The 144,179-nt window shown below is 36.7% G+C and overlaps 7 protein-coding genes across 20 annotated transcripts in view; 3 read left to right on the top strand and 4 right to left on the bottom strand.

Moving 5' to 3' along the window:
- Positions 1-27,168, top strand: part of kcnq1.1 (potassium voltage-gated channel, KQT-like subfamily, member 1.1) — an 87,717-nt gene extending 60,549 nt beyond the window's left edge. For both annotated transcript variants that reach the window (XM_022665270.2, XM_022665269.2), the window contains 5 exons: positions 7,999-8,074; positions 16,127-16,221; positions 17,324-17,370; positions 17,488-17,549; positions 23,056-27,168. In XM_022665270.2, the coding sequence (XP_022520991.1) occupies positions 7,999-8,074; positions 16,127-16,221; positions 17,324-17,370; positions 17,488-17,549; positions 23,056-23,238 (463 nt within the window). In that variant the 3' untranslated portion in view covers positions 23,239-27,168. The remainder of the gene's footprint in view (positions 1-7,998; positions 8,075-16,126; positions 16,222-17,323; positions 17,371-17,487; positions 17,550-23,055) is intronic.
- Positions 27,169-35,315: 8,147 nt separating this feature from the next.
- On the bottom strand, positions 35,316-37,138 carry cdkn1ca (cyclin-dependent kinase inhibitor 1Ca). Its single transcript, XM_007231730.4, has 3 exons — positions 36,587-37,138; positions 36,093-36,171; positions 35,316-35,947 (listed from the first exon to the last, which is right to left on the bottom strand). Coding segments are annotated over exons 1-3 (576 nt in total). The 5' UTR covers positions 37,083-37,138; the 3' UTR covers positions 35,316-35,946.
- Positions 37,139-54,326: 17,188 nt separating this feature from the next.
- Positions 54,327-59,713, bottom strand: LOC103047296 (zinc finger protein 501). Of its 8 annotated transcripts, none has more exons than XM_049470990.1 (4): positions 59,560-59,713; positions 58,103-58,172; positions 57,955-58,028; positions 54,328-56,091 (listed from the first exon to the last, which is right to left on the bottom strand). In XM_049470990.1, the coding sequence occupies exon 4, from the start codon at positions 56,006-56,008 to the stop codon at positions 54,743-54,745; it is 1,266 nt and encodes a 421-aa protein (XP_049326947.1). In that variant the 5' UTR covers positions 56,009-56,091; positions 57,955-58,028; positions 58,103-58,172; positions 59,560-59,713; the 3' UTR covers positions 54,328-54,742. The 8 variants fall into 8 exon arrangements, 6 of the variants coding, with proteins under 6 accessions (XP_022520976.2, XP_049326947.1, XP_049326945.1 ...); XM_049470988.1 differs by lacking the exon at positions 59,560-59,713 and adding an exon at positions 58,311-58,998; XR_007429066.1 differs by lacking the exons at positions 54,328-56,091; positions 59,560-59,713 and adding exons at positions 57,694-57,864; positions 58,311-59,535.
- Positions 59,714-60,491: 778 nt separating this feature from the next.
- Positions 60,492-63,935, bottom strand: LOC111188231 (zinc finger protein 239). Of its 5 annotated transcripts, none has more exons than XM_049470994.1 (3): positions 63,830-63,935; positions 61,946-62,289; positions 60,492-61,891 (listed from the first exon to the last, which is right to left on the bottom strand). In XM_049470994.1, exons 2-3 carry the CDS (start codon positions 62,246-62,248, stop codon positions 60,995-60,997), a joined length of 1,200 nt encoding a protein of 399 aa, XP_049326951.1. In that variant the 5' UTR covers positions 62,249-62,289; positions 63,830-63,935; the 3' UTR covers positions 60,492-60,994. The 5 variants fall into 5 exon arrangements, with proteins under 5 accessions (XP_049326951.1, XP_049326952.1, XP_049326953.1 ...); XM_049470995.1 differs by having other exon boundaries at positions 60,492-61,864; XM_049470996.1 differs by having other exon boundaries at positions 60,492-62,026; positions 62,189-62,289.
- A 1,842-nt stretch (positions 63,936-65,777) lies between these two features.
- On the top strand, positions 65,778-97,667 carry trpm5 (transient receptor potential cation channel, subfamily M, member 5). The gene is made up of 26 exons (XM_022665276.2): positions 65,778-66,269; positions 69,727-69,791; positions 70,735-70,888; positions 72,651-72,831; positions 74,375-74,541; positions 75,231-75,408; positions 76,040-76,104; positions 76,292-76,474; positions 77,537-77,633; positions 77,901-78,019; positions 79,655-79,993; positions 80,763-80,906; positions 81,642-81,765; positions 83,557-83,702; positions 83,815-83,927; positions 84,416-84,514; positions 85,670-85,931; positions 86,660-86,778; positions 86,865-86,997; positions 88,853-89,027; positions 91,606-91,774; positions 92,373-92,551; positions 93,515-93,647; positions 94,774-94,846; positions 96,177-96,267; positions 97,292-97,667. The coding sequence occupies exons 1-26, from the start codon at positions 66,243-66,245 to the stop codon at positions 97,405-97,407; spliced, it is 3,651 nt and encodes a 1,216-aa protein (XP_022520997.2). The 5' UTR covers positions 65,778-66,242; the 3' UTR covers positions 97,408-97,667.
- Positions 97,668-99,384: 1,717 nt separating this feature from the next.
- On the top strand, positions 99,385-111,314 carry LOC103041946 (proline-rich protein 5-like). 2 transcript variants are annotated; one of them, XM_022665243.2, is made up of 9 exons: positions 99,385-99,462; positions 104,143-104,305; positions 104,898-104,978; positions 105,799-105,847; positions 106,058-106,115; positions 106,207-106,298; positions 107,546-107,686; positions 109,212-109,311; positions 110,177-111,314. In XM_022665243.2, exons 2-9 carry the CDS (start codon positions 104,187-104,189, stop codon positions 110,455-110,457), a joined length of 921 nt encoding a protein of 306 aa, XP_022520964.2. In that variant the 5' UTR covers positions 99,385-99,462; positions 104,143-104,186; the 3' UTR covers positions 110,458-111,314. The 2 variants fall into 2 exon arrangements, with proteins under 2 accessions (XP_022520964.2, XP_022520962.2); XM_022665241.2 differs by lacking the exon at positions 99,385-99,462 and adding an exon at positions 100,074-100,089.
- Positions 111,315-114,286: 2,972 nt separating this feature from the next.
- Positions 114,287-127,249, bottom strand: traf6 (TNF receptor-associated factor 6). Its single transcript, XM_022665239.2, has 7 exons — positions 127,173-127,249; positions 125,346-125,641; positions 124,222-124,372; positions 121,592-121,750; positions 120,467-120,538; positions 120,277-120,354; positions 114,287-118,843 (listed from the first exon to the last, which is right to left on the bottom strand). Exons 2-7 carry the CDS (start codon positions 125,639-125,641, stop codon positions 117,971-117,973), a joined length of 1,629 nt encoding a protein of 542 aa, XP_022520960.1. The 5' UTR covers positions 127,173-127,249; the 3' UTR covers positions 114,287-117,970.
- Between the last annotated feature and the right edge of the window lie 16,930 nt (positions 127,250-144,179).

The following is a 144,179-nucleotide window of genomic DNA, read 5'->3' as shown; positions in this document are numbered from 1 at the left end:
AATTTTGGTTTTTTTTTTTTTTTTGGGCTAATACATACATCAGCTCAGAGTTAATTCAGTAATTCAGCTCTACACAATGAAGCTCTGAGGATCTGACTCACATTTTATTATTAAATATTGTGCATCAGATTTATTTTAGGCCTTCTATAATCAATTTTGATTATAGTTTTAGTTGATTTTTGGTTTTATTGGCCATGTTTGCACTGTTGTAAAAATCGTATAGTCATGAAAATTTGCCTTTTAGGCATGGAAAATTATTGGTTAAAAAGAGTATGAACCCTGTATATGGACAAAAGTATTTAGGACATCTACACAGTGCACATACAGGAGCTTTTTTATGATGTTCCATTATAAACCCATAGTCATTAATGTGGAGTCTGTCCCCGTTTGCAGCTACACTTAATGGACAAAAGTATTGGAACACCTACACCTAGACTTAGTGTATGTTTATTTGTCACTGCCATTGCCACAAGCACTTAATGAAGTGTCCAAACGGAGCATCATAAACACTTTGACCTTTACATAGTTCTGTTCAGCAGTAGAATACAGAGAAATCACTCGTTTTGATGATGAATTGCATTTTCATTAACCACAAATCTCGATCTTGCACAAGCATTAGACCATGTGAGCATGTGGCTTCCCCTTTTCACTGCTGTGTTTTCTTCCTCATGGGTTTTTTCCTTGGCACGGTTTTCTCTGAATTCCTGTAAAGCTGCTTTGTGTGGATTGTAAAAAGAGGTACACAAATAAAACACTGTTTATTTGACCTTTTCTTTCACGGTGGGGCTGCAATAGACGTGTGTTTTGTTTATTTTTAAGGGCCTGTCAGCTCAGTAAGTTGCTTTCCATCAGTAAAACAGATTGTACTTTTATATTTCATGCTAGGGGAAAATTATAAGAATGTTATGTTACCATAGACTGGCTTGTGACAGATTTGCCTTTTTTTTTTTTTAAATATAGTACCCGCATAGGAGTATAAAACTACATTACAGAACTACAGATTTACCGAATTTACTATATGTGGACGAAAGTATTGACACTTTTACATATTTCAGAGGAGATTATTCTAAACCCATAGCCATTAATATGGAGCTGGTCTCACTTTACAGCTACACTAAATGAACAAAATTACATTTTGTGGCTTAGTTGTTCATTGTATCCACCAGAGCTTATTTCTGCAGTGGTAATATACCCACACCAATCCAGTGATATATATATATATATATATATATATATATATATATATATATATATATGCTGTAAGGGAAAGCTAAGAAACAGCAATTTTAAGTTCATTTTTTACGTTTTCAGTATCACTTATCATGCTCGGTAGCTGTTAACCACCTCTATATCCACTGAAACATACAAGCTATACAGGACTAGTATAGTAACATGAGCAGAGCTTACTTTGCTTTACCATTTGTTCGTTTACCAAAATACTTACAGCTTTTTTTCTGTGAATATTTCACTCACAGTGAAATAACATTTTAAATAATAGTACCCATGTAGGAGTGATCTTACTGCATTTGATCATTCAGGTTTGCTGACTTTTGAGTGGGTGGATGCCAGTACTATGTCTATGTTACCTTCTGGCTCTCTCCATTAGTTAGGCTGTTATATTCAGATATGTATTAGGTGATAAATAAACGACTGAATAAAGAGTTCACCTCATTATCATAATCATCATCATCTTATTAACAAAAAAACAGCCTTAAATAATCAGAAAATTGCAAATAACAGTGGAAAAAAACAAACACAAAACAAAAGCACACACATGTAGGAGTGATCCAATATAACTAATATATCTTTTTAATTGCGATGCTGGAACACAGTGTCCTGCCAAATGAAGATCTGGCTGATAATGAGGGCTAAGTATGCACACCATTCTCAAGGGAGGATCACTATTATTCAAAACATCAGCCTCCTCGGTCCATGTCTTACATTCCACTAGAGGATAAGATAGACATAATGACAACTCACATAACTTCAACCACAATCATTTGGCTATTTAGTCTTCAGTGTCAAGGACAAGGACAAATTAAGGCCTGGTGTTTTATATGTATATACATATACATATATACTGTACATACACGTGGAAATGGGGCTCTATTTTACATCTTAAAATTTTATCTTTTTAATCTGAAATATCCGAAAACGCTACTCATTTCTGAAGTGTTTATCCATCTTACCTTGGTTACCGCCTCCCAAAGACCAGTGCACGCTTATTTTCTAAACATTCCACTGAGGACTGAGCTTGTACTAAAAAAAAAAAAGTTCCAGCACTGTTTCAGCACCTTTCACACAAACACCCAGTGAGATAAAGCAAATATTGAGCTAGAAATAAATCTAAATCTAAAAACTAGAACTGTGAATAATTGTAAACTTTAATAATCGCTCCTTCAAAATTTCTTCTGTGACTCGTTTAGCGCGTTATTTCTCAATTTTCAGTGACAAACCCACATTCTTAAGTACAGGACTTGGACAATGAAACTGAAACACCTGTCGTCATTTTAGTGTGGGATTTTAGGTTTCATGGCTAAATTGGAACAGGCTGGTGGCCAATCTTCATTAATTGCACATTGCACCAGTAAGAGCAGAGTGTGAAGGTTCAATTAGCAGGGTAAGAGCACAGTTCTGCTCTAAATACTGCAATGCACACAACATTACGGGAGACATACCAGAGTTCAAAAGAGGACAAATTGTTGGTGCACGTCTTGCTGGAGCATCTGTGACCAAGACAGCAAGACTTTGTGATGCATCAAGAGCCACAGTATCCAGGGTAATGTCAGCACACCACCAAGAAGCACCAACCACAAGCTGTCTGAAAGGGATGTTCGGGTGCTAACCCGGATTGTATCCAAAAAACATAAAACCACGGCTGATCAAATCACGCAGAATTCAATGTTCATCTCAACTATCCTGTTTCCACCAGAACTGTCTGTCACCACAATCAATTATTGTGCTCTAAAACCAGGAGTTTCAGTTTCGTGTGAGTTTATCGTGGCCATGTAGACTCGTGGTCAGCGTGTGAAAGGGCGACAAGAACATCATGTTCTGGAATTAAACCATAAATGACATTTTGACAAGATTGTGAAGAGAGAAAGAGTGTATCTGGGTTTGAGAGAGGGAGAGAGAGAGACAGGCAGAGGGAGAAAGAGAGAGAGAGAGACAGAAAAAGGAGGGGGGATGGAACATGGAAACCAACCCATCTGTCTACGATGCAGCGCCACTTCCTCTCCTCAGCCCTGGTTACCAGCATAGCAACGCTGGTCTCATGACCTCATCAGGGTCACCATCTGCCTCTGGTGCTGGCACAAAGCCTGGCTAATGGCAAACACTGGCAAGAACTTAGGCAAAGGGGTGGAAAGGGTTCCCCTGGGACCGGCAGGGCGAGCGAGAGACAGATACACACAGAGAGAGAGAGAGGGAGAGATAGAGATCTCTCCTCCATTCTCAATCCGATTTCACACTGGCTGATTGCGGTTAGATATGAGAACAGGAGCACATCCACTCTATAGGGGAGCTGGAGCTCGCCTGAATCAACAAAGGAACTGGAAGCAGACTCTGAGACAAAGAGCTCACATGTACAGATGTAAACATTGGCAAACAACAAAAGAGCATAAAAACGTATAGGCATAATATATATAAAAAAAAAGTATCCAAAAAATAAATAACTAAAAAATATAACTAAGAAATTATTATTCCATGTGGTTAGTATATGGGGTGATTTGCAGTCAGCAAGTCGTCTGGAACAAGTCGAAATTTCTTCTTTCCTTGCTGCAAAATAATTGGTACCGCTGCCTCAAAATTTTGTTGACACAAGTGGCAGATTGCCGTATTATACCTGGCAACCGGGGCGTTGGCACATGTGGTTCGGGATGAGTCTCTGTATTGTACTCAACAAATGGATGGCATGTAATACATTATTTTTAGTATGCATCACATGCAATCCATGTGTTGAGACAGTGTAATATGTGCGTCTTGACTAAACATATTTAAATTTCAGGATTTTTTAATATATTATGTGTTATCAGTTATTTGAGTAATATTGAGTAATAAATGAAGTAATTGTAATTAGGTAATATTGTATGCAGAAATTAATTAAATGTTACTAAAAGAAAGGATTGATTCAGCAAAAATAAATTAAGTAAAGTTTATTAAAGAAAGTATTGTTCACTTATTTACTCTATGTAACTTTTTACTCTAAGTATTGAAACTGAGTTGAAGTTACTTCATTTATCTGAAATTAAATTTACTTAAAAAAAAAAAAGCAAATGCAGAAAGTTGCGAAACTTTTTACTCATCATTTTATTCAGTGTAGGTTCTAACATCACCCTGAAATCCAACCTTGGTGTTGATGCCTGAAAATTAAATAAAATGTCCTGAAACCGCAATTACAAATCTTTGCAGGGGATTTGAAATGGCAGAAATTGGTAATGGAGACACACGTAGGAGCTTCATAACTGTTCTTTCACAGTGTTTGGATTAATAAAGCGATTTCTTTGATAAATACGAGGGTAATCTTCTTTTTATTCAGGCAGTTACTTTTCACTTAATACAGATCTGAATATAACAGCTTTACTAAGTATGGAGAGAGCCAGAAGGTAACATAGACATGGAGGCATGCCAAAACACTGGCATCCATCCACTCCACTGTTGGCAAACCTGAGTGATCGCATGCATGCTACATGTTCTGTGTGTTTTTTTGTTTGTTTATTTTTTTTTTCAGGTTTATTTGCAGTTTTTGGCTTAATAAGGCAATTTCTTTGATAATATATTGTGATGATTGATGAGCTCTATATATCTGAATATAACAGCCTTACTAAATATGGAGAGAGTCAGAAGATAACATAGACTTGGAGGCATGCCGAAACAACGCTGGCATCCACCCACTAAAAAAGTTATTTTTTAGTTTTAATTTTTTTTATTAGTTGTTTTTTTTTTTACATTTATTTGCAGTTTATAATCATACGGTACATTTTTGATAATAAGATGATTTTATAATGATGGGAACTCTTTATTTGGTCATTTATTTATCACCTATCAGATTTCAATAACAGCCTTACTAAGTATGTAGGGAGCCAGAAGGTAACATAGACATGGAGGCACTCGGAAATACTGGCATCCACCAACTCCACCGTCAGCAAACCTGAATGATTGGATACAGTAAGAACACTTCTACGTGTGTGTGCATTTTTTTAAACTTTTATTTGCAGTTTTTGGATTAATAGGGCCATTTTTTTGTTAATAAGACGAATTACGGGAGCTTTAAAGTCAGGAACATTACCCCGTACTGTTGGTAGCGTGCCCAGAGGGATGCTGGTTCAAGTCCTGAATGGCTCACCAGGGAACCATATATTGGCAGTAGCCTGGAGCCATGCATGTATGCATTATCCTCTATTTCCCAGCGCTGGCCCGGCCGAGGAAGATCCAGACTCCCTCAGGCAGCTGTGTCCGTGAAGTCATCCCGGCCTCGTAGCCTGCAGCCAGTCTGATGCTAATGCCTTCCTTTGAAGGGCCCTTGTGACTGAGTTGGTGTGACACACACCAGATGGAGGCATTTGTATGGTGGTACAGCACAGATACACATACACATGTAGACAGGGACACATGGATTGACACGTACATACTCGCCTGTTTCTCACGATTAAAAAAAAAAATGCTAATTTACAATTTAACTAAAGGTTTCTATTGTTTAACACAGCATACGGTTTTCTGTTAGCAGGAAATTCCCCCGTCGAGCGCACGCATATAGACTGTGTATATAGGGATGTAACAATACGATGTATTGTATTATGTGGTATTGTTTCGTAGTGCTTGGAATAGGGGTACTGTACAGATTGTACACATCGCTAGGGGTGGGTGATGTGGCCCTAAAATAGTATCATGATGTTTTATTATATTTCTTCGATATCGATACTCTTGGCAATATGACAAAACACTGAATAAAAAATAATAGCAATTTCAAGAATGCACTACTGCAACAGAATTAAAATTAAATTATTAGATTATTGCATGCAATATGATATTGCACACCCCTAACTGAAATATTAAAAAAATACAAGAATTTTATCAGATTTGTAACAAAAGAAGTCAATAGTCCAGAATGTCCTGATACTAATAATAATAACGCACTCCAAATATCTCCATTTGTCCCAGAATTAAAGTAAAATAAATGATGCTGGACAGATATAATTTGCTAATGGAGTAGCATTAGCATTATCTGCCTGTAGATTGCTCCTAAATATGGCTAGCACTGCTGGAGCAGCATATGCATTACCCGCTCAAGGTTAGCCACTAATGCTAATGCTCCAGCCTTAGTGCTGGAGAAATTTGGTATTCTAAGCTTACTGCAAATAAAGTGAAGTGCTTCGTTCACCCAAATAAACATTTTTAAGGCGAGAAATCCGTGTAGATTAACATGCAGCACTCGTTTTACTTTAAAATAAAGTATTTTACAGTTATGTTTACTTAGCTTAGCTTTACTTAGCTTAGTTAGCTACACCCCCCACCACCACTCAGATTCAAGACCTGCTGAATTAAAAGTTCCTTATAGTGTCTCTAAAATGCGTTTTATAATCTGGTTTTTAATCACCTTATAGTGTATAAAAAATACGGTAACTTTTTTCACAGTCTTTTAAAATGCACCTTAAAATCGTAAATGTAAATGTAAAATAGGCCAAAAAATAGACGTTTATTAATAGTGCACCTTATAATACGGTGTGAAAAGTACGGTAATGTTTTGTAAATCTGGCAGTTGTTGTTTGTGTCGAGTTAAATGGCTACAATCAGGTTAATGTGTTAAAAACTGTAGAAAAAATGACAGCTACAAAAAAAAACAGGTGGATAAAAATACTAAAACCATTAAAACATAAGAAAAACAGTGGAATTATTGTCTATTGCAGTCACACTACATAAGCCAATTCTGTAAGTGTGATTATGTACCTAATCCTAATACTGACCTTTTCTTGACTTGAATTCTTGATTTTATAGACTTTTCATTGTGGCTGTTACTCTACATTAGTCTGGTTTCCCATCTATCCCATTCCATAACATCCAGCGCTCGTTTACCTTTAAAATAAAGTATTTTACAGCTTTGTTTACTTAGCTTAGCTTTACTTAACTTAGTTAGCTACACCCCTCCCACACACACAATCTTTTTTAAAATGCGTCTTAAAATCAGCTGCGCATTATGTAAAATAGACCAGAAAATAGACGTTTATTGATAGTGTGCCTTATAATACGGTGCTAAAAATATGGTAATGTGTTGTAAATCTGGCAGTTGTTGTTTGTGTCGAGTTAGAATGGTTAGAATCTGGTTAATGTGTTAAAAACTGTAGAAAAAAGTGACAGCTACAAATAAAATAGGTGGATAAAAATACTAAAACATTAAAACATAAGAAAAACAGGGGAATTATTGTCTATTGCAGTCACACTACATAAGCCAATTCTGTAAGTGTGATTATGTACCTAATCCTAATAGAAGCATTTTATAGACATTTCATTGGGGCTGTTATTCTACATTAGTTTGGTTTCCCATCTATTACTTCTGGAAATGAATTTCAAAGGCTATTTGTGCCTCTTATTGGCCGTTGCCTGAGTTTCCTTATCTACCAGAACTGCTCCAAGCCTCACCTGAAGGCCTTTCCCAAGCCTGATAGGATTGATTTGCAAATGCCCGTGTTTTAGAAGCGTTCAGTGTTTGCAGACTATTGACTGGATGATGCTCCTGGCGCTTTACAGCCTCATTGTCTTCACATTTACCGGAAGCTGTAAAGGATTAAGTCATATATTAGCCTGGCAGGAATCTAAACACACCCGGCACGGCGACCTGGGAGATTAACGGAATGATGGGGAGCTTTTTCTGCCCATTCTACTTTATTTTATGCCCTTTTTGAGACACCGTTCCAAGCTTTCAGGAGCCACTCTGGGGGTGATTTCTATTGTCTGACTGTAATGTAATGTATCTTCTCTTCTTGTGTGTTCTTTCCCTCCCAGACTGCGGGAATCCCATCGCGCTGCCATTCGGGTGATTCAGAGGATGCGATACTTTGTGGCCAAAAAGAGGTTCCAGGTAAGACTTTCTAAAAGTCAAGCCTTGTGTGTTTGTTACATTGTGTTGTGTAGTTTTAGTTAGTTTTGGTTTCACACTTTCTGCATTTGCTTTTTTTAAGTATTTTTTTTAATATTCAGATAAATGTAAGTAACTTCAACTCGGTTTCAAGACTTAAATGTTACACAGAGTAAATAAGTGAACTGAACTTTAGTCAATCCTTTCTTTTAGTAAACTTTACTTCATTTATTTTTACTGAATCAATCCTTTCTTTTAGTAAACTTTACTTCATTTATTTTACTGAATCAATCCTTTCTTTTAGTAAACTTTACTTCATTTATTTTACTGAATCAATCCTTTCTTTTAGTAAACTTTACTTCATTTATTTTACTGAATCAATCCTTTCTTTTAGTAAACTTTACTTAATTTCTGCATACAATATTACCTAATTACAGTTACTTAATTTATACAATATTACTGAAATAATTTATGATACATAAATATATTATAATTCCTGAAATGAAAACATTTTTAGTTAAAACATTTTGTTAAAACACTATATAACACTGTATAAATTAAGAAATTGTAAATTAAGTTTACTAAAAAAAAATGATTGAAGTTCAGTTCACTTATTTACTCTATGTAACATTTAAGTTGAAGTTACTTAAATTCATCTGACAATAAATTTACTTAAAGCGAATGCAGAAAGTGGCAAAACTTTCTTTTAAGTAAATTTTACTCATCATTTTTTTTCAGTGTAAAACAACTTTACTGCATCCTGTCATCAAATTTCACTATACTTTACTTCATAACTTGATTAATTTGTCAGTTCAGAGAGTTGCTTCTCCAGATCAAAGGTGTGATAAATATATCCATTCATCAACTCAGGCTTTTTACCTTTTAAGTAAAAGTGTAAAAGTACTGGTTTCAAAACTACTGAAAATATAAAAGTAAAAGTAATATAAGGAGAAAAAATAAAGCAAATGACAGCAAGTGTGATGGATCACAGTATAAACCAATAGGGAGTGGGAATGGTATAGGTTTATACTTCTCTACATCCAATCACACTCAGATTCACTCTATCTGGATGGAGAGATTTATCTGGATAGGGGTTTTATTGAACGATGAGAAGCCGGAATGAAAACCAGCTGAAATGAAATGGGTGTAAATAGGCTCATTTTAAAATGTAAGGAGTAGAAAGTTCAGATAATTGTGCGAAAATGTAAAGAGGTTACAATTTTATTAGTGTTTATAAATAAGGGTTAATCTACAGTTACAGTAGATACAGAATTACCAGCACCGTAATCTGTTGAGGCGCCTACACACCACCAAAAAGGAGTCGGATTTCGGCACAACGCCTCTTCTTTTTCTTCTTTTATTGTTTAACGGGTAACAATAGCCTGCCCCCTGTACCATCCTATAATTGAACTGCGTGTTCACACTGTAGACGAACCAGATCATGGTCCAGACTACCACTTTAGCTTAAACCATATTTTTGGAACATTTCGAACCTTCTATTTTCTTTTGGACCAAACTGAGACCAAACAAGCAGCCTAATACTGTATATTTAACTTTTTCTAAAGTCTAAATGAAATCTGTACCGATAATTTGAGCTGTTTTCATATTCAGATATTGGTTATGTATATTTCTGGCCAGGTCCAAGACCTCTTTGGCTGTAAGATTTTAGAGAACCAAGAGTTTTTAAGAGTGCCAGAACTCTCTCTTATCAGTATAATGTGAGTAGTGTGAGTTATTATATGCTGTAATAAGCTCTGTGTAAGGCGTTCCAGTATAACTGGTGTTTTAATATCTCTCTCGGTGCCTATTGGAGCTGAAAGCTGGAAGCACATCAAGTTTTGTTTGGCTGGCACATTCAGTCCACTGCAGGCATTAAACTGGGATTAACAGTTACAGCTTCATGATTATGATCACTAAGAATCGTCTGAGCTGAGTGTCTAGATCAGGGGGTGTCCAACTCAACCACATCCTGTTTTAATTTTATTTCTAAATAACATTTTTCTTCATCAGCCTTCTGTATCATGCCGAATAGATGGGCAGTCAATAACTCAGAGGAAGGCAGAAATATGAAATTAGTTTTGACAGGATTTATGGAGAACAGAAAATATACAATATTTTCAAATTGTTTCAATCTAATGACTTCAGCAGATCTGAATATAATATCCAAACTAAAGGGAGAGAGCCAGAAGGTATCAAAGACATGGAGGCACCCAAAAACACTAGCATACACCCACTGCAGACCTTCACAGTTTGCATATAAAATATGTTAAAATAACAATAGGCTATGTTAGCTGCAGTAAAATGTTTTTTTAATGAACATTTCAGCTTGAAGTAGACACCTAGCATCTTTTTTGTTTTGGTGCAAATTCGTTATAGGCATTAGTTTCTAAGCTTGCTGGGGGAGGGTGGTCAAAGCACACAATATGTTGTAGTGCATGCTGGGAAGCGCAGTGCAGGGGATTGTGAAAATCCTTTAATTTTCTCAAAAATCATTAGTGCTCCTTATAATCTGATGTGCCTCATATATGAATTTTACCAGTCAGGTATTAAGGAGCAGTAAAGCCACTCCACTGAAGTACAGAGTTATACAGGAGTTTCAGTTTAATTCTCCAGCAGTATTAGCATTAGCCGCTAAGCGCTAGCTTACTTTACTGTTTACTGTGTTAAAACAAGCTACGTGGGATGAACTGCTAGCTAATATCACTCTGGCTTATCGAAACACTCATGGTTCCTCAGTGTAGCCCAATCGGACATAAATGCTAATGCTGCTGCACCTAGCCTTAGTGGAAATCTGGAAATCTTGTCTTACTATAAATAAACAGAAGGGCTTTTCTCACCCAAATAAACTTTTGTAATAAGTTTATTAAAATGTTTTAATAGGAGAAATCTGTGTAGGTTAACATCCAGACTTTTTTTAAAGAATTTCAGTTTTTATTTACTTAGCTTAACTTTACTTAACTTAGTTACCACCACCACCACCACCCAAAATGCATAATGCGCTTTATAATCCGTTGCACCTTATGTATAAAAAAAGAACCAGAAAATAGATGTTTATTAATAGTATGCATTATAGTCTGGAAAATAGACATTTTAGGGTGGTTGTCAGTGGTCAGTTGTTAATCATTGCCAGCCTGGATAGGTGGGAAGTCTTTAACTAAAGAGTAAAGAGACATAATTATTTCTTATTAGATTTACTGAGAAGAGACAATATGAACAGATTATCAAAGTTTGGCTATTGATCTGAATTTAACAGCCTAAATAAAGTTCAAAGCCAGAAGGTAACATAGACATTTTCTCCAGATGATCCAGAATGCAGCAGCACGTCTGGTCTTCAACCAGCCAAAACGGGCACATGTCACCCCGCTGCTCATTGAGCTCCACTGGCTACCAGTTGATGCTCGCATCAAATTCAAAGCTCTTACAATCGCCTACAAGGTGATGTCAGAACAGCTCCTTCCTACCTGCACTCGCTCCTGAAGACTTACGCTACCTCCCGGCCGCTGCGCTCCTCCAATGAACGTCGCCTCGCTTTACCAAACAAACATTCACACAATCCAGACTGTTCTCATACAGAGTTCCCCAATGGTGGAACAAACTACCTTCTACTACCAGATCAGGAGAATCTCTCACTATCTTTAATAAACTCCTGAAGACTGAGCTCTTCAAAGAGCACTTACTCTCCTAACACCTCTAACTAACTACCTTCTACTACCAGATCAGGAGAATCTCTCACTATCTTTAAGAAACTCCTGAAGACAGAGCTCTTCAAAGAGCACTTACTCTCTTAACACCTCTAACACACTAACTACTTCTAACCTCATTTCCTTCTTCCTCTCCTTCACTCCTCTATCCTATTATTCCCCTTTGACCTCCTTTTATCCCTATCCAAAGATGTTTTTCCTTTAAACTTATTTTACATTGTACTTGACTATTGTAAGTCGCTTTGGACAAAAGCGTCTGCCAAATGTAATGTAATGTAATGTAATGTAACATAGAGGCACCCAGAAAAACTATGTCTATAAACCCCTGAATCTGTAGCCACTTTCTAAGGAAAACAACAAAATAACTAAAGCTAAACTAATAAAATACAGAGTATAATAGGTTTGCACAATGGCAGAAAATGCTGTTCTAGTGTTTTTCCTTAATTTTTTGTTTCCCAGAATTAAAAATACAAATAAATATTACAGTAAATAATTTCTCAGTTCTCTTTCAATGTAAATCCTGATAAATATAATTAAATAGTTTTCCGAACTTTTTTCACCTAAACATTAAAGCACATGCAGTTAATGTTGCCTTTTTTTTAACGCACACCTTTTTTGTAAGTAGGGTGTGTGGCTTTTTGGATTGGATTATCACCTTTCAACCACATATCAACTGTATCAGCTTCTGTTTTAACCATCGGCGATATCCGATACGCGGATCTGTCACCCAGCCCCGGTATTGTGTGCACTACCCGTCCCCTCCTGCTTTAAACACTTGATACTGGTCACAGTTTTGTGTCGTGCTTTCGCTCTTTGTCCTCCTTCCCTCTCTTTGTCCTTTCGTTTGCCTTTGCTCTCCACACTTACTAGCTTTTTAAAACCCCCTCCCCCTCTCCTCCCCTCACACACTGCTGTGACGCCGAACACACACACACTCCTGGCTGTGTTTGGGACGCTGCCGGCCTGAGCTCAGGGCTGTGTTTGCTTTAGTCTGATTCGGTACTTCCCACCGCAGACGTGTTAATGTTTGCATTTTTCTGTCTGGCTTTTCTGGTTTAACCCTTTAACGTCCTTACCAAGAAAAAAAAAAGCAGTGGAATATTTTTTGATTTTGTATTGTTGTGTGCCTCTTTTTTCTTAAAAGACCAGAAAATCTACACTTTTTTACGGTTGTAAAATCAGAAAGTCAGAGAACAAACCACAAATACATTAAAACAGCTGGAACATCACCAACCTTCAATGAAGACATGTGGTTAAAATATATAAATGTCAATTTAAATGTGATTAAAAAATGCTGAAAATAAAAAATGGGCCCTATTTTATCAATCTATAGGCGAGCTTTCAACCATGCATCCTGATTTAGGCGTTTTAGAGTGTCTTTGCTGTCGTAATGACGGGAAAAGTACACCTTGTGCAGCTCAAAACACACAAAAGGTATGTATGTGTTGAAATGCTGGAAAGCTGGAAAGTTGCATTATAGCACTCTTTTACAAATTCCACCATAAATAATGATTGTTTATGAACCAATTTACAAATGAGAACTAACAGGATATACAGCTGTAAAGTAGTGATCTTTAGTGATTTTTTTTTTCTTTATTTTGTCTAACCTACCGCTGATTGGTAGAGATGGCACAATCAGGTTGAGTTCAGTTCAGCACCTTCCTGCAGACGTGTTGATGTTTGCATTTTTCTGTTTTTCTGTCTGGATTTTCTGGTTTAACCCTTTAACGTCCTTACCAAGAAAAAAAAGCAGTGAAATATTTTTGTTTGTATTGTTTTGCGTGTGTTTGTAGGCATCTTTTTCAATTAAAAGAACAGATTTTTTTTTTTAAATCTACACTTTTTACTGTTGTAAAATCAGAAAGTCAGAGAACAAACCACAAATACATTAAAACAGCTGGAACATGACCAACCTTCAATGATCAAATGTGATTTAACAAATGCTGAAACTATAGAACGGGCCCTATTTTATCAATCTATAGGTGAGCTTTCAACCATGCATCTTGATTTAGGGTGTTTTAGAGTGTCTTTGCTGTCATAACGACACCTTTTGTAGTTTAAAACACACAAAAGGTATGTACTGATTTTCTTAATTAATCATAGGTATGTTTTGCTCTTCATACTCTTTAAGAGCCAGGTGTGCTCTGACTTTGGCGGATTGCTATTTGAACAGTGCAGCTCCCTGAAGACATTGGAAGACTAGTAAATAGCATGTAAATTGTATTTTAATTTAACTTTGAATAGACGTTGAAACGCTATTCTACATGTAAAGAATCTACACATTTTTATAAACCAGCTGGAACATGACCAACCTTCAATGAAGAAATGTGATTAAAAAATATAAATTGAAGTTTAAATGTGAAAACAATTGATAAAACAACATTTTGGGCTATTGTATTGATCTATAGGCGAGCAGACAACCCTGCAGCTTGATTTAGTACATTTTAGAGTGTCTTTGCTATCGTAACGACAGGAAAAGTACACATTGCGTGGCTCAAAACGAGCAAAAGGCATGTAATTGTTCTCTCAATTAATAAGTGGTGTGAAATAATAAATGTGATATTATACGTGTTAATTAACTGTATCAATGTTGAAATCCTGAATTCCCCTCCTTCCATTGTCTCTATCCAAATTTGTCCAAACAATAAATAATTATTGTTCATTTGAGCAATTTACGAATGAGAACTAAAAAGATATACAGTTTTGAACCAGTGATCTTTATTGATTTTTATTTTCTTTATTTTGTCTAACGTACCTCTAATTGGCTGATTGGTGAAGATGGCACAATCAGGTTGAGTTCAGTTCAGCACCTTCCTCAATAACGCAACTCATTCCGTTGTTAGAGCCGAGTTTTAAAGGGTTAACTCAAAGTCTCGTAACAAACACATGACCGCACACACTCTCCCCACGTTACTCAGACACTTCACATAAAGGCAAACAGCTCAGGGTGTCGGAGCCCAGGCCTAATCCAGTTCAAACGTGAGGAACCTGTGCTCGGTCAATATGAAGGTTTGGCGTCAGAAGGCAGGGCTCCTTTCCTTCAAAAAGAAACCAAGAGATCTTAGCTTAGCTTAGCTTTCAAACAGCCATTGAAGTGCAGGACAGGATTAGCATGAGGTGATGATGAATGTTTGCAAGAGGAAACAAAGAGAGATGTTGTTCTCCTCCTGATCCTCCTTAGTGAAAAAAATGAGTTTTTACACCAATTATTCATTTTTTTGAGCTCCAATAACCTATAATTACACAGCAGTGCTGCTGGAGTTCTTAAACACTGTGTTTAATCACTCACTGTCCTCCACTCTATTACACACTCCTAACTAAGAAGCTTATTTTTGGTGGTTTTCATCTAGTTCTTCATCAGTGGTCACGTATAGTAGTATAAACGCCAGCAGCTGCGTAGGGCGCTCGCACAGGACCTTATTTACAGGATGTAGGAGTGTTTTGGGGTTAGTGCTGGAGATAAAACTAAACAAACGCCTTTTAGAAGTGGAATTTCAGCTTCTACATCTCTGTTCCAACCATTTAACAATTCAAACGCTTTCATTAAATGAATTACGTTCCATGTTCTGATATGATTTACAAACCAGAATTCTAAAATACTTTTAGAAAAGTTAAAATAAAATTGTCTTAATCACAATAAGAAATAAGAAATATGAGTGAGCTGCTTAGTAAATAAAAAATATATATATATTATTGTATCATTATTTAGAAATGGGTCTGGGCTCTTATGAAAAAAACATTAGACAAAAAAACATGCATGTTTTGTATTTAGGTTATAAAACGTGTATAGATACACAAGTAGAGTTGCTAATGTCCACCTTTGTATGTGTTCACTGGAAAAATACAAGATAAAAAAGAAAGTTTGCATAGACATATTTACACATACACAGTTAATAATGATGATTAATCAGAAAATTTGAACACACCTCTTCTAATTCAGTGTGTTTTCTTTCATTTTATGATTTTTTTCTACGTTGCAAAATTAATATTGAAGACCATATTAAAGCTCTACAGGAACACATGCATTATTATTAATAATAAACCAATATCACATTTCTCTTTGAGGACAGATCTGCAGACTCTCTGTGAGATTTTACTCTCAGTATCTTCATGAGGGAGAGTCACCTGGAATAGTTTTCTCAGCGTCTTGAAGGAAGGAGTTCCTGGAGGTGCTGAACAATAGCTGCTGCTGCTTTTCCTTCACTTTGCTGTGAAGCTCCAGCTCATCCCAATTAAATCACCTCATCAAATCACCATCTCAGTTCATCAGGTTTAGATCAGGAGATTAATGTGGAGGACAAACACATAATTCCTTAATTGTTTGCATGACTTAAATGTGTGTGTGTGTTTGCAGCAAGCTCGTAAACCATATGACGTGAGGGACGTAATAGAGCAGTACTCTCAAGGCCATCTCAACCTCATGGTGCGCATCAAGGAGCTTCAGAGAAGGTACTTCCCTCAGGGTGGCTGACTGTCTATCAGTCAGTAAAATTAAAGTGAACTAAAACTTCAGTAAAACTAAAACAGTTCTGATAAAATTTGTGTAGATGTAGGGCTTTTACTTTTATTTTTGCTCAGTAAAACAAAATACTGAAAGGATAATAAATGATTATTAGTCAGTAGTTGGGATAGAAACCGTGATTTCTGTTTTACATGCTCTATAATTTTTCCACTTTAAATTTCAGTCATCCAATGAATCTTAGCTTAATACAGACACAGAGTTTTACCGATGTACAGAGTCACTGCATGGTTACTAAAACAATGGGACCTGACATCTGTCAGTAAAATTATTTTTGTAACAATACCAGACTGAAGACGCTTACATGCAATGGTCAAAGCCAGAAAGAGAATAAACCCATACATCAGAGCTAAAACGCGAGATGAAAAAGACAACCAGATCCAAAATACAGTCTGAATAACCAGAAAACACAGTACAAACAGAGCAAAAGAGTGAGCTCCTGCCACTGCCACTGCCACTGAAGTTTTAGTGCAGAAAAACGGGCCAAAGAGTCTAAAAGCGGAGAGAGTGTGCAGTTTTAGCGTAGAAAAACGGGCCAAAGAGTCTAAAAGTGGAGAGAGTGTGCAGTTTTAGCGTAGAAAAACGGGCCAAAGAGTCTAAAAGTGGAGAGAGTGTGCAGTTTTAGCGTAGAAAAACGGGCCAAAGAGTCTAAAAGCGGAGAGAGTGTGCAGTTTTAGCGTAGAAAAACGGGGCAAATGAGTCTAAAAGTTGCCGTAATTAAGGAGTTTAATATCAAGAGACATCATGAAATTAAACATCAATTCGAAAAATCTTAGTTTACACAACACTGTCAAAGATAAAGATAGTAAGTCAAGTAAAATGGTGTGTAAATGAAATAATCAAATAAAAACAAATTAAAGATAAAATACGCTAAAAATTTAAAGAATTTAAATATCGACATTTTACGCCACATATCAATAAAGTATCCCAAAATAAAACAATGAAATATATCACTGTATCGATATTTTGTCTCACCCCTAATTTATGACATATATAAAACTTCTCAATATATTCTTTATCTTTAATCCATAGACTGGATCAGTCCTTGGGAAAAATAACCCTGTTCCAGACAGGTTCAGGTACAGTTAGCCCTTTTTCCATCATTTTTAATATGGATATTTTCCATTTATTTCATTATTTCATGCTTGAATTTGATGATAGTGTTGTAATTTTAGCGTTGTTCTTGTTTTCCACAGACCGCGCTAAAGACAAGGGTTTAAACACTATCGGCTCCAGACTCAACAGGATGGAGGAGAAGGTAAAGTTCAGCATTTCTGTGTTCAGCTAAACTAAGCTTGATTAAGATAGATTGATGCCATTGCTGTGTCTCAGAGCATCATCTCATCTTAGAGGACTCAGAGTCCCAGATACTTAAAATACCTCAGCTGCCTTTTCCTAAATTCCTCCAGACTGCATCTCAGTACCCTGAAATATAGGAACAACTTAAATTCACTTATACATATACTTAAAATGCATTCCATTTAGGCTCAAATGAAAAGGTGGAAAAACATATTTTTGAAAGTGGTTAGAAAATGTATTTATGTAAGGTGGTATTTTCTACATAAACACTACTGTTTAAAAGTTTTAGAACGCATATTTTTTCCTTTATTTTTGCCAATCAAGCAATAAAACATATGAACTAAAACGCTGAAAAAAATTGTGTATTTTTAAAGAAAACAAAAAAAAAAAGTAAAAAATTTAATTACCAAAGCCTTAGTCTGTAGCAAAGTAGCGCTGGAACAGATGGTGTTACTGTTGTTACTCTCTACTGCAGCAGCATTTACACACTTACACACAATACTTTCACACTTGCATCATAATAACTAGAAAAAGACACAGAAACACAGATAAAACTCGGTAACTATTAAAAGTTCTTTTAGTCTTTAGAGAAATTACAGATACAGAAGCCAGAGAGCGGTGAGTACTGTTTCTACACCTTCAAATAAAGACTCTTTTAAACTGGAGAAAATAAAAACTGCTACAGGAAGACGTCTGGCTGACCCACATGGAAACAGCAGCTTTAGCCTTTAGCTCAGATTAACATGATTGGACTAAGGGGCCTAACCACACCACAACGCAGGTTTTAAAAGCAAATTTTCCTCATGTTTGGTGCATCTCACACTAGTGTAAAACTTGTGTAGTGTTACTATAAACTATGTTATTTAAATAATGATCTTTTTTATCTTGTTGGGTAAAAAAGAGCTATAGATAAAGATGAGCAGATATAGAGAGATGGTTCAAAAAACAAAAGCCTGAGTGAATAATTTTTTGCCATTCATTCAAATGTGATTTTTAACATTTTCTCAAGTATTTCTCTGAGTGACGTGTGCTGATAAGGCCATTTAGTGTCAGAAACTGACTGATTTCTTCACATACGTGTGTGTGTGTGTGTGTGTGTGGAGTGAGAAGGCTCTTAGCCTGATTGACAGACAGCGACTCAGGAGCTTTACAAACACTCACTCTGCTCCTGTTCATTTGCCACTCTGCCTCTAAATCCCTTTACAAACACTTTCCATCCCAGACATGAACTCAGAGAACACACTCACACACACACACACACACACTACGCCCATTCTCCCTCCCCTCTCTCTCTAAGCCTCTCTCTCTGTCTCAATCTTTCTTTCTCTCCGTCTATGGGTCCTATCTTACACCCCACCAACAGTCTATTTTTACTCCTTCCTCCTGCCTGGTTTAAACAGCAGCAGAGCTTCTGAATATATCTACACTGATGGGTGTGGTGTTCTGGAAATGAGGTGTGTTCAGGTACATTTCTGGAGTTTTATCTTGTTTATCTTGGTAACAGAAAACACAGGAGCTCCACTGACTGAATACAACCTAGACAGACGCCAACAGTCAGACGTTCATCGCTATCTCCGTAACACAGGCGCTGTGCCGAGCCGAGCGTACACCCCCACTTATTACACACACATGAACACACAGCAGCACAAACCCAACTTTTACATCAACAATGAACAGAATAGTAAATAAAATAACATTGCTGTTCCCGTAAATGAGCTGCTGGAGCTCCTTCACAGCGTCAACCAGCAGCTCAGTTTCCTCTGCTGAGAAGAGTTTGTTGAACACGTCCAGGTAGCTGCACCGTTACAATAGCAATCCACCAAAGTCAGAGCTCATGGCATCATGTTCTCCTCCACCAGTCTTACACACTGCTTTTGGATAACTTTATGCTGCTTTACTCCTGGTGCAAAAATTCAAGCAGTTCAGTTTGGTGGTTTGATGGTTTGTGATCATCCATCTTCCTCTTGATTATATTCCAGAGGTTTTCAATTTGATAAAATCAAAGAAACTCATCATTTTTAGGTGCTCTCTTATTTTTTCCAGAGCTGTATAAAGATGAGCTGGTAGATTGTTTTTCTGTTTTGGGAGAAAGTGATGAAGGAATACAGAGATCACAGAAAAGCCCCACCCCACAATCTGTTGCACTTCTTCCCATAATTTGGTCGTAAACAGGAAGCAGACAGTGTCTGAGATAAACAGGAACAAATAACTGGGCTTTTCAGGCAAACAGCCGCCCGAATCATTTCCCTCACCAGCTCTCTCTGTATTCTTCTCTGCCACCCACAGTGTCACCAGAGCACTCCGTAACGTGGGAAAAACTTTGATAAGCTTGGACACACCTTAAAATCATGAAGAAAAATAAACTAGAATGTTTTTTCATTTTCATTTTACATTGTTGGCTGGATTTTCTCAGTCAGCTTTATGAGATAGAGTCACCTGGAATTCAGGCTTTCAGTTAACAGCTGTGCTGAACTCATCAAGAGTTAATTACTTGAATTTCTTGTCTCTTAATGTAAAGTTTGAGAGCATCAGTTAAAGTAAAGTAGTGAAGAGGTAGAGTTACAGGTATACAGTGAATAGTGAATATTTCAGTAATGTTCTAATCCAGATTATGAGAAGCAAGAACTACTTAACTAAATAGCATTAAGCCATATTGTTTCGTACACAATTTTATCGCCAACATGTCTGAATATGGTGAAAAATATTATACATTAAAATATGGTGCCACCCTAATTATCACATCAGGGTACTACATTTTTAACTGTTTTTATGAAAAGAAAAATTCACTCTTTTCTCATTTCCCATTCTGTATCTACTAGAGACAGATTATATCTGTCCAGTATCATTTATTTTACTTTAATCCTGGATATATGGAGATATTTGGAGTGTATTATTATTAGTAGTATCATGACTGATCATTCTGGATCATTGACTTCTGATACAAATCTGATAAAATTCTTGTATTTTTTAAATATTTCAGTTAGGGATGTGCCATATCATATCATATGCAATAATAAAATAAAACAATTGTTTAATTTAATTCAGTGTTTTTTCATATTTTCCAAAAGTAACTTAATCGCGAAAATACCATGAAAAATTGCGATCTTATTTTAAGGCCATATCGCCCACCCCTACAACTAAGTAAAGAAAAAAAACTAAACACTTCAAAAAGTGTCCTCAAATGCATTAAAAACATTATAATGATGAAAGTGGCACTCATCAGGACTGCCCCAGGAAAGGAACAGCAAGAGTCAATCAGAGTAACCAGCCTCAGAAACCGCAAGTTACCAGCTCCCCAGATAAGATAAGAAAAAAAAGTGTTAAACAAACTAAAATACTCCTATTTATTAAGTTACTACATGATTCCTTATCTTTCCTTTCATAGTCTAAATCATTTCAGTATTTACAGTCATTTACAATGTAGGAAAAAACATAAGAACAAAAAATAAAACATTAAATGTTTACAGTGTTTAAACATTGTAAACAATTGAAACTATTCTGCAGTCACACTATTTTAATATCAGCCCATATATTCTATGATAAATCAATAACATAATTATTGTATTGAGTCTATTGTTAAAGCTAAACTCGTGTGTAAATGATTAATACATTAGAAATTAGAACTGTAAATTAAATGCACCACGTTTTTTAGTGTGTGTATCTCTATAGGATTAGCGTCTGTACATTAGCACTAGCGACCACATGACCCTTTAGAGTATTATTAGCACGCGATGCGCTGACATGAGGAACGGCTGATCTGAAGCATGTCAGTTATTCTCTCTAAGTGCTTTCAGCTGTTTTCAGTCATTTCCGACAGCGCCGAGCCTCGGTTTGAGCTGAGTCTGGTCTCTGTGAGGTCAGCAGGCTGTATATTTGTATATGTGAGTCTACGTGGGAGAGCTGGGCGCATGTTTACATGCGGAGCCGCATGCCCTGCGCTGCACGACGGCGTGTGTTTGTGAGTGCGTGTCTATACGCTATAGCGTTATAAACATCGCCGCCGCTCAGAGACGTCGCGTCTGTTGACTGGTAATGGAGTGTAGACAGGCCCGGCTCCAAACATCACTTATCCCGGCCGCGACCTTTAACCCCACAGCGCTTTATCTCCATATTCATCTCAACATACTGAATAAACACATGGCTGCCTCCTGTCTCCACATTTAATGTATACAGCTAATAGGACACGGAAGCTCTGCCCATATATAGAATTTAGCCGTACGCTGAGAAACTCAGTTTATAAACTATTATCCATAATAATACCGCTTTATGCTTCTGATGTAATTATAATGAAATAGCATAATGATGTAAATACACTCTTAAAGATGGACATGGATGGACGGACAGATAGATATAGTTAGACAGGTGGATAGATAGATGACCGGAGGGATAGACAGGTAAATGGATAAACGGAAGGACGGACATATAAATAGATACACATACAGAGAGATAGATGGACAGGCTCAAAGATGCACATATGGATGGACTCAGACAGACATTCAGAAAGACAGACAGACTCCTGATTCCTTAGACGGACAGACACTTAGGTAGACAGACAGACTCCTGGTTTCTTAGACAAACAGACACCAATTTAGACAGACAGACAGACTCCTGGTTCCTTAGACGGACAGACACCTAGATAGACAGACAGAAAGACGGATAAACTCCTAGTTCCTTAGACGAACAGACATCTAGGTACTCACACAAACATTCAGACAGACAGATAGACTCCTAGTTCCTTAGTCAGACAGACACCTAGGTAGACAGACAGAAAGACAGATAGACTCCTACTTCCTTAGACGAACAGAAATCTAGGTACTCAGACAAACATTCAGAAAGACAGACAGACTCCTGATTCCTTAGACGGACAGACACTTAGGTAGACAGACAGACTCCTGGTTTCTTAGACAAACAGACACCAATTTAGACAGACAGACAGACTCCTGGTTCCTTAGACGGACAGACACCTAGATAGACAGACAGAAAGACGGATAAACTCCTAGTTCCTTAGACGAACAGACATCTAGGTACTCACACAAACATTCAGACAGACAGATAGACTCCTAGTTCCTTAGTCAGACAGACACCTAGGTAGACAGACAGACAGACAGAAAGACAGACTCCTGGTTCCTTAGACAAAAAGACACCAATTTAGACAGACAGACAGACTCCTGGTTCCTTAGACGGACAGACACCTAGGTAGACAGACAGAAAGACAGATAGACTCCTACTTCCTTAGACGAACAGAAATCTAGGTACTCAGACAAACATTCAGACAGACAGATAGACTCTGTTATGTATAAGACAATATTTGAATATAATCAGAAAACTTTTGATTTTGATCGACTTTTGAAATGCAACAACTCCTAGTTCCTTAGACGGACAGACATCTTGGTACTCAGACAGATAGACAGATAGATTTTCTTTTGAACGGTCCTAACAGTTTGATTGACTGCTTTGTCTCTCAGATCACACACATGGACAAGACTCTGAACTGCATCGCTGAGTCCCTGAACTCGCTGCTGATGAGGGATAGTGGGAGGATTGGATTGGCCGAAGCTGGACCCAGCCTGTCTGCATCCAATAGCCTACCCAGCTACGACCAGCTCTCCACCACCACCTTCCCATCAGCCCTCGAGGAGAGCTCCTGACCTGAAGTGACCTCACAGCTCCTGGATCACAGTGTGCCTCGGCCTTTGGTTGGGTTTGTGTTGTGTTGGTTTGGGACGGCCTGAACTGCGATCACACAGCAGGTAACAGTAGCTCAAATCCGGCTTTAAAGATTCTGAAGCGGCACATGCTACTTTACTATTTTTAGGGACGTCCCTGCATTTGTTTTTCTACAACAAGACAATGCAAATCCACATGCTGCACGCATTACAAAGACATTGCACGCTTCATCAGTTGGTATCCTTGGTGCCTAAACAGCTTTTGTGAGAAGACTGTTGTTAGAAGTAATGGCAACATTCTTATATGGTAAACTTTTTGCGTTGGAATGTGTAACAGGCCTGAAATGCAGGAATTGATGTACTTGTATGCTCTTGAGACCCTGCGTCCTCATTTGAGGACATTTACATTTCTGCTTCTTTACAGCATGATGCCTAATTTTTCTAAAACAGTGACTGTTTGGTCTCATAGAGAGACACTGTCCCTACCATCTAGTGGTCACATGACAACATTAAATGTAATTAATAAAAATTGAGAAGAGGAGAATCCCAGTCAAAAGTTTCTACCGGCAGTTCAGACCGAAACATGGGTCAGATAAACATTCTAATTCAATTTTATGTTTAAAACTAGTTTTAGTCAAAGTTAGTTCATGGAATTATTGGGTCCTTCTGATCCCAAATGGCAGGGATAATTTTTACCAAACATTGTGTTTTGCAAAAAAAAGTCTAGGTCTCAGGAGGATATAGATAGAGTGGCTTGAAAAAGTATTCATACCCCTTACTTTTTTACATTATGTCACCATACAACCACAAACTTGAATGTATTTGATTGAGATTTTAAGCGATATAACAACATAAAGTAGCACATAATTGTGAAGTGGAACAAAAATAAGAATCTTTAAAAAATTAGGGTCTTTTGGGGTTTGTCTCTACCAGCTTTGATCATCTAGAGACTTAGATTTTCACCCATTTCTTCTTTGTAAAATCACTGAAGATCAGTCAGGTTGGATGGAGAGCGTCTGTGAACAGCAGTTTTCATGTATCTTTACAGAAGATCAATGGGATTTAGGTATTTTAGGACTTTGACTGGATCATTCTTACACATGAATATTCTCTGATCTAAACCATTATAGCTCCACTGTAGCTCTGGCTGTATGTTTAGGGTCATCGTCTTGCTGGAAGGTCTCAAGTCTTTTACGGCCTCCAACAGGTTTTCTTTTTCCAGGATTGTTCTGTATTTATTTATCTCCATCCATCTTCCATCCATCAACTCTTGACCAGCTTCCTAAATCTGTCCCTGCTGAAGAAAAGTTTATCCCGACAGCATGATGCTGCCACCACCATGTTTCACAGTGAGAACGGTGTGTTCAGGGTGTGTTCAGCAGTGTTAATATTGTGTCACACACATAGCACTTTGCATTTAGGCCTCTCATCTGACCACAGCACCTTCTTCCATATGTTTGCTATGTTCCTACATGGCTTGTAGCTACAAACTGCAAACAGCACTTCTTAATTCTTTGTTTAAACAGTGGTTTTCTTCTTCCACTCTTCCATAACTGCCAGATTTGTGGAGAGCAGGACTTATAGTTGTCCTGTGAACAGATTCCACTGCATATGGATAAATTAAGCGTGGTGATCAGACGAAAAAAAGTCAAAGTAAATCTATACAGTCCAAACAGTTTCTGATTTGGCGTTTTTTTTATTATTTTCTGGCCAAAAAAAATTCTTTTTTTTTTTTTTATAACCTTTGGACTGTAAGTACAGGTTTAAATGTTTTGCATTTTTAAATATTTTTGATTCCTAAGCTGATTTTTATGTTTGTTATATTTGTAATGTAGGGGATTTTAGCAGGTTTTTTTTTTTTTTGTTGGAGTCTATGATGTACAAATGATTAATGTTTAAATTAGGTTTATTTATTAATGCATGTGTGTGTCCGCTTCATTTTTGTTTGTTTGTTTGTTTGTTTTAATTTTCATTATATATTCATGACGCTGAGCCCTCTTTTTTTTTTTGGTTCTCATTAATAAATATTAACCGCTCTCTCTCTCTCTTTCTGTCTCTCTCTCTTTCTTTTTCTCTCTCGCTCTTTCTGTTTGTATACGTTTTCAATGGGTTTTTCTATTGTAAGGTCAGAACTGACCACGTTCCCATTCAGGTCCTGCACAGATGTCCGGGCTTTCCCGCTCTTTTCCCCTGACCGCTGGGCTTTAGTGGTGCGGTGGCAGCAGGGGAGGTTGGGGTGATGGTGTGGAGGCATTTATGGCATTCGGGCAGCAGCAGTTGTAGTTCTTTTTCTAAAAGTCCGTCAGTGATGCTTGAATTCCTTTAGTGTGTCCTGACAGATCAATGACTTATGCAGCACACGACCATATGGGCAGCACCCTGACCTCTGACCCCAACACAATACCTTTGGTCGGTAGGGTTAGGGGGCTTGTTGCCATGGGGATGGCTCCATGTGCACTCGCTGACCCTCTCTTGTGAAGAGACAAGCCTGCTCTTCTGCCTCTTTCATCTGCTGCTCGGTGTGTAGCACTACTGTCGCTCACAATGTGCATAAACAGCTAATCGCTAAAAATGTAAAAATAATTTGCTACCATCCAGCAATGGTGGCATTCTCAGGAATTGACCAGTTACAAAGTTTTAAGAAGTTTAAGATTAATATTAAAGACATAAAAACAATTAAGGGACACATATATCATTGCTGTCCAATAAAAAAAAGTGGGTGTGTCAATTATTAACATATTTTTTTGCATATTGATGCATATATTGTGTACACCTTAATGCTAATGGAATAATAACTACACTAAAGTATTTAATGCCACTACATATATATTCTTCTTTAATTTAATGCATATTGCTTAAAAAGACATTTTATGAAAATAAAAGTAAAGAGAAAGCATATTTAATGTGTTTTCATGAAGTATATTCAATGGAAAATGTACTATTAGTATTCTTTACCTAATTTTAACAAACTTTTAATTCAGCTTTATCCAGTTTTAATTTGCTACCATATTTTTTGGACTATAAGGCGCACCGTATTTTAAGGCGCACTATCAATGAACGTTTATTTTCTGCTCTATTTTCATAAATAATGAAAGCGTCAATAGTAAGGATGTCTACATTCTATACATTTTCTAGTTAAACGAGCACTGGATGTTAATCTACACAGATTTCTCTCCCGAAAACTGTTTATTTGGGTAAGTAAAGCGCTTCAATTTATCTACAGTAAACTGAGATTTCCAGTGTTTTGTCCAAGGATGAGCAGCGCTAGCCGTGCTTATCAGCAAAGCTATCTGCAGTTAGCAGCGTTAGCCAGCTCTGGTCTTCAATACTAAATTTACAATGTACAATTAAATGAGAGGAGTGTGTCCAAACCTTTAACTGGTTCTGTACTAAAGCAATCTTTTCTTTAACTCAACTCACATTCTGAATTACGCTAAGCAAAGCTAAGAATACGTCAACTTAACTCAACTGTGTCATAATTCCAAGGAAAATGAAATGCAGCTTTAAAACATGGGGTAGGGAGCATCAGAGGAGAGAAGCTTTAAGTATTATTTCATTCTTCTGCTGAGAAACTAAATTTGCTGAGAAAAATCTGCAGAGAAAATTAAATTTATATTGGGTGTTTAATATAGTAACAGTCTCATTCAATATATTTAATTTCTATTTAAAGACTATATTAAAAAAGTTCTACAGGATTTGATGCATTATTTTTAATAATAAGCCAGAATAAGTTTTCATTTTATACTTTGGAATCTTCTAAGCAGCAAACTTTTTACTGCTATTGCAATCAGTTTGTCAAAAAGTCAAAATGAAAGTAACAGTAGCTGCGTCATTAAAACCGCAGTTTCCAGTCGTGGGTTAAATCAGCTGCCTTTTCAGGGTTAGTGAAAATTGTCTTGTTTGTACATTGACTTTAGTGTTTTATGTATATATATACATCCTCATTTGCACATCACATATAAAGAGAGAGAGAGAGAGAATTTAATTTTACGTATACTAAAGAATAAGCGAACACTAGCTCCATATTATACCTTCAATAACTTCGAAAGGAAATGTGCGCATAAGCGAAAAAGAGAAAATATATTTAACAAGTACATACTTTTAACATTAAAATGAATATGTACTTAAATACATACTAAGTGTACTATTTTGGAAAAAAAAACTTATGGCAACTGAAGTATATTTCAGTTGTGATTAAGCTCTATTTAAATACAACATAAAAGCATTGGGTTGTGCTTTTGAGTGCTTTTTTCGTATAAAACGTCTGTGAAGTAGATTTTAGTATGTTTTTGTTTTTTTAATACATTTAATGCACTTATTAACATACTTCTTTGCATATTGATGCATATATTGTGTTCACCTTAATGCTACTGGAAAAATAAATAAACACTAAAGTGCACTTTAAACAGTATTTAGACCAGGATTTGTATATTTTCCATCAACACGTTTAATTTAAAGCATATTGCTTAAAAAGACATTTTATGGAAATGCAGAGAAAGCATATATATAGTATATTTTATTGAAAATGTACTTATTTATTTGTATTCTTGACCTAATTTTAACAAACTTTTAATGTATTTAAGTATATTTCTTTTTCATCAGGCTGGGGGTACCGTCTAATTTAAGAAATCCACATGTGATATAGATCTGTTTCTGATACAGAGGGATTTAATCTCTGTAAGAGTAGAGAGCAGGACGTGAGTGACAGGACAGAAGCAGGATCAGGATGTTCGCTGTCCTGTAGGGTTTGCCACCCCGTGTCGAGACGACTGTGTCAGCAGCAGTGGCAGCGTGCCGGGTGCGGTGGCAGCTCCGCAGAGAGACTGCCGGCTGCAGTGGGGGTCCGGGCCATATGCCTCAGCGTAAATGACGGGTCTTTGTTACGCGTTTAAAAGGACGAACTGCTGCCACTTTCCCTGAGAGCGCTGAGCAAACTCCACACCAAACGCCATTAATCCGAGCTACTGAACCCATACAGGAGCATCCAGCCCTGAACACACCGCCTGCCACCGCCCCGGCCGGGTTTATGGGCCAAATGATTCGCAGAGAAAAAGAGAGAAAGAAAGAGAAATGGAAAGAGGCTGAAAAACATGGGAAGATGGATGGTTTGATGGCTTGGCGGCAACTTTGCAGAACGGCGGAGGTTTAATAGGGTTAACAGTGCTGATGATAAAGCTAAATCCCTGGTATAAGCCCTTTATAATACTATTTTACTCTGGGAATTTGGGATTTTTGTATATTTTAAACATTTTCTCTTCTTAAAAATAGGGTTAACCATGCTGATAAACTTAAATCCTTGCTATAAACCCGTTCTAATTCTATTTAACTCTAGGATTTGTGATTTTGTACAATTTAAACATTTTCACTTTTGTAAAAAAAAAAAGGGTTAAGTGCTGATAAAGTAAAAATCTTAGTATAAACCTTTTACAAGAATATTCATCTCTTGGATTTGGGATTTTGTACAATTTAAACATTTTCACTTTTGTAAAAAAGGGTTAAAAAAAGCAAAAAAATAGGGTTTACATTGCTGATAAAGTAAAATTCTTAGTATAAACCTTTTATATATATTATTTAACTTTCGGATTTTGCAAATTTTAAACATTTTCTCTTTTGTAAAAATAGGGTTAAGTGCTTATAAAGTAAAATTCTTAGTATAAACCCTTTATAATACTACTCAACTCTTGGATTTGGTATTTTGTAAAGTTTTAACATTTTCTCTTTTGTAAAAATAGGGTTAACAGTGCTGATAAAGCCAATTCCAGGTCTATTAAACAGTTGATCAAAGGTTAAATCCTTGGTATAAATACTTCAAAATACTATTTAAATTTGGGATTTTGTAAAGTTTTAACATTGTACATTTGCTACAATAGGGTTAACAATGCTGATAAAGTAATACGCAGAAAAAAACAGTGAAAGAAATGTTAAATCCTTAGTATAAATACTTTGTAAAGTTTTGTAAAGTTTAAGGCTTTTAACTTTACAAAACAGTAAACGAAAGGTTAAATCCTTGGATTTAACCCTTTATAATATTTAATTCGGGGATTTTTGATTTTGTAACATTTAAACATTTTTACTTTTATAAAAATAGGGTTAATAGTGCTGATAAAGTAATTAGCAGAAAAAATAGTGAAAGGTTAAATCCTTGGTATAAACCCTATTAAGTACTTTTTAAATTTGGGATTTTGTAAAGTTTAACATTTTTGCTTTTGGGGTTAACAGAGCTGGTAGTCATTTGCATGGCTAAAAACAGTTGATCAAAGGTCAAATCCTTGGTATAAACCCTTTATAATACTATTTAACTTTGGAATGTGTGGTTTTGTTAAATGTAATAATTATTACTTTTGTAAAAATAAGGTTAACAGTGCTGATAAAGTAATTTGCAGGGCTAAAAAAACAGTTGATCAAAAGTTAAATACTTAGTATAAAAGCTTAATGGTAAATTTAACACTGGGATTTGTGATTTTGTCAAATTTTAAGTAAAAAATTAAGTGTTTGTCATTGGCAGGGCTACAAAACAGTTGATCAAAGGTTAAATCCTTGGTATAAATGGATGGATGGAAGATGGTTTGGCAGCATCTTGGCAGAACAGTTGAACTTTAATAGAGTTAACAGTGCTGATAAAGTTAAATATTTAGTATAAATCCATTATAATACTATTTAACTCTGGGAATTTGAGATTTTGTACAATTTAAACATTTTCCTTTTTGTAAAAATATGGTAAACAGTGCTGAAAAAGCGATTTTCAGGGCTAAAAACAGTTGATTAAAGGTTAAATCATTGGTTTAAACCCTTTTCAATACTATTTAACTCTGTTGATTTTAGATTTTGTAAGAGTTTAACATTTTTACTCTTGTAAAAATAAGGTTAACAGTGCTGATAAAGTAATTTGCAGGGCTAAAAAAACAGTTGATCAAAGGTTAAATCCTTGGTATAAAAGCTTAATGATAAATTTAACACTGGGATTTGTGATTTTGTCAAATATTAAGTAAAAAATTAACAGTGTTAGTCATTGGCAGGGCTACAAAACAGTTGATCAAAGGTTAAACCCTTTTTATAAACCCTTTCTATAACTATTTAAATCTGGAATTTGTGGCTTTGTAAATTTTTAAGTAAAAATAGGGTTAACAGTGCTGATAAAGTCATTTGCAGGGCTAAAAAACAGTTGATCAAAGGTTAAATCCTTGGTATAAAACCTTTATAATACTATTTTACTCTGGGATTTGTGATTTATTTTAATGAAATCCAGTTCATGTTATGTGATGGTAAAATTTAAACACTTTTGCAATCCACAATTTATGTATATATATATATATATATAGTGCTGTTTCTAACACAGAGGGATTTAAACACCTTTAATGCACAAAAGTGTAGAGTGTGTAAGTGTTGCATTTTTTATTTTTTAATTGACATTTGGATTGTCTTTTTAAAAAACACTTTATTTTGTCAGTTTTTTCTTTTAGTCCATCTGGGAAACTCTTAAAGCACTTCAGCAGACTTCATTGAGCTGCATATGGATCAGTAGGGGTTGAACAATCATGGCTCTCTGGGATTTCTGCTCATCAAATTGTCCGTCCCAAGAGCCCGAGGAAATCATCCATCTGCTCCCACAGATAATAGCAAAGCACACTGACAACCCCAACAATCTGGACATAATGATTTTAGTGTAAAAGTTCAAATAATGAGCTCCGACCTAAAAACCCCTGGGGCCGCAACCCAGAGACTGTTTGTGTGTTTTGTTTTGGAGCTGCTGAGAAACTCAACAGTTTAGACCACACCATTCACATCAGTTCATCTTAAGAGGTGTTTAGATTATTTATTTGCTTATTGAGTTAAATACTAAAGTGAGTTGCTGTGCTCCGGTACTTCTTTTTTATTTGGTTGGTTTGTACATTTTTAGTACGTTTTTAAAAAATAATAATTATTTTTTACTTATTTACAGTTCAGTTACTTGTTTTGTTTTTTGATTGTTTTATTGCACAAAAAAAGTTAACACTACTTTATGTTTAGTGAAACAAAAAAAGAGATCAGAATAAGAACAGTGATGTAGTACAGTGGTAGCGAATTGTTGCTATAATACTTTTTAATATGTACTTTATATACTTTTAAGCTATTTCTCCTTATTTGTTTTACAATATTATATACTCATTTACTTTCCCTTTATTTGGAACCTACAAGAAAAACAGGAAAATCTCTTATTTTTTTACTCAGTTACAGTTTAATTGTAGTTATTTCTCCCTCTATTTTTCCAATATATAATTAAAATGAAAAGAATAGAGTCTAGCAATGATGTTATATTGTTCTGGTTATTCTGGATATACTACAAATTCAAACTGTTTAAAACTTTTTGGTACTTTTTTACATTTAGATTTAAATACAAAATACACTCAAAATTGAACCCCTCACCATCAATATGGTCATGGCGATTAGATAATGGGAAATAAATGAAAAACGTGTTTCTGTTTGTTTGGAATTTTCTTGTTTCTTTCTTTTGTTTGTCTTGATCAAATTTAAAAATCACTTTGGAAATTTAAAATGTTTAAATCTTGATATTTTCACATTGATTTATATAAAACATTAAAAATTACCCCACCCTCAATCTGGTAAATCTGATAACATTTTAATTTTACTTTGGAAATCTAAAAAATTATAATCTTGAGATCATATTAATTTAAGTTTTATGTAATGTTTCTATAAATCCAGATGCATCCCTGAAGTATTTTAGGTTGATTTGGCTGATTTTTAAATGTGTTTAAAAACTGGTAAATTGGTAAAACCTTTCATGAAGATGAGGATTAGGCCATGAGAAATGTGTTGCTCTTTGTTTGAAACTTGTTAATTTCTTGTATGTTGCTTGATCATATTAACAGTTCACTTTGGAAATCTAAAGATATTTTCATATTGAACACTAATTTATATGTAACATTTAAAAATTACCCCACCCTCAATCTGGTTAATAAAATTAAATTTTTACTTTGGAAATCTAAAAAGTTTTAATCTAGAGATTTTTTAATATTGATCACTGATATTACCTCACCCTCACTTTGATTACTAAAATGTTTATATCATGTTGGAACTTTTTTCATTTGGAAATGTTAAATCTCGAGATAAGCTCTGATAATGGATCGGTGATAATGGAAGGTTTGTTTGGGTGTATCCAGTCTGTTTGGGATGCTAAAATTGCAGCAATCTTTTCTTATTCAACCGCAAAAGCAGCGCCTGATCCTTCAACTGGATTTGGAAATTTAATGCCATCAGCTGATGGGAGGAGAGCCTCTGATCAATAGCTGGAGAGCTTAGCGTTTCTCTCAGATCAGCGGATATTCAGATCTCCAGATCTCCATAGCTCCAGGCTCCAGGTTCTGGGGGGTTCAGCCCTTTCTCCAGCACGCGACTGAGATGTAAATGAAAGACCTGAAAACAAATGGAAGATTTTGCGGCAGCGGGAACAGCGGTATCAGCAGAAGCATCAACAGGAGCCTCAGGAGAAGCTGTAGGACCATTAATGGGCGTAATGGGGACACTGGGAGCAGGAGGAGTGTGCATTAAGGGCCACGAGCTCATTTGCAGGTGAATGATGGCACTCGCTTCGCCTTTGCCTCCCTTTGTTCCGCTTCGCCTTGTTTTTGGTGCCAGATGGTCAAAGAAATGCTACAAAAAAAAAAGCCTTTACTGCTCGTGTCCCCACCCATCGACTTTAAAATTAAAGATTAGGTTTAAATCTGAAATACTAAAACACTAAAACGAGAACTTTACGAGAATGGTTTAATCTCGCTTTATATGTTTATTGATTTTTATTTTTAAATAAAATAGATCATATTCTGAAATAAAATGAAAAGAAAGTTAAATCGGCCGAGTGGAGAAGACAAAGGAGACAAACAAAAAAAAGACAAAGAAAGACAGAAGAAGGAAAGAAAGAACTAGAGAAAGAGAGAGACAGAGGACGTAGAAAATGTGTAGCAGTTCAAGATAAGATTAAAAACCTTAGTAATTAAAAACAACTATAACGTGTTTAGTTTATTTAGATTATGTTTGCGTCAAATTTAAATATACAAAAACAATGTGAGAAAAATGTGAGTTTCATATCTTTTAAAGATTCTTATACTTAGAAAATACTAAAGCGTCTCCCTGTCTGCAAGTCTTTGCTTCCCAAAACGGAAAATATAGAACATCACTATAATATAGTTTATCTTATTACATTTTGTTCGTTTCGTTTTTTTCTTACTTAGTCTTTTTTATAAAAAAAAAATCTGTTTTTTTTTTTTTTTTCATTTTCATCTATGAAGTTTTATGTGAAATTTCTATAAATCCAGATCTTTCCCTGAATTATTTTAGGCCTTGGTTTGTTGGTTTTATTCTCATGTATGATTTTTTAAATGCGTTTAAAATCTGAATTATAAAACCTGAAACTAGAAACCAAAACAAATGTTAGAAATAACATTTAGTAACAAGAAAACTTGTTGCATGTGTTGCTCCTAATTTTTTTTGTTTGTTTCTTGCATTACGAATTCACAATATGGCATGCGATCCCTTTCAGTGTTTTGCTTTAAAAAAAATAGCTGTTCTCCCTTTTTTATTTATTCTCTGAAGACACCAAATGTCTTAGCATGTTCTATAGCTTATGTGTTTTTATTCTTACTGCCTTTGTGCTGTTAAAAGTTTTAAAGTCTATATAGTTTGTATGTTTTTGTTTTTTGTTTTTGTTCTGTTATAATACCATTACAGCTAAATACCGCTAAATAAGATTGATCTACAGATAATTTTATTTAGCAGATCAACTACACTGCTTTGTAGGCCCGTGTTTATTATATATACAGGTTTTTTTCAGCGTGTTTCTGCGTGTGTATTGTAAGAGTGTGTGGGTTTGGATGAGGATAGGGGTATTTATATGTGTGTGTATTGGTATAGGGGTAATTACGCGACCGTGCGTAGGAGATGCGCATGGCCGGTGTGTGCGGTTGGGTGGGGATAAGGGTATTTATGGGTTTTGCGGTGGGGGTGGGGAGGCAGGTGGCTGCCGGGTAGCCGGAGTCTGCGCGTTTTTTTTGTCCCCCTGCCTTTGGTAAGTGTTTCATTAGCGGGCTCTCTGAGAGGGGATGAGAATGAAGGTCCTATGGGGACAAAGCGGGGCTCTGAGGGCACCTGCCTCCTTCATTATGGAGAGAAAAGGCCCTTTAAATCCGGACTACGGCGCAGCTGCCCTCCTCCCTATACCCCAGCTGAGCGCGCCGCGCCCACCGGCACCAAACCGACCCGTCTGGCGTTTCAACGTTGTTGATGTTATGGTTGAATCAACGTTGGATTTGGTGTTGATTTAAAAAAAAATGTAATCAACGTTAATATAGCATAGCATCCTATGGTTAAAGGAGTGTTAACAATTAAAACTTACATCACTGTATAAAGAAAGTTACCCATCACCAATACCAATCTGTTTACTGAACATTTGATCTTCAAAACAGTGAACTAAAACAGAAAAACTAATAGAACATAAACACGGTGTTAAATTAAAAAGCAGTTACTGCAAATAGAAGTAAAACCATTTTTTTCCTCTATCCAACCATTTTTGTAAATTATATGGTGATGAAATGTAAAATGCTAATTCAAAACGTTTGCACAACCATTTAACATTAAATGTCGATTCAATGTTGTTTCAATTGCCATAGTATGAAAGGTACACATAGCACCTTTCATACCCTGGCAATTCAAGGTTAAAATTAAAAGAACATTTTGTTAAAAATGAAGTGCATTAAAAAGAAAAACGTTAAAACCTTTACAACATTTTAGAACAACAAAAAAAATTACAAATAAAGTAAGATAATAAAATAAGGTAATTTTTTTTGTAAAGTGCCTTAGTTAAAAGCACAAGAAAAAAAGGTGATTTTTTTAACTTGAACACTTCTGCATTCGGGACATTTTTTTTTTTTTGGGAGGGGGTATTTTCTTTGCTAGCAAAAGGCACCCGGCGAAAGAAAGCGCAGAGCCAACATTTCCAACACCAACCCCCACCCCTTCCCACCATCCCCCATCAGCCCTCCTCCAACAACAGACACAAGAGCAGGATGTAAACAAAAATATAATTTATTTTTTTCGTGATTCATTCATTCATTTTCGTACAAAGCTCGGAAATATATACGTTTATATATATTAAACATCGGCTCAGAGACATTCTTTGCATGACAATCATCCGGCAGAAACTTAAATAAAACATTAAACATAAAACTTAAAATATTGCAGTAAATAAACAGCAGTAAATTAAAAAAGTGACCAAACTGCGGTGGATCATAAATTAAAACAACATAAATTAGGACAACAAAAACATACACGAAACAAAAACGAACAAAATAATCCTAATAAGGCTAGAATCTAAACTAGAATCTGTAGCCTACCAACACAAAAATAAAATAAAACATAATCAAAGAACACAATAAAAAAATCTCAAACAAAATATTAAAAAATTGCACCGTTTGAGAAGTTTGTAACACTGCAACTTGAGTCCGTTTGGCAGAGCCAGTATTGCTACATACATCAGATCATAAAAGATCGAGATCGAGCTTTTTTTTTTCAATCTGTCTGTTTGTTTGTCGGTTTTATGTCTTTGTTTATGTCCGTCTTTCCGCCCCGCGTCCGTCATCCGCTCAGCAGATAAACGCCGGAGCTGGTCGTCCACAAACAAACTGAAAACTGGAAAAAATATCTGCGGAAGAAGTGAAAAACAACAAAAAGTTATTTTCTATAATTTAGCAAACCCACGTGCTTATTCTTACAGTGAAACAATTTTATATTATAACAGTATTATTTTTGTTTGATTTGTTGTTGAAAATCAAAAATCATTTCCTTACCATCTGATTCTCTTGCGGGGTGTGATTTCAACAGGGATGGAGGAGCTTTCTGCGGACCTCTTTCTTTTGGGGAAAAAGTCTGGAGAAAAGAGAAAAAGACACGAGAAGATTAGATACCAAACAAAACAAACAACAACGTTGCTGCTAATGAGTAAAGTGTAATAACAGCCTAATTATAATTATAATGATAACAAACTGTGAATTTCCTAATATTAGTAGGAAGACGAAATTGAATATAAGAGTAAAATGATCTATGACAAAAACTCATAATTTGGTTTGAGTTTTAGTTTTTTGAATAATGTAAAGCATTATAAAGAAGAAAAACTTGATTACTAGTGTTCGTGTTGTTTTGTTTTACTTTGCTTTGACATTTGTTTGCTTCGTTGTCGTCTTGGTCAGTGCTCCATGCAGCGTAACAGTAATGCTACCACCACCAAGTGTTGCAGTTTTAGTCTTCAAATAATAATAATATTAGCAATAGTACTGATGTTTACCTGTAATTTGAGTGCTGCTACTTCTGGGAGACTCCTGCACCGACCGACTCCGTCTCTTTTTGCGTGCGCACGTCGGTGTTCCGTTCAGAGCTCCGGACCGGTTCTCCTGGTTGACCTCAGCGGGGGGACGCACCACCTCCGGTTCGGCGTTTTCCCCCGCGCACTCCGCGCTCTCCACTTTAACGTGATTAATTAAAGCAGTCCGCGGTTTTACGCCGCACCGACCAGAGTCCCGATAGAAATCCGGTACGCACCGCGCGCCCACCTCCTCCCACTCGTAATTCCCAGGCAGGGGCGAGTTGTTCTCGAAGTTGAAGTTCCAGCGGCTACGCTCGCGCTCCGAGATCTCCTGCAGCTTCTGCTTCATCTCCCGGTTCAGCTCCTCGTGGTCCACCGGTCCGAAGAGGCTCCGGCAGACCTTGGTCCGGGTCAGCAGCGGAAACGTCCTCCGGGCGGCGTGTCGCTCCAGTAGACTCGGTACCTCAACATGAGCCATTGTGCGTAAATATCAGTGCTGTTCAGCTGGAGGATGCGTTTGAGTTACGGAACCTCTCAAAACCTTTTATATGCCCGTGCCGGTGCTTCGGAAGAGCAGTGACCTCTTCTGATTGGTCGCCTGAAAGCTACAGCTCACGTAGAAGACCCGCCCTCACCTCCCCCAGGCAAAGGGATTGGCCGGAAGGTGATAATGGACGGTGAATAGAAGTAAAGAGCCTTTCAGGACGCGCCCCAATAAGCGTGCTTGTGTTGTAGAATCCTGACTTTTAGTGCTTTACAATGCTTTAGCATTATAGAAGAGCATCTGTTTTCTGCTAAAGTTTTAGTTTTAGTTCATGAGGACAATTGAATCATAAAAGCCTAAAAAAAGTTGCAAACAAAAAGATTTATGTTCTGGAAAAAAGTCAAGTTAAAAACAAAAACAATGGTGCTACAGATGGTTCTTAAAACTATGCAAAGAGTTGAAAAACAAAAAAATGTTATAATTAGAAAAGTTCGAATGTGAAGAAACCTTTAAAGATTTAAAAACTAATGTAATGTAATGTAATAAAACAAAGGTTCTCTTACAAAAATGTTTTGTTTTTGTTTTTTTAAGCCAAAATGGTTATATTATGGCATTGCTTAAATATACTGCATGAAATTAGAAGCTGTTATATTGATTGATCCGGATATAATGGCGAAAAAAAACTCAAAATGAATAATCCAAAAAAACTATCCATATTTAAAAAGTTATAGAGGTATTTAATTATGTTTAATTAAAATAGAAATCATCATCACATGGGATAGTATACGGTTTTAAAACGTTTTACTATTGCACGAATCAAAGCAAAACAAAATATTGTTAAAATTAGTTTTGACCAATACATTTCTATGATTTTTTTTCATTAATTTTTATGTTTTTAAGGCTAATTTCTTAAGGCAAATACGATTTTAAAGCAATGCATACATGGACAATAAAACCAAAAATCAACTAAAAATAAAATGAAAATTCATTATAGCAGGTCTAAAATGATCTTTAAATCTTAAAAAAAAAAGTGTGTCAGATCCTGAGAGCTTCATTGTGTAAGGGCTATATTACTGAATTAACTCTGAGCTGACTGATGTATTTGCAACACAACGATTTGTAGACCAAATTTCCATGATTTTTCCAAAACTTTCTGGTTATTTTTATTTTTCCAAGACATGCTATTTGCTATTTTTTACATTCCATGACTTTTCCGGGTTTAACTTGAGTATTGTTTTTAATGGAGTTACGCATTGAACCCTGATTGGCTAGACCTTCACCAATAGCTCGTGTAGAATACTCTATTTGGGACACGGCCTCAGTGAAGAGCACAGCAGGCGTTTGGCAGGCGACCAACACAAGACACCCGTAGAGTATTTTCACTTCTATTGTAGTCAATGGGACACACACACACACACACAACCAACCGGTGATTGTCTAAAAACGCTTGGGGGTGGTGTGTGAGGTGGTGGATGGTGGTGCAGGAGGTGTTTCTACACGCACGTGTTGCTTCTGAAGTAAAAGTGTCTCTATTTTTGTAAAATGTAAACTGCAGGAATTCCAAAACGCGCATTAAAAACGCTTCAGTTTCTGAATCAGTTTATCTGATTTTGCTATTTATAGGTTTATGTTTGAGTAAAATGAACATTGTTGTTTTATTCTATAAACTACAGACAACATTTCTCCCAAATTACAAATAAAATATTCTCATTTAGAGCATTTATTTACAGAAAATGAGAAATGTCTGAAATAACAAAAAAGATGCAGAGCTTTCAGACCTCAAATAATGCAAAGAAAACAAGTTCATATTCATAAAGTTTTAAGAGTTCAGAAATCAATATTTGGTGGAATAATCCTGGTTGTTTTTTAATCACAGTTTTTTTTCATGCATCTTGGCATCATGTTCTCCTCCACCAGTCTTACACACTGCTTTTGGATAACTTTTATGCTGCTTTTAAAAATTCAAGCAGTTCAGTTTGGTGGTTTGATGGCTTGTGATCATCCATCTTCCTCTTGATTATATTCCAGAGGTTTTACATTTGGTAAAATCAAAGAAACCCATCATTTTTAAGTGCTCTCTTATTTTTTTTCCAGAGCTTGTTGTTTTGATGTTATTTTGTTATTTTAAAATGTTTGGTTTTATTTTTGTGGAAAAAAAACATATTTTAGGTTGATTCTGGTATTGTTCTATGGAACGTTAGCTTAAAAATATATATATATATATAAAAAATACTTTCAAAGCAGAAAAAGTGATTTTAGTTGTTAAGGAACTTCTTTTGGTTTCATAGAACGTTATAGAAACGTTAGGTTGTAATAAAAAATAAACATAAAAAAAATTAGAGAGTTGTATTAACTTTCATTACACTACGTTATGTAAGAGTTTAGCAATGAAATAATAAAACTTAAAATAACTCTGAAAATATATATTTTTAAAGATTGCTTTGATGTTAATACGTTTCACTAATGTTAATATATAGGCCTAATGCCACAACTCGTTACTGAACAACAACACAAAACTACACTGTTTAATTTTATATCCCATGCAGCATCAGTTCTGTTCAGACGCAACAAGGTTTTTTTAGTTTCTGTTTTTTAACAAATTGAATTGATTAAACCCTAATATATTGGTTAAAACTACCAGCAAAATAAGACAAATGGTCGATTTTTTTCAATACATTTTTTAAATAGCCAAAAATTAAAATCAACGGACCAATAGAAAATGATTCAGACGTGTTTTTTTAAATATATACAAACATAACAAAATGTTGCCTAATGTTATGTTTATGATTTTATTTTGTGGCACGTTATAAAAAAACGATCAAATAAGATTTCCTTGTTTTTCTTCTTCTTTATGTATGAATGTATTTATTAATATATTCATTCATTTAATTAATGCTGCTTTTTAAGAAAGTAAGTAATGCTCATCACTTTGGGGGTCGAATGTAAAAAATGACTGCTCTACAAAACAAATAAAGACCATCGAGAGAAAATATGATCAAAAAGAGCAAATCATCAGCTAAACCAATCAGATTATGATCATCGATCATCATCAGAAGTGGCGTCTGATTGCAGCTTCATTTGAAATAAAAAAATAGAAGGAAATTCTTTGAGAAGATCTACAAATGTTTTTTTTTTAAAGAAAATAAAATATAAATGTCATGTTAATATTCGGTCTTTATTTTTATTTCTATTCGCTATTAGATATGATAGAAACTTTCATCCAGTAAATAATAATAAAACTTAATTTTAGCTTTTTAAAAAAGCGCATTAAAATGGCATAAAAAACCCACTAAAACTACTTCTAAAAGACATTTTCTCATCCATGCATGATCACTTATATCCTTTATATTTTGAACTTTTGCTCTATAAATTATATATTGCACCATCTACTGCACTCTTTTACCAATGTTTAATTTCTAAATTTTGCATTTACTTGATTTGTATTATTGTAATTGTGTTGTTTTAAACTACTTACCTACTGTTTTTAACTTCTTACCTACTGCATAAATTTTTTTCGTGATCAATGAAGAACCGAAAGACTTTTTGTTACGTTAAACCGCACCGCCCTCTTGTGGAAGCTTCGTGGAACTGCGCCTTTTTTGTTTTTTCGCCTGTTTGATTTATTAAGTTCTGTTTGTGTTACACAAACGAGATTTGTAAGTTATTTTGTTTAGTTAGATAATTTATTACATATATATATATATATGTGTTTTTGGAACATTCTAATTTTTCATTAAAACTGACTGAGATGGTTGGACATTTTGATTAGAATTTTTCCTTTTGTTTTTTAGTTCATGCTTGTTTCTATTTTACTGCTTTATGCATCAAGTCAGTTTTATTTATTTATCTGTTGTTGCCTTTTGATCATTTTTATTACCTGTGCTTTTCTTATCTATCATTTTTATGATGCCTACTCTTATTCTTATTTGATCTAATTTGTATTATTTAAATAAAAGTTGTTTGATTGAAATGTTTGGGTATGGTTTATTATTTTAAATACTATAAACTTTAAATACTATTAAACTAAGACACAACACAAATTTTATTTTCCCCCAAAAAATTCAAAATTACATGAAAATATAGCCTTATCCTTACGTGTATTTTTGAAAAATGGTCATGAAAACTATCTCAAATACTTAAAAAGTGGTTGGGTACAGTGCAGTATATCCAATATGAATAAAATTGTTTACAGAAATTACATTATAGTTTTTTTTTTTTTTCATAAAAATCGCTAAATTTCATAAGGCTATAGTCTTATGTTTTTGTGAATTTTGGACCATTTTCAGCTATTCTATTTTTCATGAAAACCAACTCAAATAGGTTTAAAAGTGGTTGTACTTTGTGCAGCATATCAAATATGAAAAAAATAATAAGAAATGACTTTCTAACAATTTCGTAAAAATCGGTAAATTTCATAAGGCTATAGCCTTACGTTTTTGTGTATTTTTGGACCATTTTGAACTATTCTATTTATTCCTGAAAACTTACTCAAATAAGTCAAAACATTGTTTTGCATAGTGAAGTATATCAAATATTATCAAAATAATATAAAAAAAAAATACGTTCTAAAATTTTCATCAAAATCGTTAAATTTCATAAGGCTAGCCTTATGTTTTTGTGTATTTTTGGACCATTTTGAAATATTCTGTTTTTTCCTGAAAACGAACTCAAATAAGTCAAAAAAATTTTTGCATAGTAAATTATATCAAATATGATCAAAATAATGACAAAAATAGGTTTTATTTTTTTCATAAAAATCACTTAATTTCATAAGGCTATAGCCTTACGTTTTTGTGTATTTTTGGACCATATTGAACTATTCCATTTTTTCCTGAAAACTAACTAAAAAAAAATCTGAAAATTGTTTTGCATAATGAAGTATATCAAATATGATCAAAATGATGACAAAAAATAGGTTTAAATTTTTTCATAAAAATTGCAAAATTTCATAAGGCTATAGTCTTACAGTTTTTGTGTATTCTCTGACCATTTTTAACCATTCAATATTTTTTTTTCGTGAAAGCTAACTTAAATAAGTTATATATGGATGTGCAGGGTGCAGTATATCCAGTGCCTTCAAAATAAGTTGCAAAATACACTTTCAGTCTTTCACCAATATTGCAAAATTACTAAACACTGTAGTTTTACACCTTTATTTGATTTTTCTTCTTTGTTTGAAATATGGCACTTTATTAACACAACAAAAATTGCAGCAATCATAGTAACAATACACAGATAACACAATCATATAAATATTAAGTACAATAAGAATAAAAACATTAAAATTAAATAAGTACAGTAATGTATGAGAAGTATTTCTTATATATATATATATATTTATATAGACATAGCATATAGCATGTTAGTTTGTTAGATATATATTTTTTAGCTTATAATGGGGCAGATGCTAAACTAGAAGGTATGAGGTAGTTTAAACAGTAAAAACAAAAATAGTAAAAACAGTCACAAATAAGAACAAACAGAAATTAGAATCAATGTTTATTAAGTTCTATTAAGAAAAGACAGGATTTGCTGCTCCAGTGGACAAAAGCACCAACATTACCGGCTGTGGATTGAGGGTTTAAATCCCGGGCCATGATTCTTCTCCCTCAGCAGCCGGAGTCCGAGAGAGTACAGTTGACCATGCTCTAGTTATACCTTCACTGTGGAGGTAATGCTATATTTCTGAAAATAACTGTAAAATGTCTGTAAAATCAGGTGATAACATTTTAAAAGAACTTTTTCATTGATTTTTTACAGCAAAATGACCTTGATTTATTTTTAAAAATCACATATTTACTACATCATTAAAAACTCATCCACATTACTCACCCAAAAAAACATGAACCTTGCATTTTTCAACAAAATCAAATCAATAGGTAAAACTATAGTCTCACATTCACAAGCATTTCTGGACAATGTGTAAGTGTTAACATATGTTGGACTTATACTGCGTGCAACATCCATCATTAGTTATAACAGCAAGTTACATTTCAGGTTACAAATTGTCAAATTGTCCAAACATCATAAGAGAGATTACATGAGCTTTTTTTATGAGAATATATAACATAACTTTATTATTTTCACCAAAATTCAAAATTCATAAGACTATACTCTTACCTTCATTGTTGGTCTATTAAGTATCAATAATAATAAATTATTGTGTCAATAAATATATTATTTCTGTTTTTAAAAAAATGATCCACATTGTTCATCACCTTCAATAAAATGCATTTGTATTGTAATAATTATTATTATTACTATTATTGTTGCAAAAAAACATTGTCAGCTGTGATAATAAAGTTGTATTTCAGAAAATAATACAACAAAAATTGGGAAAATTTACATGAAAACAATAATTTACAGAGGTTGCCATCTTCATTAAAATCTTCTTCTATTGTGTAAAAATGTCTATAAATAAGGTGAAACCATTAGAGTTTGCAGTATTTATCCAAATATCACATAAAATCTCCTTCCATTATTTCCCAAAAATTGAGAAAATCTGTTCATTCATGGGAATTTTTGTGTCTTAATTTACGAGAAAAGTCACTTCTGGCTCCCTTCTGTTCTAACATGTCTCTGTATTGAAAATCTTATACAATAAAAAACATTTGCTTTACAAAATCTGCCTTTCACTGGCAGATTTCATTTTCCAGCAGGATTTGGCACACTGCCCACACTGCCAAAAGTACCAATTGGTATTATATTCTAATTGTTTTTTTTTTCATTGGCTGTGAATCATCAACAATAAAATAAATAAACACTTAAAACAGATCAGTCTGTGTGTTTAATACATCTATATAATATACAAGTTTTAAATGTTGAAATGAATTACTAAAATAAAATCACTTTTAATCACAATTATATTCAATGTTTTAGCTGCACTAGCATTTAACCTTATTTTGAGCTATTTTATTTACAGCATAAGTTGTATTCAACACCTTTCAAAGAGGAGGAGCTGCGTCTGTGGTTGAATTAACTAAATTTATATCATTTACCCAAACGTCCATTAGTCTGATTTTATCATTCTGTAAAGTGAAAATTAGTAGTGAAGTTCAGTTGATGCTTGTGACGTTAGCTAAAGAGCTAATCTACAAGCACTTGTGCGCCTTTAACGTATTGGAATGCCTGAAGCTCTGTCCACACTCTGCGCAGTAATACGGTTTCTCTCCGGTATGAATTCTCTGGTGTTGCTGGAGGTTACCCTGGGTAGTGAAATGCCTCCCACACTCCGAGCACTGGTGTGGTCTTTCTCCAGTATGAATTAACTGGTGCTGATGGAGATGACTCTCCTGAGAGAAGTTTCTCCCGCAGTCTCAACAGTGATACGGTTTCTCTCCGGTATGAATTCGCTGGTGAGTTTTGAGATTAGCCTCCGTAGTGAAGCTCTTCCCGCACTCTGAGCAGCGATACGGTTTTTCTCCAGTGTGAATTAGCAGGTGTGTGTGGAGATGACTCAGTCTGGTAAAATTCTTACCGCACTCCGAGCAGTGGAAGGGTTTCTCTCCAGTATGAATTCGCTGGTGCGTTTTGAGATGACTCTTCTCACAGTCTACGCAGTGATACGGTTTTTCTCCAGTGTGAATTCTTTGGTGAGTTTTGAGAGAACTTCCTTTAGTAAAGCTCTTTCCACACTCTGAGAAAAATACAGTCAAGAAAAAACTTCCCCAATGTTCAATTTGGCCACGAGATGAGGATGCGGAAGAAGACGTTTGCTGAGTTTGGGAGATTTCTGTAGACGCCATGTTTTATGTTCTTTAGGGATTGGAACAATCTTCTGATTGGTTGAATCTGTGCAGCTAAAGTTCAACCAGGTAAGGAAGTCAACGCAAGAAGGCACAGAAGAACAACGGCATTAATTTCTGGAAAAAAAATAAAGAAAATATCTGGTGTTTCTGCAGCAGGTGAGCAAAAGGCAGCCCCGTTACAACAGGGCAAGCAAACCAATCAATAACATGGGTCCCCCAGATAAGGACTGGTTATGAATTGAACGCAACAACAAACTGTAAGTGTTACTGCTGTAAATATACCAAAAGATTTATGTACTTACTTAAAATATATTAAAAATACATTTTTATTACGCTTTCATCAAAAGTTTGAAAGCAAACTTTGATCATACTTTTTAAAGTACAATATAGTGTATTTAAAAAAAATAGACTACAATGAAGTTCACTTTTAGTTTAATGTAATTCAATATACTTCTAAAATACTTATTTCCTAATATATATTTTTACATTTTTTAGCAAAGTGTGTTAAAAACAACTGTTACAGTAGTTCACTTAAACTGTAAACAGTGTATCATGTAACTTTTTAAAAAGTAAATTAAATTACTACTTCTAGTAAAAAATGTTAAATAAATTTGTAACACACTAAAAAATGTAGTACAGTATGTGAAAATAGATTTTTATACCCAACAAAGTATACTAGAAGAGGGCTCTAATGTAATCAATTCTAATATCCACATCATTTCTAATATACCTGGTGTATAATAAATAGTGATACAGTTGTAATACTCATTAAATGTATTATAATTTTACTGTAAGCATGTTTAAAATATGGGGTTAAATACATGAAGTAATATATTTAAAATAGTTATATTTTAGTACAGTTAAGCACACTTTTGTACTATTTTTATACAATTAAATTTAAATAAGTACAAAGAAGTTGTTCTATTTTATCACTCTTTAAATATACTGATTAATAATATTGTGGCTACAAGAACACTTTAGTGCACTATAACATAATAATGCTTAGTATACTTTAATCTAATCTTTTCACTAGGTTAGGTTTTGGAAAAATACAAATAAAAATACTTGGAAAAGTCATTAAAATTTGCGTTTATCGATGGAGAAAATCGATAATTTTGAGCTACAAATACGTCATCTCAGAGTTATTTCAGTAATCTAGCTCTACACAATGGATCTCTCGGGGTCAGGCCTACTCTAATCAATTTTAATTCTAGTTTTAGTTGATTTTTGGTTTTATTGTCCATGTCTGCACTGATGTTTTAACTTCAGCAATCATGAAGCGACGGAGTTATCCATCAGGAAGAGGGAAAAAAGGAAAAACAAAACAGCTATAAATTATAATTTGCATTAAATAAATTAGACGTACCTGTACAAAGGTGAATTTTTGGCAGCATATAGTCTAGCAATAAAATACATAGGTAATGTTTATGTTTAGTATTGTGGCGTGGAAGAGGAAGGAAGACCTGTGAGACTCATGCTGAATGCTCAACAGCTCCTTTATTGAACCGGCTTGCCACTCACTTACAGTCTTTAACAAGACTAGGAGAGCTAAAACCATATCCACAGAGCTCAAACAGCCCAAAGGCCACCAAGCCCCCCTCCCAAGGGTCAGCCGTCCCGGCGACCCCACCAACCCAACACAAACCCAGTGTACAACAGAACATTTTTTTATTTTTTTATTATTATTTTTTTTTTTTACAATCAGTCGCAAACAAAGTCATTAAGGCGGGCGGGCGGCCTCCGTGTCCGCGGCAGCCTGGAGGGACCGGGCACGGCACCGCCTGCCAGCGGCCCCGAAGAGCCAGAGTTCAGGTCAGGCACGAGTGCAAGGCCGGCAGGCTCCGCACCACCGTCCACAGTGTCCGACAGTCTCGGCCTATAGGGGGCCAGCCTATCACGGTGCACAATCATAGTGCGTCTGCCCCACCGGATCTTATACACCACCTCCCCCAGCCTGGACAGCACCAAGCACGGACCCACCCAGGCCGACTGGAGCTTCGGGCACAGTCCCTTCTTCCGCTGAGGGTTATATAGCCAAACCCTCGCCCCCACCGCCAACGGGTCCCCAAAGCAGCGCGTGTCGTACGCACGCTTCTGCTTTTGTCCGGCAGCAGACTGGTTGGAGCGCGCTAGACGGTGTGCTAATTCCAGCGAAGACATAAGGTCCGAGACAAAAGTGGGCGTGTCCGAAGCGTACCCGCCCCCGTCAGGAGGCGCCCCAAAAGCCAGGGAGACCGGCGTCCTCAGTTCACGCCCGAACATAAGCAGAGCCGGCGTGAATCCCTTCGTCTCCTGCACAGCGGAGCGACAGGCCAGCAGCACTACCGGCAGGTGCCTGTCCCAGTCACGCTGGTTCTTGTCCGACACCATGGCCAACTGCGCCGCCAGCGTGCGGTTAAAACGTTCCACCAGTCCGTCACTCTGCGGATGAAGGGGCGTCGTCCTGGTCTTATGGATTCCCAGGATGCGGCAGACCTCCGCCATGACCTCCGACTCGAAATTTCTCCCCTGGTCGTTGTGCAGTTCTTCCGGAACCCCGAATGTGCAAAAGAACTCCCGCACCAGGATATCCGCAGTAGTGACCGCCCCTTGGTCCGGCACCGCGTAGGCCTCTGGCCACTTCGTGAAATAGTCCATCGCCACCAGAACAAAGCGATTTCCAGAGTCCGTCACCGGAAAGGGGCCCAGCACGTCCACGGCCACCCGCTCCATCGGGCTGCCGCACTGGTAAGGGTGAAGTGGGGCGCGGGGCGCCCTCGAGGGGCCCTTCTTGGCAGCGCACATGTCACAGCAGTGCACGAAGAGTTCCACGTCGGTTCTACACCCAGGCCAATAGAAGCGTTGCCTCAGGCGCTTCAGAGTCTTGGTGACACCAAAGTGCCCAGCCCCAGGTGACCCATGAACTCCCCGTAGGACCGATCCCCTAAGTGCCCGCGGTACCACCACCTGAAAAACGCGCCGCCCGTTCGCCGGATCCTCCCAGGTATGGCACAGCACGCCGTCGGACAAACTAAAACTAGCCCAGTTGGAGCGCAACGCCTTAGCAATCGGGCCCAGCGGCACCACCTCCCCCCACGACGGTGTGACGTTCGCACTGAGCGCGTGTACTGCCCACAATAATTCGCGATCCGCCCGTTGCGCATCGCGGAGCTGCTCTACGGACACCTGAGCCACCCCGACAGCGCCAGTAACATCCCCGGAGATTGCAGCGCAGCGTGCGGTCTCAGCAGATTTCTCCTCAGCACGAGCACAATGTTTGCAGTCGGCGGCCACACACAGCCGGCGCGACAAAGCATCCGCATTACTGTGGCCACGGCCCGGGCGGTGCACAACCTCAAAACGAAACTCCTGGAGTCTAGATAACCAGTGCGCGAGTTGGCCCTCGGGCTCACGGAAACGCATGAGCCACTGTAGCGAGGCGTGGTCAGTGCGCAGCAGAAAGGGCACCCCATACACGTACACTCGGAAATGTTTAAGGCTTTCGACCACCGCGAGTAGTTCCCGGCGCGTTACGCAATAGTTGCGCTCCGCCTTGTCCAGGCGGCGGCTATAGTATGCTATTACGCGCTCGGAGCCGTCCTGAACCTGCGACAGGACTGCTCCGAGGCCGTGGTCGCTCGCATCAGTATCCACAATGAAACTCTCAGACACCTTCGGATACGCTAGAATCGGAGCATTGCACAGGCGGCTTTTTAGCTCCTCGAATGCCCGCTCCGCCTCGTCAGACCAGCGGAATTTCACACTAGGCTTAGTCAGAGCATGAAGCGGCGCTGCCACGTCCGCGAACCCCCTAATAAACCGCCTGTAATACGAGGCGAGCCCCACGAAGCTGCGAACCATTTTTGCGTCTCGCGGTGTGGGCCAGTCACGGACCGCCTCCGTCTTTTTGGGATCGGTTTCCACGCCAGCACCGCTCACTACGTGGCCCAGGAAGCTCACGCGCTGCCTTAGCAGATTACACATTGCCGGATTGAGCTTCAGGTTAGCCGCCTGAATCGCGCCGAGCACCATTTCAAGGTGAGACAGTGCGGAGTTGAAATCGGTTCCGTGCGCCAAGATATCATCCAAATAAACGACGCAGCACGACCGCGGAACCCCGCATAAAACACGCTCTATAAGACGCTCAAAAGTAGCCGGCGAGTTACACAATCCGAACGGAAGCACCGTGAAATGCCATAGGGCTGAGCCGAGCGAGAAAGCGTTTTTCTCCCTATCCCCCGCCGCGAGGGGCACCTGCCAATATCCGCTCCTCAGGTCTAACGAGCTGAACCAGGCTGAGCCAGACAGCTGGTCCAGCGTATCGTCGATCCTGGGGAGCGGGTAGGTGTCAAGCTTCGTGACAGCGTTAAGTCGCCGATAATCCACGCAAAAGCGCCAATTTCCATCCTTCTTTTTCGCAAGGACCACCGGGGCCGACCACGGGCTGCTCGAAGGCTCAATAATGCCCGTACTCGCCATCTCGCGGACTAACTGCTCCGCCGCTACGCGCTTTGCTAACGCCAGACAGTGCGACCTCAGCCTGATGGGCTGGGCGTCACCCGTGTTTATCGAATGAACCGCAAGGCTAGTTTTAGTACACTCGCGCTCAGACACAGCGAAACTCGTGCGAAAACGGCCAATCAGTTCGCGCAAACGGAGTTGTTGGGGACCAGATAAACCCACACAACTGCGCTCCAGCATCTCCTCTATCGGATCTACACTCAACCCCGCATCCAGCGGACCCTCTACCGTATCACGCACCGAATCACACACATTCCCTCCCACCAGTTCACTTACCCCTAACTCATCGCGTATCTCTACGGGGAGTCCAGTCACCAGCACCGAGCCCCGTGCACAGTCAATGATAGCTCCCACGCGTGAGAGCAGGTCCTTGCCCAGAATGCACGGGTCGTTGATGCGTCCTACCCAGAACTGTTGTTGAAAGGGCCCCTTGCCGACATCAATCGTCAACTCCGTTAATCCTAGGAGACCTATCGGATCCCCGGTGACTGAAGAGAGAGCGATGCGCTGGCTGTTGTCAGTCACAAACTCGGCCGCTACCTCCGTCGCTAGCTCGGGCCGTATCAGTGAGACTGACGAGCCCGTGTCCACCAGCGCGTTCACCGTCACTCCATTCAATGTGCATTTCAGGAAATAGCCGCTGAGTCCGGCAGTTCCGGAATCAGATCCCGAGGGTAAGCATAGCCTTCCTGGGGCCACCGTAACCCTCACTGGGTGGTCCCGGCTCCGTTTCCCGGCCGGCTGCAGTGTGGCCACGCCCCCCGCAGCGCCAGCACTCCAGTTGGGCATCAGACCGGCTCCGACCCCACCTCTGCGAATCACGGGCAAACGGCGACGCCCCCCACGGTCCAGGATGGCTTGAGATGATGAGTTCGGACCGCTCCGCCACCTCCACCGCGGACTCCAGGGTCTGCAGGTCGGCCAGCCTCACGTGTTTGCGCAGCTCGCTCGGCTCGAGGGCGCGCAGAAAGTGATCCAACGCGAGCCTCCTCTGGGCCGCTCGCGGAAACGTTGGGTAAGCTTGGCGGGTTAGCAGGGCCATCTCCGATGCCAGCACGCCCAGTGTCTCTCCCTGCTGTCAGCGTCTGTCCGCCACTAGCATTTTGGCGGCCGCCTCCGACGGTTGGCGGCTGAAACGTGTTCTCAGCGCCCGCGTCAGTTCAGGCAGCTCGCAGCGGCACTCGGCAGGGAGCTCGATCAGTACCCTCAGCGCGTCGCCCCGCAGCGCCAGGCAGAGGTTGGCTGCCATCTCGGCGTCCGTCCAGCCCGCACCGCCCGCCACGATCTCAAGCTGAGCTTCGAAGGCTGTCCAGTCAGCGCTGCCGTCGTAGGGGGTAAGGCGGGGTTGAGCCGTCAAGCCCGCCATCCCGGAGGCTTGCGCCGCCATCATCGTGCCGTCCGTTCCGCGAGTCGGCGCCGCTGTCCTTGCGCCATCCGCTCTGGGAGTCAGCGCCGCCGTCCTCGCGCCATCCGCTCTGGGAGCCAGCGCCGCCGTGCTCGCGTCGTCCTCAGCCCCCGGCCACGACCTCCGAACAGCCCACCGGCGCCGTCAGGTCCGAGTCCACTCCGCTGGAGAGCCTTGCCTCTAGTCCGTTGGTCCGCTGTCTTCCTCCTCAGCCGTTCGATTTCCCCTGCCAGCAGCTCAATATCTTCCAGCAGGGTCACTTCTGACACCAAATGTGGCGTGGAAGAGGAAGGAAGACCCGTGAGACTCATGATGAATGCTCATAAGCTCTTTTATTTAACAGGCTTGCCACTCACTTACAGTCTTCAACAAGACTAGGAGAGCTAAAACCATTAACCCACAGAGCTCAAACAGCCCAAAGGCCACCAACCTAGCTGTGTGTCTCCCAGATGGCAGATCCAGAGTGGTGCCCACCCTCTCTGCATAACCCCTCCCAAGGGAGATGCCCCACCCCTGTCATCCTCGCACACAGGAGAACAGAAACATGCCTGCAGGCAGCCACACACACAACCCAGAGCCGCCACAGTATCTTTTTTGAATGGGCAGATTATATTAACACACAGGTGAGCTGATGGTGATCCTCCAGCACAGGTGAGCAGAGCTGGATCTCCTGCTGCTCCTCTTCACTGCAGACTGGAGGAAACTCTCTAACCACCTTCCATTATTCACCTACAAAGAACATCTTCATTTTAAGCAGCAGTAAACACCTGTCCAAAGTACTGAAACTATTAAAACATGATAAATCAACAGATACCAGTAGCTTTATTACCTGAATCTGATAAAATCCTATAAATACTTGAACCTCCAACAGTCTGCAGAGACCCCCGGAGCACCGTTGAGGAGCCAATCACATCGCAGAGATCTACTTCCGCCCATGAGCCAATGGCGGTACGTCTGGCAACCAGCTGTCAAAATAAAAGTCCTGCAGTGCCGGTTATTATTTTTTTCTATATTAAATGTTTATTTTACTTTTAATATCTTATTATATCTAATTATCTTTTTAATACCTTTTAAAGTGTGAATTGGAATTTAAATTCTTAAAGTTTTTTTTTATTATCAAATATAAATTTTAGTTATTAACATTACAATTTTGGCTAACTAATACATACAGACAGACTTGTTTAACTGCTCCCAGTTGGTTAGCATATAATAATATATTTTGGCACTGCACTACAAATCTTTAAAATTAGTGGATGTTAAAAATATACTATGCTCATTACTTAACGTGTATTTTGAATATTCATTTGTTTAATTTCTCAGTCAGTACTGTGTACGTTTCTGTATTTGTGAATAATTTTATTTAAAAATTAAAAAAAGTTTATTTTATTTATCATATTTAAGGTGAAGCTCACTGTATTTGTAAAGCATTTTCATATTCTTAATGCTTGTTAAAATATAGTTATGATGAAGTTCTTGAAATATGACTTTTATATAGATAAAAAAAAATACTGCTCAAGAACACAACATACTTAAATATTATTGTAATTTTAATAAGGACATTTTAAATCCAAATGATACAGAATCAATGTTTGTATTCATATGTAAATACCCATTTCCAGTATTATTTTTTACACATATCTAAACAGTAAATCCATATGAAGTACTTTCACTATAAACACATTACTCCCAACACCACTCTATATAAAAATTATGTATTTTTTAAGGTCTGTTTACACCATTCTAGATGAAGATGGAATTCATGCTGGTCTGTTTCAGCCATACGTTTGAACATTTCCAAATTAATTAAATTAATCTGAAGATTATTCATATTCTTCATAACTCAGAATTTACACTGGCTATATCTCTGCATTATCTCCTTTACATTAACACTGAGCATGTACCCATCACATACTCATAATTCATAACCTTTCACATTATATATAGCTCCACATTATCTCTCAGTACTGTTGTTTTTGTTCTGTTATTTGACTGTCCTCAGCAGGTCAACCCAAGGGGGATGGGTACCTCTGACTGAGTCTTGGTTCCTCCTAATATAGTATAATATATAGCACTTAAAAATGATGAGTTTCTTTGATTTTACCAAATTAAAAACCTCTGGAATATAATCAAGAGGAAGATGAATGATCACAAACCATCAAACCACCAAACTGAACTGCTTGAATTTTTACACCAGGAGTAAAGCAGCATAAAGTTATCCAAAAGCAGTGTGTAAGACTGGTGGAGGAGAACATGATGCCAAGATGCATGAAAAAAAAAACTGTGATTAAAAACCAGGGTTATTCCACCAAATATTGATTATTTCTGAACTCTTAAAACTTTATGAATATGAACTTGTTTTCTTTGCATTATTTGAGGTCTGAAAGCTCTGCATCTTTTTTGTTATTTCAGTCATTTCTCATTTTCTGTAAATAAATGCTCTAAATGAGAATATTTTTATTTGGAATTTGGGAGAAATGTTGTCTGTAGTTTATAGAATAAAACAATAATGTTCATTTTACTCAAACGCACATCTATAAGTAGCATGTAGCGCATGCGTAAAAGCAAAAAGATGCATGAATTCCGATTTGACTGTTTACATTAGGGTTGCAGCGGTAACCGGTTTCACGGTATACCATGGTATTAAAATGCACGGTTATCATACCGTGTGTGTTTGCTTATTACCGGTAAAACGCAAGCCAGCGGAGAAACTCACCCGCGCATGCGCAACTCTGCTCCGCTTCAGCTGCTCAGCACACAGCGGTGAGAACGGCAGAAAGAGCATCAGACTAAACAAATCTCCGTCCGCCTAAAAAAAGGCTAAACTAAAATCAGCAGTGTGGGACTATTTCAGAGACCCGCCGAACGCACCCGAGGATGGTTATCCGATTTGTAATCAATGTGGCCGTAAAGTCACAGCTAAAGGTGGACATACGTCAAACCTGTTCCCCCATCTCCAAGAACACCACCCCGCTCTGCAGCGCAAAGTATGTGTTTAGTTTATAATTTTAATCTGAACCTAAATAAAACCTCTTTGTAGTCGTGCACAACCCATGCGGTAAGCGCCCGCAAAAGCGCTGAGTTATCCGAAATTTGGGCACGCAGGTACAGGCGTGAAGTGCGTGCTACGACGGATTCACGTGTCCGTGTAAAGGTGCTCGCCGGACTGGATGTGAAAGACGCCATTCATTTACATGCGTTAATTTTCAAATTCTGACGTGCCTGTTTTTCATGTGTTAAAACCAGACTCAGAAATAAATCCCCTCTATCTGGTTATATACCAACTTGGCAGTAAAACGGACGTTTACAACAGTTGTTGATCAGACACTGACCCAGGCTCAGTTTATCAGATATTAAATAATTTAAACTTAAATAATTGTACTGAATAGTTTAAACACAGGATCTTTACTTCTTAGAGGACATGTAATGTGTGACACGTGTGTGTGTGTGTATATATATATATATATATATATATATATATATATATATATATATATATATATATATATATATATATATAATTATATACACCCTTAATGACCTTAAGAGTAGTGGAAAAACCTGGTTTCCTTCACCTAATGGTATACAGTTTATTTTTTTAAGGAGACATTATCTATATAGTTGTTCCAGGTTTCTACAATAAATAGTTAATTGAACAAAAAACCTTTGTTGTAATTTCTTTAAGGGTCAGTTTAATAATATATGTAACAAACTGTGATACCGTGATAACCGTGATACCGCGGTATTTTCTGAGACGGTTATCATACCGTGAAAATCTCATACCGTTGCAACCCTAGTTTACATTCATGATGCATATGAAAGTGACTCAAATCTGATTTGAAAAAAAAAAAAAAAAAAAAAAAACGGATTTGGCACGTTCACACAGCCATGAAAAAATCAGATCTGAGCCACATTGAGCAAAAAAAATCTGATTTGATTCACTTCACTTTACTTTAGAATCTGAATTAGAAAGACTTTTTCTTTACAATAAAATTCACATGTTTTTATAAATATGTTTCAGAAACTTGTTTTTGAGGCTCGCTTCCCAATTCCAGACTGTTCGTGACACACTTGTGACTCTTTAGTGTCTTTAAGTGCCTGAAGTTCCTTCCACATTCTGAGCAGCAATACGGTTTCTCTCCAGTGTGAATGCGCTGATGTTGGCTGAAGTTAGCCAAGCGATTAAAACTCTTCCCACATTCTGGACAGTGATATGGTTTCTCTCCAGTGTGAATGCGCTGGTGTTGTTGGAGATTACTATGTTGAGTAAAACTCTTGCCACACTCCGAGCAGTGATACGGTTTTTCTCCAGTGTGAATGCGCTGGTGTTCCTGGAGCGTACTCTGATGATTAAAACTCCTCCCGCAATCTGAACAATGATACGGTTTCTCTCCGGTGTGAACCTGCTGGTGTATTTTGAGATTTGACATTTTAATAAAACTTTCTCCACAGTCTGAGCAGTGATATGGTTTTTCTCCGGTGTGAATGCGCCGGTGTTCTTGGAGTGTAGCCTGACGAGTAAAATTCTGACCACAGTCTTGGCAATGAAACGGTTTCTCTCCAGTGTGAACGCGCCGATGTTGTTGGAGAGTACCCAGACGTTTAAAACTCTTCCCACAGTCCGGACACTGATAAGGTTTTTCCCCAGTGTGAACTCGCTGGTGATCTTGGAGCGTACGCAGATGAATAAAACTTCTCTCGCAGAATAAGCAGTGATATGGTTTCTCTCCAGTGTGAATGCGCCGATGTTGCTGGAGCGTACCCTGAAGTTTAAAACTTTGCCCACAATCTGGGCACTGGTACGGTTTGTCTGCAGTGTGAACGCGCTGGTGTCTTTTGAGATTTGTCCTTGTAGTAAAATTCTGTCCACAGTCTGGACATTGATACGGTTTCTCTCCAGTGTGAACGCGCCGGTGTAGCTGTAGACTACTCTGTAGAGTAAAAGTCTTTCCACAGTCTAAGCAGTAATACGGTTTCTCTCCTGTGTGAATGCGCAGATGTTGCTGAAGTGAAGTCTGGCGATTAAAACTCTTCTCACACTCTGGACAGTGAAACGGTTTCTCTCCAGTGTGAATGAGTTTGTGTGTTTTGAGATAACTCCCTGAAGAAAAATTCTTCCCACAGTCTGAACAGTGGTGAGTTGTCTTTTCGTCTAGACTTTTCTGCATTTGTCCACATGGTGAAGGAGAGGATGATCGCTGATTACTGGAGAATTCTGTAGATGCCATGTTCTTCCCCTCGTTCAGCAGCTTCTGATCGTGTGTATTCATGAAGGTAAATTCAATTCAATTAAACCAGGTGGAAAAGTCAGCAACATGAGCAGGAGAAAGTTGGAACAGGAGACCACTCAATTCTGGGAAAACAAAAGTGGAAAATCTATGTTTTATTTCAGAATCCGATTATGGCTCGTAACGCATTTTTTTCTCTCTAGCGTATTCTTAATACTTAATACTAAAAAATGCTAAATTAAATGACTACTAATATCTGCAGGGTGTCTGTTCATTTATCTTATTTTAAGGAAAAGAACACAGAGGCTTATCTTTGCATCACTTATATAATATATACACAGTGAATCAAATATAACCAGCAATACAACCCAGGGTCAGGGGGAAATAAGATGCGGGCCACATACAAACCAGGAGGGTTTCTTTTACACCCGTTTTTGCTAACTGTAAAGTATAATAGTCAAAACCACTAAGGATTATAGCACAGATTTACAGATGGAAATGTCTCTAAAACCTCTTTCTTCTATTATTAAACTGTGAGCATGTTTTTTGTTTCCTAAATCTCTGAAAGCTTTAGATCAAATCTTGAGCTAGTCTTAGCTTAAACCTTAACCAGTTTGTTACTACTATTAGGAATTTGTAAAAATGTCGCATAAATATGTTGGCATTAGATTAATTCCAGCTTAGCCTTCCTATTATTGACAAAAGGTGAAAAAACAGGTAAAACATTTTAGCGTTAAATAAAGTCTTCATTCACTCTCTTGCTACTGTTTCCAACTGGTGAAAATGTATCTCATATCTGTTAGCTTTAGCTAAAGTATTTATTTAGGCTGTTACTACGATTTGTAAAGAGTTCAAATGTCTCTTAAACATAACAGCAGTAGCTTAAATATTTAATGGTGGAAACATCCATCAAACCTGTTAACATTAGCTAAAGTCTTTCAGAGAATATTACTAAAGTTGGAAACGGGTGAAAATTACTCTTAACCCGGTTAGCATTTACATAAATCTTCAACCAATCGATTATTACTAATAACAAGAGGTGGAAATATCAGTCTAAGCTGTTAGCATTAGCAAAAACATATCCTAAACCTGTTAGCATTATCTTTAATATTTAGCCAGTCTATTATTACTATTAAGAAATGGTGAAATGTCTCTCAGACCTTTAAGCATTATCTTAGATCATTAGCCAGTCTATTATTACTTCTGTTAAAGGGTGGAGAAATATTTCAAACCTGTTAGCATTAGCTTTTTTATGAATTAAATATTAAATATTAAGCCAGTCTATAAATACTATTGGTAAAGGGTGACTAGCATTAGCTGAAGTCTTTAGTTAGTATATTAATATTATTATCTACTAGGAAAAATGGCAAATATGTAAAATGTTGTAATTAGCAAAAGTATTTAGCCTGTCTGTTATTACCAATTGAATATTGTAAAAATGTCTCATAAACCTGTTAGTATTAGCTTAAATATTAATCTATAAGCAAATGGCGAAAATGTCTTTCAATCCTGTTTGTTATCTAAAATCTTAGCTAGGCTAGTATTATTACTACTAAAAAGGCATAAACATGTCTCACAGACCTGTTTCTTTTAGGTAACGTTATCTAAATTATTGGCAAAAGTGTAAAAATGTTAGAATTAGCTTAAATATTTATCCAGTCTATTATTAGTGTAACACTAAGCAGGTTCTGAACAAAGAGATGAATCAACCGAAATGGGAGGGCAAATTAATTTGAAACAGCTTTTACCTTTATTTAATCCAAAAATACTCAATTGTAAAAAAAAACAGCATCAATGATAGAGTCTACTTCACTAGGCCAATTTACTAAAAATATACAACAAACAGATACTAGCAAAATATATGTTTCACAGTGATAAAACAGTGACATAGATTAAATCTGCAATCAAGAAAAAAACAAAATTAATATATTTTACCTCCTTGCAGAATATACAGGTTCACTGTATTTATCTTCAAAAAAACAACCTACCATATACAGCAACCATGACAACCATAAGAATCTCATGTGGGCTCCACACCAAAGTTATCCACCAAAATCAGCACCTACAGATCACATAATACACCATTAAGCATACATGCTCAGAATTTCCCCCTTTAAACTCATACTGAATACTAACCCTTTAAATGCAGCCACAGCTCCCCTCAGTGGCCAGCAATCCCCAGCACAATAGAGTGTTTCCCTCTGAGCTACAAACAATAACAACTACATTTAATTATAGCCACTAAAATACCGTTTCTGCTTCACACAGAGCCATGCTGACTACCTATACATTAAAATGGGTTTAATTCTCAGAGTAAGCACAATAAAAACGCTATTTTATTTACTTTTAGTGTTCCCAGAGCCCACGCAGCATGGCCGAGTACATACACACTACTGACCCACTGGCTGCCGCCATTCCTAGCTTACGCTACAGCCCTCAGCTACCGTAATAGACGCAGTAGCGCCCCTACCGTAATGCACTTAATATGGGAGCCCATTACATCAGTATTTAAGAAATTGTAAAATTGTCTCTTAAACCTGTTAGCATTAGCTTAAAGATTAAGTCAGTCTGTTATTATAAAGGGCGGAATTGTCCCTCAGACTTTTTATTATTAGCTAGTCTTTAGTTAGTACATTAATACTATTATCAAATGGGAAGATATTTTTAAACCTGTTTATGTAAAATCTTAGATAGTCTATTATTACTATTAAAAGGAGTTATAACCTCTCACATACCTGTTTTTTATTTATTTAACTACAATCCTCAATAAATCTGTTACTTTTCTAGGCAAAAGTGTAAAAATGTTAGAATTAGCTAAAGTATTTAGCCAAACTACTAAGAAATGCTGAAAACGTCTCTCAAACCTTTTAGCATTAGCTTAAAGATTAAGCCAGTCTGTTATTATATAAGGGTGGAAATGACCCTTAGACTTTTAGCTTATTATTATTAGCTAGTCTTTAGTTTTTAGTAAGTATAATAATATTGTTTAAAAACTACTATTTTATCTAATATTTTAGCTAGTTTATTATTTATATTTAAAATGGGTAACATGTTGGGAAAACGTCTAACTAAAAATGTTAGAACTAGGTAAAGCATTTAACCAATCTGTTCTCAATACGAGGAAAGGGTGAAATCCCTTAAATATTTAATTGTTTGTTAGTACCATTAGCATTGGGTGACAATATCTGTATTATTAATCCTGTTAGTTCTAGTCTAAGTCTTTAGTATTGCTACAGTTGGTAAAGGGTAAAATTGTCTTTTAAATCTGTTAGTGTTATCTACAGTCTTTATTTCGTATTTTACTATTATTGTTAGCATTGCCTGTTGGTATTGTCTGTCGGTAGCTATTATTATAATAAAGATGTGTCTCTATGTGTCTTAAACATCTGTTAATATTATCTAAAGTATTTATTTAGTCTTTTATTAATGTTATTAATGATCTGTATTCTCTGTTTCTCCACTTTACTGAAGGAAACCTACACCACCCCTCCATTATTCAACTACAGAGATTATCTTCTTTATTTTAAACTGCAGAAAACACCTGTCGCTGTTCTATAACTATAATAACATGACAAATCAACACAATTTATTACCTGTATCTGATAAAATCCAAATAAACAGCCCTCAATCCACCTTATAACCACCGCAGCTCGATACATTTAGAGCTCCGGTAAGCAACCAATCAAATCGCAGAACGCTACTCCAACCCAGGAGCCAATAGAATTAAAGCTGGAAACGAGCTTTCAAAATAAAAGTCCTGCAACGCTGGGCGCTATACCAGAGCCAGTTATTATAATGGCTAATACAAAACTAATTATATTAATATTAATTATTATAATAATTTTATTAAGAAACATATAGAAACATCTTTAATTTGGAATGCATATGTTTTAGAAAATATGCTTCACGAATTTATTTAAAGCACCAGTTAAAGCAACTAACCACTGTATGTAACTCTTTGGACCTGGATTGGTCATAGGTGTGTCAGATTTAGACAATAAAAGCCTGGTATATTGGACTCGGAATATTTCTTTTTTTAAATAATAATAATTATTAAAAAAAAAATAATAATAATACCAAAAAATAAGGAGAAAAAACACTGGTTCGGTGCAGTGTGGTTTTCTGGACTTTACATATTTATTTATTAAAAGTATTATAAAATATATTTTATTAATATAAAATTTTAATAAAGGAATATTGAAAGCATTTATATTATAAAATATATTTATTCATATTTTTTATCTAACAATTAATCCATATAAATACTTTCACCACAAACACATCCCCCATACACATTTAAAAAAATACTATTTAAAAACAAGGCCACTTTAGATAAAGATTGAATTCCCGCTTGACTGTTTCCAACTATATTATAACCATTATATTATATTATATTAAAACCATTGTAACCACCCATTGTAAACCCTTGGGCCTGGGATAGTTTTAGGTGTGAAAGATTTACACAATAAAAGCCTAGTTTTATTCTATCTGTAGTGATACACTAAAGAAATTAGTTAAAAAAAGATAGTTTTGATAGTTTTGTTTATTTCAAACAAAAAAGTTCCAGAGTTTTTTGGGACGCAAAAACACAGGAACAATTATTGAACATGACAGTTTTCTGTCAGATTACCCCGATTATGGGGGGCTCCGAGTGGTCCAGCAGCCTAAAGCACTGCAACTATGATCAGGAAATCACCAGTTCGAATCCCAGTCATGCAGCTTGCCATCTACTGCCAGAGCCCTGAGAGAGCACAACTGTCCTTGCTCTCTCTCTGGTTGGGTACAGTAGATGGCGCTCTTCTCATTATCCCCTCATCACTCCTATAATGATGGATGGTGATGTGAATCAGCACAAGGCTGCGTCTGTGAGCTGATGTATCAGAACCGAGTCGCTACGCTTTACTTCGAGCGTTAGCGCGCTATGATGCAACTCGGCAATGCTACAGCATCAGCAGGAGCTCAACAAAAGAGGCGTTGGGTCCTAATGAGTGGGTATGAGTAATCTTTTTTTACACAGTCTGAACAGGGTTAGAGTTTTTCCTCAGCGTGAATGCGCTGGTGTAGTTGTAGATTTTTCTGTTTCGTAAAACTCTTTCCACATTCTGAGCAGTGATACGGTTTCTCTCCAGTGTGAATGCGCAGATGCTGTTGTAGATTATTCTGTTTGTTAAAACTCTTCCCACACTCTGGGCAGTCGAATGGTTTCTCTCCGGTGTGAACGAGCTGGTGTTGATGTAGAGTATTTTGACGATTGAAACTTTTCCCACACTCTGAGCAGTGATACGGTTTCTCTCCAGTGTGAACGCGCTGGTGTTGTTGGAGATTACACAACTGAGAGAAACTTTTACCACAATCTGAGCACTGAAACGGTTTCTCTCCAGTGTGAATGCGCAGATGTTGGTGTAGATTTCTTTCGTGAGAAAAACTCTGTCCACACTCTGGGCAGTTATACGGTTTCTCTCCAGAGTGAATGTTCTGGTGTTCTTTGAGACTGTTCTGACGCGTAAAACTCTTCCCACAGTCTGAACACTGAAACGGTTTCTCTCCAGTGTGAGTGCGCAGGTGTCGATGCAGATTACTCTGAGTACTGAAACTGTTCCCACAGTCTGAGCAGTAATACGGTTTCTCTCCAGTGTGAATGCGCTGATGTAGTTTTAGTGTAGCCTGGCAGTTAAAATTCTTCCCGCAGTCTAAACAGTTATACGGTCTCTCTCCAGTGTGAATAATTTTGTGTTTTTTGAGATTACCACCTGAAGAAAAAGTTTTCCCACAGTCTAAACAGAGGTGAGATTTATGACCGTCTAAATTTTCCAGAATTTGATCAAAAGATGTAGAAGAGGATGATTGCTGATCACTGGAGAGATCTTCAGATGCCATGTTCTTCTCCTCGGTCTCCATCTCCATGTTCTTCCCCTCGTTCTCCATCTCCTTGTTATTTTCCTCGTTCTCCATCTCCCTGTTTTTCCCCTCGTTCTCCACCTCCATGTTCTTCCCCTCGTTCTCCATCTCCTTGTTATTTTCCTCGTTCTTCATCTCCATCTCTTTTCTCTTGTTCTCCATCTCTATGTTCTTTCCCTCATTCTCCATCTTCATGTTCTTTTGCTCGTTCTCCATTCTTATGCTCTTCCCCTCGTTCTCCACCTCCATGTTCTTTCCCTCATTCTCCATCTCCTTGTTCTTCCCCTCGTTCTCCATCTCCCTGTTTTTCCCCTCGTTCTCCACCTCCATGTTCCTCACCTTATTCTCCATCTCTGTGTTCTTCCCCTCGTTCTCCACCTTCATTTTTAACCAGGTAGGAAAGTAAAAAAATTCGGAATTCAAGTCTGGAAAAACAAAAAAAGAAAAACTCAGCTCTATGCAAAATGTGGAACAAGCAAAAATAAAACATATTATTTGATTCAGAATTATAACAATTCTTTTAATAAATGAGCAAATGTTTAGGCTTTTAACATCTGGGTTAACACACCTGGGCACTTAACAGATTAATTTTAAAATGTCTAGTTGTGGTCTCTAGTATGAGTGCCACAGTGATCCAGTATAACACTGCTTTAGTCCGGTGGAGGAGTGTGATGTGTCAAATGTAACATCATATGTTAATTTACAACATGTGTAATAATGCCCTGCTAAGTGCAGTTCAGCCACTGACCTAGTCTTAAAGTCTCTGTAAACCGACAAATCCACCGGAGATCCTATTTAAACCTATAGTTACACACAGAGGTGGTTAGTCCAGGTTCAGAAAGTAAAACCCCACCCTGAGCATCAACAGAGCAGCAGAGAGGAGTGGATTTTTACTTTTAACTAGTGTAAACAGAAACATTTAATCCTTAGCTCTGGATTACTGGGTAAAGCAAATAAACACTGATGTGTTATTCGCACAAATAACACAGGAATGAACTGTATGCTGTTTCTAGTGCTGTTAGCTCCTCCTATCTGACGAGACGGTGTCGCCGCCCGGCTTCATCTCTGCCTGTGGGCGGTCCCGAGCCGAGGTGGGCGGGGCCATGAATACTAATTTTACGGGTTGATGTAGAGACGGTGCTTTTCCTGATCGACTCGTTTTTTCTGAATATTTTCTTTTACTAGCAGCTGCAGAGAATGGAAGTTGAGGAAGAGTTTCATCATGTGCAGCATCACAAACAACTCAGAGAAAAAGCGGATTTTAGCGGAAGTAGACCTTTAACATTAACAGCAAACTGTTAAGTCTTTTAATAATTATGGCACACATTTCTAAACAGTGTAACAACACAGAAAACAGGTGGAAATGTCCATCAAACCTGCTCACATTATCTCAAGTCTTTAGTAAGCGTGTTACTACTATTGGTTGTTGATACTAACACAGTGCTCTGCTGACAACTTTTATGGAGATGCAGATTTCATTTTCCAGCAGGACTTGGAGACATTGGGAGACAATCACTCACCTAAAATTATCAATATTGCAATGCATCAAATTTACATCTAAATCATAGATGTTCTTGAACTCGTGCATGTGTCAAATTTGATTAGGAGATCACATTAATCCTGCCTGGAAGTCTGGAAGCTAACCTGGCTAATTCAAAACATTGAATGAATGTATTGTTAGCATTAGCCCACATTAGTGTAGAATTATAAAGGAAAGTGAAATAAAATAAAGTGAAATAAGCTAACTATAGAATACATTCAGCATGATCATAAAAACAAACAGAACCTCACCTGAAAATATATTTTACATGTTAGCATTAGCATTAGCTTTATTATGAGAGTGTTGCTTTTGTTGGAAAAGGCTTTTACACTGATAATCTTCATTTTAAACAGCAGAAAACATCTATCTAAAGCTAAGAAGCTAATAGGAAATGCTAAATCAATCGATCAGAATGATTAACTTACCTGTATCTGATTAAATCCAATAAACATATCTGTATCACTCTGCTGTTGTTTCTGCACTGAAGACCCTGCAGACCCCGGAGCTCAGCCGAGCAGCCAATCACAGCGTAGAACTCCAGCTCAGGGGCCAATGGCGTTACAGCTGGTAACTAGTTGTCAAAATAAAAGTCCTACAAATCCGGGCGTTGTGACTTTGAGGCCGGTGTGTATAAATCACTGCACTACAAGAAGAAATGTATTGTAAATAATAATAATACCAGTAAAAAAGGAGAAAAAACATTGGTTCTGTGCAGTGTGGTTATCTGGACTTTAAATATTTATTTATTAAAAGTATTACAAAATTAATGTTATTAATATTAAATATTATTATAATTTTAATAAATAAATATTTAAAGCATTTGTATAATAAAATGTATTTGTCTATGTTTTTTTAATGTAATTGTAGGTACATTTTATACACACAAAACTAAATTTGCTAAAAAAAAAGATACCATTATTCTAAACTTTTGTTTATTCAGACTTTTAAGTTAATTATATACACAAACTGACTAATTTTCGACAAATAATAAAAAAAAAAAATCACACAAATTCATCAATATTTTGAAGCTCTTCAATTTTATGTAAGCCCCACTATTATTTTTTTTCTGATTGTTTTTGTGTGTTTGTGTTTTTGTTTTAATGTGTGCTTGTGATGTTGGTTGTATATGCTGTGTTAATTAGACCTATTTATTTAATGTGTTATCTTTTGGCCTTCTACCTTTTTTATTTATTTTATTTATATTCTCCTTTTATTTATTTTATTTTTTACCATTTGGCCTTTTACTTTTTAAATGTATTTTATTTCTTTCCTCCTTGTATTTATTTTATGTTTTACCTTTTAAATTTATTTTCGACCAATTACTTTCTTAATAATCTTAGTGTTATTGTAAGCTACTTTATTTTTTGTGTCTTTGTATGTTTTTATTTTAATTTTTTTATTTTAATTATTTATCTCTTTATTTGGCTGCTCTAAATTTTAGCATGTCCATCATGTTAACTGTTTATTTGTTTTTCCAATTCTTTTGCCATTTAATTGTTATCGTTTTTTTATGAAGTTTTTATTTTAAGTTATCCTGATTAAATACTTTATTTTTTTTCCGGTCTTCAATTTATAATTGCTTGACTGCATTGATCAGGTTAAAACAGAGTAAAGCAGAGTGGTCTTGTATAATTGCTATCTATATTTTTGTATACAGTGTTTCATTTATAAAAAAACGACAAAACAATACACTAAAAATTTATTTATATTAACCTCCATTGAAGGTGCGCTGGTTCTGTGTAATTACACCCTCTCCAAATCCATAAATCTTACAGACTGCTGCTTTAAAGTGTTTGAGAGCTGGAGGTTTATGAAGGTCGTCATGCAGGAAAGATTCAGACAATAAAGATGTAAAATCTGTACAATAGCGACTCTTTCAGAACAAAGCACTGGGGCAGGTGGCTGCTGGGTGGGTAGCTGGGGGGGGGGGGGGGGATGTTGACCGAGAACAGGTGAGCTACAGTAGCTCAGCCCATTAAAAAAAAAAACTTAAATCAAAAACAGCATAGTCATTTTAGTATTAAAAAAATAGTATATAGTAAAAGTGTATTGTAAAAATCAAACAAAAAACACAATGTTTTTAAATATTTTTACCAGAAAAATACAGGGTTGAGTGTCATAGGGTTGAATGAGACGAGGTTAATCATGACAGGTTTGAGTTTGACAGGGTTAAATGTGACAGGGTTGAGTGTGTTGGGGTTTAGTGTGACAGGGTTGAGTGTGATGGGGTTTAGTGTGACAGGGTTGAGTGTGTTGGGGTTTAGTGTGACAGGGTTGAGTGTGATGGGGTTTAGTGTGACAGGGTTGAGCTTGACAGGAGTGAGTGTGATAGGGTTGAGTGTGACGGGAGTGAGTGTGATAGGGTTGAGTGTGACGGGATGAATGTAAAGGTGAGAGCGACAGGGTTGAATGTCACAGGGTTGAATGAGACAAGGTTTTTTGTGACAGGATTGAGTGTGACAGGGTTAAATGTAATGGGGTTGTGTTTGAAGTTGTTGCGAGTGATGGAGCCAAGTGTGACGGGGTAAAATATGACAGAGTTCAGTGTGATGGGGTTAAGTGTGACGGATTGAGTTTGACAGAGTTGAACGCGATGAGGTTGATTGTGACGTAGTTGATTTTGATGGATTTGAATGTTACAGGGCTGAGTGTAACAGGGTTAAGGGTGACGAGGTTGGGTAAGTGGAGCTGGTCCTGCAGCAGCTGGTCTAAGGCTGGCCAGTGGTTGTTCAGGTAGGAGCACACCTGAGCTTCACTTCCTGGTTTACCTGCTGAGAACACCTGTCCAGCACTGAGTTCAGGTCAGAGCTGGAACACGGCAGGAGCAGGAGCAGCGAGATGCCTGAGCTTCAGGACACTCCTCTGGTAGGATTACTGATCCTTAATCATCTTATCATCTCAATATTAAATATAAATGTTTTTATCCAGAGTTTTATGGTCAAAACTGGTTAAACTGGTACATATCAACTTTTATAGACCTTACATTAATTACAGATTAAACACTGATTTATGAGTATTTTGTTAAACTTTTTACAACTATTTAACATTAAACAGTGTTGTAACATTTTTCATTATTTGAATGATTTATGTATGTTAATGTATTAACTTCACAGTAGCTCAACCTTATTGCTGTATTGCTGGTTTAATTTGATGTTTTAGTGGTTTTAGGCTAAAAATAAAATAAAATCATGTTAATGGTCATTACATTTATAAGACATTACAGCAACACTTTACAATAAGAGTCATTGTAATTAAAAATTAATTAAAAAGTACTTAATTTTATTGCTATAGAATGTTAAATGTTAATGTTAATAGTAAATAATAGTGCATTGAAAAATAGTTTGAAATGTGATGATTAATAATGTTTTAACTAGTGTTAATTGTATTAGTTAATACATTAATTAATGTTAATTAATGTATTCTTATTGTAAGGTGAGACATGTGATGAAATATTCTTAAACAGACTCTTTCTAGGTAAAATAATTAACTGGTTTAAAAGCTCTGTGGTTTATAGTTTATCTCTCTGCAGTCTATCGCAATAATCCACCCCATCCCTTATGCAAATATATATATTTGCATGCTATATGGTGTATGAAGTCTCGCTCACACATCCCGCCACAGCACCTAGTCAAATCCTCACCTCCACCTGTACATGTAACTACACCTATACCTGTACCTATAGCTGTACCTCTATCTGTACTTACACTTATATCTATACCTATAGCTGTATCACATACTGTATACTTGTACCTATACCTATGCCTACACCTATAGCTGTGCCTCTACCTGTACTTCCATGTATACCTGTACCTATATCTATACGTCCACCTATAGCTGTACCGCCACCTCCAGCTGTATCTCTACCTGTTCCTCCATATATACCTGAACCTATAGCTGTACCTACACTTATATCTGTATCTATATCTATAGCTGTATCACATACTGTATACTTATACCTGTACTTATTATACCTATGCCTACACCTATAGCTGTATCTCTACTTGTACCTATACCTCAATCAATAGCTCTCAATCTGAAACCTTTATCTCTACCTACTCCTCCACCTATAGCTATACCTCCATGTATACCTGTACCTATTGCTGGATCTGTACCTGTTCCTCCACCTGTACCTATATCTATAATTTTACCTCCATGTATAGCTCCACCTATAGCTGTACCTATATCTCTACCTGTACTTCCATGTATACCTGTACATATACCTCCACCTATAGCTGTACCTCTACCTGTACCTGCACCTATAGCTGTACCTATATCTCTACCTGTACTTTCATGTATACCTGTACATATACCTCCACCTATAGCTGTGCCTTTACCTTTACCTCCACCTATAGCTGTACCTATATCTCTACCTGTACTTTCATGTATACCTGTACATATACCTCCACCTATAGCTGTGCCTTTACCTTTACCTCCACCTATAGCTGTACCTATATCTCTACCTGTACTTTCATGTATACCTGTACATATACCTCCACCTATAGCTGTACCTTTACCTGTACCTCCACCTATAGCTGTGCCTCTATCTCTATCTTACTTTCATGTATACCTGTACATATACCTCCACCTATAGCTGTGCCTTTACCTTTACCTCCACCTATAGCTGTACCTATATCTCTACCTGTACTTTCATGTATACCTGTACATATACCTCCACCTATAGCTGTACCTTTACCTGTACCTCCACCTATAGCTGTGCCTCTATCTCTATCTTACTTTCATGTATACCTGTACATATACCTCCACCTACAGCTGTGCCTTTACCTTTACCTCCACCTATAGCTGTACCTATATCTCTACCTGTACTTTCATGTATACCTGTACATATACCTCCACCTATAGCTGTGCCTTTACCTTTACCTCCACCTATAGCTGTGCCTCTATCTCTATCTTACTTTCATGTATACCTGTACATATACCTCCACCTATAGCTGTGCCTATATCTCTACCTGTACATCCACCTATAGCTGTACCTATATCTCTACCTGTACATCCATGTATACCTATACATATACCTCCATGTATACCTCTACCTGTACCTATAGCTGGATCTGTACCTATACCTGTACCTTCAGCTCCACCTGTACCTCCACATAAACCTGTACCTCTACCTGTACCTCTATGTGTACCTTTACTTCTCACTTCTCATCTCCCTAATAATAATAATAATAATAATAATAATAATAATAATAATAATAATAATAGCTGCTCTGTGGTGGTTTTCTATCCTGTGGGTTGTGAGTATTGAAGAACAGGGTAAAAATAAGGAGGATAAAAATAAAATATACAAAGAAACACAAACACAATTACAGTCTGTAATTATTATACAACTACAGAGTGAAATATATGAACAGTAGAGCTGAATAAATAATGGATAATGGGTGTAGAAACCAGGAAGTAATGAAGGTGAGATGTAGAGAAACTCCAGAGTCTTCACCTTTACGTCTTTCTGAAGCTCCTCTGATCACTGGTTTTCCTCCTTCAGGTAAAAAACAAATGATCTGTGAGGAGTGACCTGTGGGTCAGGAGGGGAAAGGCAGCGTTTGCATGTGCAAAGAACCAAAATGGAAATTTAACCTGCTTTGCATGAAGAGCTCAGAGTTTTCCTTTCTGTATTAAGTGACTCCATTTATGACTGACATGAATTGCAATTAAACAGCACCAGTCAGAATCTAGGACCTCTTCTCATTTAATGTTGTTAATGAGAAAAAGGAAATTTCCAAAACATAAAAAATTAACACATAAAAAGTAAAGAATTTATAAAATATTAAATATTAAAAAAGATAATCATTATAGTAAAAGTAAAGTAAAATGATGATGAATCATAAGAAATTCTTAGGGAACAAAATAAAAAACATAAGAATTAAAAACACTAACTGAAGAAATAAATAAAATAAATAAATTAAACCATTAAAAAACTAATTTCTGAATTTAAAATCATTCAGTGATCCCAGTGAGTTCTCTGTAGCTAAAAGCAAATTCTCCCAGTTCACTAAAAACTCTCTGTACCTGACAGGTGACCCAGCCACTGGAGCGAGTCTATGATGATGATAATGATAATTACTGTTATTAAATGAGATTAAATAAGAGATATAAGCAGGCAAATGTCCATAAAGTGGTTTATAAATAAAAAAAATAGACAACGAGATTCTCTTCATGCACCTAGCAAGGACCAATCAGCTTTATCATATAGTCTACAGTGGTATAAATAAATTACATCACCTTATTATTTGTTTATTTTCCTACAATGTAGTAAAATACATAAATTAAAATATTGATTGATGTACTGTGTGTTTTTACATAGGTAGCAATACACCAGGGTAGGAGATGTGCGAAGTGTGGGGAGGAGGTGCTGGAGTCAGAAGAAGGGTAAGAATGGGGTCGTTTTTATCTTTTACAGAGTGAGAGTGAAGATGTTCCTACTAAACACCAAAGAATCAGAAGACTAAGGGAGTTTAGGACTGAGAAAACGAAGATTAACCTCAACCAAATATATGGAAATGCCAAAATCTGAAGAAGAAAAAAAAGAGGATATGCCCAATAATACAAATCATATAAGTTTATGGTTCAATTGAAACCAATTATTGGAATCATGTAACTGCAAATTTGATCCAGTACATTTACTTAACTAAAAGGTGTAAAAAAATATTTTACCAAATTAAAAACCTCTGTAATATAATCAAGAGGAAGATGGATGATCACAAACCATCAAACCACCAAACTGAACTGCTTGAACTTTTACACCAGGAGTAAAGCAGCATAAAGTTATCCAAAAGCAGTGTGTAAGACTGGTGGAGGAGAACATGATGCCAAGATGCATGAAGAAAACTGTGATTAAAAACCAACCAGGGTTATTCCACCAAATATTGATTATTTCTGAACTCTTAAAACTTTATGAATATGAACTTGTTTTCTTTGCATTATTTGAGGTCTGAAAGTTCTGCATCTTTTTTGTTATTTCAGTCATTTCTCATTTTCTGTAAATAAATGCTCTAAATGAGAATATTTTTATTTGGAATTTGGGAGAAATGTTGTCTGTAGTTTATAGAATAAAACAACAATGTTCATTTTACTCAAACATAAACCTATAAATAGCAAAATCAGAGAAACTGATTCAGAAACTGTAGTGCTCTCTTCCTTTTTCTCCAGAGCTGTATGTGTAAATGTAAGAAATTAAAGCTTCTCTTTTGATTCTTTGTCTCAATCCTACATACAGTATGTCTTAGCTTAATCCCTTTTAGGAAATCTTCATACAACCTTCTATGTTTTATTGTAGTAATTTACTCTGTGTTTATATGCTTTCTGTATCCAGTACTCTACTGGGTTGCCAGTGTTATTCAGTGGAGGATGAATCCGTAGCTCAAGCTGTGCATCAGAAAGTTCAGCAAGGACATGAGAAAGCCCACTGGACCGGAGGACGTCTGGGGGACATTGACTTCATTGGGTCCAGCAGAACCAGGGGGAAGGTATACTACATTATTTATATCTACATTATTATCTATATCTACATTACTAATATTATCATTTTGGCTTTTTTTCATTGTTATTTTGTCTTCGAGAAGGATTAGTGTGAGGAGTTGAATAATGTTAAAAGTGGTTCCCTTTTACTTTTGTACTTATAAAAGTAGTTTTAAAACCAGTGTTTTTACACTTGTACCTAAAGTAAAACTACTTAAGTAGTAAAACATGATAAAAAGTTCTTATCTTTGATGAATAGCACACCTCCGTTCTTCCACAGCGTTTAGAGATCCAGAAATTTGGGGGTGACATGGGGCATAATTTACCCTGATCAATCACTTTTTACACCGTTATCCTGCTCAAAGTTGCTCCACACCTCCTTACTAGAATCCGGAGAGCCCTGACATTTAAAACGAGGCATTACTAACTTAAAAAAGTGCAGGAGAAGCTTATTAAAAAACACTGTATACATCCTATAATACTACTAGCTTCAGCTCCGAGCACCACCATTACTGTACTGATAATAACATAGACATATATATATATATATATATATATATAGACTCCGCATAGCATAGCAGTCAGCACCAGGAGGAAGGGTGTGCGGAGTCTATGTATATGTACTGTATATATATGTCTATGTTATTTTACACCGGAGTTCTCCTTTAAAGAGTAAAAAGCTTGAGTTGAGACTTTGAGACTTTAATTTCTAAAGAATAGAAAAGTAAAACCCCTTTTAAATCCCCTTTACAGGGTTTAAAACATATCGTTTATAAAGGAGCTTATTAATGGTTAAAAATGAAATTGTAAACACTTTATAAATATTAATAAGCACTTACAACACATAAATAGAAAGAACAACAGTGACAATGACTTTTTAACATGTGTAATAAAATAATATTCCTTTAATGTGTTATTATAGTTAAATAAATAGTAAGTTATTAATAAATGTTAAAAATAACTGATGGAACAGACAAAGTAGGATAAGAATCTAGCAGGATCTGAGGTTTAACAATATAAATGAACGTGCAATCTCTATTTCTACTGTTGCCCTTCCTATTCATTTGTTGTAACTGCTTATTAATGCTTTATAACCAAATAAGTAACCATTAATGAACTCCTTTATAAGCTATTTATAAATCCTTTATTAAGGACTAAAAGTGCCAGTAAAAGTAATGTAAAGGGAAAAATAAAGCCAAACACATTTTTCTAAAAGCCATAATGACTATAATGTTAAAATATTAAAATGTTAATGTTGATAATATAATTTGAGATGGATTAGACTTTATGTTTCAGCTGCATATATGCTGATTGTAAATGAATGTATTTTAGTAGAATGTAAATTTATTAAAGAAGCTTAGTTGGGCTGGAGTTTATCTGGAGTTCTCTTGAGTCTGGAGTCTGGAGTGTGGGAGTGTAATGGATCACAGTATAAACCAATAGGGAGTCGGAATGGTACATGTTTATACTTCTCTACATCCAATCAGAATCAGATTCACTCTATCTGGATGGAGAGATTTATCTGGATAGGGGTTTTATTAAACGATGAGAAGCCGGAATGAAAACCAGCTGAAATGAAACAGGAGTAACGAGGCTGTTTTTATTAAAATGTAAGGAGTAGAAAGTTCAGATAATTGTGTGAAAATGTAAAAATAATTACTCCAGTAAAGTAGAGAAAACCTACATTTATACTTAAGTAAAGTAACGGAGTATTTGTAGTTCATTACTTCACACCTCTGCTTGTGCTCATCGCTCTATTGGTCAGTCCAGTTTGCCAGGGTTTCCAGTATGACGGACCCGGTCCTGATCTACCAGCTGCTGACGGAGCAGTGGGGTCTGTCCCCGCCTCACCTGGTGGTGGCGCTAGTGGGCGGTGATGAACTGGACCAGATGAAGCCCTGGCTCAGAGACACAGTGAGGAAAGGCTTAGTGAGAGCGACCCAGAGTACAGGTAAGAGAATCTGTAGCGTTTTTAATGTTTTTTTTTTTTTGTTTAGGATTTGGGGATTTGGAGCCCTCTCTGGTGAGAGTGTGTAATTGCACAGCATATGTGGAAGAGTACTTTTAATGCAGCTTTATGTACATAAATTGCTGTGTAAAATTATTTTCGTTTATTTATGAAATACTGTCAAACCGTAGAGAGCAACTGCATTCAACAAACCTACCAGAACGCTCTGCTTTTAGAATAAATATATATAAATAGAGACAGAGCACATTTAGGCCACACCCACAAGCTGGCAATATCAAAATGCCAAAATGCTGTAGTGTGGTGAGATGCACAGATAATAATAAAATAACCCTGATTTCAAGGTTTTACATGATTAAAAAACTCAAAACAGAGCTAAAAAGATTTCAAAAGTGGCTTAAAGCAACAGGCAGGAGTTTTAGGTGCCCAGTAAAAATAGTATTCAATTCCCACATACATTACTTTAGCTGGTCAATTTACCTATTTGTTATAGATTTTAGCGAGTTAACTATGTTAGCTACGGTTGCTCGTAGTTAGTTAGCATATTATCTAGCTAACGTAACAAAGGTAGCTAGATAACATTACTTTATAACTTTGAAACGAAATAAAAATACATTAAAATTAGCCTAAATCAATGAATTAGTACTGAATATTGAGGCCACTGGTGTCAGTCCTGACATTGTCAGTCTGCCTGCTCTAAACTCAGATTTTCACTACAAAGACTCCAATTCCCAGCATGCACTTACACTGGACCTTCCTCACTCTGCTGATCACGTGATGCTATGGTGTTCAAGCTCCCCCAGCATCTGATTGCTCACACCTGGTCAATTTTAGTATAAATACCCCTCTGTTTTCTTAGCTATTCGCTGAACAGTAGAGATCAACTGCATCCAACAAATCTACCAGACAACATTTAGGTCACACTTAAAAGCTGTTGTGTTTTGGGATGCACAGAAAATAATAAAACAATAGTAAAAACCCTGATTTCAAGGTTTTCTATTATTCCAAAACTCAAAACGGAGCTAAAATGAAGCCAAAAGTGGGTTTTTAGCTATTTGCTATAGATTCTAGTTAGTTAGGTATGTTAGCTAACGTTGTTCTTAGTTAGTTAGCTTATTATCGAGCTAACGTAACAAAAGTAGCTAGATAACATAACTTAATAACTTTGAAACGAATAAAAATACATTACAATTAGCTTAAATCAATGGATTTTAAAGTATTGAGGCCATTGATGGTTAATTGTAGTAGTGTGGCCAGTGTTTCTTGGTCCTTTTCTGACAAATAAATTCAAATATCAGTTTGAAATCATCCAAAGTTGATACCAATATAATTTATAATATCATCATGCATCCCTAATTACAGGGATGGTGGTGTCAGGTCACTGGTTCCATTAATAATAATTTTCTAGCCCCTTCCTGTTCAGAAACACCACTTCTTTCAGTGTAAAAGAAGAAATATCATGGACTGCTGCTTTAAACTAACTGGTGTGTCTTTAATATCTTTGACTTTTGACCCTTTATATCTACAGGAGCTTGGATCCTGACCAATGGGCTCCAGTTTGGCATCACTAAGCACCTGGGCCAGGCTGTTAGAGACCACTCCCTGGCCAGCACCTCCTCGAAGGTCCGCGTGGTGGCCATCGGCATTGCGCCCTGGACCATGATCCACAACAAGGAGATGCTGCTGACCGCGAAGGTTGTGACTGTTAGCAGATTAAATATTGTATTATTAATAAATGTGTTTATTACAGAGATAACTGCCTGCTTTACTGTATGGAGAAAAATACCGGGAAAGATGTTCTACTAGATCTACTATAGGTTTAATTTCCTGCAGACAGTCCTATTCTATTAAAATTCCTCTCTACAGAGACTAGACGGGCACTTCAGTTTCTGAATCAGTTTCTCTGATTTTGCTATTTATAGGTTTATGTTTGAGTAAAATGAACATTGTTGTTTTATTCTATAAACTACAGACAACATTTCCCCCAAATTCCAAATAAAAATATTCTCATTTAGAGCATTTATTTACAGAAAACGAGAAAACAAGTTCATATTCATAAAGTTTTAAGAGTTCAGAAATAATCAATATTTGGTGGAATAACCCTGGTTGGTTTTTAATCACAGTTTTTTTTTTCATGCATCTTGGCATCATGTTCTCCTCCACCAGTCTTACACACTGCTTTTGGATAACTTTATGCTGCTTTACTCCTGGTGTAAAAATTCAAGCAGTTCAGTTTGGTGGTTTGATGGTTTGTGATCATCCATCTTCCTCTTGATTATATTCCAGAGGCTTTCAATTTGCTAAAATCAAAGAAACTCATCATTTTTAAGTGCTCTCTTATTTTTTTCCAGAGCTGTATATATAATAATTTTCTGACTCTACAGCCTGACCAGCCGGCAGCGTACCCCACAGAGGACCTCCCCCACGGCTCTGTGTACTCTCTGGACTGCCATCACTCCCATTTTATCCTGGTGGAGGAGGAGCAACACCGGTCCGGAGCCACCGGAGACATGAGAGTCAAACTCCTGAAGCACATCTCTCTCCAGCGCACCGGATATGGCGGTACATTTCTGGAGTTTTATCTTGTTTATCTTGGTAACAGAAAACACAGGAGCTCCACTGACTGAATACAACCTAGACAGATGCCAACAGTCAGACGTTCATCGCTATCTCGGTAACACAGGCGCTGTGCCGAGCTGAGCGTACACCCCCACTTATTACACACACATGAACACACAGCAGCACAAACCCAACTTTTACATCAACAATAAACAGAATAGTAAATAAAATAACATTGCTGTTCCCGTAAATGAGCTGCTGGAGCTCCTTCACAGCGTCAACCAGCAGCTCAGTTTCCTCTGCTGAGAAGAGTTTGTTGAACACGTCCAGGTAGCTGCACCGTTACAATAGCAATCCACCAAAGTTGGATAGATGAGCAAATGACACTTTGATTGGTTTATTTTATGTTATGCCCAAAAAATAACCACACCCATGACTAATTAATGATTAGATACGTTTCAAGGTGTACTTTTTATTATTTAATTTTAATGTAATGTTGAGAGCCGCTGCTACATTCACATTATGCAAAAAAATAAACCAAAACATGTAGAACGTGGAAAAAATGGAGATGTAAAGTTTTTGCATGAGAGCAAAAATATTTTACAACCTAAATCTTTCTTTCCTATTTTTGCAGGACCTGGCAGCTTTGAAATCCCGGTCCTGTGTCTGCTTGTTCATGGAGAACCAAAGATATTGCAGGTTTTATATAAATCTTTAAAACATTTTATCACAATTTAAAATAGATAACACCTCACAACCTATACAGGTCATACTGATGCAACATTTTGTCAGTGTCAGAGTAGATAGGTGGTTGTTTATTCCATTTTTCTCTGTATAAAAGTGATTCACTGTTTTACTGTAGTTTCTGAATATATGTTTTTTATAGAGAATGTATAAAACCATCCAGAATGCGACGCCCTGGCTGCTCCTGGCCGGTTCAGGGGGCGTGGCCGATATATTAGTCACGTTAATTTACAGAGGATGCTGGGACACAGAGATGGTCCAAGAACTGCTGCTGGAGACGTTCACCGGCCTTCACAGCACTGACATCACTTCCTGGGTCAAAGTGGTGAGCCAATAACTTTATATTGAACTTTATAATCATATAATCAGCACGTCACTTACACATCACTGCAGTCCTTCTACAGAAATGTCTTTGTTTTAAAATGCTTTTCTTTTTTATTAAGGAATTAATTGGCTGTATGTATATGCGTAAATGAGAGGCTAATTATTTTTGAAAACTTTTGTGCATTTATTTAAATATTTTGGCTACCAAAGAATGGAAACGCCAGTGACAGTAACATTGTGTGACAGTGACATCAATAACAAAAACATGCCAGTGACGGGAATTCCAATGAAGATAACACCAGTGACGATAATGCCAGTTATTATAATGCCAATGACGATAATGCTACTAACTATAACGCCAGTTACGATAATGTAAGTGATGATAATGCCAGTGACTATATTCCCAGTCACTACAATGACACAGACTATAACATCACTGACGATTACGCCAGTGACGATTACGCCAGTGACTATAATGCCACTGACTGTAATCCCAGTGACTGTAATCCCAGTGACTATAATGCCAGTGACTATAATGTCACTGACGATAATGCCAGTGACGCCATTTACAATAACGTCATTTACGATAACGCCATTTACGATAACGCCAATTACTATATTCCCTGTAACTATAATGCCACAGACAATAATGTCACTGATGATAACGCCAGTGACTATAATGCCACTGACTATAATGCCAGTAACTATAATGCCACTGTTTATAATGATAGTTACGGTAACAGCATTTACGTTAACGCCAATTACTGTAATGCCAATGCTGATAATGCCATTGACTATAATAATAGTTACGGTACCACCATTTACAATAAAGCCAATTACTATAATGCCAGTGACGATAACGGCATTTACGACAACGCCATTTACAATAACACCAATTACTATAATGCCAGTGATAATAACACCAGTGAAAATAACACCAAAGACTATAACACCAGTGTCTATAATCCCACTGTCTATAATGCCACCTGCTATAATGCCACTGACTAGGGACACAAAATTGACTAAATACACTAAAATTAACTGTATTTTCATGACTTTTTAGATTCAGAAGATTCTGGAAAATGGTCACCTGCTGACAGTGCACGATCCAGAGCAGACAGCTGATCTGGACACTGTTATACTGAAAGCCCTGGTTAAAGGTAGGAATACCCCTCCAGCTGCCTAGTACAACATTAATACAGACTTATAATATATATATATATATATATATATATATATATATATATATATATATAATTTAGTGTTTTCTTTATTATTTAAAAAAATATACATATACACAATGTAATGCAATAGTATGGACCAGAGCATGTTTATAACATAAGATTTCCATCATGCATTACCAGCTAATCCATTATTTTATCAGTAATTGTGCTTTATTGTCTTTTTTCTCTGTTTTTTCTCCTCAGCTTGTAAAAGTCAGAGTCAGGAGGCTCAGGACTTCTTGGACGAGCTGAAACTGGCGGTGGCCTGGAACAGGGTGGACATCGCAAAGAGCGAGATTTTCAATGGCGATGTTGAGTGGAGTGTAAGACTGATGATTTTAAACTAATTTTACAAGGAAATGTAGTTTTAAAAATGTAAGAAATGGTCTGTGATTGGTCCACCAGATTGTGACGCTGCTTCTCCATCAGCAGCCGGAGTCAGAGAGAGTGCAGAGTACAGCAATGCAAGATATATTACTTTATCATTTATCTTCAAAAATGGGGTGATTATTACTGTCCATTCCTTATTTCCTAATCTGTGATGGGGAGCTGAAATTACTTTTATTAGCTTTTGTTTAATTTTATTTTTCCCTTCCACATTAATTGCTGCAGCCATTGCCTTCTGTATCCCAATTTAAGGTGGAACGGGAAAGTTTAAAAGCTTAGCTAGCTTCTGAGACAAACTCTAGCGATTTATTTAAAGCCTTTTATGAGGAAAATGGCCATAAAACATTGGAACTACATAAAAATATATAGTAATATAGTGGATATTAGGCTTGAACATCTGTCTGAAGCACTTTTGTATCTTATGTTGTAACTTTAAAGTTATTTATAGTTGATAAAGCCTATAGGTTTGTTTATTTGACAGGAATATCATGTTCCTTTTATGTATATTATGTATATTCTTTATCCTGGTTGAAGCACATTTTTTTTATTTATTTTAATGTTTTAATCTGATTAAATTATTTAGAAAAGAATAGGAAGCTCTGTCTCTTGTAATTTAAAGTTATTTATTTTGGTAATATATATATATATATATATATATATATATATATATATATATATATAGGTTATAGTTTTATGTTTGACAGGGATGTCATGTTTTTGTTTGTATATAAAGGCTATATGCAAATAAAAGTGAGCATTGATTTATTATGACCATTTTTATTTTTAAATATTATATCGTTTTTGTGAGAGGAGGCTTCTATATCGATATCGAAATTATATTGTATCGACCGAAACTAAGAAATATATCGCAATATAAATGTTTGCCATATCGTCTATACTCTAAAAAACAGAGGTAAAATATGAGTACTTTTTTGTACTCTAAGGTAAAGTTTTTATAATTGTACCCACAAAGGTTTTTACAGGGTCAGATTTGTTCCCTCTGAAGTACAAAGTCATTTCTAACAGCAATAAGTACAGATTTGTACCATTTAACCTGCAGCCAAAAGGTACATTCAGTATTCTGTATCACTGCACTAATTAACTATATATATTTGATATATTGCACATTTCGGATCATCAAGTTCTTGACACATATTCAGTTGATGATAAATAATGTTTATAATCTTTATAATCTTTACTGGTACAAAAACATGAGTACAAAAAAAGGACTTTTACTAAAAGCTACTTTTTTGTACCTCAATATAAGATACAGCCCCAGAAACAAGCTTTATACTCTTTTAGGTAGAAATCTGTACTTATTTTATTTTGGACACTGTCATTTTTAACAAGGAAAATGTTTTTTTTTGGTTGGTTGTGCTGCACCATATTGCCAGTGATTCTTATAGTCCTTTGTTTGGAGTGTTCCTCTTAAAAAACCCAGTTTGAAGGATAATGAAGCCCCAAGACTTCCCCTCCATCCTGAAAAAATCAGGACAAAATACCCCTAAACAGAGGAGTAGGGCTTAAGGGTAAAATGGGATTTGACTATAAAAAAAACTGTTTTCTTTTAGCCGCAAGATCTTGAGGAGGTGATGATGGACGCTCTGGTGAACGATAAGCCGGATTTTGTGCGTCTGTTTGTGGATAACGGGGTGAATCTGGGGGAGTTTCTGACGTACGGTCGTCTTCAGGAGCTGTACTGCTCTGTTTCTGAGAAGAGTCTGCTGTTTGACCTCCTTTTGAAGAAACATCAGGAGAAACAGATGCTGCTGGCCTCAGCTCGGACCCCCGGACCTCCGTACATGGAGCCCGTGGACCGCCGGCCTCGCTTCACCCTGCACGAGGTCTCCAAGGTCCTGAAGGACTTCCTCCACGACTCCTGCAAGGGCTTCTATCAGAAACTTTCAGCTGTGAGTTTGATTTCCAGCCGAAAAAACGTTTCTGGTTGGTTTTTCTACTAAGTTTGACTCTTGGAGGCCCCACCCCCTGCTAAAATAAAGATCCTGATTGGTTTTCCTACTGAGTTTCACTCTTTTACCGTCCCACCCCCTGCTGAAATAAAGATTTTGATTGGTCTTCACAACCCCAGCCTAAGTAAAGATCCTGATTGGTTTTGCCACTGAGTTTGACTTTCTTAATGTCCTACCCCAACTGAGATAGTGATTCTGATTGGTCTTCCCACCCCCAGCGGAAATAGAGATTCTGATTGGTTTTGCCATTGAGTTGGACTTTCTATTGGCCCACCCCAATTAAAATAGTGATTCTGATTGGTTTTGCCACTGAATTTGACTCTCTATTGTCCCACCCCCAGCTGAAAGAGAGATTTTGATTGGTTTTGCCACTGAGTTTGACTCTCTGTGGCCCCACCTCCAGTCGAAATAGAAATTTTGATTGGCCTTCCTCCCCAGCCAAAATAGAGTTTCCGCTGCACTCTGTTGCAAATTCAACGTAGGGGACAGTTTTGGCTATGGCTTCAGTTTTCACTTTCTCTATTTTTTCTACAGTTTTTGTTCAATATTAAATGTTTTTTTAATGTAATGTTTTCAGAGGCTGGGAGTAGATAACTGCAAATTCAAATATATTTCAAGGATGGTGGCCAAATGAACTGACATACCTATAAGAGTATTCGTCTGAATGATAACCTTTTGCCGTTTAGTGATAAGTTGAATGTTTTTGCAGGAGAGGGTGGGAAAGGGTCGGCTCTTCCACAGCCAGAAAGATCTACCAGACCTGGATCAGCACTGTGAGAACCCGTGGAGAGACCTGTTCCTCTGGGCTGTTCTGCAGAACAGACAGAAAATGGCCAACTACTTCTGGGCCATGGTGAGACCCTACTGCTATTAAAAACTGCCCTTCTGATATACGACTGACCTTCAATGTTAATGTTCAAACAATATTTAGGGCCCTATTTTATTGATCTATAAGCAAACCGCCCACTGTGCATCATGCAGATTGATTTAGGGCGTCTCAGCTATCTATGTCTTTGCTATCATAACAACGGGAAAAGAACACATTGTGCATCTCAAAACGCACAAAAGTCATGTACTAATTCTCTTAATTAATCATGGGTGTGGTTAATTTTGAGCTTGATGTGAAATAAACCATTCCTCATCATTCCCTTTAAGAGTCAGGTGAGCTCTGACTTTGGCGGATTGCTATTTTAATGGTGCACCTACCTGGAAAAATTCCCTGCCAAGATAGCAATGAACGTCTGACTGTTGGTGTCTGTCTAGGTTGTATTCAGTCAGTGGAGCTCCTGCGTTTTCTGTTACCAAGATAAACAAGCAAAACTCCAGAAATGTACCTGAACACACCTCATTTCCAGAACACCACGCCCATCAGTGTAGATATATTCAGAAGCTCTGCTGCTGTTTAAATGAAAATATTCTATGAAAATAGACTGCTGGCGGGGTGTAAGATAGTAATGAGCATTGCAATGTGCCTTGCACAGGGTATAAGATAGGATCCAAAATGTAAAATGGTTGTGAATCAAATATCAGATATTTACTACGTATGTATATGTATGTATATATGTATATATGTGTATATATATTGTAGGGTCCGGAGGCGGTGGCTGCAGCTCTGGCTGGCTGTAAGATCCTGAAGGAAATGGCTCACCTGGAGTCGGAGGCGGAGTCTGCCCGCAGCATGAAGGAAGCCAAATATGAGCAGTTTGCTTTGGGTGAGAATTACACTGAATCTGTCACAACAAAAAAAATCAAAAGCCTTGGCCTCTGAACTGAATACACTAATGTTGAATATCGATCAATACTCATTTGATTCGATCTGATCAGATTCTACGAAAATGTAGGATATAACCAGCTTTCTCACATGAGAAAAAACAGCAGAAAATAGACAAACAGCTGGAATAAAAGAGGCCCAAACACAGATACTTAGGGCTGCAACTAATGATTGTTTTGATAATCGTTTAATCTGCCGATTATATTTTTGGTTAATTGATTATTTATTATTAATCAGATAAAAAAAAACAAAAAACATTTGAGTACCAGCATTTTATTAAAAAAACCAAGCTGTCTTCGCTGCAAAAAACCTAAATCTTAGCAAGGGAAATCATCTAATTGTAAGACATTAAATCGTATTTTTTTCTCCGATAGGAATTTTTGTTATACTAAGCATTGTGTAAATGATAGGTTATTTTCTTAATCAGTCTAACTTAAAATCTTCACCTTATTTTAAGTAATTTGACTCAAAATAAACACAAAATCAGCAATAAGTCAGCAATCAAGTTATTCTGATGCTTATGGACAAATGTAAGGCAAGAAATCTGTAATTTTTGCTTGATTTAAGTCTTACTTCACTCATTTAAAAACTTTGCAATTGCTTTTTTAAGAAATCTTACTAAGAATTTATATATATTTTGTCTAGTTTTTGCTAATGGATTTTTGTAGTTGTAATTGTATAAGGAACACACACCCTACCCTTGAAAAATTAATCTGACAGTTAATTAATTTGATTAATAAATATATAATTGATGATTTAATAATACAACAATAGTGTGTGTAATGTAAATTTACACTCAGCTGTAATTCTAAAATACTTTCGGGCAACATCAGAGACAAAAAAGAGCATGGAAAATGATGTAACTGCCGCTGAATTTAAGGTGTAATGGAAAACTTGCTAAATGTGAGTGAGATATGAACTCTAGTAACACTGAGTGAGAGAAAAAAAATAATCTAGTAGAATCATGTTCCACACAACAGAACATTTTAAATGAAGTTTTCTCATTAAAAGTTAAATTAACCTATGACTAAGCTTAATCCCTGTCTGGAAAACCAACCTAAACTAATCTGTTATCACCTAAAAACTCTCCTTACTGTAGTGGGCTGGGATTAATGTGTATTAATGGAGCCTAGAGGAAGCTAAAGCAGCAATAGAACAGAGATAGAACACAGCGGCGAAAACAAAGGATCGGAACAGGATCAGGCTTAAAATAGCCAATCCTACTCAGTGTTGGTTTATTACTTTTAATGGTACCACTTTAAAATAAGACTACCTTTATAAAGGGTTTATAAATGGTTTACAATAAGTTAATTAATGGTTACTAATTAGGTTGTAAATGCTTTAAAAACCATTAATAATCAGTTATGTGGCTGTGGGTTCACTATTTGGCAAACAACAGGTCTACGTACATTTCTACGTATGTGTTATAATTGATTATTAATGATTTTTAAGGCATCTACAACCTAATTAGTAACCATTAATGAAGTAAACCATTTATAAACCATTTATAAAGGTAGTCTTATTTTAAAGTGGTACCCTTTTAATATATAACCAAGTTGTGTTTAGCCTTCAAGATTGTATAATAATCCAGAATATAACAGCATCTAGCTTTTAAAAAAATGTCTTTACTGTTTGCTTTTAGTAACTTCTCATGACTAAAACTACAACACTAAAGGAGCAGGAGCTTAGAGAAACGTCTATAGTGTATCTTATATATCTATTTTTATTATAGATCTGTTCAGTGAGTGTTACTCTAACAGTGAAGATCGAGCGTACGCCCTGCTGGTGAGGAAAACTCACTGCTGGAGTAAATCCACCGTGCTGAACCTGGCAACCGAGGCCGACGCCAAGAGCTTCTTCGCCCATGATGGAGTGCAGGTAACATATAATAAATACATACAAATAAATAAACCACTGATCTAACAGACTGTACTCTGTGGTTTTCTACTGTTATATACTGACGCTGTCTCGCTGCTTGTGGGTTTTTCAGGCTTTACTGACTAAAATCTGGTGGGGAGCGATGACCACGGACACGTCCATCTCTAAACTCGTCCTGTCTTTCTTCTGTCCACCTTTAATATGGACCAACCTGATCAAATTCAGGTATTTATAACAGCACACAGCCTCTGCAGAATCACTGTGATTGATTAAATTGATGGAATATTGATTAGTTTATCGTGTATGTATTAGGGGAGGGCAATATTATATCGTATACAATATATCGTGACACAGAAATATCATGATATTAAAAATCCATATCGTGATAATAGGGCTGTTCTGTCTTAAAAGTAGTCTATTATTTACTGTGAAGCTTTAGGTGTATTTATTGTATAACTGTTTTAGTTTGCAGTTTATATGCATGCACTAAATATTCTGCAGTATTATTTGCTGCATTATATTATTTTATGCTATATTATTTATTTTGCCACATTATGATTATACTGTTATACTATTATACTATATTCCTGAAATGAATTAATTATTTGCCAAGTATATCGTTATCGCAAAAATACCCTGAAATATTGTGATATTATTTTAGAGCCATATCGCCCACACCTAGTATGTACTGTATGTTTTTGTGTGTTTGGTAGTGATGAGATACTGCAGAGTCGTGGAGGAGGGGAGCAGTTTGCGGAGTTGGACAGTTTGGACACGGAGAAAGCTCTGCTCCTCAGCGACGACGACCCTGAGTGAGTGATTTAATCTCCTGTAACATAAATAAAAACCTTAGCATACTTCCTGCAGAGACGACGTTTGATTGGATGCAGCGTGTTGTAATTGTGATGCAGACTAGAGATTTATTAGGTTCATTTATCAGATAGGTAGGAAAGGTTGCAGGTTTCTACGTTTGTGTTTAAAAGTAAAAAATTATTTTTTATATTTCTGTATAAATATGACCTAAAACATGATTTTTACACAAGTCCTAAAAGTATATAAAAAAACAAGTTAACGAACGAGACTCAAATATTATACTTACTCATTTACTTAGTGTTGAAAATGATCCATTATTATATGTTTGTGAGTGGCAAAAATATGTGGATCCTTACTTTCAGTATGGGTGCCATAGCAACACCTTAGCAACCACCTAGTAACACCGTAGCAACCACGACAGATACCATAGCAAAACGTTTGCAAACACCACGGATACCATAGCAACACCTTAGCAACAACCAAGCAACACCATAGCAGCCACCACGGATACTGCAGCAACACCTTAGCAACCGCTTAGCAACATCATAGTGGCCACCACAGATACTGTAGCAAATCCTTAGCAACCACCTTGCATACACTTAGCAACACCATAGTTACCACAATACATTTTTTGCATTTAGCCTCAAACAGTCAGAAAACGAAACTGATAAATGTTTCACTAACCGGAAAAACAGATAAATTTCTTAATTAAGTTTTAACTGATATATATATATATATATAAAACTATAATGCATTTTTTTTTTGTTTTTTACTGACCCTCTCGTGCTCTCTGTGCTCTGTTGTGATTATAATAGTGACTCTCAGGCGACTGGTGACCTAAAAAATATATATATATACAAATTGAGGGGAAACTTATTTATTCTACACTGCATTAATTGTAAAAAAAATAAATATAAGGAGTTTTAACATCCAAAGATAAATTTCGTCTTCACCAAAGTAAATGGAAAAAATGAAATAATGAAGTTTTATACCCATGTTAATGTTTAAATTTAGCCTGAAACGGTCAGAAAATTGAACTGATGTATATATAGGGTAACTATAATGCACTTTTGTAGTTTGTACTGACCTCTCGTGCTCTCTCTCGTGCTCTCTCTCGTGCTCTCTCTCGTGCTCTGTTGTGATTATAATAATAGTGACTCTGAGGCCGCTGGTGACCCGGCAGATCAGAGCTGCAGTCAGGCCTGGAGCCAGTTTCTCCTGCGCCGCTGGAAACGCTTCTGGAGCGCACCAGTTACGGTTTTCCTGGGAAACGTCCTCATGTACTTCGCCTTCCTGGTCCTCTTCACCTACGTCCTCCTGCTGGACTTCCGGCCTCCGCCTCCCGACGGCCCGTCCATAGCCGAGATCATCCTCTACTTCTGGGTCTTTACTCTGGTGCTGGAGGAGATCAGACAGGTTTATCAAATATTTAATCTTTTCTTTTAACATTTCTTTATTAAACAGGAGTATAAATGTATTTAACTTTTACAAATATACAATGTATCTTCTCGAACTTTTAAATGACACAAATAATAAACTAATAAAATAGATCACAAACAATAAACACACCTATTAACCTTAACAACCCCCCAAAAATGGCTGAAATAACAAAAAAAGATGCAGAGCTTTCAGACCTCAAATAATGCAAAGAAAACAAGTTCATATTCATAAAGTTTTAAGAGTTCAGAAATAATCAATATTTGGTGGAATAACCCTAGTTTGTTTTTAATCACAGTTTTTGTTTTCATGCATCTTGGCATCATGTTCTCCTCCACCAGTCTTACACACTGCTTTTGGATAACTTTATGCTGCTTTACTCCTGGTGTAAAAATTCAAGCAGTTCAGTTTGGTGGTTTGATGGTTTGTGATCATCCATCTTCCTCTTGATTATATTCCAGAGGTTTATAATTTGGTAAAATCAAAGAAACTCATCGTTTTTAAGTAGCCTTTAATACTAAAAGCTTACTAAAAGGTTAAAATCCCACTTTTTCGTTGGCTCAGCAAACATTTTTAGGTTAAAGTTCTCTGAATTCTGAATTGTATTGCTTGATAATATTAGTTCAGAAGGGCTAGTCGTTGTTTTTAGTTGTTGTAGTCAAATAATTATGTCTAATAAATATCATATATTTCATGTGTTTTCTCAGAGTTTCTTCACAGATGAGGACATGAACATTCTGAAGAAGTGTAAGCTGTATGTGGAGGATAACTGGAACAAGTGCGACATGGTGGCGATCTCTCTCTTCGTGGTCGGGGTTTCCTGCAGGTACTGCTTTACTGAAGCTGGATTATTAAAAAGTGCTTTTAATTTAATATAAATCTAATTTATTCTGCTGTTATTTATCTCTGCAGGATGATGGAGAACACGTATGAAGCAGGACGCACAGTTCTGGCTCTGGACTTCATGGTTTTCACCCTGAGGCTCATCCACATCTTCGCCATCCATAAACAGCTCGGCCCAAAGATCATTATAGTGGAGAGAATGGTGAATAATTATTATAATCATTACTGAAAAAACAGTGTAGATACTGTGTTTATATTAACATAACACTATTAAATCCAGTGTGAGATTCACAGGTCATCTCAGAATACTATATTATAACGATACGTTAACCACAAAAACGATATCACGATAACAATATTATCATGATACGTTGCCCACGAAACGTTACGTTCAAATAAATTTTATCACACTAATGATACTATCATGATACGTTTACCCTCATAAATGATACTATCACAATAACGATACTATCATGATACATTCCCCTCAAATACAATATTATTACGATAACAATACTATCATGATACATTACCCTCATAAATGATACTATCACAATAACGATACTATCATGATACATTCAGTGATGTCAATAACGCGTTACTTAGAGACACACACACACCGCTCCCTTTCCCGTCACCTTTACAATCCTCCCCTGTCTCTCTCTCTCTCGCGCTCGACGCGTCTCTAGTTTCCGCCTGTTCTCATTTTCCTGCCAGTTCTCGGGCTCCCTATCTCTTTATAAAGGCGGTTTTTCCCGGCTGCGTCCCAATTCACTAGCCAGGGCAGCGTTCTGCACAGATCTGATTGGCCGAGGAGAGCGTTTGAAGATTTTGTGCCGCAGAGCGCGTATACCGTAAAGACAAGAAAAGTTCTGACGCTTTAAATGAACGCTGTCAAAATTAAATACTTCTCAGTAGTTTACTGGTTTGGGTCCGCACTGGACAACGTCTGGGTCCGGACCCGGACCGCAGTCCGCATATATGTGATCCTGGTCTAGACCATATACACGGTTCTGTTTTATAAAACCACTCCTTGCTGCCCTGCAGAGAACAACAGGTTCAATGTTCAGATTTACAGTGTTAAATATTTCAGAGAAATAGAGTCTTTCAAGAAAGACTTTCTTTATTTTATATTTTTTTATAAAAACAAGTATTTATGTTAAGTGAAATCAAGAAAGACTATATTTTATTTTTTATAAAAAAAAATAATTTATGTTAAGTTAATTCAAGAGAAATGGTCTTTTATTTTTATTAAAAACTTATTTTTTCAGGAAATAGTTCAACTTTAAATGTCTAGAGATTTTTAACATTGTTGCTGTTAAAAATGCATTTTCCAATAAAGGGAGTTTTGGTAAAACTGGTTATGATGTTTATGTTAAGGCGGCGGGAGGTGGTGTCTGCAGCTGCTGAAAGTAACTAATAAAGTAACTTGTAAAGTAACTTAGTTACTTTTAAAATCAAGTAATCCATAAAGTAACTAAGTTACTTTTTAAAGGAGTAATCAGTAATCAGTAATCGGATTACTTTTTCAAAGTAACTATACCATCACTGGATACATTACCCTCAAAAATGATACTATCACAATAACGATACTATCATGATACATTACCCTAAAAAAATATATGATCACAATAACGATACAAGAATGATACGTTACCCTCAAAAAAGTTTTTTTCACGAAACTTTTTTCGTCTTTTCACGATAACAATACTATCATGATACATTTCCCACAAAAAACTACATTATCATAAAACATTGGCCACGAAGTGCAGCCTGATTTAGGGCGTGTCAGTGTCTCTTTGCTATCATAACGACGGGAAAAGTACACCTTGCGTAACTCGAAACGCAAAGCAAAAGGCATGTACTAATTCTCTTAATGAATAATACGCTCGGCCCGCCTGTGTTACCGAGATAGCGATGAACGTCTGACTGTTGGCGTCTGTCTAGGTTGTATTCAGTCAGTGGAGCTCCTGACGGTTGGTGGGGTGAAAGATAGCGATGTATGTAAAGGGGGTTTTCATAGCTGCCTCACTTCTTTATTTTCTATCTTTTCTCAGATGAAGGACGTGTTCTTCTTCCTGTTTTTTCTGAGTGTGTGGTTGATTGCGTACGGCGTGGCGACTCAGGCTCTGCTGCATCCCAACGACCCGCGTCTGGACTGGGTGTTCCGCCGGGTTCTGTACCGGCCGTACCTCCACATTTTCGGACAGATCCCCCTGGAGGAAATCGACGGTAAATATCCTGATATTAATTATAATAAGAAGGTTGCGGGTGACGTTTCCTGATAATATTGTTTTGTAATTTTATAATTAATAATGATAAAAATAATAATAATCTTCATTTATACAACACTTTTCATACATAAGTGCAACCCGAAGTGCTTTACACAAATAAAAAGAAACCTCTGCATACGCTATACAAAAAACAAACAAAAAAAAAATGCTATTTTTTTCAAAATGTGCAAAGATGAAATGGCTTGAAGCTCCCCAAGAGCGTTTCAAAGATTTGGACCATAATGGCTAAAAGCAGCTTCCCCAGATTAATAATTTATTTTTATTTAATTTATTATTCATTGACATTTTTTTGTTGTTAGTACTGTAAACCCCTTAAAACCCAGGCATTTTAGTCTATTTTCTGTTTGCTATTTCGAGAATATATCTGTAGGATGTGTATTTCATTTACATAAGAAATATGTAAATGAAATAGAAAATATTTTAAATAATAAAAATATTAAAGTACCAAACTATATTAAATACAACTTAAAAAAATGGTTGTTTCCTGAATTTAAAAATTAATTATATTGTGTATTATAATGTGTATATAAATCAAATATAAATATACATTTCATGTCCTCCAAACCTAACATTTCATTTCGGTTGTATTATTTTCAAATGTCAAAAAAACTATTATAAGCAGCTTCTCCCTGTAAGTGTCCTATATGAATCTCTAAATCTCACAAAGTTTTCAGAACGTAAAAAACTTAGTAACTCCAGTATTTTACTGCAGAGAAAAAGGGTTTTATATTACAAACACTTGTGACCTGTATACAAGCAAAATGCCTGTTCAGTCTTTAATTAATGTATCATTGCTCTTAATGTATTCTGTTAGTATTTACAGATGAATTTTAGTATTTAATATTTATTTTACTTTTTTTTTTATTTTACTTTAAAGCAGTTACTCCAGATTCTAACACTAGATGGAGACAGTGCAGGTTAATGATATTTCCACTGATTCTGGTTTATTTATATTTTATTTAGAAGATTTATTCATTTAATTATAAACAAAAAATATATATATACAGAAGAAAATGCAGCAGAAAGAAGGAAAAAATCTATTATATCTATTATAATATCTGCCCTTTTTATCCCAAAAAAAATTAATACAATAGTCATTTTCCAAAAAAACTAAACATCAAATCCTTCTCAAACAACAGTTTATATAGTTACACATTATACTATTTCATATTTTATATACAAGCCAACTTTTATCATTCTTTTAAACACATTAAAAACATTGATCTAGCATTTTTAACATCACTATCCAAATTATTGCATGATCATATTCCTTGAATTAAAGTACACCGCTCCTTTATGAGAGGCACAGACTAGCTGCCTATCTGGATTCAAAAAGCCTGAAATCTAAAGAACTAGTGCGTAATCTTGGTGTACAAATGGACTCTGATCTCACTTTTAACAGTCACGTCAAAGCCGTCACCAAATCAGCATTTTATCACCTCAAGAACATCAATAAGATCAGAGATTTTCTGTCTAAAGCAGACCTGGAGAAACTCATCCACGCCTTTATTTCTAGTAGGATTGATTACTGTAATGGACTCCTAACTGGACTCCCAAAAAACACCATCAAACAGCTTCAGCTGATTCAGAATTCAGCAGCCAGAGTTCTGACTAGGAGTAAAAGAAGGGAGCACATCACCCCCATCCTTAAATCCCTACACTGGATACCAGTCTGTTACAGAATAGACTTTAAGGTACTGTTACTGGTGTATAAATGTGTTAATGGTGCAGGACCAGCATATTTATCTGATGAGCTCCAGCAGTATGAGCCGAGCAGAACTCTCAGATCATCAGGAACTGGTCAGCTAGAGCTGCCTAAAGTAAAAACTAAACACGGAGAGGCAGCGTTTAGCGTTTAGCTACTACGCTGCTCTTAAATGGAATCAGTTAACAGAGAGCATTAGAAGAGCTCCAACACTAAACATGTTTAAATCCAGACTGAAAACCTACATGTTTGATCAGGCCTTTAGCTCAGCTTAAAACACTGCAGCTCCGCCCACTTTTATTCTGTAACGGCACTTTTATATTATGTTTTATTCATGCTTTATTCTTATTAATTCCTTGTTGTTCTTTTACATGTTTTTAATTTAATCCTCTTTGTTTTAATCATGTTTTAATCAATCATGCTTTATTCTTATTTTAGTTTTTATTTCCATTTTTACTGTTAATCTTTTACATGTTTTTTTTATTTGATTTCTCTGTGTATTTTCTAACTTGTAAAGCACTTTGAATGACCGTTGTGTATGAAAGGTGCTATATAAATAAACTTGCCTTGCCTTTAAACTAAAATCAAAATTCTAAATTTAGGTTTTACAAACATCTCTATCCCCTTAAGATCATAACAACTACTTCTCTTAACAAAATCTAAGTGGATGTTTGAAGGTAATATATTTTTATGAGACTTATACAAAAACAATTAAATATAAAAGTCAACTAAATCAAAGGATTTCAATCATTTCATCTGATAAAACGTAAAAAACTGTGTATTTTTGATGGATGACTGTATTTTCCTGCAGCGGCTAAAATGCAGCCGGATAACTGCACCATGGATCTGCAGGACATCATTACAGGAACTCTGCCGCCCTGCCCGAACATCTACGCCAACTGGCTGGTCATCCTGCTGCTGGTCATCTATCTACTGGTCACTAATGTCCTGCTGCTCAACCTGCTCATCGCCATGTTCAGGTCAGGAGGGGGTTAATACTGTTACTATGATCACATCAGGGTTCTACTGTTTTACTGTTTTTATCAAAAGAAAAATTAACACTGTTCTAATTTCCTATTATATATCTACTAGAGACAGATTAAATCTATAGAAATAATAATCTGTAGAAATAAAACAAAATAAAATAGTAAAAATAGTAAAAAAAAAAGAAATACTCTTTTATATCAAGATTTAATTTATATAAATAAAATATGTATGTAAAATAGAAAATTCTAAAAGACCATAAAAACAAATTGACATAAAACGTAAAGAATTAATAAAATATAAAATAAAAAGTTAAAGTAAAGTAAATGAATAATAATGAACTAAGAATAATAAAAATAAATAAATTAAATTAAAATTTTAATGATAAACTAATAAAAAAATAAAATAATAATAATAATAATAATAATAATAATAATAATAATAATAATAATAATAATAATAATAATAATAATAATAACTTTTTTGGTTTAATTAATAATTCCAAATGTTTTTTCTTCATATGTAAGATGATTTTAGTATTAAACTACAACCTACTGTATTTAAGTATTAATTCTGCCCGTGTTTCTCCCACAGCTACACGTTCCAGGTGGTTCAGGGGAACACAGATATCTTCTGGAAGTTTCAGCGATACAACCTGATCGTGGAGTATCACAGCCGGCCCGCTCTGGCCCCGCCCTTCATCATCATCAGCCACCTATCCCAGATCCTCCTCAGCCTCTGCAAAAAGTCTGAATCCAAAATCGAGCACTTGGGTCAGTCACAATTTTAAAATGTAACATTTATTATCTATTTTTTCTGCTTTCAACACATTGAACCCTATCTTACCCCCTGCACAAGGCACGTTAAGATGCTCATTGCTATCTTACACCACACCAACAGTCTATTTACACTCCTTCCTCTTGAATCATTTAAATAGCAGCAGAGCTTCTGAATATATCTACACTGATGGGCGTGGTGTTCTGGAAATGAGGTGTGTTCAGGTACATTTCTGGAGTTTTATCTTGTTTATCTTGGTAACAGAAAACACAGGAGCTCCACTGACTGAATACAACCTAGACAGACGCCAACAGTCAGACGTTCATCGCTATCTCGGTAACACAGGCGCCGTGCCGAGCCGAGCGTACACCCCCACTTATTACACACACATGAACACACAGCAGCACAAACCCAACTTTTACATCAACAATAAACAGAATAGTAAATAAAATAACATTGCTGTTCCCGTAAATGAGCTGCTGGAGCTCCTTCACAGCGTCAACCAGCAGCTCAGTTTCCTCTGCTGAGAAGAGTTTGTTGGACACGTCCAGGTAGCTGCACCATTACAATAGCAATCCACCAAAGACAGAGCTCACCTGATCTACTCTTAAAGAGAATGATGATCTCTTAAAGAGACACTCTGATTGGTTTATTTCACATTATGCCCAAAATTAACCAAATCCATAATTAATTAAAAGAATTAGTACATGACTTTTGTGTTGCATTTTGAGCTGCGCAAAGTGTACTTTCCCCGTCATTACGATAGCAAAGACACACTGACACTACGCCCTACATTAAGCTGAACAGTTGATGGTTTGCCTATAGATCAATAAAATAAAGCCCGACTGGTCCTATATAACCACAGATAATACCTTTGGGGGGTCGATGAACTGAGAATTAATAAAAAAATACATATTTTTACAAGTTAAATGAAAGTTTATGATGTGTTTAATGTGCAGAGAGGGAGCTCCCAGCAGGGCTGGATCAGAAGCTGATGACCTGGGAGACCGTTCAGAAGGAGAACTACCTGGCCAGACTGGAGAGACGTCACTTAGAGAGCAGCGAGGAGAGACTCAAAAGCACATCTTCAAAGTAAGCTATCTGGAACCAGGGAACTTGTGATATATTATGATACTGTGAGCAAGGCGATATGTTGAAAGTACAGCACTGCGATCCAGTAAGTGGGATTTAAAGACATCACTAAATGAATTAACCACTTCTGACACCAGCTTTTATATTTAAATTAATAATAAAAGTGGGAATTACAGGAGATCGCCAGTTCGAATCCTGTTTATGCAGCTTGCTATCGACTACTGGAGACCTGAGAGAGCACAGTTGGTGTTGCTCTCTCTCTGGGTTGGTACAGTACAGTAGATGGCGCTCACTCTTTCCCTTCATCACTCCTAGGGTGATGTGGATCAACACAAAGCTGCGTCTGTGAGCTGATGTATCAGAACCACCAGAGTCGCTGCGCTTTCCTCCGAGCATTAGCGCTGTGATGCTACTTAGCAATGCTGCTTACTATCGCAAAATGTATTCATTTAACAGCAGACAGACATTCTCATACTGTCACCACGAGAGACTGCCATACTTTTGGACCTTGTGAGGATGTTTTTTGTGGTGCTTTATTAAGAAGAAAAACAAGAGCATTAATTTAACTGCTTAAACTACAAATATTTTCCTTAAGCATGCATTTAAGGATGCATTTCATTTTTTGAGATTTCTGCATGCACTCTGTGTGTTTGTGAGTTTCATGCAAAGTATTGAAAACAGGCAACAAATTTTATTTTTAGACCTCAACAATTTGGTCTGTACCCTTTTGGTATCGAATTTCGATATTAATTAGGGAGCCCAAGGAAATTGGTTTCATATTTTGCCGGCTGCAGGAATGACGAACCAGGCTGGCTGGCAACTGTGAACAACTAGTGGGAGGAGCCTCCATGAGGGGGCTTCCAATGACAATGTTGTACTAGAATTTAAAGGGTCACTTACACAGTTTGTTGTTGCATTAAATTCCAAATTGCCAATTGATTGGTTTGCTTGCCTTGGGATATTAGAGCACCTATATTTCAATAAAAAATATCAATATATTTGAAGCCACCTATTGGTTATGCATCATAAGCTAGAATAATTTTGTATGATATATTGCAATATCGATACCTCGTCCCACTTCTTTGTGGAATATTAATAATATCACTCCTCTGCTGTTTTATTTCAGGGTGCAGAGCTTGTTGCAGATCGTAGGAGGAATTAAAGATCAAGAGAAACGAATGGCGTCTATGGAGGCCGAGGTAAAGTACAGATAATATGATAAATGTGAAGCCGCAATGGGTCTAGCGCCCCTGCTGGCTGGTTGCAGTATAATGTGTAGCCACGCCTACTTTCCATCTCATTTTTCTCCTTTAAACTGCTGATATTACCACAATTTTAATTTCCATCATAAATCAGTTTTAAACTGATCATTTTAATCTATACAGAACAAATGTATTTTTTAACCGAAGAAAGAAGGAAATTGTGGCTGTTTAAAAACTGTTTTTTAAAACTGTTTTTAATACTGTAAAGCCTCTAATGGCTTCAATAATAACACTGTAAATTGATATTAAACTTGTGTTTTATTTTTGAAATAGAGCTTTTGAGAAATATCTCTTTTAAATACTTAAACATTGAGTATTTTAAGTTTGTTTTTAGTGTTTATGAAACTATTTAAAATATTTAGCTTTGTAAAGGAAGTCGTGTTAAATTTGTTAGTGTTAGTCTCTTTTTAAGGTCCATTATTTACATTCTTCAGCTGTTTTTATTTTGCGAGACAAAGTAAACCCAATGCTAATCAAAGCATTAATTTAAAACTTTAGTGTTTTATATATAATCTCTGAAATATAATCAAGAGGAAGATGGATGATCACAAACCATCAAACCACCAAACTGAACTGCTTGAATTTTTGCACCAGGAGTAAAGCAGCATAAAGTTATCCAAAAGCAGTGTGTAAGACTGGTGGAGGAGAACATGATGCCAAGATGCATAAAAAAAAACTGTGATTAAAAAACAACCAGGGTTATTCCACCAAATATTGATTATTTCTGAACTCTTAAAACTTTATGAATATGAACTTGTTTTCTTTGCATTATTTGAGGTCTGAAAGCTCTGCATCTTTTTTGTTATTTCAGTCATTTCTCATTTTCTGTAAATAAATGCTCTAAATGAGAATATTTTTATTTGGAATTTGGGAGAAATGTTGTCTGTAGTTTATAGAATAAAACAACAATGTTCATTTTACTCAAACATAAACCTATAAATAGCAAAATCAGAGAAACTGATTCAGAAACTGAAGTGCTCTCTTCATTTTTTCCAGAGCTGTATATTAAAGCACAGTCATGCCAAAAAAAATAAAAAATAAAATAAAATAAAATAAAATAATAAAAACACAGTTATATACCACATGGTTCTAATCCACATATGTGTGTTTATTGGCTAATACTAGAATCTAAGAAAGAAAGTCTTTAAGAAAGAAAATTCTCTGTGCAGTTAATATCTCCCTCCTCTGCTAGTTAAACATGTTAAAACATTTCTTTAAGCTATCAGTGACGATGCAGCCCCTGTGAAAAATTGTTCTGGTCTCTCAGGTGAGGTACTGTGGGGAGGTGCTGTCCTGGATCGCTGAATGCTTCGATAAGAGCACTCTGAAGTGCGACAGAGACGCTCCCAGAGCTCCACGTAAGTCTATACCAGGGGTGTCCAAACTTTTTTTGTTGGGGGCCAGAAGGAGAAATATATTTGAAGTCAGGGGTGACAGACTCTGTAATAAAACAAATAATGAAATATACCACTTTAAATAATTCATTTTCCTGATTATTTCATTTACACACCATTTTACTTGACTTACTATCTTTATCTTTGACAGTGTTGTGTAAACTAAGATTTTTCAAATTGATGTTTAATTTCATGATGTCTCTTAATATTAAACTCCTTAATTACGGCAACTTTTAGACTCTTTGGCCTGTTTTTCTGTGCTACAACTGCACACTCTCTCCGCTTTTAGACTCTTTGGCACAATTTTCTGCGGTAAAACTGCGCACCCTCTCCGCTTTTAGACTCTTTGGCCAGTTTTTCTGCGCTACAACTAAGCACTCTCTCCACTTTTAGACTCTTTGGCCCGTTTTTCTGTGCTACAACTGCACACTCTCTCCGCTTTTAGACTCTTTGGCCTGTTTTTCTGTGCTAGAAATGTGCGCTCTCTCCGCTTTTAGACTCTTTGGCACAATTTTCTGCGGTAAAACTGCGCACCCTCTCCGCATTTAGACTCTTTGGCCCGTTTTTCTGCGCTACAACTAAGCACTCTCTCCGCTTTTAGACTCTTTGGCCTGTTTTTCTGCGCTAGAAATGCGCACTCTCTCCGCTTTTAGACTCTTTGGCCCGTTTTTCTGCGCTAGAAATGTGCACCCTCTCTTCTTTTAGACTCTTTGGCTCGTTTCTGACACCTAGCGTTCAAACTTTGAATCTCACATTATAAAAACCTGCTTAACAGCGGGCCAACTTTCATACTATTTTTAAAATACCTCGCGGGCCGCTCCAAAAAAGGAAACGGGCCGCAAATGACCCGCGGGCCGTAGTTTGGACACACCTGGTCTACACTGAATAATACAACTGTCCCCACAACCCTGTGTTCTCTCTGATGCTCTCGTCCTCATAAGGTTAACTTACCAACATAAGTGTGTGTGTGTGTGTGTGTGAAACTCAGGTACCAGAGAGGGCAGCACTGACAGCGTTTCTCAGCCTGGAACACCGAAGAAGGAGGAGCCAGAAGGGCATCCGGGATACGGAGCCAATAAGAAACTGCCTTATATAGATGAGTGACGGTGGCAGGGCATATGTATATATCATCACTGTCCAATGAAAAACAAGTATCTTCATTTTTGTTAATTTTAAGTTTACTACATAATTTGAACAGATTTGGAGATATTTGTTTTTCATTGGACAGCGATGATATACATATATACAAGTGCACCTTAAAAAAGTCGAATATATTTGAAAAGTTACTTTATTTTAGTATTTCAGTTCAAAACTTGTAAAATGTAAAACTCATAATATTTTATATAGATGTATTAAACACAGAGTGACCTATTTTAAGCGTTTATTTCTTTTAGTGTTGATTATTAATTATGGCTTACAGCCAATAAAAAAACCAAAAATCAGTGTCTCAGAAAATTAGAATAGCAATTGGTACTTTTGGTATGCAGTGTGGGCAGTGTGCCAAATCCTGCTGGAAAATGAAATCTGCATCTCTATAAAATCATCAGTTATCAGCAGATGGAAGCTGTAAGATATGAAGTGCTGTAAGATTTTGTGGGAAAACAAAACTGCACTGACTTTAGACTTGATAATAAAACACAGTGGATCAACACCAGCAGATGACAGACATGTCTCTCCAAACCATCACTGATCATCAGTAAATTTTACATTTTAAATTTAAAGTAAATGAAGGGAGCAGAGTCTGGAGGAAGAGTGGAGAGACACACAGTCCAAACTGCTCGAGGTCTAGTGTGAAGTTTCCACCAATCAGTGATGGTTCATAGAGATGCAGATTTCATTTTCCAGCAGGACTTGACACCCTGCCCACACTGTCAAAAGAACCAATTGATCTTTTATATAATATTTTAATTTACTGAGACACAGATTTTTGGCTTTTATCATTGGCTGTAAGCCATAATTAATCATTAACAATAAAATAAATAAATAAACGTTTAAAATAGATCACTCTGTGTTTAATACATCTATATAATATATGAGTTTCATATTTTAGAATTTTGAATTACTGAACTAAAGTAACTTTTCAGTAATATATATATATATATATATATATATATATATTTATTTTAAATGCACTAGCACAGTAACAGTCAAAGGTTTGGACACACCTCTTCTCATTCAGTGTTTTTATTTTTATTTCTTTCTTTAATTTATTTTCTACATTGTAGATTAATATTAAAGACATAAAAACGATTAAGGGACACATATAGAATTATACTTTATTATATTACTTTTTTGTTTTTGTGTTCCTGTTTAGCTTTAAAATATCAATATTACATTTTTACAATGTAAAAAATCTTAAATAAAAAAAAAAACTAAAAACACTGAATGAGAGAGAAGAGGTGTGTCCAAAAACTTTTGACCACTACTGTTTATATAGTTTTGTTAGTTTTTTTGTTGTTGTTGTTTAGTTTAGGATTCTTTTGTAATAACTGCATTTATATTTATTTATCTTTTTAGTTTATTTCCCTTTTTTTTTTTTTTTTTTTTACATATTTTTTGTGTCCAGATTGCGTTTTTTTGTGTTTTGATCGTTTCTCTTTATTATCTGGTAGATTATTGGTGGATTATTAAAGATGATAAATAATTACAGATAAGAATCTGGTTTGTTTCATTTCTCTCTGTGTTTAATGTGAGACGAGACGAGCCTGAAACTCACACTTCCTCTTCCTCACTTCCTGTTTAGCCTGGTGGCGTAATTCTCTATAAATGAGTGAAGAAATGAATCTGAATTATGATCTGAGTCCTGCAGGTTCAGGACCCCGGCTGCAGTGTTGTATAGCGGGTTGGCCCGGATCCGGGTGATTAATACTGATTACTGATTATCAGGCAACGAGCAGCACCCGGTCCTCTACTCTAATAAATCAGTAACTGGGGAAGTGAGAAAAAACAGCATTAAAAAGAGAGAGAGAGAGAGAGAGACGGGTCAGCAAGAGAGAGAGACGGGTCAGCACTCAGCCTGAGAAACGCTTACACTTACACTCTATCACTCTATCACACTATCTGTCTCTAAACTTTATATTTAATATATTAAATATATTAAATATAATTAAATAAACCATTATACCAAGAAATTGAGGGCCTGAGACTGTGACTGATTAGGTAAGTCTTCTGCTTTTGTTTAAAAAAAATCCTAAATCCTAATATTAAAAAAAAAAAATAATAATCAAATCTTTAGTTTAAATAATCATGCATTATTTATATTAACTATATATGTTTTAAAACTCAGGTTATAAAGGCATGGTGTTCCCCTTGTAAAAGGGAAGTATACTTATATTATGTTAAATTAGGTACAAAATAATATTAAAAGTATATTTTCTATTTAATATACTTTATAAAAATGCGCATTAAATATACTTTCTCTTTAACATTTCCATATACATGTATTTCGAAGCAGTATATTTTAAATACATATGTATTGGCGTTAAATGCTGCTTAAAGTGAACTTTAGAGTAGTGTATTTTTTCCAGTAGCATTAATGTGTTCACAATATGTGCATCAGTGTGCAAAGTAGTACATTTACAATATACTTTAAGTGTATTAGCAATATATAAAAAACAATAACACAAACTTAAATCTACTTACGTTTGCAGATGTTATATGAAAAAGCACTCAAAAACATAACCTATTGTTTTTTTGTTGTATTTAATATATACAATATGCTATAAACCAATATACCATTATATAAATATACCAAGAAAATGAGGGCCTGAGACTGTGACTGATTAGGTAAGTCTTCTGCTTTTGTTCAAATATATCCTAATATAAAAATAACCCACCAAATCTTTACTAAGTTTAAATGATCATGCATTATTTATATGAACTATATATGTTTAAAACTTGTGTTATAAAGGCATGGTGTTCCCCTTGTAAAAGGGAAGTATACTTATGTTATGTTAAATTAGGTACAAAATAATATTAAAAATATATTTTCAATTTAATAAAATGTATGAAAATACACAATAAATATACTTTCTCTGTATTCCCATAAAATGTATTTCTAAGCAGTGTATTTTAAATATGTATAGTGTCATTAAATGCTGCTTAAAGTGAACTTTAGTGTAGTGTATTTTTCTCCAGTAGCATTAAGGTGTACACAATATGTGCACCAATACGCAAAGTAATACATTTATTATTGTTAAATGTATATGTATTATTTATTATTTGTTGCTTTGTGTAGTTAGTGGTGTTTGTTAGCTCTGCTGTGTTGCTGTACTAATAACTACCTCACTATATGGGCTGAGATTTGCACTCTGGAGAGTGGTATCCAGTTACTTAATGTTAAAAGTGTTTATTTATGTTTTTCCTCCACACGGTGCAATGGTTTTACACATTCTACACATCCAGGAGTTTGAGAGAGAAATGACAAAAAGAATTATGAGCTGAGGAGAGGAGTTAAACATTGGCTGGAGTTTATGCCATCTGAATTTCAACCCTGTAGTTTTATCCAGGGGGTAATCGAAAACCACAAACCCCACGGGCTACGTCCCAATTGCATACTACACACTAATACTATACAGATTAATGTGGTTAATATACAGTGTTTGTTGGTTTGTGCGGTTAGTGGTGTTTGTTAGCTCTGCTTTGTTGCTGTGCTAATAGCTACTCACTATATGGGCTGAAAGATGAACTCTGGAGAGGGGTATCTGGTTAGTTAGTGTTAAAAGAGTTTTTTTTTTCCTCCACAAGGTGCGATAGTCTTACACATTCTACACATCTGAGTTTGAGAGAGAAATGACAAAAAGAAATATGTATAGTGTCATTAAATGCTGCTTAAAGTGAACTTTAGTGTAGTGTATTTTTCTCCAGTAGCATTAAGGTGTACACAATATGTGCACCAATACGCAAAGTAATACATTTACAATATACTTCAAGTGTATTAAAATTATGTTTAAAAACACACACTTAATCTACTTAAATCTTAAAGTTTGCAGAAGATCTACAATAAAAGCCCTCAAAAGCAATACCTATCATTTTTTGTTGAATTTAAATGTAGTTTAATCACAATTGAAATATAAGTTGTTATAAGTTGTTTCAAAATAGTACATTTAGTATGTATTTAAGTATGTATTAATTTTATGCTAAAAGTATGTACTTTTTAGTGTTAAGGAAACTTAAATGCTCTTTTCTTTTACAAAGGTCTTATCAATATTCAATTGATTTTATTCTCTGTTAAGTTTATTTTCTAAATGGATTTTACACTTTTTGACTTTTGCGTAATGTAAATCTGGCTGTTGTTCTTTACGTTGCATTAAACTTTAAAGTTTCCTGGTAAATGAACCAATAGAAATGCTCCAAAATCTCTAGTATAATTATGTTAAAAACATACAAAAGTAAGAGATAAAAACATTCTTGTATTTCTAACTTTTTACTTTTATCAGAAAATGTATATTTGTCCCATTTTTGGCAGCTAATAAGGGAATGTCTGATACCTTTCACCATTACAACATTTAAAAAATTAAAGCCTCAGTCTGTAAGTTTGGGGGATTTGGAGCCCTCTCTGGTGAAAATGTGTAATTGCACTCATATGTGGAAGAGTACTTTTAATACTAATAATGTTAATGTTGTAAATTCTGTGTTTTTAGGTAAATTTTTTGTTCTTTTTGTTTATTTATTAACATAAAGTATTTACATACAAAACTCAGGAATACTATTGCTTTAAATTTAAAATAAAAATATTTGAAATTGCTGTATGTCAAAAGTTTGTACAGTGAAAACAGAGGAAACTCATACTCTTCCATTCCTGGGGTGGTCCTGATAAGTGCCAGTTCCATCATTATAATGTGTTTGATGGTCTTTGCGGTGACTGCACTTGAAGATACTTTAAAATTTCTTGAAATTCTTTCTTTAAGTATTTTTTATCTTTATTTAGTTGAGTAGTTTTTTGCTTCTCATAATCTGGATTCGAACATGACTCAAATATTCACTATTCACTGTATACCTGTAACTCTACCTCTTCACTACTTTACTTTAACTGATGCTCTCAAACTTTACATTAAGAGACAAGAAATTCAAGTAATTAACTCTTGATGAGTTCAGCACAGCTGTTAACTGAAAGCCTGAATTGAAAATGCAGAAGAGATGCTTTGAAGAATGTAAAATATAAAACATATTCTGTTTTTTTTTTACGTTTTTTTTTTTTTTAATAATTCCATAAGTTTTTCTTTATAGTTTGGATCTACAATTTTAAAATAATGAAAAAAAAACACTTTATAACTTTATGTTTAATTATAATTACTGAATATAAATGACTGTTAGTTTACTCAGCAGCTGCACTGTTTACTGGATCACCTTGAGATGCCCCGATCTTCTGCTGAAACTCACTCAGTTCTGAGTGCTGCTTTTAATTCAGTTAATCAGTAAACACTCAAAACACACACACACACACACACACACACACTAAACACCGTGGGTAACAGGAAGCTGGTGGTTGAGAGGAAGCTGATAAAGGTCAACATGCTCACCTGTCCACTTTCACAAGCTCTCCAACGTTCCCACCAAATCTCTCAAATACCACAAACCTCACGGGCTGCGTCCCAATTACATACTACACACTAATACTATGAGGTACTTATACTATACTTTATCTACACATTAATCTGTTTATATCCAGCTGCTGCTGTGCTTTTGGTGGCAGATTAATGTGGTTAATATACAGTGTTTGTTGGTTTGTGTAGTTAGTGGTGTTTGTTAGCTCTGCTGTGTTGCTGTACTAATAACTACCTCACTATATGGGCTGAGATTTGCACTCTGGAGAGTGGTATCCAGTTACTTAATGTTAAAAGTGTTTATTTATGTTTTTCCTCCACAAGGTGCAATGGTTTTACACATTCTACACATCCAGGAGTTTGAGAGAGAAATGACAAAAAGAATTATGAGCTGAGGAGAGGAGTTAAACATTGGCTGGAGTTTATGCCATCTGAATTTCAACCCTGTAGTTTTATCCAGGGGGTAATCGAAAACCACAAACCCCACGGGCTACGTCCCAATTGCATACTACACACTAATACTATACAGATTAATGTGGTTAATATACAGTGTTTGTTGGTTTGTGCGGTTAGTGGTGTTTGTTAGCTCTGCTTTGTTGCTGTGCTAATAGCTACTCACTATATGGGCTGAAAGATGAACTCTGGAGAGGGGTATCTGGTTAGTTAGTGTTAAAAGAGTTTTTTTTTTCCTCCACAAGGTGCGATAGTCTTACACATTCTACACATCTGAGTTTGAGAGAGAAATGACAAAGAGAATTATGAGCTGAGGAGAGGAGTTTAACATTGGCTGGAGTTTATGCCATCTGAATTTCAACCCTGTAGTTTTATCCAGGGGGTAATCGAAATACCACAAACCCCACGGGCTGCGTCTCAATTACATACTACACACTAATACTGTGAGGTACTTATACTATACTTTATCTATACATTAATCTGCATCTATCCAGCTGCTTCCACTGTGCTTTTGGTGGCAGGATACTGTGGTTAATATACAGTGTTTGTTGGTCTGTGTGGTTATTGGTGTTTCTTAGCTCTGCTTTGTTGCTTTACTAATAACTACTCACTGTATGGACTGAGAGATGCACTCTGGAGAGTGGTATCCAGTTACTTAATGTTAAAAGTGTTTATTTATGTTTTTATTTATGGTTTTACACATTCTACACATCCAGGAGTTGAATGAAAACTTCAGCTTATTTCCATTACTGATCCTGGTATATATTATAATTCTGCACCAAAATAATATGATAAAATAGAATTTTGTTGAAAATGTTTCTAATTCTGTACTTATTTACAGGTTCCCTGGTTCTGATTCTGTATTAGTTCTTACCTGGACTGAAGATGATGAGCTCGGGTCATAAGCGAGTCCACAGCCTGGGCTCCGTGCCCGTACCCACCATTTCTCAGCTGCAGGTCGGGTACAGCGGGCAGCAGGACTATACTGCCAATGATATGAACAGGTAGGTGAAGACCAACTGGAATCATAAAGAATTGTACCTACCTATATACCTATATACAGTATACAGCTCCACATAAAAAACAATGAGTTTCTTTGATTTTACCAAATTGAAAACCAAACTGAACTGCTTGGATTTCTGCACCAGGAGTAAAGCAGCATAAAGTTATCCAAAAGCAGTGTGTAAGACTGGTGGAGGAGAACATGATGCCAAGATGCATGAAAAAAAACTGTGATTAAAAACCACCAGGATTATTCCACCAAATATTGATTATTTCTGAACTCTTAAAACTTTATGAATATGAACTTGTTTTCTTTGCATTATTTGAGGTCTGAAAGTTCTGCATCTTTTTTGTTATTTCAGTCATTTCTCATTTTCTGTAAATAAATGCTCTAAATGAGAATATTTTTATTTGGAATTTGGGAGAAATGTTGTCTGTAGTTTATAGAATAAAACAACAATGTTCATTTTACTCAAACATAAACCTATAAATAGAAAAACCAGAGAAACTGATTCAGAAACTGATATACTATATATATATATATATTTATTTATAGGAGAGTGTGTTGCTAACAACCTCTATATATTCTTTCAGTATCTACTCTGCAGTCATCAAGGTGTTTCGAGGGGAGGGGCTGCAGATGAATGAACTCTACTCACTAAATGAAAGGATCAGGTATCTCACACTAAACCAGATACATCAAACCATTCTTATACCATTTTTCACACCTGACTTTAGACTTGATAATAAAACACAGTGGATCAACACCAGCAGATGACAGACATGACTCTCCAAACAAACCATCACTGATCATCAGTAAATTTTACATTTTATTTAAAGGAAATCAACGGATCAGAGTCTGGAGGAAGAGTGGAGAGACACACAGTCCAAACTGCTCAAGGTCTAGTGTGAAGTTTCCACCAATCAGTGATGGTTTGTTTGGAGAGTCATGTCTGTCATCTGCTGCTGTTGATCCACTGTGTTTTATTATCTAAAGTCTAAAGTCAGTGCAGTTTTGTTTTCCCACAAAATCTTACAGCACTTCATATCTTACAGCTTCCCTCTGCTGAAAACAACTTTTATAGAGATGCAGATTTCATTTTCCAGCAGGACTTGGCACACTGCCCACACTGCATACCAAAAGTACCGACTGGTCTTACAGTATATAATATTGTAATTTTCTGATACACTGATTTTTGGGTTTTCACTGGCAGTAATCCATAATAATCATCAACAATAAAAAGAATAAACACTTAGAATAGATCACTCTGTGTGTTTAATACATCTATATAATATATGAGTTTCATATTTGGAACTGAATTACTGAAATAAAGTATCATTTTTGTCAATGATATTCAATTATTCTTTTGAGATGCAATAGTTTATGCCATAAAAACAATGGCTCCAACATGACTCACGATTAGAACAAGCAAGTAGTTCCAAAAACTGATGCACATTCACTCACATGCTTATTTTTATCCCGTTTTCTCCACAGATGGCTTCTAAAAACAGAAATGGGTTCCTTCATCAAAGAGTATTTCCAGGTATTCTCCTCCTTCAGCTCCTGGCGCCAGAACTGCCGTCCTAAAAACACACCAAAAACACACCAGATCTCTATTTCCATACCAGAGTGTGTGTTTTTCCAGCAGTGTATCACTTCTACACACAGTGTCGTAACTTACTCTTTAACACGTTTTAGGAAGCCTGTTTTTAGTTGAGTTAATTTTTAGACGTATTTGTTTTGCTGTTTTTAGAATCAGCTGTTGAATAAAGGCCTGGGGTTCATACTGGAGGATCTGCAGCAGCACCACAGTAAGACCAAAAAAAAACCTGACTGATTCACTGAGGATAACTGTATTGATTATAGATTGATTATATATTTATATATTTTATTTCTCCTCAGGGGAAAGTCGTCTGTTTGTCTTGGCTGAGGTCTGGCTGCTGTTTTTCTCTGAGATTCTGCCCTCGCTACAGGCTATATTCTACCCCCTGCAGGTAATCCAACAAAATAGTGTATTATAAATTATAATAAAAGCCTCTTTACAGAAAATGTTTTATATTTTACATTCTTTAAAGTAGCTCCTCTTGTTTAGATGATCAGTTTTGAACATCTCTGCTGGATTTTCTCAGTCAGTTTTATGAGGTACAGTCACCTGGAATTCAGGCTTTCAGTTAACAGCTGTGCTGAACTCATCAAGAGTTAATTACTTGAATTTCTCGTCTCTTAATAAAGTGTTTGAGAGCATCAGTTAAAGTAAAGTAGTGAAGAGGTAGAGTTACAGGTATACAGTGAATAGTGAATATTTGAGTAATGTTCGAATCCAGATTATGAGAAGCAACAACTACTCAACTAAATAAAGAAATAAATACGAAAAAGAAAAAAAGTCAATTCAGTCAACCTGAAAAGAAGAATATCAAGAACTTTGAAAGTGTCCTCAACTGCAGTCACATCATTGAATATGTGGATAAAAATAAACTAGAAAACAAAATGCAGTTGTTATAATATCTGCATTTTTTTGCACACCCCAACAAAAAAGAGAGCACCTAAAAATGATGAGTTTCTTTGATTTTACCAAATTATAATCCTCTGGAATATAATCAAGAGGAAGATGGATGATCACAAACCATCAAACCACCAAACTGAACTGCTTGAATTTTTACACCAGGAGTAAAGCAGCATAAAGTTATCCAAAAGCAGTGTGTAAGACTGGTGGAGGAGGAGAACATGATGCCAAGATGCATGAAAAAACTGTGATTAAAAACCAGGGTTATTCCACCAAATATTGATTTCTGAACTCTTAAAACGTTTTTAATCTATTTATAATATATATTTTTTTGCATAATTTGAGGTCTGAAAGCTCTGCATCTTTTTTGTTATTTCAGTCATTTCTCATTTTCTGTAAATAAATGCTCTAAATGAGAATATTTTTATTTGGAATTTGGGAGAAATGTTGTCTGTAGTTTATAGAATAAAACAACAATGTTCATTTTACTCAAACATAAACCTATAAATAGCAAAATCAGAGAGACTGATTCAGAACCTGAAGTGATCTCTTTTTTTTTACAGAGCTGTAGATGCACTAATCTCGTAAATACAATATGTAAGACATGACTTGAAGGTAGTCAGCTTAAATTTTGAAATTAGAGCATGCAGTTCACAGTGCTCACTAAACACTGTAAGTTATTTTCATGTAGTGAGCTTTTAAACTAGTGTACTCAATCATCTCTGCGTTTTATCTCAGGGTCAGGAGCTGACGGTGAGGCAGATGGCTCTGCTGGCCTTCAGGGATCTGGTCCTAATGCAGCTTCCTCTGGAGGAACTGCTGCCCAACAACTCATCACTCCTTCCCTCAGCCATCACACAGATGCTGCTAATCCTACAGGTGAGAACATCTCCTGCAGGAACACTGAATAAACAGCTCTGTTAAAATTGAAGAGAGCACTTCAGTTTCTGAATCAGTTTCTCTGATTTTGCTATTTATAGGTTTATGTTTGATTAAAATGAACATTGTTGTTTTATTCTATAAACTAAAGACAACATTTCTCCCAAATTCCAAATAAAAATATTCTCATTTAGAGCATTTATTTACAGAAAATGAGAAATGGCTGAAATAATAAAAAAATAAGAGCTTTCGGACCTCAAATAATGCAAAGAAAACAAAAAGTTCATATTCATAAAGTTTTAAGAGTTCAGAAATAATCAATATTTAGTGGAATAACCCTGGTTGGTTTTTAATCACAGTTTTAATTCATGCATCTCTGCATCATGTTCTCCTCCACCAGTCTTACACACTGCTTTTGGATAACTTTATGCTGCTTTACTCCTGGTGTAAAAATTCAAGCAGTTCAGTTTGGTGGTTTGATGGTTTGTGATCATCCATCTTCCTCTTGATTATATTCCAGAGGTTTTTAATTTGGTAAAATCAAATTCTGTGGCTGGTAACTCTGATGAACTTATCCTGTACAACAGAGGAAACTCTTGTTCTTCCTTTACTGGAGCGGCCCAGATGAGTGCCAGTTTCATCATCATAACGTTTTTGATGGTCTTAACAGTGAACGCATTTAAGGATACTTTCAAAGTTCTTCAAATGTTTTGGATTGACTGACCTTCATTTCTTAAAGTATTTTTTCTTTACTTAGTTTTAATTATTACTGTAGTATTTAGTCTGGTAAATGTTAAAACATTGGAAAGATACATATATTTAAAATAACGGCAAAGTTTTTCTACTTCATTCATATACTGCCATCACACCACAGGACATTTCGCATGTTTGCCTTACAATAAAAAAACAAAACAAGATAAAGAACATCCTCCATCTAATAGTAAAAACGTACATAAAACATTATACTTTGTGTTACTAAAGCTCTATCCAGACGGGATTAGTTTCTCAGGGGGTTCTGGGATAATTTTTTCTTTTATGGGGGTTTTTATCCTCTATGATTTTATTCCCGTCCAGAACGATCGTGTACTTGTTTTTTTTTTTCTCAGACGTCCTGTGATAAATAAATTACAGGCTGAATTATCTACTGTTTTTCTCATCCGGTAATTTTAGCCCCGTCCGGACGCACATCTCTGAGTTTCGTCTCCTCCCTTTAATAAAATAGCTATTTGTCCACTGCCGCGCACCGTAATTACTGTACACTTTGGGCGCCACGGTTTCCACGGAGATCCACATTAAAAACACAACAGCGAGTGGAAATGGAGGAGCTACTGAACTCTGCGATGCCACGTGACCAGTCCAGATGAGTAGATCACTGAGTAGAAAACCAATCCTATCTGGATAGAGCTTTAGACATGCTTTTTGGAGGAAAACACATCCTAGTTACTATATTTTACTAGATTACGGTAAAATCAGGTGTCATATTCTCCAGGTACGTACGTATTTTGTTGCGTTTGCTTGTGTTCAGGGCGTCCATGAACCCCGGGGTCCCTCAGAGGAATACTGTCGGCTGGAGAAGATGCTGGAGACGGTGGTCTCTCCTTACCTGTGGAACTGCAAACATCAAAGTAATACACTATACCTGTGTACACATATACAGAAGTGCCAGTTTATTAGAAACACCTACATTGTCTCAACATTCTCAACCATTGTTTCTCATACAAAACCTGCCATTAGCTGTGTTCCAAAGGCACAGCCCAGGTCATTCTTCTGTAGAGCTTAGCATCTTGGCTATGGGCTTTGTCCACTATTCTACTGCTGCTGGGTTAGAACAGCATTAGCTTATGGGCTATCTTTCAACATCGTTGCTGTAAAGTTAGCTTGCCAAATACAGACCTCATCCAACATCACTACCATGCAGCTAGCAGCAAGCGTCCCAAGTCTCCCGGAAGTTGCAGAAGTCTATCGTATATCAATAACAGCTCCCTGATGCCCGATTAAGTCAGATAAAATCTTTTTAACCAATTGCATGTGAGAAAGAGAGGGAAAGGAAGTGTGCATATTCATGAAGCGCATGCAAAACAGACAGGGTTCTCATTGGCCTGTTCTTTGCAAAGAGTCTGTGAGTCAGCCAATCAGTTTTTAGAGTTTTTAGTGTGGGCGGGCAGTGTTTTTTTCCCCCCTTCTGGACAGGATGCATTCAGGAGCATCATGGCTCCCATCAAAACTCACTTCACCTCTGACTACTCTAAAGTATATCCTAAACTAAATGGCTAAATGATTGCAACCAGCATGTCGAGGTGAGTTAATCTGACAATTTTGGATGTCTGACTTGACTAATATTGCAGATGTTTCTGATAATATGAAACGTCTGCGTTAGATAATATTCTAATAAACGGTTAACTCGTGAAAAGTCGTGCACATTTCAGAATCAGAAATCTCTACCATCAGTCAGTAGGCTTGGTACCAGTATCTTCTCTCCCACTCTTCCAGGTTCTGCAGAAGAAACCCGAGACTCCAGTCTCCTGATCCGTCCTGAGATCCGGATCACCCAGCACACCTCAGAGAGCTCTCTACTCTCACCTTTACAGGAGCAGGAAGGAGAGGCTCACCCGGATAGAGGTGCAGGATTATGGCGCCACACTGTGGCTAAAGGCTTATCCACCATCTCCAACAGATCCAAGCTTCTCTCCATTACTGACGGGATGCAGACGTTCGAGGAAATCAAAGAACACCACAGCAGAGACAATTATCTGGAGAGTCAAAGCTGTTAACACTTTGCACAAGGTCACCGTAACGCTCATCGCTATCTTACAGCAAAAGAGCTTCTGAATATATCTACACTGATGGGCGTGGTGTTCTGGAAATGAGGTGTGTTCAGGTACATTTCTGGAGTTTTATCTTGTTTATCTTGGTGTTGGAAAACACAGGAGCTCCACTGACTGAATACAACCTAGACAGATGCCAACATTCATTCAGACGTTCATCTCTATCTCGGCACAGCAGTGCACAAGCCCAACTTTTACATCAACAATAAACAGAATAGTAAATAAAATAACATTGCTGTTATTTCATCAGGCTGGACAGTGCACTGCTTATGCACAAAATTAACCACACCTATAATTAAGAAAATTAAACATAAACATGTCTTTTGCACGTTTCAAGATGTGCAAGGTGTACTTTTCCTGTTGTTACGATAGCAAAGACACAGTGCACAGCTGCACAGTGCTCTGCTTACTCCCAAAATTAACCACACCCATAATTAAGGGAATTAGTATGCCTTTTGCGAATTTCGAGCTAAACAAGGTGTACTTTTCCCGTCGTTATGATAGCAAAGACACACTAACATGCTCTAAATCAGGCTGCACAGTGCACTGCTTACGCACAAAATTACCAACCTCTAAAAAAAGAAAATTAGACATAAACATGTCTTTTGCACGTTTCAAGATGTGTAAGTGTACTTTTCCCGTCGTTATGATAGCAAAGACACACGAACAACAACACGCCCTAAGTCAAGCTGCACGGTGCACAGTACGCAACTCACCTATAGATCACTAAAATAGGACCCTCTGAGTCTGAGGACTTTCACAACACTCAAAGATTTTTGATTTTTTTACAACATACATTATTTATTCACAATTTCTAACACATTCTGACAGCATCAAAAAAAGACACATTTTCCAAAGGAAAGTAACGTTTTATAAAATCATTGTTTTGAGCATTTATTTTTCATATTTTAAAATAGTAATTGGTTTCATATACACAGCATAAAATTAAAAATCTGATGTAAAATGTAAAACGAGTCAGTACCATGTGTGAATAAGAGCTGATGAATTGAATGTCAGATATAATATCTGTCATGTGAATATTTAAGGATTTCTGTCTGTAGAAGTTCATGAAGCTCGAAATCTGAAAATACCTTTATCCTCAGTATGAAATGTAGTAAATGTTTATTTTTAATTTAAAATACTAAAATAAGTTTTAGTACAAAAAGAAGAGGTTTGCCTTTTTTTAGCTGGTGAGTTCCTTTAGCTGGAGAGTTGGGTCTGCCACGCTTTACTCGATTTTATCTTTTTTAATTTAATTTTATTTTGTTCTTATTCTCCTTTGGTAAGTAAATACTTCTGGCAATACACTGTATCTGTATATAATTCCCTGACCTGCTGATGGTACATTATTTAAGGGGCAGTGTTTAGAGATTAATTTGGGATTAACCTGCTTTGATTTCTTCCTTTTTCATGGTGTGTTGATAATGTCGCTCTTTTATTTTTTGCTCATATAAGCATTTTTGTCTCTGTGTGGATGGAAATACTGCCAAAACAAGTAAATGGAAAATTCTGAATATTAAAAATATCTGGATTAGGCGTGTGCCATATCGTAATCTGTTATATTAACAGCATACACGTTTGCAATGTTGCCAGATTGGGTGGTTTCAGGTTAAAAGTAGAGTTGTGTTTAAAATTAATTAGAGGAAATGCTGTGCTTCGACTGTGTTAAGACTTTAGAAATGTAACACATCACAGTTTGATAGCTAGTTTGATAGCTAACCTTGCAGATACAGAGCTTTTAGTCCTGCTGATGGAAAGGGTACTCATCAGTGGTGTAGTTTGATAGCTAACCTTGCAGATACAGATTTATTTTAGTCCTGCTGATGGAAAGGGTACTCATCAGTGGTGTATATTGATAGCTAACCTTGCAGATACAGAGCTTCTAGTCCTGCTGATGAAAAGGGTACTCATCAGTGTTGTAGTCTGATATCTAGATTTGAAACACGTTTTACCCAGTGAATTGGTTTTATCTGAATCCCACTGTAACAATCTGGCAACCCTGGTGGCTCGCTGTCTCTCCGTTTGTTCGGCTGCCTGTTGCTTAGTAACGAGACTCGCAATGCATTCTGGGACACAGTCAACTTGCATTGTAAGCAGCGATGTTTACTATGAATCATGATGCATTGTGGGAGTTTATAGTGCCCTCAAAATCACGTTTCAATTCCAATCACGATTCGGACAAAAATGGCCGACGTCCTCAATAGTGCCCTTAATAGTAAATAAGGAGACATATTGGTCACAGCCCCTGAAATATTGTACCATATCACACACCCCTAATTATTATTGTTTTTACTGTTTTTAGCAAAAGAAAAATTCACACTGTTTTCATAATTTCCCATTATATATCTACTAGAGACAGATTATATCTGTCCAGTATCATTTATTGTACTTTAATCCTGGATATATGGAGAACTTTGGAGTGTATTATTATTATTATCATGACTCAGTGTTTTGTCGTATTGCCAAGAGTATCGTTATTGTGAAAATACCATTAAATATCTACAGCCTACACCAGGGGTGTCCAAACTTTTTTTGTTGGGGGCCAGAAGGAGAAATATATTTGAAGTCAGGGGCCACAGACTCTATAATAAAACAAATAATGAAATATAGCACTTTAAATAATACATTTTTCTGATTACTTTCATTTACACACCATTTTACTTGACTTACTATCTTTATCTTTGACAGTGTTGTGTAAACTAAGATTTTTCAAATTGATGTTTCATTTCATGATGTCTCTTAATATTAAACTCCTTAATTACGGCAACTTTTAGACTCTTTGGCCCGTTTTTCTGCGCTACAACTGAACACTCTCTCCGCTTTTAGACTCTTTGGCCCGTTTTTCTGCGCTAGAAATGCGCACTCTCTCCGCTTTTAGACTCTCTGTCCCGTTTTTCTGCGCTAGAAATGCGCACCCTCTCCGCTTTTAGACTCTCTGTCCCGTTTTTCTGCGCTAGAAATGCGCACTCTCTCTGCTTTTAGACTCTTTGGCCCGTTTTTCTGCGCTAGAAATGCGCACTCTCTCCGCTTTTAGACTCTCTGTCCCGTTTTTCTGCGCTAGAAATGCGCACCCTCTCCGCTTTTAGACTCTCTGTCCCGTTTTTCTGCGCTAGAAATGCGCACTCTCTCTGCTTTTAGACTCTTTGGCCCGTTTTTCTGCGCTAGAAATGCGCACCCTCTCCGCTTTTAGACTCTCTGTCCCGTTTTTCTGCGCTAGAAATGCGCACTCTCTCCGCTTTTAGACTCTTTGGCCCGTTTTTCTGCGCTAGAAATGCGCACTCTCTCCGCTTTTAGACTCTCTGTCCCGTTTTTCTGCGCTAGAAATGCGCACTCTCTCTGCTTTTAGACTCTTTTGCCCGTTTTTCTGCGCTACAACTGAACACTCTCTCCGCTTTTAGACTCTTTGGCCTGTTTTTCTGTGCTAAAACTTCACCCTCTAAGCTTTTAGACTCTTTGGCCCATTTCTGACACCTAGCGTTCAAACTTTGAATCTCACATTATAAAAACCTGATTAACAGCGGGACAACTTTCATTCTATTTCTAAAATACCTCGCGGGCCGCTCCAAAACAGGAAACGGGAGGCAAATGACCCGCGGGCCGTAGTTCAGACACCCCTGTCCTACAGCAATAAGCCATTTTTTTTTCATTTCCACCATGTTATTTTTGTTTTGTTGTAATGGATAATGGAGAAATAATGGTGAAAGGCAACTCTTCTGGAAACCAGTTTGACGTTCTGGGATTAACAAAATTGCACTGAGTGGAGTAACGGCAGCAGTTTTTGCAGGCATTATCACTTTTATACTTTTAGGCAAGAAATGAATGAAAAAAAAATACAAAAAAAAAAACATGTCAGTGGGTTCTGGGATTCCTGAGTTATACTGACCTCCCAGTGATTAAACCATGTAGATCATGTGATATAAAAGAAAATCTTTTTTAAAAGCTTCACAGTCGTTCACCTGGAGTGCTCTAGCTCTAAACTTTGGTTTAAAATGGACTTTTAGTGTAGTAAAACATGATAAAAACTACTTATCTTTGTAGAAGAGCTCACCTCTGCACTCCTACAGCTTTCTTTGTGACATATTTTGCCCCAATAAATCGCTTTTTACACCAATATTCAGGCTCAACGTAGCTCCACATTTCATTGGTAGAATCAAAGAGAGCCCTAACATTTAAAACGAGACATTAATATCTTAAAAACTGCACAAAAAAAAGCTTTTTAAAACCACTGTTTTTTTTTTTTTGTTTTTTTTTACATCTTAAAGTAGAATCAAGATCAGTACAGTGATGGGGGCGCCCGGAGATGTAGCTAATGCTATGAGAAAGTAACAGTAAAAAGTGTTTTTTAATAAACTTCTTGTGCGGTTTTAAAGGTCTAAATGCCTAGTTTTTAATGTAAGAGCTCTCTTAATCCTACCAATGAAGTGTGGAGCTACTTTGAGCCTGAATAACAGTGTAAAAAGCGATTTATTAAGATTTTATGGTTTAAGGTTTTGGGCAAAAAGCACAAAATTACTGTATTATGGAAAGCTGCAGGAGAGCGGAGGAGGGCTATTTAACAAAGGTTAATACTTTTTATCATGTTTTACTAAAACAAAAATCTATTTTACACAGGAGTTCTCCTTTAAAAGATCTGTACAAAACTCAACTTTTGATGCATCATTAAAAGGGGACATATTAAACAAAAATGAAGTTTTTGTGTTTAAATATTTCCACTTGTGTCTCACTGCCCCTATATAAACACTGTAAAACTCCAAACAACAACAAAAAACATCCATACATACATTTTCTATGAATCAGCTGAAAGAATTTGGGGTCAGGAATCGTTTTCGGCTTCTATGAGCCGTTTGCATGGCTCCTCCCTTATTGTGATGTCACAATAACCCAGGAAACCTGCCACCAGAGCCCCACCCAATAGATCAGTTGAAAAAACAATTCCATTTGGGTCTGCTGGTTGAGAACCTCAGTACACAGTACACAGCAGGATTAGCCAGCAGACTTCTTCTGAGGGAGGGATCTGTAGCTAATGTCCGCAGCAAGTCCGTAATCATGAATTAGCTTGTTCCTGTTTTGAAATTTACCTACACAAGCTAACACTAACGTTGTGGTTATGAACGCTCAGCGTAAACATGGGGAGTGGTTAGCAAAACAGCTTATTTGCATAAAAGTGACAGAGCCATTAAACAGCACGTTCTGAAAGGGAGTGTAACTGGTACGATTTGTTTCTTTATGTGAGAGTGATTTTTATGTTAGAACTTAATTTAACTTATGTAAATTAACATGTTTTGTACATTCTAACCTGTGTAAAAAGACACATTAGCATGATATGTCCCTTTTAAGAGTGCTGTTGCAATGCATTGTGGTATTTGTTGTGTTTTAAAGGCTGAAAACCACATTAAAGTGTCCTGTTATAACTGGCAATGTAGCTAGATGTCTATTTCTGCATTTGTGATACATTACTGCTTCATTACTCCACATGGTGGCGCTATAATCAAATAATGAATAAAGTTAATAAACCTGCAGTGAGGAATATTGGTTGTTAAATTCTGTGAAACTGTAACACTAATAAATCAATAATTCCTGGTATTTAATTTACTTAAGAGTATTTTATCCTCTTTAGAAAGACGCTATGCAGTATCGTAGAGATTTATCTTGCAATATATCAAGTATCACAGTATTACAGTATAATCTTATTTGCTTATAGTGCCAACATGTGGAGTAATAAAGCAGTAACTTTAGTAAGTCTAATTGAAGGGTGAGTTTTAGGGAGTTTAGCACTCCTAGGTTTTTCAATAAATATATAAAAATTTTTGATGCCACGTATCGATAATGTATCACAAACGAACATCATACGATATATCACAATATCGATTTCGTTGCTGTCCAATAAAAAACAAGTATCTCTTGGTGATTTTTAGTTTACTACATAATTTAAACAGACAAACTGTCTCCTACACTGTGACAAAATTTCTTGATGACAGACCAATAGAAATACTTCAAATAAACTCTTTTTTCGTTTACTTCCATTGAAAGTGAATGCTTGTTTTTCATTTGACAGCGACGATATATTATCTCACCCCTAGTAGCCATATTTAAGCCGTATGAAGTGACCGGGTGTAAACAGGATCTGGTTTTGCTCATTTCCAGACTACAAAATACTACAGAATCTAAAAAACTACTGCGGCCAACAGACCAAAAACCAGCACCGCTCCAGTTAAAGCTCAACCTCATACCACTGACCTGCTGTCAGGTTCATTTTACAGCTTCCACCATTAATAACACACGCTAGTGAACTGCTGAAGTACTGCTATACTGCACTGAATCTCGCACGGTAATGTAAAAACAATGTACACGTGTGTTCATCGTGTCCATATCCTGTTCAAAGGCGTATCTTGATACAAATATTTAACAAAATAAAGAAAGAAAAAAAAATGTCTTCAGTAAGATTTCTCGAATCCACTGAAATATGTTCACAAACATTACGAAGGCCGAGTCCATGAGAACTTGAAGATAAAAGTGAAGAGGATAAGGTGTGTGCCGATCGCTCACTCCTGGCGTTAACGCATCATCTGGGTGATCCAATCATAAGCAGAGCGCCAAACTAACTCCGCCCCATTGTCCCAGGGCCAATAAAAATAGTTCATTAATCAAACAAACACGATAAGATCAAAGCTCTGTCTGGTGAAAGTCGTATTAGTTTTTGGGCGATCGCTTTGGGCAATCACTAGGTTAATCATTTTGGGTAATTGCTTAGGTAATTGTTTTAGGCACACGTTATGGGCAATCGCTTTGGGCAATTGCTTCGTTTTTTTGTTTTGGGCAGTCGCTTTGGGCAATCGCTTTGGGCAATCGCTTTGGGCAATCGCTTCGTTTTTTGTTTTGGGCAATTGTCTTGGTCAATCGATTTGAGCAATTGCTGTGGGCAATCATTTTGTGCAATCACTTTAGTCATCGTTTTGACAATCACTTGGTTAATCATTTTGGGCAATTGTTTTGGGCAATCATGTTGGGTAATCATTTTGTGCAAGCGTTTTGGACAATCACTTGGGAAATCGTTTTAGGCAATCGTTTTAAACAAATCGTCTTGGGCAATCGATTTGGATAATGGTTTAGGCAGTCATTTTGGGCAATTACTTGGGTAATCGCTTTGGGCAATTGCTTTGGGCAACTGTTTTGAGCAATCGCTTAGGTATTTATTTTGGGCAATCGCTTGGAAAATTGTTTTAGGCAAGCCGCTTTGGGCAATCGCCTGGGTAATTTTTTTGGGCAATCGAGTTGGGCAGTCGCTTGGGTAATTGTTTTGGGCAATTGCTTTAGGCACTCAGTATGGGCAATCACTTGGGCAATCGTTTCAAACAATCGCTCAAGCAATTGTTAGGGCAATTGATTTGGAAGTCGCTTGGATCAACCAGGATGCATGTTAATGCCAGGTGTAAACAGAAACGAAGAGATTCGGGTTGGCTCAAAGCGACGGCTCAAGGCCCCTCGGCTGCACTCCCTCTCTCCTTAGGCTTGCGTCGAAACGCGGCGTGACCTCACAGCGCACCATTAACACATCGTCTCTTACGAAGCCTCTCTGGTGCAGGGCCTGCAGCTGCATAAAGGTGACGTAGCCGAAGCCTTTGGGGTTGCGCTGGACCGTGGGCCTCTGGAAAGCCTGGAGGTCCGGTTTGGTCTCCATCACCTCCACGTGGTGCTGACCCTCCGCCTGGTCCAGCACGGCGAGTCGGATGGTGCCCTGGAGAGGCCAGGACAGCTGGCTGTCGAACTCCCCTTGCATGGTGTGCACAAACAGAGAGATGTAGTTGGAGCATCGTGGCGCGTTGGGGGTTTGCAGGTGAAGCCGGAGGCACAGTTTGTAGCCCGGCCGGCCCGTGTAGAAGGGCGGGCTGTGAAGGACCACGGGATGACCCGCTTCCTGGTTACGGATGTGGGTCGAGAACCCTTCCAGCCGCCACACGTAGACGCCCTGGTACTGCTGAGCCTGCAGCTCCCGCATGGACTCCTCCAGGGAGGCCAGCTTCTTCCGCAGCTCCGTCATCTGGGTGGACTGCGTCTCGTTGCGGATGCTCAGCTCCCGCAGCTTGTGGTCCTGCCGAACCAGCCGGCTCTCCAGCTCCAGGACCGTCTCGCGCATTTGCTGCAGCTCCTGGTTGCACTGGCACGCCCCCTCTGGCCGGGAGGACGCGCCGCGACTGTCCGTCGGAGACGCCGCCGAGGCAGAGTGAGAAGAAATTAAGCCGTTGATGGTCTGGTTGCGCAGGACGTCGGCCATATAGCGCATGTGCATCTGCGTGAACTCCTGCATGTGGAGGGCCAGGTCGTTCCTCAGCATCTGGAGCGACCACATATCAAAAATTAAATAAATCAATAATAAATAAATAAATAAAATATATTTTAGATGAAATTCAAAAGCTGTCAGGAGCAACTAAACAGAGAAACACATAAGAAATCATGTAGTAACTTAAAAAAAGGAAAAAGTGTTATACTCTGTGATACTTTACAATTCAATTCAATTTATTTCTATAGCGCTTTTTACAACAAAGGTTGTCACAAAGCAGCTTTACAGAGAAAAACAGCACCACAGAGATTCCAATTATTATGGAAAAACTCCCTTAAATTAAGAGGAAGAAACCTTCTGAGGAACCAAGACATTTAGGTGCTCTTATCTGGGGAGAGGTTAACTAAGGCTGGTAACTCTGTACAACAAATGAAACTCTCGCTCTTCCTGATGAGTGCCAGTTCCATCATACCCTTTTCTTATATTTTTATGGATTGACTAACCTTACTATTTTCCTTATTAAAAAGTACATTACTCAAATGAGCTATACACTGTATACCTGTAACTCTACCTCGAGACGAGTTCAGCACAGCTGTTAACTGAAAGCCTGAATTCCAGCTGACTGAGAAAAATCCAGCAGAGATGGGCAAAACCGATCATCTAAGCATGAGGTGCTACTTTAAATAATCAAAAATCTAAAACATATTCTGGTTATTACTTTTTTTTTTACTGTTTACTAGGGGTGGGCAATATTATATCGTATAAAATATATCGTGACACAGAAATATCATGATATTAAAAATCCATATCGTGATAACAGGGCTGTTCTGTCTTAAAAGTAGTCTATTATTTACTGTGAAGCTTTAGGTGTATTTATTGTATAATTGTTTTAGTTTGCAGTTTATATGCATGCACTAAATATTCTGCAATATTATTTGCTGCATTATATTATTTTATGCCAAATTATTTATTTTGCCACATTATGATTATACTGTTATACTATTATACTATATTCCTGAAATGAATGAATTATTTTAGTTTTCCTATATCGCCAAATATATCGTTATTGCAAAATACCCTGAAATATCGTGATATTATTTTAGAGCCATATCGCCCACCCCTACTGCTTACTACATAATTGCATGTCCATTAATTGCTTTAATGTCTTTAATATAATCTACAATGTAGGAAATCTTTGCTTGAAAAAGAGATTTGCTGCAATCCAAGTTAGAAATTTCACTTTTTTATAGTTATTGTTACAAAACATACCTGGGATCAATTTTTTTGCTATTAGTAAATGCATTTGCAGCAGATTAAATATAAACTGGTATATAAGTGGCTATTTGCTCCAATTTTTGTTTAGTTCCATTTACTTTCATACAAATACAAAGTCTTAAAATCGAACTACGAACTATAAAACCAAAAACTGAAAAAAATAGAATACATTTTATATGGCAATAAAAGTTTAAAATCTGAAACAGTTTTACCTTTTCTCGACAACCAAAAATGCTGAAAGTGCAGGCAACGGGAGCTTTCAGACAGTCTGTGTCGCAGTGCGACGCCAACTAAAAAACAGCAAACAAAAAGTTAGAAATCATCTCAGTATTTTATTGGGTTATAAAATATATATATATATATTTTTTTTATATTTGTGAAGCATGCATATGTTGTGCTCACCTGATTACGAATGAGCTCCATGTTACAGTATTCACACACTGTATTTGCAAAGAGGCACAACTGTTCATGAAACTGCGAAAAGAGATAAACAAATATATATATATATATACATACACCAGTAAAAATCAATATATTTACAGTATAATTTCCAGCATAATTTCCAACCTTCTGTACATACACTGCCTGGCCACTGTTGGATAATAATTAGTGCGTGGGTGATTATGTTTCACCTGGCAACAAGTTATTTAACCCTGATTTAAGTGATGCAGGGAGTAGCTTCTCATTTTTTGAAAACGACCATGTGGAAAGAAAGACTCATCCTGTGGTCGAGGAAAAAATGTTCATCTGTTTTAAAATTGAGGTTAAATTATTGGTTTGCATTAATAATGCAGAGAAAATAGCTTTCTTTAGCTGTTTTTAGGAAAATATGAAAAAAAATATTCACACTCTCATTTCCCATTATATATATATATATATACACACACCCACACGCCCACACACATATATATATATATATTTATATTTTAAGATCTCAGTTAAGGGTGTGCCATATTCTATCATATGTAGGCCTGTATATACATATACGTGTATATATATATATATATATATATATATATATATATATATTGTTCCAGAAATGATTGCGATAAATGGTATTATTGTCATTTTAAAGCGCCACTATAGAAAAAGCTTTAAGACAGTATGCCAGAGTAATAATATAGTGGCATAATAATACTTTTTGATACTATTTAATGTCCTAAATAACTAAAACAAATAAAAATAAAACACAACCACCCTGGAACTCAGTCCATTGGCTATTATCGATGTCGGCAAAAGTTATTGCAGTTAAAAATATATATATTGTACGATAAGTCGATAACAGTTATCTCGACAGGCCTAATCGTATGCAATAATATATATATATATATATATATATTTTTTTTTTTATTTTATTTCTGTTGCAGTAGTGTATTCTTAATTTTTTTTTTTATTCATTGTTTTGTCTTATCGCGAAAAGTATCGTTATGACAAAAATACCCTAAAATATCGTGATATTAATTTAAGGCCATATCGTACACCCCCTGCTGGACAGGAATAAATGTGAAATGAAAGGAGTGGACTCACCTGTTTCTCAGCGTAGATGATGTTCTCGGCACAGTCAGGGCAGGTAATCAGGCGGTGTGAACACTCCTGGTTAATGTGTTCCTCCAGCTCACTCTTCCACACCGATTCCTGGCACTGAGGGCACGGCACTGTGGCGAACTTACAGTGCGGTATGTGATTCTGCAGAAGTGAAATACGTACACGTCCTCGAGTCACTACACTGAAAAACCACAACCTGAGCTAGTGTGACCTTCATAACTGAAGACCAGAGTATTATACACACATCATATTACAGTTTTCTCCATCCATTTAGATCATTTCTCACATCAGAAATTAATTTTCTCAAAGCCGGTTGTTCAATCTGCACATCATCTAGTCTCATTCTCATTTATTTTATACAAACAGCTAATTAATTAATTATTCTCTATAACTGTCTGCTGTTTTCTAAATTATCAATCACTTCTTTTCTGCAGAACACAATATACACACACATATATATATATATATATATATATTACACACCCACCAGAACAGCTAGACATTAATTCACTGCATTAATCTTTCCATTGAAATTAGTTTAACTAGTTGTCAGAGCCTGTAAAACAGATTTCATACATTTCTATTAGGGGTGGGCAATATTATATCGTATACAATATATCGTGACACAGAAATATCATGATATTAAAAATCCATATCGTGATAACAGGGCTGTTCTGTCTTAAGAGTAGTCTATTATTTACTGTGAAACTTTAGGTGTATTTATTGTATAATTGTTTTAGTTTGCAGTTTATATGCATGCACTAAATATTCTGCAATATTATTTGCTGCATTATATTATTTTATGCTATATTATTTATTTTGCCACATTATGATTATACTGTTATACTATTATACTATATTCCTGAAATTAATTAATTATTTCAGTTTTCCTATATCGCCAAGTATATCGTTATCGCAAAAATACCCTGAAATATCGTGATATTATTTTAGAGCCATATCTCCCACCCCTAATTTCTACTATTTTTTTTCTGGTGAAAATCTCCTGAAATGACGATTATGTATTTTTCGCACTATAGGGCGAACAAGATTAAAAGGCGCATTTAAAAAAAAAGACTCTATAAGGCACTCTTAATTCAGCAGGTCTCGTTGCAGGGTGGTGGTTTGAGGGGGCTAAAGCTAAGCTAAGTAAAGCTAAAGCTAAGCTAAGCAAACAAAACTGTAATAAATAAATGTAATAAAAAAAATAAAAAAAAACCCTTCTTTTAAAGTCAAACAAGTGCTGATTGTTAATCTACACAGATTTCCCTCCTGAAACTAAACGGTTATTTGGGTGAATAAAACACTTTCGTGTATTTATAGTAAGCTTAGATTCATGAATTTTTCCAGCACTAAGGCTGAAGCATTAGCATTAACATTAGCGGCTACCGGGATTAGCAGCAGGCTGCAGGCCGATAATATTCACCTCTGTATGACGAAAGAGTTATACGTGGTAAGCGGATAATGCTAATGCTGCTCCAGCAGTGCTAGCCAGGGTTATCAGCAGGCTACAGGCCGATAATACTCACTTCTAAACGGGAAAATAGCAGTTAGCGGCTAATGCTAATGCTAATACTGCTCCAGTCTCCGTGCTGGAGAACTAAACTGAAACTCCTGTATAACTCTGTACTTCAGTGGAGAGGCTTTACTGCTCCTTAATACCTGACTGATAGAATTCATACATAAGGAGCACCGGATTATAAGGAGCTCTGATGATTTTTGGGGAAAATTAAAGGGTTTTAAGTGCACCTTATTGTGCGAAAAATACAGTAGTTGTCAGAGTCTGTAAAGCAGATTTTATACATTTTAATATATATATTTTTCTGGAAAATATCTCCAGAATTGATTAGTAACTAACTAAAAACGCTCCTATATGATCAGTGGAGCTGAAAAATGGAGAATGGATGTAGAAACAAGCAGGTGGTCATAATGTTATGCTTGATCGCTGTATATAATGATATACAGTACAGTAAGTGATATGTGATCTGATACCTGCTGTGATTTTAGAAACACACTGTACAAAAAAAGATATATCTGGATGAAGCTGAGCTTTAATAAAATACAGTGTACTGAAAGTCCTGTCTGTCTGTTCTGTGGTAAAATGACATGATCTGTCAATAAATTACTGTATTAACAGTAAAATCATAAAGGTGAACTCTGTCTGTCTATTTCTATTTCTTGTAGACAGGCTCTCATAAACAGTAATGTGTAGTTTTATACTGCTGAAACTGATTTAGTTATGATTAACAGGAAAAAATGCTGTATTTTTTAATATTTTTAACATTTCTAATCAGACATCAAAATATTAGCATCACATTTTTATAACCTTAATTAGGTTTTATTAAGTTTTATTAGTGATCGACCAAAGATAGGGCCACTAAGAAGCCCCTTAAAAATGAATTTACTCTGATTAAAAATTATAAACCTTAAATTTGAAACTAAATTGTGTGTTAATAAAATAAAATACGAGGAAAATGTCGAATAAGAGCCCTTTAAACTGTGCTTTTTTTTAGTACCCACTGATGAGGTTAACTTATTTAGGCATTAATAGTGAAGTAATTATATCAGCAGTTCTGAGAACAGGCAGGATTTTCACCAAAACGACCGGAATTTACCTCTAAGTGCCGGAGCTCCATTTTCTCCATACAGCCGACGTTTCTGCAGCGAACAGTGAGGGACAGGATTTCTCTCTTGGCAAAGTTATCCGGGAAGAGCTGGTCCTCCGTCAGAACTTCATTATCCACCGGACATTTCTGCCCCGTGTCTCTGCAAATAAAATAACAGAGTACATATTTTACATAAAATTAGGGTTAAAATGGCGATAAAACAATAAATTAGGACAAAAATCTATCAACAGAAAGGTTAAGTGCAATTAAAAAACAATATATGGACATAATTTGACTGGTAGTGTATTTTGAACCTTAATTGAGAGTTTTAGTTTTATCTGTTTTATCTTTAGTTTTAGCTGCCTTAAAAAAACAATTTTACTTTTTAATTTTAACCTTAGTTGAAAAGTGATAAAAATACAACACAAGGAACACGTAGAAGGAGGCCCTCACTCTTAACCTCTATATTTTACCACTATTCACAGTATTCACAGAAGTCAGAATAGGTCTAGGCAGGGGAGGAAGCAGAGCTGATTGGGCTGAGTAGTGTGCCTCTGATAGCACCGAGACGCAGATGGTTGGACGTCGTCAGCAAGGGGTGGTATTATTGATTAACTGATTTGCATATTGTGTCCGAGTCTATAGCACAGTTGAAGCTGAGAAGGCGCTGCAGCGGAAGAAATGACAGCAATAAAAACGTTTTTTAAAGGTTAAAAAAATGTTTATAAAAAAATTTAAGCTGGACAAATTTCAGCTATTAATGGAAAAAAAAAAAAAACGGTTAAGGGCTTAATGTCCGTTTAAGGGCAATATTTTTTTTTAATGGTGATATAAAAAAAAAAAAAAAAAAAAAAATATATATATATATATATATATATATATCAATTTTTTTCATCCCTTTCACATACGTTATAAAAGATATTGTTTCAGCTTATATCTATGAAAATATAATTTTCTAAAATTACATTTTAAAATCTCGATATTTCGCCCAGCCATACCATGCAACACTAATATGCTCACGAGTGCATAATGTATAAGACAATAACTTGTTAAATTATCACAATACACTAGAATAATGATATATTACTCTGCTCCAATAGAAAGACAACACTAATAAACAGTATTTATCTCACCGGATAGATTTCCTGATGCAGCAGTTGCAGAAGCGATGGCCGCACGGCGTCTGCACCGCTGACCTCAGGCCCATCAGGCAGATGGGACACTCGTACTTGCTCTCCAGCGGGGGGTCGAAGTCGACGTCGTAGCCCTGCTGGTCAGGCTGGAGGCTGGGGGACACGCTGAGGGTGGAGGGGTTCTCCGTGGGGCTCAGGTAGGACTCCCGCTCCTTCTCCATCGCCGCCGCACAGCTGGATGGCCAGTCGTTATTGGACTCGTCCAGACTGGACTTGTGTGTGTCGCTGCACGCCATCTACACTCACATAAAAACAAGAAAATAAAATTAATGCATTTCAGAAATTAGCGTAACAATGCTGTAACTCCTGTAAGTCCTGTTCATACCATCTCTACAATATATACATTTCTGAATACTGTGAACGATATTATACCCTGAAATATTGTGCCATAAATATCACCCACCCCTAATTATCACATCAGCGAACTAAATTTAGTTTTTTTTAGTATTTTTATGTAAAAGAAAAATGTACACTGTTCTCATTTCTTATTATATATGTACTATAGACATGTTATATCTGTCCAGCATCATTTATTTTACTTTAATCCTGGATATATGGAGATATTTGGAGTGCATTATTATTAGTATCATGACCTCTGTTACAAATCTGATAAAATTCTTGGTATTTTTTTTTTGTTTGTTTTTTAAATATCTCAGGGGATGTGCCATATCATATTGTATGCAACAATAAAATTTAATTGTCATTTTGTTGCAGTAGTGTATTTTTTAAGCATATTTTTTTTAATTCAGTATTTTGTCATATGACCAAGAGTATTATCATCATGAAAATACCATGTAATATCGGGATATTATTTTAGGGCCATATTGCCCCAGTACAAAGTATCAAAATACATGTCTGGTATTTAGTAAAGTATCTAGATAGACAAACAGACAGATCTGTGTAACATAAATATCTGCCATTGGACCGAATCTATGATAGGATAGGATAAGATAAGATAGGAGAAGATAGATAGATAAAATAGGATAGGATAGGATAGGATAGGATAGGATAGGATAGATAGATAGATAGATAGATAGATAGATAGATAGATAGATAGATTGATTTAATACTTTTCCCGCTGTTATGATAGCAAATAACACACACCACAACCCTGAGATGCACATCTAAACACTTTAATCACGAGTTTAAACCAGAATTAATGATAGATAGATAGATGTGTACTATGTATATTTGCTACTGGATGTCTAAAATTTCCCTCTGGGATAAACAATAAAGTATTATAGATGGGTAAGATTCTAGAGAGACATAACAATTTAACACTTTTCCCGCCGTTACGATAGCAAAGGCACACTGATCATTAAAACAGGCCCATAGAGCACTAAAGCTCAGGTTAACTATATTCTGGGCGGGACCAAAGCGGGCGGGGAAGAGTTATTTAGCTAAAGTTAACTTATGAAACCTATTAAATAGACTTTTGCAGTATATTACGATCTTTCTGCTCCTCTAATACAAACCACAACCCCGATATCCACATCTAAACACTTTAATCCGGAGTTTTAAATCAGAATTAAGGGTTTAAATCAGCAGAAATCCCCGCGGGAGGCGCGTGAACTCAGCCCGGCTCAGTTAGCTTATCTTAGCTCTCAGTACGGATACAAACCTCTCTCTCGCGAGCTCCCCGCGCGCTTATTCAGCTCGATTCCTGCTCTATTATAGAAATAACAGCCCCAGCATATGGAGTATAGAGTTATTAACCCTGTTAAAGCGCGTTTATCCGGTTTATTCAGGCTAAAGTTTGGTACTTACCTCGCTTAGCGGCGCTGGATCTGCTGAACGCCGCTCTTCCGCTATCCTGACGTCACGGTGTGTGTATGTGAGCAATGACGCAGGTTGCCAGATTGGTGGGATTCCCCCGTGAACAGATTGGGAAGCAGTTACTGTGTAAGGCAGGGATGCCATGTGAGGGGGATTTCAGACCTGATTTACTGGCAGTGTTTTTTCAGGCTTATAATAAAGGAGTTTTTAATAGCATTTAAATAATTAATTTCTACATTCAACATCTCTGGACACTGTAGATACTTTACTAAATACCAGACATAGATAAATTACTAGAGATCCAGACTTGAGCAAAAGTTCTCTATCCAAAAAGTGATATATATATATATATATATATATATATATATATATATATTTTTTTTTAATGTGCATTTTATAAATTGATGTATATTTCTATAAAACATACAGAATACAAAGAATGCTCTACAAATCTAAATCTGTAATCTAGGAAATTATTACTAATTTATTAACTGTTAATTCTGTTAAAACTCAACATCTTATACAAAATTAATTAACCCACATTAGTCTACTAAAATAAGCAACTATCTTGGTAACACAACATCAACATTAAACAGAATAGTAAATAAAATAACATTGCTGTTCCCGTAAATGAGCTGCTGGAGCTCCTTCACAGCGTCAACCAGCAGCTCAGTTTCCTCTGCTGAGAAGAGTTTGTTGAACACGTCCAGGTAGCTGCACCGTTAAAATAGCAATCCACCAAAGTCAGAGCTCACCTGGTTCTAGTCTTAAAGGGAATGATGAGCAAGAGACACTGTGATTGGTTTATTTTACTTTACGTCCAAAATTAACCACATCCATAATTAATTAAGAGAATTAGTACATGACTTTTGCATGTTTCGAGCAGAGCAAGGTGTACATTTCCCGTCGTTACGATAGCAAAGGCACACTGGCTTCTGTTCTGTGAAGTACTGAGCGTCCCAAAAGTTCTGTTCCTTGCCGCTCCAGTGTTTGATTTTATCTAAGATAAATAATAATAAGCAGCAGAAAATGGATGACGCTTTAGCGAAACCGCACACAGAAAAGTGACACATGGAATTGCAAAATTGCGTGTTCTTGTGCTTGAAAACAGACCAAATACAATAAGCCCCTCCTCCAAACCCACCCAGAATCATTCCTGGGTGTGAACTAAAGTATTTAGAAGTGTGAAAACGCCCTAAAACGCCCTAAAAGCAGTTTTTTATTTAATTACAAGGCCTCAGCGTTTTTTTGCACGCCGGGAAAGAAACGGTCAGAAAAAGTCGCCCACAGCCAAGAACCTGATGTCAGCTTTTGGAATCGTTTCTCTAAAGCTTCCCTGTTTCTGCTTGTCTTGTCATGCTGTCGCCAGTTTCCGTCTCTGCCCAGGACCTGTTTCTGCCCACGGTGGAGGTGCGGATAGGTGGGGTCACAGTGGGCCTCTATTCCGCTTATGAATAGAGCATTTTTTAAATAGCAAGGTCAACACTCTGCATTAACAACGACGCTCATTCAGCGCAACCGAACACGCCGACCGCCCCTCCTGCCCCTCCCGCTCACACAGAGCAGCCTTCAAATAAACCTGCTGCAGATCTTTCCTCCTGACCAACTTCCAACATCACTCTGTGGCTAAAAACCAGAGTCCTGATGTCAGATAACACGCTAGGAACACGTTACACAACCAGGGACTAGAGGAACATCAGCAGATTTATAGATGGATTTAACTGCTCTCTTCTAATTGCACATAATTTTATAATACTGTAATTAGATAAGCAATGATTCTAGAAGCTAAACAAATCCTAAAATATGTTGCATATAGTGTAGAGTCACAGACGAATAAAATACTTGCTGTACAAGAAAAAAATATACTTCAGCAAAAAACATAATTAAACATAATTACGACCTTCCTCATCTATCTATTAAAAAAACTAAATTGGTCTCAGACCACCTCCTGAAGTGGTTTGGATTTTAGATCGGGTTTGTACCTGTTTCCGCTCCTGAAGTGATATGAACAATAAGAGTTGCATCTATTTTAAATGCGTCTCAGACCATCTTCAGAAATAGTTTGGATTTGTATCTGGTTTAAATGCATCCCAGACTGTTTCTTAAAGTGTTTGGATTTGGGATCAGATTTGTATCTGTTTTGAAATGTGTCTTAGATCACTTTGTTTAGTGCTCTGAGTGATGGGATTTGAATCTGGTTTAAACGCGCCTCTGACCGTCTTCTGAAGTGGTTTAAACAATCAGAATTGTATGTGTTTTAAATGTGTCTCAGACCATTTCCTAAAGTTGTTTGGATTTGTCGTTTAAGTCGTTTTCTAATGGTCATATTTGTTTCTGGTTCAAATGAGACTCAGCCCACCTCCTGAAGTGGTTTAAATTGGGATTGGATTTGTGTCTGTTTTATATTTGTCTCAGACCATCTTCAAAAATGATTTGATGGCATTTAAATCTGTTTTAAACATGTCTTAGATCAGGGGTGTCCAAACTTTTTTGTTGGGGGCCAGAAGGAGAAATATATTTGAAGTCACGGGCCACAGACTCTATAATAAAACAAATAATGAAATATACCACTTTAAATAATACATTTTTCTGATTACTTTCATTTACACACCATTTTACTTGACTTACTATATTTATCTTTGACAGTGTTGTGTAAACTAAGATTTTTCAAATTGATGTTTCATTTCATTGATGTCTCTTAAAATTAAACTCCTTAATTACGCCAACTTTTAGAATCTTTGCCCCGTTTTTCTGCTCTAGAAATGCGCACTCTCTCTGCTTTTAGACTCTTTGGCCCGTTTTTCTGCTCTAGAAATGCGCACTCTCTCTGCTTTTAGACTCTTTGGCCCGTTTTTCTGCTCTAGAAATGCGCACTCTCTCTGCTTTTAGACTCTTTGGCCCGTTTTTCTGCTCTAGAAATGCGCACTCTCTCTGCTTTTAGACTCTTTGGCCCGTTTTTCTGCTCTAGAAATGCGCACTCTCTCTGCTTTTAGACTCTTTGGCCCGTTTTTCTGCTCTAGAAATGCGCACTCTCTCTGCTTTTAGACTCTTTGGCCCGTTTTTCTGCTCTAGAAATGCGCACTCTCTCTGCTTTTAGACTCTTTGGCCCGTTTTTCTGCTCTAGAAATGCGCACTCTCTCTGCTTTTAGACTCTTTGGCCCGTTTTTCTGCTCTAGAAATGCGCACTCTCTCTGCTTTTAGACTCTTTGGCCCGTTTTTCTGCTCTAGAAATGCGCACTCTCTCTGCTTTTAGACTCTTTGGCCCGTTTTTCTGCACTAGAAATGCGCACTCTCTCTGCTTTTAGACTCTTTGGCCCGTTTTTCTGCGCTAGAAATGCGCACTCTCTCCACTTTTAGACTCTTTTGCCCGTTTTTCTGCGCTAGAAATGCTCACTCTCTCCGCTTTTAGACTCTTTGGCCCGTTTCTGACACCTAGCGTTCAAACTTTGAATCTCACATTATAAAAACCTGTTTAACAGCGGGCCAACTTTCATTCTATTTCTAAAATACCTCGCGGGCCGCTCCAAAAAAGGAAACGGGCCGCAAATGACCCACGAGCCGTAGTTTGGACACCCCTGTCTTAGACCATCTTCAGAAGTGGTTTAAATTGTGATCGGATTTGTATCTTTTTTAAAAGCATCTCCGAGAATCTCCTGAAGTGGTTTAAGTGATTGGATTTGTGTCTGTTTTGTAAATATGTCTTAGACCATCTTCAGAAGTGGTTTAAATGGTTGGAGTTGAATCTTTTTTAAATGTGTCTTAGACCATCTCCTGAAGCGGTTTGGAATTGTAATCGGGTTTGTATCTGTTACCAGACCACCTCTCTCTCAGATCATCCGAGTTGTATCTGTTTTGTAAATGTGTCTCAGACCACCTTCTAAAGTGGTTCAGATTTGTGATCAGATTTGTATCCGTTTTAAAAACAGGTATGCCTCAGGGCATCTTCAGAAATGGTTTGAATTATCAGATTTTTATCTGTTTAAATTAATCTCAGACCATCTACTGAAGTGGTTTGAGTGATCGAATTTGTATCTGTTTTGTAAATGTGTCTCTGCCCACCTCCTAATGTGGTTTGGATTTGTGATCAGATTTGTGTCTCTTTTAAGTGCGTCCCAGACCACCTCCTGAAGTGATTTGAAAAATTAGAGTTGTATCTGTTGTAAATGTGTCTCAGATCATCTCCTGAAGTGGTTTGGATTTGGGATAAGATTTGTATCTGCTTTAAATGTGTCTCAGACCATCTTCAGAAGTAGTTGGAATTTTTTTTTATTGGATTTGTATCTGTTCTAAAAAAAGTCTCTCAGACCACCCTGTGTAGTTAGTTGTCTGAGTGATGGGATTTGAATCTGCTTTAAACATGTCTCAGACCATTTTCAGAAGTAGTTTGGATTTGGGATTTGGTTTGTATCTGTTTTAAATGCGTCTCAGACCATCTACTGCAAGAAAATTAAAACTGCATAGACTGGATTGTGCAGTTTTTGTAGCTCAGTGAATATTGCACATATCTCTCTAAATGCAATGTTTTAATCATTTACTGTTTCTCATAACATAACTTCTCATATCATCTGGGTGCAACATTTCTTTTTTTCATGATGATGATGAGTTAACATTGAGTTTCATTGACTCAAACATTTGCATGCAACTTTAAATCCAATAAAAGTCCCCCACACTGTAAAACTGCTCAGTTTCTAGAACAAAACCCGAGCATGATGTTAAAGCGATAGTACAGCGTTTCTGAAGTACTGTACCTCTTTCATTAATCACTACAGATCCCGGTGTTAGTGGGTGATTTGCGCTGTGATGGACGTGTTCGGTGGTTGTGCGAGGCGTACAGTAGTGCGAGTGATGTGAGCGTGGCAGTGCTTACGCAGAGGAAGGATAAGGTATCACAGTCCGCCGGTTCAACGAGCACGACCCAGCTTAGTTATCTACCAACCGCTGGTTTACCTCACAAAAGCAGCGCTGTTCCCCCCACATGAAGCCCCCAGGAGCCCCCCAGGAGCCCCCAGAAGCCCACCTTTCACATGTGTTTTCTATTTAAGCATTGGTGTTGCACGTACACTGACCAGTGGGTCAGACCAGGACAACAGACCCATTATAAACCTCTATCTGTTCACTTCATTAATATATATTTATTTAAACCCCAGCAGGTCAGCTTCTCCGTGGTGATGTGATGATTACAGGCTCTCATTGGGTCGTCTACTGACATACAGTATATTTCAATTATTCTGAATATTTGTTATATCTACGCTCCCCTTCTACACTGCAAAACCCAATAAATTCAATAAACTCAAAACTTTTGTTGTAACCGATTACCTAAGAAATATTACATTCATGTAATATAATTTTTAAGTACAGTGAACATTGATGTTTTATTCTATAAACTACAGACAACATTTCTCCCAAATTCCCAAATAAAAATATTCTCATTTAGAGCATTTATTTACAGAAAATGAGAAATGGATGCAGAGCTTTCAGACCTCAAATAATGCAAAGAAAACAAGTTCATATTCATAAAGTTTTAAGAGTTCAGAAATAATTAATATTTGGTGGAATAACCCTGGTTGGTTTTTAATCACAGTTTTTTTCATGCATCTTGGCATCATGTTCTCCTCCACCAGTCTTACACACTGCTTTTGGATAACTTTATGCTGCTTTACTCCTGGTGCAAAAATTCAAGCAGTTCAGTTTGGTTTGATGGATTGTGATCATTCATCTTCCTCTTAATTTGGTAAAATCAAAGAAACTTAACAAAAATAACGTTATTATTATTATTATTATTATTATTATTATTATTATTATTATTAATCACTCATTTACAGCAATAATCAAAATTTGGACACACCTCATACACTTACAGTGAATAGCTCTATTTGAGTAATGTTCTAATCCATATTATAAGAAGCAAGAATTACTCAACTAAATAAAAAAAGTGACTATAATAAGAAATAAAGGTCAGTCAATCTGAAAAGTAGAAGAAGAAATTCAAGAACTTTCAAGAAAGTATCCTCAAGTGCAGTTACCGCAAATACCATCGAAAACATGATAATGATGGAACTGGCACTCATCAGGACCACCCCAGGAAAGGATAGAAGAGCTGTTGAAGAGTTTCCTCTGTTGTACAGAATAAGTTTATCAGAGTGTTTTGGTTTGTTTAAAACTGTTTTTAAGTTACTACATGATTCCTTCAGACTTCATAATCTGATAGATCACTTTACTATTCATTTATTCATTTATTAATGTAGAAGAAATAGTTCAGTATGGAGATTTTAAGGTGTTGAGTTGAGGTCACTGAGGATTTTGAGGACCCTGTGCCCTCCACACACACACACACACACACACACACACACCCACACACACACACACACACACACACACACACACACACACACACACACACACACACACAGGTATGTGAAACACGCTAATAGCTATGAGCTCAGATGTGGACGCAGGCTTTAATCAGCTGTTGGGTGGACGGTAAGAAAGCCGGCTCTGTATTTTGAGGATAAGGATTCAGTGTTCTGCTGCTCTGCTCTCCAAACATTCACACACTCCACACTCTCACGTACACACACTCTCAGAGGAGTCTCAGAACTGGATCTCAGAACTGTGGAGAAATTCATCTCAGCCCCGTTTTAAATTTAGCGATGACGCGCCGCCTCGTAACTCAGCCTGGCGGACGGTTAGAGCCGGATCAGAGCTTCACTTCACCCAGAAATCTCAGGAATCCGTGTTTATACTGAACCAGACCATCTGAGAGAGAAATATACAGCCTGAATAGAGTTCGCATTGAGAAATGACATAAATAAGCAAATAAATGAGCTTTAATATACGATCATCAATTTCTAACAAATGGGCTTTCTCAAACATCTCAAACATCTCATCTATTTATATACAGATATTTCTGAAGACCACCTATTACTGCCTCTCATGCTTCTGATCTCAAGATCTCAAGATTAGACTCTCAGTCCTGCCTAGATAAATTATCGTATGTACTGTAAGTAAATTTTTTAAAGAAAAAAATATATTTTATGATGTTTAAATGGGGAGAATCCAAAACTAAACTGAAAACAAATCTAAATATTATCATTTTAGAAACATAATTTACCTCAATGATAAAATCTAATAACAACCTCATAAAGAGATTATAGGGTTTTACCTGAGAATGCACAAAAAACATGATTTTTCAGAAATATGTTTTACATCCCTGATAAAAGTATCAGATCAAGTTTTATCAGATAAGAATTCTCATGAAGAGTCTGTACCCAATATTGCACAAAAAACTTGATTTATTTCGACTTGTTTCAGCTGCTGCACCTGCGCAGATCTCCACAGCGAGGGCAACTATTTGAACTGATCAGCCAGTAAAACATTTGGCATGGCCAGTAACTGTTCATCAATCAATCAATCAATCAATTAAGCAATCAATCAATCAATAAATCAATCAACCGTATAGTACAGATAGATAGATAGATAGATAGATAGATAGATAGATAGATAGATAGATAGATAGATAGATAGGCCCTCATTTACAATGTAGCTGTCTGAAGGAGTAGGAGTTTAAAGTTATTTTATTATAATTAATTGAGGAGAATCCCAAACTGAAAACCAATCTAAAGATTATCATTTCAGAAATCTAATAACAACAGCTTTTTGCGTTTGAAAAATATGATTTTTTCAGAAATATGTTTTACAAATCTAATAAAACCTTCTGAAAGAGAAGAGTTTATAGCTGCTGCGCCTGCGCAGATCTCCACAGCGAGGGAAACTGCAGTATTGGAAGTGATCAGTCACTTTAAAGAAGACGTTGGGTTTAACAGTACAGCTCAGTGTTTGAGAGGTTATGATGCACAAGATAAACCCAATTAAGAGGCTAACTGTGGGGCGCACTAGCGTAAGTGCATGTCTGCGGGAGTGTGTGTGTGTGTGTATAGTGTGTGTGTGTGTGTGTATAGTGTGTGTGTGTGTGTGTGCAGTGTAAATGGGTGCTATTGAGACGGGGCTGGCGTCTCTCAGCACTGCTCTGGGACCAGCGTGGAGCTCCAGTAACCCACGGCTTACAATGGGCTGTTCACTTCCAGCAGGAAGTAAAATAAATATGTCCAGCTCTCTCCAAAAACACCATGTGAAGTTCCAACAGAAGGTCCCTGTAAAAGAAAGCCCATTTCCCCACAGCAGGGAGGCAGGGAGCGCAGAACAGCCCCACTCAAATCCTGAGGAATTTAATCCCAGTGTCAGGAGCGCTCGGCCTGAGCTCGTCCTGCAGGTAGAATGTGTAAAAATAACACAGGTATGGGGTTAAAGTAATATCCTCTCGAGACCCTGCGTCCTCAGAGGAGGACATCACAATTCTGCTCCTCTGCACCATTATACTTAATCATTTTGTAATGATTTTAACCCTTTGGCCTCATATAGACACATCATCTCATCATCTAGATTCCTCATCTAGTGGCCACATGACAACATTCAACATTCAATTGTTTGAAATCAAGAGGGTGGGAATCCCAGTCGAAGGTTTCTACAGCCAGTTCAGACAGAAACATGGGTCAGCCCTATCTGGACGGGATTATTTTCTGTAAAAAAAATTTCACACTTCTACTCTTTAGTGATAAAACTCCTGCATCCGGACTGCAATTGTAAAACATGAGGAGGATTAGTGAGTTTTGCAAAACAAAATAAATAAAATAATGAAGTTCACAGATTCCTGCTGCCAGTTAGCATAGCAGACGTTCATAAGGAAAGGATTCCAAGATGGTATAAAGGTGGTTGGCATGGTCACGTGTAGAAGGAACTCTGATAGATAGATAGATAGATAGATAGATAGATAGATAGATAGATAGATAGATAGATAGATAGATAGATAGATAGATAGATAGATAGATAGATAGATAGATAGATAGATACTTTATTGATCCCCGAGGGGAAATTCATCCTCCTGGTACAGGTCTGTAGATAACCTCCGCAGATCCCCTGAGTTTTGGTTTTTTTCTCGACTGCCAGCTACAGGGTTGCAGATGCCTTTCAATCGTTTGGCCTTTTTGATGAAAAGATTCCGTCAGCTCTCCAAAACACCGACTGCTCCCTCAGGCTTCATCTGAAACCATCGTGCCGTCGATGTCGATCACTGAGAACAGCCGTACTGAAGTCTGCTGATCAGCTGTTGATTACAGAGTGATAAGTGTCCAGATCAGATCAATTCAATACATCAGCTAATGTAGCACCAATAAATAACCTTTATACTCATCAATAATATATTATACAGCAAAATCCACAGTTAATCCTGCTAAAACACACACACACACAAAATGCTACTGGCTGCTGTATTTCATCAGCTTTCTCGCCATTAAATTAATAAAATAAAATTTAATTCATATTCTAAAGAATCTCTCCCACGGGAATGATTTGTTATTTAATTCTAAATAAATATAAAATAACAATGTAATTGTTATTTTATAAATCCCTGTAGATAAATAAGGATTTTGTCCCTCATCTCATCCACATATTTAAACACACTTGACACTGGGATAAACTACAATATTAAATGTTAAGGGGAGATGTATTTATAGGAATGCATTTATATAGCTCAGCTAATGCCTTTTTAAAAGATTGGCTATTGTTCATTTTCAAAGTAACCTATTTTGATTCACATTTGAATGTTGTGTTCCACCTTAAAAAAAGCGCCAAAAATTGTATCTACAGCCTGAAGCCTGAAGCCTGAAGCCTGTGTGCCGCCACAGCAGAATTTAAGGCAGAATGGTAAATTAGCATAATTTAAGATGGGATAGCAAATTTGATGTGAGTTTTTTTATGTAAAGAAAAGTGTGTTTAAAGCGCATATTTAAGACAGATAAGTAGATAGCACTACTTACACGTAGTACTGTAGCTTGAGTAGCTTGCACACCTTAACTTAGACTCAAGCCACCTGACCAATAGCGAGGCAGCACACAGGTAAAGGAGATGAATGCTTATTAACATGGAATAATGGTATGATCCACTTTAGGGGGGTTTAAAATTGTATCACAGTATTCTTCCAGGTATAGATACTGCATTGTTTTTATAGTATTTAACATTATATGTAAGAAGTATATTTAAATGTTTTGACCCCCCCAAACTATTGTTTTTACCCCTTTAGGGGGAATAAAAGTCTTAATTGGGAGGGTCTGACCCCCCCAAACCCCCCTGTAATTCATACCCTGTGGCGATACAGACTGCATTCAGATCCAGAACTTCGTTCTGTTTAGCATCAGGATACAAAAAACCTCTCGAATATAATCAAGAGAAAGATAGATGAGTAATAAAGTTATCCAAAAGCAGTGTGTAAGACTGGTGGAGGAGAACATACCAAGATGCATGAACTCAGAACACTCAGAATGCAGCTGTTGGCTTAATGCTAGCTATGCTAACAGACTGCTGGTGTCATGGGAGATACAGTAGCTAACAACAATGCTAACTAGCAATGCTAATTGTTTTTTCCGAACTAAAATAATCACTAATGTTTGATATTAGAAGTTAAAATAGAAAACTGTTCTTAAGATGCCATAAATAGGAGAACAAAGCATTGTTTGACTTATATACTGATATATATATATATATATATATATATATATATATATATATATATATATATATATATATATATATATATATGTAAGAAGAACAATATATGCTCCATGCAATCAACAGTTTTTTTTTTACTTTCTTATCAAATACCTTCAAGGAATTTAGTAGCTTTTTTAGAGAACATAATCCGACCAGGCTATCAAATATACTTCCCCAATGTTTGAGCTAAAATTTAGAAATTCTACCTGAGACAGTTTTTACAAAACAGACATTTGAGTCTGGTCTGTAATTTTTTAAATGTTAATTATTTAGAGTTTTCTTTTAAAAAGGCTAATACTGGTATCTGTTTTATTACTTTTATAATCTTTATAAGGATTTTTTACCGTGTATTGAGAAAGCATATTGAGGACCTCTGAACTGGTTCTAAACTGTTTTGAGGTTAATTACGGTAAATTTTGATGTTTTAACCTGGTTATTTCTAGGTTGTTGAATAAACGGCCTAGTTTCAGTATGCGGCTCAGTGTTATTCATGATTAGTGTGTTATTTCTTATTTTAAAACTGAAAAAATTGTTTGTAAATTCATTACATTTCTCTATGGAAAGAAGTTTGTATGTGTGATGTATTGTTTATGTTTCTGTTATTAATTTAAGAGAAGTGAACGGGTCTCGCCCTGTTTAATGTGGAGTTAAATGCAGTGAGTCTTTGTTTATAGATGTCAGAGTGGATTTAACGTTTAGTTTTCCACTTCTGCTCTTGTGTTTGGTTTTCCCGCTCTCCGTTTACGTTGCTTTTACAGTCACGCTGTTTCTCCACAGTGCTTCTATTTCTGTTTGTCTAAAGTGTTTTTTCCTTTTAACTGGAGCAACAAAATCCATGACATTAGAGATTCTCAACTTAAAATGATTCAGAAAAACAGCACTTATTAGATATAGTTTGCACTTTTGGCTGGTGACGTTGCTTCGTCCTCCATACATCAATAAACCAATGAGAACACAGTACATTTCTCAGTGTTAAATCAACATTTTACTGTTAAATTGACACTGTGAGTGTTAAAATTAAACTCTGACAAATGTCTGTAGAGGATTTCACCAATTATTTGGCAACCGAGAAATTTCATATTTAGTTTGTAAACTATATATGCTAAAAATATTAAATAAAAAGAAAATTAAACGTGTAAATGTTACACGGTAACTACAAGTTTTTTTAGTTTTTTTTTGCACACCATTGTACAGCTCTGGGCAAAGAAATAAGATACCACGTAAAATTGTGAGTTTCTTTGATTTTACCAAATTAAAAACCTCTGGAATATAATCAAGAGGTTCAAGATGGATGATCACAAGTCATAAAGGTATATCCAAAAGCAAAAGCAGTGTGTAAGACTGGTGGAGGAGAACATGATGCCAAGATGCATGAAAAAAAAACTGTGATAAAAAACCACCAGGGTTATTCCACCAAATATTGATTTCTGAACTGATTTCTGTGAGGTTTGAAAGCTCTGCATCTTTTTGGTATTTCAGCCATTTCTCTGGAAAAAAAAATAAGAGAGCACTTAAAAATGATGAGTTTTTTTGATTTTACCAAATTAAAAACAACTGGAATGTAATCAAGAGGAAGATGGATGATCACAAACCATCAAACCACCAAACTGAACTGCTTGAATTTTTACACCAGGAGTAAAGCAGCATAAAGTTATCCAAAAGCAGTGTGTAAGACTGGTGGAGGAGGAGAATTGTAATTAAAAAAACAGGATTATTCCACCAAATATTGATTATTTCTGAACTCTTAAAACTTTATGAATATGAACTTGTTTTCTTTGCATTATTTGAGGTCTGAAAGTTCTGCATCTTTTTTGTTATTTCAGTCATTTCTCATTTTCTGTAAATAAATGCTCTAAATGAGAATATTTTTATTTAGGAGAATTTGGGTGAAATGTTGTCTGTAGTTTATAGAATTAAAATGATTTTGTTAATTTTACTCAAACATAAACCTATAAATAGCAAAATCAGAGAAACTGATTCAGAAACTGAAGTGCTCTCTTATTTTTTTCTAGAGCTGTATACAATATAAACTGATTTTAAATCTGATTTATCATCAATTAAAGAAGAGAAGATGTCAGATACTTCTGTAGATCTTTATTTTCACCACGACCAGGAGAAAGTCAGAAAACGATGGAGATCTGAGGACAAAGCAGCCATACAGTGAGACAGTGAGCCTCGTTTGAAGTCGGTTCCAGGCAGTTCGGTTACAGTTTGAGTTCAGATCTGAGCCTCGAGCAGCGACCTCCACCCTCCCACTGAAACCCCCCCAGCGCTGGAGCTAAAACACCAGCTTCAGCTCCTGAAGCTCTGCTGCTGCATTGATGAGGTGATGGAAAAAGGTGGAGGAGCCGTTGAGCCGGACAGGAAGTGGATTTTCCCTGTTCTGTGCGTCACTAAGCGTTACGCCCTTAGAAACACTGGATCTCCTATTGGCTGAATTAAATCAGTTTAAACTGAAGTAGTTTCAGTTTTTTCCTGATGGAACTGGAACAAATCAAACCAACGGTTGGAAAAGAGGAGAACTGGAAATCCAAATGGAAAAAGCAACAGAAATAAAGCTGCCTTTCATTTAACTTGTCTGATTTCTGTTGTAGGGTTTTAATCACTATGGGCTCTATGCTCATTGCTATCTTACACCTCACCAGCAGTCTGTTTTTACACCTTCTACCTGCATTGTTTAAATAGCAAAGGTGCTTCTGAATATACAGCTCTGGAAAAAAAAATTAAGAGTACATGTTGGAGTAAAATGAACAAATTCCAAATAAAAATATTTTGTCATTTAGAGCATTTATTTACAGAAAATGAGAAATGGCTGAAATAACAAACTTTTGCAGAGACTGAACTGATGGTTTTTCTGTACATGCACACACTCTTACCCCACTTACCCCAGAAAATGGAAAGCACTAAAAACCCTACTACCTCACTGGACTCTATTGCACACTGTGTAATAGAGTAATTACTACCTCACCTGGTCTTTTTTGCACACTGCATAATTTGCACACTGTCTTGTTATTTATTATTCTTTGTCTGTATTGTGTTGTATTGTCTGTCTGCACTTTTGTACTGTTGCACTATTGTTCTGTCTACACTGTGTTTATGTGCACCATGGTCCCTGGAGGAACGTTGTTTCGTTTCACTGTGTACTCTGTATATAGCTGAAATGACAATAAAAACCACTTTGACTTTGACAAAATGAAAAAAGGAGCAGAGCTTTCAGACCTCAAATAATGCAAAGAAAACAAGTTCATATTCATAAAGTTTTAAGAGTTCAGAAATAATCAATATTTGGTGGAATAACCCTGTTTTTAATTTACAATTCTCCTCCTCCACCAGTCTTACACACTGCTTTTGGATAACTTTATGCTGCTTTACTCCTGGTGTAAAAATTCAAGCAGTTCAGTTTGGTGGTTTGATGGTTTGTGATCATCCATCTTCCTCTTGATTATATTCCAGAGGTTTTACATTTGGTAAAATCAAAGAAACTCATCGTTTTTAAGTTTTCTCATTTTTTTTCCAGAGCTGTATATCTACACTGATGGGTGTGGTGGTCTGGAAATAAGGTCAACAGTCAGATGTTCATCGCTATCTCGGTAACACAGGCGCTGTGCTGAGCCGAGCGTACACCCCCACTTATTACACACAATAAAATAACATTGCTGTTCCCGTAAATGAGCTGCTGGAGCTCCTTCACAGCGTCAACCAGCAGCTCAGTTTCCTCTGCTGAGAAGAGTTTGTTGAACACGTCCAGGTAGCTGCACCGTTACAATAGCAATCCACCAATGAGCAAGAGACACTCTGATTTGTATTATTATTTTACGTTACACCCAAAATTAATTAACCACACCCTTGAATAATTAAGAGAAATAGTACATGCCTATATTATGCATTGTGTTTTGAACCAAGCTAGGTATAATTTTCCCGTCGTTATGATAGCAAAGACACACTGACACACTGCTCTAAATCATGCTGCACGGTGCACAATTGACAACTCAATCATAGACAGACAGTAAAATATGGCTCTAAGAAGCTTCTATACTTTATTTGCGTAATATAGTTTAGTCAGTTCATTTCAGACGTTTCAGAAATGAACACGGGTTAAAGGGTTAAGGCAGATCTGAGAACAGTGTTCAGCCCTGTCTGACCCTGTTTTTTCTCACAGACTGATGTGAAAAAGTCAGAATACGTCATTTAAAGGGTTCAGGAATAAGAATAGCTCCGGCAATGAGCGTAATGATCGTTATATCTCTAAAATCTGCAGAACGCAGGCGCTGTACAGAACCATTACATCATATAACCAAACACAGAGCAGGCCAAGATAAAGTTCAGCTCTCTCGCCCCCCCAATCTCTCTCTCTCTCTTTTTTTTCTTTCTCTCTCTCTCTCTCTCTTACATTCACTCTCTCTCTCTCTCTTTTTCTTTCTCTCTCTCTCTCTCTCTCTCTCTCTTACATTCTCTCTCTCTCTCTCTCTCTAATTTTTTTTTTCAATTTAAAATAGCTTTATTGGCATGAATTGCAATTAACAACTTTTTCCAAAGCAATGAAACAAGAAGTTAATATACAAAGGTAAAAAATAAATAAATAAATACATAACAATACATATACAAATATATATATTAACATATCTTACATATAAAAGTAAATATAAATAAACAAAAAACTAAACTAAAATAGATGAATAAGATATTAATAACAGTGTTATATGTTGTAATTATATAAGAAGAGTTGTGATTAGTCTGTTGATTAAGCTGATTAATCTTAAATTAATCTTGAAATTAATTAATTAATTTTGATTAAGCTCTCTCTCTCTCTCTCTCTCTCTCTTTCTCTCAATTCAATTCAATTCAGTAAACTTTATTGGCATGACCGTGTTCAACAGTACTGCCAAAGCATTGATACAACACAAGTGAACTTTCTGAACATTAAGGAATACAGATGTATAACCAAAAATACACACATAAAATATAAAATATAAAAATATAAAATATAAAAAATATAAAATCGATTTAACACTATTAATGCATTCGAACAGCTTTATGAACATCAAAATATATATATATATAATAATAATAATTATTTAAAGGGTAATATAATAAAATACAGATTATATATAGATATATAAAGAACATATGTTATAATATATATATATATATATATATATGCACATAAATATAATAAAATCTCTCTTAGGCAAGGAAAGTTTTTTTATATAGCGCCTTTCAATACACAATATACCCCCCCCTCTCTCTCTCTCCCCCCTCTCTCTCTCTCCCCCCCTCTCTCTCTCTCTATACCCCTCTCTCTCTCTCTCTCTCTCTCTCTCTCTCTCTCTCTATACCCCCCCTCTCTCTCTCTCTATACCCCTCTCTCTCTCTCTATACCCCCCCTCTCTCTCTCTCTCTCTCTCTCTCTCTCTCTCTCCCCCCCCTCTCTCTCTCTCTATACCCCTCTCTCTCTCTCTCTCCCCCCCTCTCTCTCTCTATACCCCCCCCCTCTCTCTCTCCCCCCCCTCTCTCTCTCTATACCCCCCCCCCTCTCTCTCTCCCCCCTCTCAAGTTCAAGTTCAATAAAGCTTTATTGGCATGACTGTCACAAGGTACACTGTTGCCAAAGCAGACAAACAATACACAAATATAAACACAATGAAAAAAGAAAATCTAATAAAACAACTTAAACAAGAAGAGATTAAATAATATTGATATGAAAAATATTAAATATGAAATAACAATGTTAACAATAATAATGACATATCAATGAAAAGAGATATAGATATATAATCTAAATATAAATAAGTGAACAGTAGGGGGTAATATTGATTAATAATGGATATTGATTATTGTTTAGAGTGGTTGTCTCTCAGGTTGTGACAGGCTGTGATATAGAGAGCTGAGAGTGGGAGGAGTTTACTCTTCTCTCCTAATAAACAGGAGAGTTTCTCATTGTTACTGTAGTGCAGGAACTCAGGAGAGATGTCGATCATTTGTCCATAATATCTCTCTCTGATCTGGGCGTACCTGGGACACTCGGTCAGAAAGTGCAACTCTGTCTCCACCACGGACCAATCACAGTGAGAGCACAGCCTGGACTCTCTGGGTAACCAGGTCCGTCTGTGCCGACCCGTCTCCACGGCCAGGCTGTGATCACTGAGTCGGTACATGGTCAGGACTTTCCTGAGGTTCTGATCTGGGATCAGTGTGAGGTACTCTGCGAGGGTGTACTCTCGGTTCAGGGCTGAGTAACACTGCAGTTTGGGTTGGTGTTGGATACTCTGGGTCCAGTAGTGGTGGTACTGTTCTTTTAGTCTGGTGAGGATCGGGTTGGGTCGTAGTGTTTGGGTGAGTGTGTGGTGGGGGTGTGTAGAGTGTGTAATGTCGGCGGGGTTAAGGTGGGTGATGTTT

Source organism: Astyanax mexicanus, chromosome 23, assembly GCF_023375975.1.
Source record: "Astyanax mexicanus isolate ESR-SI-001 chromosome 23, AstMex3_surface, whole genome shotgun sequence".
NCBI lineage: Eukaryota > Metazoa > Chordata > Actinopteri > Characiformes > Acestrorhamphidae > Astyanax > Astyanax mexicanus.
The sequence above is the reverse complement of the archived record's forward strand: the minus strand, read 5'-3'. Positions and strand labels throughout refer to the sequence as shown.

What these genes read in the sequence shown, in the direction of transcription:
- cdkn1ca (XM_007231730.4), bottom strand. Translation starts at nt 37,082, where the DNA reads ATGGCTCATGTTGAGGTACCGAGTCTACTGGAGCGACACGCCGCCCGG. An exon ending in TAGCAGCACTCAAATTACAG is followed by an intron (nt 36,172 to 36,586) that starts GTAAACATCAGT and finishes TCTTTTCTCCAG; the next exon opens with ACTTTTTCCCCAAAAGAAAG.
- LOC111188231 (XM_049470993.1), bottom strand. Translation starts at nt 62,248, where the DNA reads ATGAAGGTGGAGAACGAGGGGAAGAACACAGAGATGGAGAATAAGGTG.
- trpm5 (XM_022665276.2), top strand. Translation starts at nt 66,243, where the DNA reads ATGCCTGAGCTTCAGGACACTCCTCTG. An exon ending in CCAGCAGAACCAGGGGGAAG is followed by an intron (nt 70,889 to 72,650) that starts GTATACTACATT and finishes TGGTCAGTCCAG; the next exon opens with TTTGCCAGGGTTTCCAGTAT. An exon ending in ATGGCGATGTTGAGTGGAGT is followed by an intron (nt 78,020 to 79,654) that starts GTAAGACTGATG and finishes GTTTTCTTTTAG; the next exon opens with CCGCAAGATCTTGAGGAGGT.
- LOC103047296 (XM_022665255.2), bottom strand. Translation starts at nt 56,008, where the DNA reads ATGAATACACACGATCAGAAGCTGCTGAACGAGGGGAAGAACATGGCA.
- traf6 (XM_022665239.2), bottom strand. Translation starts at nt 125,641, where the DNA reads ATGGCGTGCAGCGACACACACAAGTCCAGTCTGGACGAGTCCAATAAC. An exon ending in TGCATCAGGAAATCTATCCG is followed by an intron (nt 124,373 to 125,345) that starts GTGAGATAAATA and finishes TTTTATTTGCAG; the next exon opens with AGACACGGGGCAGAAATGTC. An exon ending in TTTTTGGTTGTCGAGAAAAG is followed by an intron (nt 118,844 to 120,276) that starts GTAAAACTGTTT and finishes TGGTCGCTCCAG; the next exon opens with ATGCTGAGGAACGACCTGGC.
- LOC103041946 (XM_022665243.2), top strand. Translation starts at nt 104,187, where the DNA reads ATGATGAGCTCGGGTCATAAGCGAGTCCACAGCCTGGGCTCCGTGCCC. An exon ending in TCATCAAAGAGTATTTCCAG is followed by an intron (nt 105,848 to 106,057) that starts GTATTCTCCTCC and finishes TGCTGTTTTTAG; the next exon opens with AATCAGCTGTTGAATAAAGG. An exon ending in GGATCTGCAGCAGCACCACA is followed by an intron (nt 106,116 to 106,206) that starts GTAAGACCAAAA and finishes ATTTCTCCTCAG; the next exon opens with GGGAAAGTCGTCTGTTTGTC.